This window comes from Dermacentor variabilis, chromosome 1 (assembly GCF_050947875.1).
Source record: "Dermacentor variabilis isolate Ectoservices chromosome 1, ASM5094787v1, whole genome shotgun sequence".
Lineage (NCBI taxonomy): Eukaryota > Metazoa > Arthropoda > Arachnida > Ixodida > Ixodidae > Dermacentor > Dermacentor variabilis.
Window position 1 is genome coordinate 42,884,866 of NC_134568.1, and position 144,179 is coordinate 43,029,044.

General features: G+C 46.7%; 3 protein-coding genes across 7 annotated transcripts; 2 read left to right on the forward strand and 1 right to left on the reverse strand.

The window, feature by feature from the left end:
* Positions 1-15,689: 15,689 nt before the first annotated feature.
* Positions 15,690-91,289, reverse strand: LOC142576711 (uncharacterized). Of its 5 annotated transcripts, none has more exons than XM_075686968.1 (13): positions 91,184-91,289; positions 89,927-90,189; positions 87,151-87,438; positions 75,247-75,375; positions 59,317-59,340; positions 52,336-52,520; positions 48,016-48,115; positions 46,853-46,954; positions 46,706-46,754; positions 39,256-39,371; positions 38,626-38,776; positions 36,929-36,949; positions 15,690-19,900 (listed from the first exon to the last, which is right to left on the reverse strand). In XM_075686968.1, the coding sequence occupies exons 2-13, from the start codon at positions 90,134-90,136 to the stop codon at positions 19,206-19,208; spliced, it is 2,070 nt and encodes a 689-aa protein (XP_075543083.1). In that variant the 5' UTR covers positions 90,137-90,189; positions 91,184-91,289; the 3' UTR covers positions 15,690-19,205. The 5 variants fall into 5 exon arrangements, with proteins under 5 accessions (XP_075543083.1, XP_075543102.1, XP_075543107.1 ...); XM_075686987.1 differs by having other exon boundaries at positions 89,927-90,140; positions 91,184-91,285; XM_075686992.1 differs by having other exon boundaries at positions 89,927-90,182; positions 91,184-91,266.
* Positions 91,290-91,574: 285 nt separating this feature from the next.
* LOC142576733 (suppressor APC domain-containing protein 2) lies at positions 91,575-114,485 on the forward strand. Its single transcript, XM_075687008.1, has 6 exons — positions 91,575-92,731; positions 92,809-92,933; positions 93,242-93,388; positions 93,872-93,973; positions 108,128-108,232; positions 108,496-114,485. The coding sequence occupies exons 1-6, from the start codon at positions 91,837-91,839 to the stop codon at positions 108,616-108,618; spliced, it is 1,497 nt and encodes a 498-aa protein (XP_075543123.1). The 5' UTR covers positions 91,575-91,836; the 3' UTR covers positions 108,619-114,485.
* A 13,557-nt stretch (positions 114,486-128,042) lies between these two features.
* Positions 128,043-130,118, forward strand: LOC142570960 (alpha-(1,3)-fucosyltransferase C-like). Its single transcript, XM_075679259.1, has one exon. The coding sequence runs from the start codon at positions 128,272-128,274 to the stop codon at positions 129,364-129,366; it is 1,095 nt and encodes a 364-aa protein (XP_075535374.1). The 5' UTR covers positions 128,043-128,271; the 3' UTR covers positions 129,367-130,118.
* The last annotated feature ends 14,061 nt before the right edge of the window (positions 130,119-144,179 follow it).

Consider the following 144,179-nt stretch of genomic DNA (forward strand, 5'->3'; position numbering starts at 1 on the left):
CCAACGTTGTCGCACCAGGTAAGCAGCAGTAGTTCCCGTACGAAGCTCCACCGGACGACGTCAGCTAAAAAAATGTAAATTACAAGCATGTCATTTGGTATTAACACATACCAATAATGCGTGTAGAGGCGAAATGTGCGAAAGTGGTCAATGGGCGACATTACAAACAAAAGTAGTTCAATTTTAAATACATGGCGTAAAAAATACCCGCCTCATCCAAAACAATACCCTACATACCACGAAAACGTCCTACTTTACTGCACTTTAAGAGCACGAAAACACGGGCTACTGCGCGTTTCCGAAAGAACTTCGCTACAATCGACGCAATATAGCACGCTGCGAATACACAGAGGTGACCACAGTAAACGCAGGCCCTCAACCAGACCATGCTGGACGCTCGCAGAATTCCTTCTACTCGCACTCGAGACAAATGCGTGGGTACAAATTGTAGCCTGCCTTCAGTCGTTCAGACGACAGAGATTTCGAGTTACAAGCTCCTCTTGTTTGAGCTCCTTGGCGTTATCTATTGCGTGTTCTGCCAGCGCAAGCGACACACTCCCTTGTTAGCACTCTTGGCAATTGCTCGTCGTGTTTTCGACAAGTATGAGTACCGAAAGAAGGTTTAAGTTGTTGCGGGGCCATAAAAATTGCCACAAACTTGTCGCAGCAAGATTCAGTATACACGCCAAAGTAACTTTGTCACTATGACCGAGCTGCTTTTCGCTGCGTTACGACAGGCGCGGCGAGTGTGCCTCGAAATTAAGCAAAAATGCAACTAAATTACTATCATGTTGGGGGTCGGAGAAAGCGTCACGAACAGGTCAGTGCATTACAGCGCGAAACTTAACTGCGTACCAGGGCCGAGCTGCTTTTCGCTAACCGCGCGCAGCCACTGTGCTTGAAGAGTACCCCAAAAAGTAATGGAATTAGTAAGAATAATGTTGGGGGTTATAGAAAGCGCCAGAACTTGTCCCGGTAAAATTCAGTGCACGCGAAACTGTGTCACAGCGCCCTGTGCGACCAGCGTCCCCAAAAACTACAGAAATAAGTTAATGTTGAGGCTCGTAGAAAGCGTCGCAAACATCTCCCAGTACGAGTCATTAATTCAACGTAACTGTACCACGACGGCCGAGCAGTTTTTCGCTGTGTCACAAGTCTACGTTCCGTGTCGTAAGCCTAACTGCTTGAAATGGCTCGCAGAGTGTCGAACAAAATTTCTCACCTTGCCGTAGTCCCATCGTGCAGTGGTGCCGTGTCGAAGTGCAGAAGCAACACAAGAATTCGCCGTGACCCTAACAAACCAGGCTAAATCCAAAAATAAAAAAACAACAGGCAGACGGGTCGCCGAACAGGCCAACGCTCAGATGCGCAACCGGTCTCGCTCGGTGCGGCTGCGTCCGCTGCGTGTCTGACGAATGACGCATGCATCTGGCGCGTCATTCGCCTTGTCATGATTGGGGTCGGGCATGAAATATATGGTAGCTGGCCCATGCCATCATCCAACTTATCCACGCTGAGGACGTTGTTGAAGGGTGACACTTGTTCCCATCAAGAACGAGGAATATGGGATGTATTTACAGTAGCTACATGAGAACGCTACAGTTCATCAGTCTAGCATGACTGAAAAAGAATGCACACTGAGGAGCCGCCAACGGCTCCTTAATTAAGGGAAGCTGAAGAGTCTGCCGAATTCAATAAGACGCTCATATACAGATGCGGGAACCTTATAAACCATGTAGGTAAAATTTGGGTTTTTTTTTTTCAATTAGGAGCGACGTAATCGTCGGTTGAAATTGCGCTGTAGCTCCGCCCCCCTTTGAGTGAGCGAGCGGAGCGGAGACCGGAAACCGCGGTGTTGTGACGTCAACTCTGCTTCGTTCCTTCGCAGCGTCCGCGACTGTGCCTGACCGCGCTTGTTTCTGCGTGCGTGCCATCGTAATCTGCTTCGATCAACCCTACATTCCTTTGTTGGTGTGTCTGCGTGTATGTAGAGTGGTAGTCAACGTGCGTGGTAGTCAACGTGAGTGGTAATTAACGTGAGTGGTAGTCAACGTGAGTGGTAGTCAACAGATGGTCACTACACGTACTGCATGAACCGGGAAGCTTCTCACGCGTTTAAACCGTCTTTGTAGATTGCCGACAGCTTTGGACAGCGCACAAATTCCGACGATCGCATCCCCGCTTACGTTCCACGAGGAGGCATGCAGGAACACAACACTACAGTTGTTTGACCGGAAACGAGCTCAATAGATCGGCGAAAGATCGGCGAGATCACTAGATCGCTTTTCAAAAAACATACTCACCAAAGAGCATTTCCAACACGAGGAGATCCCAAGACTTTGCTTTCGTTCGCGTCGAAAGCACTGCTCGCACCAGCATCGTTTGCTTCTTCGAGAGGCCGGCTCTTCGCAATCGGCTCGTACATGCAGGGAGTAACGCCGAACTCCTCAGAAAAACGCAGTCTCTCTAAATTTTCCATTACCGTCTCAGAAAAACAGCACCAAACTACCTGGCACCGCGCTTCATGTGTAGCGGCAGCGGTCGGCAGCGGCAGAGTTGACGTCACGAGGCGCACCGACCAATCACAGGCGGAAACGAGACGCGCGAGCTGGGCGTGTCCGCTGCTGCACTTTTCGTCGAAATAAAATATATTTGCGCTTTCTTTCGCTCAATTTCGATACGATATTCGATTTAGGAGGGTTGAAAACCATTATGTACAGATGTTCACTCATTTTTTCTGGAAAACCTTTCAGCTTCCCTTTAAATCAACTCTGTCCTCCCTAGATCCCTAGGTGAGGGAAAACGACAGTTCACCGCCGACCAATTCGGAGCGTCCAAAGACATCGTAGCCGATCCGCCTTTGAGGGGGAGGGTTTACGCACTCACTTCTGTACAGGTTGCACTGACCACACCAAGGTGAGAGGGTTCTTGCAGACACGGTGCTTGACGCGAGCAGGTGCCACATCATCGCAGTGTTGACTCCGCAGACAATGGCCGCCGGGTCTGTCCATGACTTCTAAGCCCCGTGAGACGGCCGCAAGACATCTCCCAGGATTTCCACCGCTTCAAACAAGCCGTGACGGCGACGGCGAATCCACTAACAATACTTGGTCCGCCGACCGCGTTTAGTCATAGTGGCGCCGAGGGGGTGTTGATGCGGCACATCGTCGCCCCTACAAAACAAGTCGCCGCAGCAGGTGGTTAAGGGTACCCAGGTCGCTTCTGGGAAGCTCACCACTCCCGCAGCAGCAGCTGGCTGGGAAAATTTTGTAGGTCGGTACCCTTGCAGGCCATTCGTAACAGCCTGTCGCTAGGCAACGGCAGAAAAGTCAACCTCAAAGTATTTAATTATGCGCAGATATTTTTAGTTTTGCCGGGAAACAATAAAAAAATGAAAGAATGCCTGTTAACTTCATTCCATTATTTTTTTCGATGCTCGCGGCAGCAAACGGTCGGCGTTAATACTAGCGTGACGTATTTCCTGTTGCCACTTTTCGCCGAGTGTCCTTTCTTCTTGAATTTGTTTCTCTATGGCAATACTTTCTAGTAGCGCCGCGCCGGATCGCACAAGCCAGAGCGGAGGAAAGGCTCGCCGCGCACCGCTGTTGCACGCACCCTTTCGTCCTCGCGCGATAAAAGCGTCTCCACTGCGATAACCTTGACGGCGAGCGTTTTAATCTGGGGGCGGATCTTATAACGGTTCAGAAGAGAACCGGTTCGCTTGGCCTCATCTGATCGGTCAAAATTTTGCTTGCGTCAGAGACAACGGAGCCGAGCCGCAAATTACGATCACGTCCCGCATCTGTCAATCATTTCCAAAACGAACCTGTCTATAAGTCTGTCCGCTTTGGTTTCCGTTGCTGTGGCTGGGCTGTTGGCTCGCGACCCTGGCCGCGCGCCGGTCGCGCGACCCCGTAGGTTGCTTCGGAGGCTATTACTTGCCTTTGTCGTCTGCTTGGCGTAGCTCTTTCGGTGTCGACCACGGCTGGAAGTACGATACGCGTTCAAAGAGATGACGGATAATTGTTTGCAACGCCCCTGCCCGCTTTCTAAGTAGACCTTTGGAAGGCTACGCTATCAACTGGAGGAGACTCGGGCGCAAGCGTACCAGTGGTCATTCCACGCAGAGGAAGGAATTACGCGCTGCGGTTCATCGCCACCGGCCTGCAGCTCCCAGAGGTCGGTCGGACGCGAAGCATTCATGGGAATGGCCTAGATCTCTGCTGCCGACACTGTCCATGAAGTTGCTCTCTGAATTACTGTGTTGGCCGGTAGAAGGGCTGTGTCAGCTTTCCCGTGACCACCGCTTCAAAGCCAATGCCAAGGAGATATTTGCATGGTGAGATCGAATTCCCACTGCTATCGCCAGCGTGAATCGCTCGCAGATCGCTACTCAGCAATCAGAAGGGTTCAACCTAGGCTGGTTCAGCGCTTCCTTCGTTCGGCTGATAAAACTATACGGTCAGGACGGGAAGATATTGTGGAGATCTCTTATTTGGCTGCCCTTTTTTCTCCTGTTCGGGAGTGCCGCACTTTGTTCCTCAATTTCACGGCATCAGCGCACACCGTCAGCACCACACTCTTCGATATTACTTCGCGCAGGCAATGCAGGGCCCGTATATCGTAATGCTCGATTTCAAGTTCCATTGCGTCTACCACGCGGCGCACCGTGGGGCAGATCAGGAATAGCGACAGCGCGGCGGCGAGCGAGTCATGTCCGAGCCGATGACGAATGCGAAAAAAGAAGGAAAATTGATTTAATCGGCTAGTAAAGGTAATAATAATAATATTTGGGGTTTTACGTGCCAAAACCACTTTCTGATTATGAGGCACGCCGTAGTGGAGGACTCCGGAAATTTTGACCACCTGGGGTTCTTTAACGTGCACCTAAATCTAAGCACACGGGTGTTTTCGCATTTCGCCCCCATCGAAATGCGGCCGCCGTGGCCGGGATTTGATCCCGCGACCTCGTGCTCAGCAGCCCAACACCATAGCCACTGAGCAACCACGGCGGGTTAGTAAAGGTAAGAACCAGTTCACGGTTTTGTTGCGCTCGCTACTTAACAAGTGCTGGCAGTACGTTCCTGTTGCGTGCATCGTGCAAGCTCCTGGTAGCAGACGATATAGCGCTGCGCTCTGCCAACTAATTTACGCTTGCAATACCACCTGTCAGCTGAGAATGAAAAAGAATGACATTAATAAATTACTTCTGCATTGCGTAAACGCCTGGCATCACACGTTTATACTTTGGAACTTGCCGTATAATATTTAATTCATATTTTACATTTATTTAGCGAGCAGAAACATTCTGCAGTTCCTCGATTAGCTCGTCATATAATGACGTACACTTCAGAGGTGGCACCCTTTCATCTATTGGTCGCGTCCTCCCCTTCTTCCACCACCGGCTTGGGAGTGGCACATTTAGTGACGTAAGCGACGAAGCGAACGTTTCGTTTTGCGAACCGTTATAAGATTCCGCCCCTGTTCCGCGTTTTAACATCTGCGCCGCCGCACTGCACCCGTACATGATCCCACACAAAGCAAACAATGAAACCCACTTTGTATGGGTTTGTTAGAAATCGCTAAGTCTGTTTCCGTTGACGAACGCCGAAAAAACTACGGACGATTACTTATCTACAGCTTTCGCTGTAAAAAGAAAAGCGAAAAGAGAGAGCAAACATCCGCGCACTTTAGCTACGCTAAGACAACAGCTATCGCTACTTGTTTCCAACTAACACCAAACGTTACGCGTTAGTTCGACCGGAGCGCGGCAGATAAGACACTGGGCGCGTTAAGTTAGCGCGCTCCGAACTCCAAAGGAGCACGCTCGAGTGCGCTCGAGTGCAACGCCTTCGGAGCTTAACTTAACGGCCATTTTCGCCGACTATTTTCGGGTGCACGAATGCGCCGTCTGGCGAATGTTATGTTGCTTCCATATTCGCTATCGCACTTCGCGCGCTTATCGAAAATGGCCCCGCCGACCGTACTCCTGCAGTTCTTGTTAGACGATGAAGAGGTAGCAGAATTTGACGCGCGGCGACGGTTCCAGCAGCAGCAGCTTACGATGCGATGCAAGCTCAACGTTCGCACCAAGCTCAAAGCGCGCCAACACGTTCCCGATCTCGCCTGACAGCAGCTTCAGACGCCCGGCTGCGCGGCGGCGGGAGGAACGAGTAACGGACTTGCGTCAGTGGAGAGTAGGAAACACGTCATTTTTTCCGGAAGCCGTAGCAGGCGCGCGCTCTCGCGCACCGTTTCCAGGGTGGGGCGCGTAGGGCGCGGTCCGTAATCACGCACCGGAAGTCGCTTTTTAGCCGTTAAGTTGAAAAGAGCGCACTCTGCTGGCCAGAGCGCGCTCGAGCGCTTTGACTTAACGCGCCCACTAGCTCGATCACGACGATTTTTTCTTTATTTCCTTTATTTCGTTCTGGCTAACTCAGAGTGAGCCTGTTCGAGGCCGCTGTTTCATGATGTGGGTGAGGGCGTAGTAACGTGGTGTTTTTCATACGGGGTTTATTTATCAGTCGTAAAAAATTAGTACGCAATTAGTAAGTCTCCTGAAAACACCGCAGTTAGTGTTGCTTGTCTGTGCCTACAAATGCCTCGTTGACACTTCGATAATTAGGACTGTACATGTCGAGTTAGATAATTACAATTACCTAGTTAAACCTGCCGCGAAAAAATTAGTGGCGGATACTCCACTCTACTGAAAACAATATGCACTAGGTTTTCTTCAAATAACGCAATTGCTTTTTTTTTTTTAAATCTTGGTGCATGACAGTTGGGACACCCTGTATATATTTATGACCTCTGCATGAAATTCGCGATGTTTCCATCCATAACAAATGTTCTAAATTATTAGAAAAGCTTTCATTTTTTCTCACGAGTCGTAAGTATTGCTTACTGGAAAGAGAAGCAAGAATATGGAGAACGCTTAAGCTTCGCCTTTAAGAATGGAACGCGATAGCAGTCAAAGATCCCCGACTGCTTCTCACGCTTCCCGGCAACTGGAGCGTAAGTAACCGTAATGTTTACCTGGAAACGCTTGCCGCGAACGCTATACACGAAGGCGGGCTTTGTAGTAGAAACGCGGTTTCTTGCGTGGACCGCGATGCGGCGAAGGCGAGCGCCAGCTGGAGTTATTGCAAGGAACCGGGCGCGCCGCTCTGTAAACACTCATCGCGCCGGCGCGCACAAAATGGCGGACGCCGCGGCCGGTTTGTCTGTGTGAAGGGGTTTCTTTGAGTTTTCGCGTAACAGAATTGTTTTCTCGCATAGTCAATTTACAATTCGAGAGCTATCACGTCTAGGTTGTGTGCAAGTTGTAGTTCACGATTTTTTTTTACGTATTTTAGCTTGAGAAATTCAATTAGTTCAGTCAATTCCTTGCATCATATGGATGAAAGGCCTGCATATACGTGGTTCGAAAATCTGTTTGCCGATATAACGTCCGGCGTCCGATTTCCTGCGACACGGGCTCCACAACTCTATCGCGTTAATACTGATACTATTATGATTCACGTGCATTTTACAAGCCGTTGATAGATGGGTCTATGGGAATCTGCCGAAGGGGCCACTGAAGTCTGCAGGTTCTTTTCAGTCAAAAAACAACCACGCAAAGCAATTTGAAGCGAGGTGAACATACAGCAACATGTTCATTCTGTGGGCATGGGCTATCCACGCCTCTAGAAAAAATTGTTAATTGGCTACCACCTTTTAAAACTATAATAAACCTTGCCCTGTGTATATATTCAAATATATTCTATATGTACGTGTACAGCTGAAATATAAAACAATGTTGAAGCGAGAAAATGCGGATCAGACAGGCGCCGCGGGTGCTTCTAATGTGCTTGTCCTCCTATTGTCAGGATTTGCAGAAACAAAGCGAGTATGAATTGAAAGCCATGCACGTCTGCGCCAACAATGATGCAGTAAGCTATTAGCCATAATAAAATTTTAAGTGAAAAGGTAGTCAGCTCAAAAGAAACCTCAAATGATATGGGTGACAAAACTGGTAATGACACTATAGGTGTTCGGGGTATGCTTTAGCATCGACGGGGGGCTCTGCACCCCCCTCCCCCCGGAAAACCTCGGAGGGGGCTCGAGCACCGGAGCCTCCCGTAGTCGACGCCTAGCCCATCGCACGGCCCAGCTCCTCCGTCTCTCCCGCACCCGCCCGGGTCGCGCACTTCTCTCCCCACTTATTCCTCTTCCCACATCACTGCCCATCCCTTCCCATGTCTCCACCCTCGTAACCGTTAATCCCCTCCATAAATATATGCATCCAGACCACCACCCCTCCCGTAGAGCAGCGCGAGCCTCCGCGCTCTGGCGTCAGTACGAAAGGCAGGCCGCCGTGGCTCACGTACATGCTGCCCCGTACCGCCGCTACCCAGCACATGCCCTTGCCGTCACTGACAATTCTCTCCGACCCACTCTTACTGCTTCAGTCTACACATGCACCTCTGTCGAGGCCGAGGAGGCAGCAATTGCCCTTGTCATCACGCAAACCTATGCGAAGTACATCTTCAGCGACTCCAAACATGCGGTCTACAACTACGCGGTTAGACGGGTGGCACACCCGGCCATCGGAACCTTGCGTTCTGATACCGTTCCCTCTCACCCCATCCAAATCATCTGGGTGCCCGCTCACGTGGCCCATCCTGGTAACGAGGCGGCCAATTCCAACGCTCGGGATTCGACTGACCGAGCAAGCCCTCCCCTGCCGGAATGAATGCGCGCGACGCGCTCCTCACGTACCGCGACATCACGCTGCACGCGCTGCACTATCGCCTCTCTCGTCTCACCTTCCCCCCTCCGCACCAATCCCTTTCCCAGCACCACCAACACTTATGGCGCCACCTTCAGGCCCACACTACAGTGTACTAGATAGGGGCAGTGGGTTCAGACGGCGGAGCGCGCCACGCACCGCTTTGAAGCCGGGAGCGTAGACAGGTCCCGGATGTATGCGGTGGCGCTGCAGTCGCACGGGCTGTACGGACGCGTTCTCCGTGTGTTGCGGCCAGTTGCAGCGTGCTTGCCATGTGCTTGCTCTGAAGGGCTCTGAAGTAATTCCTCGAGCTTCTGTCTCGTTGGGAGTCAGATGCAAAAGGATTGCCATTTGTTGGGCGTGTTGGTAGACTGACTTAGAAAGCATATTTAACGCCAGCGAACTAAGACAGAAGGGAGACGACACCACAATGCGCTAACTTCAACTTGATTTTCAGTAAACACCCGCCTATTTAACTCTGCATGGGTTAAATAGGTGGGTGTTTCCTGAAAATCAAGTTGTTGAAGTTAGCGCATTGTGGTGTCGTCTCCCTTATGTCCTTGTTCGCTGGAGCTAAATAGGCTTTCCATTGCAAAAGGACTTTGCGGCTTGAGCAAGTCGACGGCAGATAGGCTCCGTGTGACATTGAGCAGCACTTTGGCTGTGTTAGAATACTTGGAAGGAGAGGGTTTTAAATACCTATTGACATCTAGACTAAGCCAATAAAAGTTGGAGAACTTCTTATGAAGTAGTCGTGCGGATCCAACGATCACCCAACGCCGCGTTTCAATTTTTGATTGTTGTGAATATTGCCTTTTTATATATTGGCGAAGGCAATGCAGACTGAGGGAACACAGAAGTCAGTAAATATTTGGTATCGCTATTTCACTCACCTGATAATTCTGACAAGGAAGGGGACGTTGCGTAACAATTGACGAGTTTGTTTAAGCTGGAAATCTGACGCTGGTAGAGCAAAGGCTAAACAATACTCCGGCAGAGCACCGGGCTTATGTGGACGAAAGGAGCGATGACCGCCTCATCCATTATATATGGCAGGGTATGTCGCGCAGAAATTTTTTATTCGCAAGAAATGTGAGGACTACAGCTCTCTTCTTTTGCAGAACTCTAGTGTCAGTAGCAGTCTCAAAATTCACGAAATTTGTGACAGGGGAGGATTGCTGTATCCCTCCAAGTTGCTTTTCGAAGCACTAAAGAAACTTGAGGGAATATATTTATAACCTTCTTCAGCAAAAAGGAGCTTTGCAGCGACAGCATAGTTGATGTCATGATTCTAGTGAAAGCTTTAAATTTGGCTATATATATATGCTGAAAATTACATGCTGATAATTTCACATCTACAGTTGTGCGTTTTTATGTCCTAACAAGGCTGCACTTTTACGTTAAAGGTGTTAATCAGTGAAGAGAAGCACGACGAAAAAAGAAATTGCACTTTAAAGTTAGCTATACTGTTCTTAGCAGGCTGGTGCAACATATGTATGCTGACCCTTCTTTGTGTTTTTCGTCTGAATGCACAACTTTTTCTGGTGCATTCAAAAAGCTAATTTTGTGAATATAATTAAAAATGAATCAAGTAATTTATTTGCGCATATTAATTCCGCTGTAAGTCTCCGTTGTTTGGGTAGGAATGTACTTGCGCTGTTTTCTGTGTTTTGGTATGCTGTGTGCAGTTTTGCAGAGATCCCTTTTACTTGGCGTGATTCCTACCTGTTTTATTCGTTCCATAGAAATGTAGGATGTCGGTGCATGTGTCTCATCACATGAGCCTGACGTTCGGGAACACTTCATGATGTAAATAAAAAAAAATTCACGAATAAACTGTGCAAATGTAGTTGCGGGGCGCCCGCGAAACCGAATGAAAGAACGAGGGACAAATGTTTATCGCGAAAGAAAGTAAGTGACAAGCAGGGAAGCTCTTTGGCTTTGGGCTATGTACGTACATATTGTTTTGCCTTCTCTCCTATAACAGCGGCTGAGGAACTAAGCGCTTGACGTTGGGTCGCGGATGCCGCGGCCGCTTTTTTATGAATGCGAACCGCAAAAGAAAATGTGCGCACCTGGAATCCGAGTTAGTCTAAATCAATTCGATGTCCTTTACTAGAACGTTATTTGCAGCCGACTTTTCCGTTCGAATAATTTCTAGTTACGTGGCAGCGTGGCTCAAAACAAATTTAACGGCTTTACGCCACTACTTCGGTGTCTGAAAAACCTTTGCTGTCAGGTTAATAAATGCGTCTAATGGGCGTTGAGATGCCCTAGGAGTGCACATACAATTCATCTCTTATATGAAGTGAATTTCTGGGATGCATCTTAACACCCGCCGATGATTTGCACGCCTATTTGATTGCGACAGAAAATGATTATCAAAATAACAGCATGCAGCGCTGGCGCTGCGCCGTACGTTCCGTACAGCCCATGTTCTTACAGCGCCATCTCGTGCTATCTACATGAAGCGCCTCAGCGGCGAGGGCTTCCTGAACACACTGCCCCTATTCTAGTACACTGTACCCACACCTATCTTACTCCCGCACGTCTTGCCCTCCTCCACCACGGGACGCACTCGCCGGCTTGCCGCTTATGTAACGGCTCCCGACCAATCCGCAGCAGTGGTAGGCTGCTTTGTCCAGCAGCGAGCCGGATATCCAACTCCGGCTGGTGAACTGGGCGGAGGACGTCGCGACTAGGCATGGCCTGGACGCCACAACCGGCAGCCTGAAGGCCGCCCACAACGCTGCTTTTTAATCTGTTTTTACTTTTGGCCTTCTCATCAATAAAAGTTTTTCACCACCACCACAATGAAACTCAATCCTGCCGAAAAACCAATACGCTCTATCATATGTACTTAAAGAAAGGAATTGCGCTAAAAAAGACACGGACGAGTAAGGACATGGACGGGCGCCCGTCCATGTCCTTACTCGTCCGTGTCTTTTTTAGCGCAATTCCCTTCTTTAAGTATGTACGACCGACTCGCCCAACAACGTGCTCTCCTCTATCATATGGTTTGGGAGCGCAACGGTGTCACGGAGGTGCCAGCCAACAGCGCCATTTGAAGAGTAGTGGGAGGGCCTGCTGGCCAGAGGTGACCCGGAGGACCAGAGACAACTCGTCTAATTCGGCCACCTCTATATAACGGATGCAGCGAAATCCGAGCGAACCTGTTTTTACAGTACATTAGCGCACGCTAGCGTTACGCACACCGTCGTGCACTTAGCTTTCTCTTTTTTTTTGTCGTACACGTCATTTTACAGGTTTTGTAGCCAAGAATTGCGCTACGATCATGACAGCACATTCAACTTACTTCCATGTCACCCGCTTACATACGAACTACACATACAGGGCCCCTGAAACGGCTCGGACAAATTTTGTAGACTACAGTACAGCTAATCATTCGCACCACAATTTGTGTGAAGCGTCTCATATTAAGAACTACGGACAATTACAAGTTACCCTCCTTCATGGTCATGCATTTTCTTCTCAACTCGTTCGCCGAGTGATCGGGGCTAAGCTCCGCCTTCACTGGCTCTGCGTCATGACGGCACGTCGTGTCGTCGACATCCAGCTCTAGGATCGAGCGCGCAAAGCTTCTAACTCTCCGCCAGGTGCCTGGCAGTCGACCCTAAGCGAGAGCTATCCAGGCAGCGTGCGTTGCGAGCATTCTGTCGCAGCTCCGAACGTGTCTTGTATTCCGATAAACACAGGCGAGCTAGGCGTTTTGACGGATGGCTGGAGGCATAAACTCAAGCTGATGAAGGAACTTTATTGCAGACGTACGTGAGCAGCCTGATCGGTCTGCACGGTCCAGCCACCTGCTGGGGCAGAGCTTAACCAGCCAAACAAAGCGCTAATATTGCTCTAACCAAGTGCAATACATTTTAAAGATTTACAAAAGCAGCGTGTTGATTACACGCCTGCGAGAAATTAGAGTTTTAGAATAGGGGCCCCAAAGAAATAGCTTCGAAACCACTGCGCATGCGCGAGACGCGAACTGCGTTTGGGTTTTGCGTTGGGAACGCTATTTCACCGATTTAGCGAGAGCTCAAATAGCGTTCCCAAAAGCTTTGCGTCAACAAACATGACGGCACCCATCGAAGCGACGGCTCTAACCTAGCACCGGGTTCGATTCGCGGTAACGCGTGAAGTTCGCAAGCTAGGAGAAGTGACTGCAGTTATCGCTTTCTCTCAACTAACGTGTGTTATGAAGATTGATTCATTAGACGCCGCCGATTACGAATTAGAGTGTGGATTTTATGGCTCGTAGGCCTAACACGGCTAAGCTTGGCTGGTGAAGGCACGTAAAGTTGGTTTTGTTGCTCAAAACTAAGCACAACTAATTGTTTGCTGCTTGAAGAATAACCTCTAAATTGTAATTAAACGCGAATACACGCAAGTGAAATTTACTATTCATATCATAAAATGGTATATTTTATTTATTTATTTCTAATAGCTTTTCTTTGACGCCGTAGTGGCGCTGTCAGCGCAAGAGGCTATGCGCAAACGTAAAACCCTATTCTAAACTCTTCACTCCTGCGTGCCCCAACGCTAACGCCCGCAAAGCTCTTTGGAGCCCCAAAATATTGGGGCCCCTATTCTAAAACACTATTTACACCAGCAGCAAAGAATACATTTCGTTACTGCTACTGTGTGTGCTTGAGCTCTCTGCCACCAGGTGGCTGCACCGTGCAGACAATTCACATTTGCGCTTCTGCTCATCCCGTTAAACGGCACGGACAACCTGCCAGGCCCTGTCCCTTTGCGCTTACCCGAATACCGGTCTCGCAAAACGCTATTGCGGTAATCCTCCGGTGAAAAGTGACGGCCGCAAACGCGCAAATCCTTGCGCTGATCGGATAGCGGCAGTCTGATGCGCTGTAGCCAGTGCGCTCATCTGCTGCCTTGCAGACGGACACGATGTCGCAGCTTGACAAATTGCCAGTCGCTGCATTTGCAGCCCACAACGCAACAAAGTCGAATCATGGTGCTCGCGAAAAGACTGACAAGACTGATGCGGAGCTCTCGTGAAAATGGATCACGTTGTAACAAAAGCAGACGACGCTTGCCGTGTGCCGGAAGTGTAGCGAGAAATTCTTATTGTGCATTCTCTTTCTTTTTATAGAAACTAACATTCCAACTATTACGGACATTTTATTTGTTCACCATGAAGTTGGGGAAATTACCGATGACGCGCCCTGGGCAGCCCATCGGATAGCTCGCCCTACTAGCGTCGTTGGGATTTACATCAAATGGTTAGGGGCGGCTTAAAATTCAGCCGAGCGATATGCTGCGACCGGCAGCGACGTACATTTTTTTAAAACCTTAAGTTACACGCTTTACGCGGAGCACTTACATGCGTCAATTAATGATCAGAAGGACCTACTCCAACGACTCCATACGTTTGTACAAAATCGTTTCAGGGTCCCTTTAAAAGGAAGCTTTAGATCGGGCGCTTCTATCCTAAAACATGCGAAAAGGAGAATTCGTTTTTCTCGGCAACCACTGCACGGAACTTGACTACGTTCGTTGCATTTAAATGAAAAAAATATAGTGACTTGATTTCCAATTTTAATAATATAATAATATTTGGAGTTTTACGTGCCAAAACCACTTTCTGATTATGAGGCACGCCGTAGTGGAGGACTCCGGAAATTTTGACTACCTGGGGTTCTTTAACGTGCACCTAAATCTAAGCACACGGGTGTTTTCGCATTTCGCCCCCATCGAAATGCGGCCGCCGTGGCCGGGATTCGATCCCGCGACCTCGTGCTCAGCAGCCCAACACCATAGCCACTGAGCAACCACGGCGGGTATTTTCCAATTTTCGATGTAGATCGTCAATCTTTATTAAAAATTAGCAAATATAGAAATTTTCACAGAATGAAACTATGGAGTGTACAACTCATCACAATTCTGTGAATTACATACGATAGTACACCTAAAGCGGACAAAATTGATACGTTACGAATATAAATAAAGCAATGAGCAATACGGGAAAATACAGCTTGTGCAGAACCCTTGCATACAACGAAACAAATTCACGTAAGATAAATTTACGTTTCGAATTTGGTTGCTTTGAATGATCTAACGGATGCCGTTTCAAGAACATCTAAAGCGGACAAAATTGATAGGTTACACACGAATCTAAAAAAGAGTGAGCAATACCGGAATACAGCTTGTGCCGAACCTTTGTACAAAACAAAACAAATTCACGCAAGATAAATTTACGTTTCGAATTTGGCTCCTTTGAATGATCTAACGGATGCCGCTCAAAGAACATATATATTTTTGATGCAGAGCTATTAATTTATAAACTTCGTGCGTCTTTCTCGAACTTCCGAATTTTTGAAAATTCCTTCTACAAAATTTCAGCCCTAATCGAATATCCGCTTCCAACAAACACTAGAATTTAACTCTCTCTCAAATGCAACAAATTTCATTAAAATCTGTCCAGGGGTTATCTCAGAAAAGCGTTTTACATGTATTTGAATACGCCACGTCGGAGTTGAGCCCGAGCTAAAGCTTCCTCTTAACCATGCCCCTGACCTGCAAGCACACGACCCGTGTCCTGGACCATCATGGTCTGGACAGCCTGTAGCCTAATAAGCCATTCCCTTTATTTCCACGATTAGAAATGCAGCACATCCTCTTGGCGGCTATGGCGTTGAGCTACTAAGCACGAGGTCGCGGTTTCAAATCCCAGCGGCGGTGGCCACATAGGGGAGAAATGCAAAAACTCCTGTGTGCCGTGCATTGGGTACACGCTCAAGAACCCCGGTTGGTAAATACTCATCCGGAGTTGCTCACTACGGCGGGCCTCTTCAAATTATGGATTGTTTTAAATTCTAACGCAGCACCGTCTATGAAAGAACGCAGCATGCAGCTACAAGAATGACAATAGGCAGACCAGTGACATGACCATTACAGCAAACTTTATTTGGCTCAATAACCAAAAGCAAAAAAAAAGTAGCAGCTTTCTACAAGAAGCAAATGTTATGTTCTCAGTAGGTGATATTTACAAGAAACCTGCAACCGCGCTTGTCAAAGCGACAGTGCTTTTCACACAATGGGACACAATGAGGGCTAGTGACACCATTGTGCATGGATAAACTGCAGTCATTGACACCCAATCTCAAGTAAAAAGTTGCGGTATGGTCAATAATGCTAGAAAGCGTATTAAATGAAAATGTCACATGGAAGAATATTTGACAATCTTGGTAAAGACTGCGCAGCAATTGTATAAATGTTGATATGAAATAGTCTCCAACGCATGTGTTAAAAGAGCAGAAGAGCGGTCAAAAAAAAAAAAAAAAAGACGTCTGCCTGTACAGACTACCAATGAAACTACTGTATGATCAGCTCAAGGTGCACAGTGCAAGCATGCAGTTGGCCAGGCATATTCAACCCCATGTCCATTCGAGTCTAAATCAAAACCATCCATATCAATCCATTAAAAATCAACTTTTGACAATTCCACTACACAGGACAGAACAGACCATGCACGCAGGTGTACTAGTGAAAATATCTTGTCTAACAATTCATCAGCTTCCCTGGATCCATATATTTAATGAAAACATAGCTAACAGAAATTCACCAACTTGGTGGTTCAATGTTGTTGTCAATAAAGCAGGCCAGCTGTGCCAGGTATACTGAAATAGAATATTTACCAACAGAGCACAACAACTTGCAAGGTTAAAACATAACAAAAATAAATATTGTCTTGAATCCATTGCAACTCTGCTGCCATGTACTATACCGTATATTCTTGTGCAAGATAGCCATCCCTAAAACTTGGACCTAAACATTCAATTAAATTCCAAGGACACCTAAGCACTCACGAGTTGTGAAAGTGAAAGCATTAATGTTCAATTGAACGCTGCTGAGTGGTCAGAGTTTTGTGCTGCAAATAATGTTTTCAAGTTTTGCTACAGGATAGGTTATCAAGTTTTGCGATTATTGGTGCAGGTTATTTTTTCTACGTTGGCATGCTGGCTATACACAATCTGGATGATATTGGTAAGAAAAAGGTCGCAGTTTCGCCCGAAAGGCAAAGCATAGATTGGGATAGACAGGTATACATAGCAAGGACAGTAGCTTTATACCGTATGAACTCAAACATTTGCTTACTAACTAAATGAACAAGCATGGTGTCATGCACACACAGGCAAACACATTTCACTCTGAGCGCGAGCACTCTCTGCCGATACACTGGTGTATGGTAGAGGCGGCAGCAGAGAGCGAAATCACCTTCGTGCTGCCTCTCGCTTCAATACAAACTAAGCGGCAAGAACACAGTGCGCATAAAGCTAAGAATCATCGGCGCATCTACACTCTGTACTCATTGCAGATTGCTTTCAAGATAGAGCCAGTCCGGCCGCGCTATACGCAGCAGCCGCTAGAGTAGAACGACATGTCAAAGACGTCAAAATAAGGCGTGTCCAGCAAGGTACACATTGCGCACTTACTTTTTCCAGCAAACAAAGCAGCCCCACAAAATATACACAACTGCACAACCATTCGTTAGGGTGGCAGCGCCATCAAAGTCTCAGTGGGAAAGCAAGCTGTTGATCTGTTACTGGGCCAAACAGCGGCGACAACGTGCATGTTCTTCCCACAATGCACGAACAGCTCTGGCAATTATATTGCACATCAAGGTCAAAAAGATGCACCGCCCTGAAAGGCGAGCCTGAGATGAACAGCTTGCTTTCCCACGACCACTGTTTGACAGCAATGTTATTTTGTGCGCACAGGTTGCATGGTATGTTTCATATTTCACGGGCTTTCCCCATTTGCCGGAAGAAGTAAACACGCAATGTGTACCTTTCTGGACACATCTCATTTTGACATGTCTTACAGTTCTCTAAAACCACCCAATTGATATCCTGACAATAAGAATTTAAAAGTTAGATAAATAATTTCAAATAAATATTGGCATGTCACTGACTAAAAGCTTACTGGCAGGTTCTTAACAAGATTTAATACTCTCTTGAAAACTTGGTGCACCATAGCTGGGACACCCAGTAGACAGCCTGCAGGCCCCGAGAACCTTCAGGTGCTATGTCTTAACAGACGACTATGCAGGGGGGGGGGGGGAAGAGGCTGAGACCCCCCACTTCTTGATTTTCAAGTTGTTCCAAAACAGGAGACATTACCTTCCCATGTTTTAAAATAGAATAATGTATCAAGCCTCAAGCACACACATAACCTTCCCTGTAATTTATGATCATAACTGATTTGTGATTAGCTAGATATCTTTTTTTTCTTTAATGTGCAGGCATGTGTTGCCACACTAGTGCACATCGCCACTGTCTGTTAGTAAACTGCGAATTAAGCTATAATGTGAGGATCCCTTTTGCTTGACTTTATTCCTTTCTCACCCGCCATCCATGAGCAGCCAATCGGTGATAATGTAGAGGGAGCAACACTTAGACCACTGACAATGCGCGGAAAGAAATAGCATTGAAATAAACTTTACACTTTCGCAGCACAGCACATGCTTACCTGTTAAACCATGACTCGCCCCATATCAGACGACCCTGCTCCACTCAACACTTCTTCCATGGCTCCAACTCCTCTGCACTAAATATGTGCTTCGGCCAATTTTGTGTTGGAACTCATGTGATGCTTCTTAAACACCAGCTCTTGGCACGTGTACTGCACACAAGGCGCACACCACCAACCGTGCTCACGGCACTAATGTAATGCAAATCGTGCAAGACTGCAGTAGCCAGAACTGCTGCAGCTTTTTTGTAGAAAGCTATGGCCGTCTTTAACTGCTTCAAAAGCATTTGGGTATTATCAACTGAAACATGCCACCTCCCTTAATCTCTTCTTCATGATACTTTACATGTGGCACATTGCCCAAGGACAGTTTTATCATGTAACCGCGCGCTTGCAGTGAAATAGATTCCAGCTGGTGCAGCTCTAAGGCTATGTCCAAGTAATGATGAATAAAGTAGCAAATGAAGCTAAAATGAAGGTTTCCCGAGGTTGTTAAACCTGAAAGATACAAATTTGTTTCATTTTACTCATGCGTGAGCCTTACGCAACTAATTTGGGTCAGAATTAATGCAAAATGTGGGGCCCTTACACAAGAATACACGGTAGTTAAAGCATGCCAGCTGCTTTCATTCACACATTTTTTCAGCCTGTTCTCAAGCATGCTGAAGTGTGGCACTTGCATGTAAGCAGAGTGCTGACAGTTGTCAAAAAAAAAAAGTGCTGGCCAAGGCTCGGATAGTTTTAATAGGAACCCAAAAAGCAAACTGATGACAGAGTAGAAACCAAGATGTGTCTGGCAAATGACCTTTTGACTTTATGGACCTAAAAAGAGAGAGTGGGAGTGAAAGAAAGAAACAGAGCTTGGCAGGGGGGAAAAGCGGATGGCCTGCCACCCAGGAGACCGCCACAGAAAGAAAGCGGGGCATTAGCGTTTGCGTGCCCGGACTGCTTTGGGTGCCCCCCTGCCGCGACCCCTCACCATGCCGCCCCTGCCTCCTCCTGCTGCTGCTGCTGACCCTGCCGCAGTTGGCGGCTTTTTGGCGGGCGCAGGTGCCGCAGTAGCAGAGGCTGCAGGAGCAGAGGTCGCGGCAGCTGAGCCTGCAGCAGTGCCTGTCTTGGCAGCAGGTGCCCTGGTGGCAGTTGCCGCAGGCTTGGGTGTTGTGGCAGCAGCTTTAGAAGCTGGCACACTCTTTGCAGGCACTTTGGCGGCTGGAGCCTTCGGGGCAGCAGCTTTGGTGGGAGCAGGATCTGCGTTGGTTGCAGGCGGATCTGCGCTGCTCTCAGTGGCAGCCACAGCAGGCTTTCGCTCTTCCATGTCTTCCTCCAGGCTTTTGCAACCATTTGTATCAGGAACCTTGTCCTCCTTGGGCTCATCCAAGAGAGAAGCTGCCTCGTTCTCAAGCGCCTCTTTTTCCTCCTTGCAATCCTCCTCAAGGGCGTCCTGTCCCTTTAATTCATCACCCCCTGCCTCTGATTTGACCTGAGCTGCTGGCTGCTCCCCATCCTGCTCAGCTTCAGGTTGCTCCTTTGTGGTGCCTGAAGCCTCTTTCACTGGCGAAGCCTCAAGAGTCTCCTCGGCAGTCTTATCATGCTTGGATCCCTTAGTTCCTTCAGCTGCACCTAACAGAAGGCACCGCAAAAAAAAAAAAGGCTTAACCAACTGCACCTTACATAGTGGCGCATCAAAGGTTGCAAAATGCATTCAAGGGTCATGGCTGAACTGAATGCTCAGTTATGACTGGAGCTCCGATTAGTCCACCATAATGCTGAACAATTGCAGCTTTTAATTGCAACGCACAGCAGTTTTTAACCACACAAGTGCATGCAAGTCTGGCCAATGGTTCTCCTTCAATCTCATCTTGTACACCATCAAGGGTAGACACATGGAATGCCACTAGCACACTTATGCTAGCGTTCTGCAACGCCTTGTATGCAATGCTTAACCTTATCACTTTCAATGCTTCGCCTTAGGGCGAAACTGACGATTTTTTGTCTCCTCATTATGGAATAATACAGCACAAAAAAAAGTGGTGACTGTAAAATCAATCCATTCCACAGCACATTTTGGATCCATATATACCTTGAGCATGGAGCTAAGTGCAAATCTTACAAGTTTGTCTTACTATACTTGCAGACTTCCAAATACTGCAACTAGGTGTCCCCCAAGGTCATTATTAAAACAGTAATTAGTGAAGGGTTGGTACATGATAATTATATTCTAGACTACTGTTCATAAACCAGAAATCTGAGCAAGCTTGTTTCTGTGGTCTGCCACTTTACAAAAAGACACGCAGCATGAAGATGGCAGAACGGGCATTGGGCGCTCAACAGCAATAAGCACTCGTCCTGTCACTTTCTTCAGGCAGTGTGCCCGTCTTCTAGTGCTGTAATTATGCCAGACTACGGAAACCAACTGGCCCAGCATTCTGCTTTATAAAAGTTAGCGCAACAGTCTTGAATTCAATTACCATCTGTTTAATTATTTTAAGCTCTCAAAGCAATGGTTGTCATGATGGGGTTTAAGCATGCACAAGCCTTCTAATACCGTATTGACTGCAATCTAGGCAGTTTTTTTTTTTTCAGATAATCGTATACCGAACTCTAAGGTCCGCTTAGAATCAAGAATTTAAATAAACGTACACATTTTTAATTGAAACTGATAAACATGGTGCATAGTTAACGCCACCTAGAAAAGTTAGAATCGCAGCCGCTACTAGTCACGCAAGTAGCCAACAGAAGTACACGAGCGATGTCGCCATTTTGACCTGTGTCGTATCAGGGTGCGGCGTGGCGTAATAGTAATGGCACCAAGCAGGTGATGCCCTTATAGTGCCACTTTCAAACGAAAAGCTGTGCTAGCCGCAGAGGCACCGTGAAACGTAAGCCAGGTGGGACTTCGGCATCAATGAGAAAAACATCCGTCGTTGGATGGGGCAACTGGAAGTGCTTTTTGCATGTTCCGCAACGAGGATCTAGATGAAAGCGTTAATAGTTCCGCAACGAGGATCTAGATGAAAGCGTTAATAAAGACAGTGACGAGGCTAGCAGTGATGACGTAGAGTGAGCTTGGCATGTTCATTGTGAATAAATGCTGTTTTCATTTTGTAAGCACTGTCCTCGCTTTTTCATGGTGCCTACATTCGCGGCAAGTTTTTTTTTTTTTTTTTTTTCCGCCTCCTGGTTTCGGGAATTCGGGGGTCGGCTTAGAATCGGGCTGGCCTAGATTCGAGTAAATACGGTACTTGATTATTGTGTTCACCATCAGCTTTTCTGTGCAAGCAAGCTGGTCTAGTTGTGCGCCTTGAACTGGTGCTGGAGCCTTCACATCATTTCTATAGTATTTGTACAGTAATAAATAAGGGCATTTGCAAAGGCTGTGTTTAAAAAGCAAGGGATTTGACTGCTAATTAAACTTCCGCCAAAGGTCGGTATGAAATCGACTGCATGCTCTTATAATACAAGTGAAAACTCACGACGAGAAGAATTGCTTATAATAAGGCGTACATACGCTGTCGAAACAGATGGATAAAAGCAACAGACACTAGGAAAAAATGAAGGTGCACTTGATATTAGTCAAACATAATCATCAAAACAACACGCACTCCGGAGTATGTACTGATGTTTGCAACATTGTTAAAACAGCACGGATGTCGTATTGGAAAACTTACAACCCGACAGAAGCTTTTGTGTCTTCATTGCTGCTGTCACTTAAAAATTATGTTGCCGAGTCAACTGGCTTGTTTCAATAATACCTTCTGTCGAAGTTTTATTTTCCCAGACTTCCCCAATGTGCTGAAAGTTGCCAAATCAGACAAATAGTTACGGGGGATGGTACCCAAAACACATTTCTTTCAAAAGGAGGACCAATAAATACTTCATCTTATGGAGAAAATTTCCAGCAAGTGGCATGCTCGTAGTTGCACGAGCAATTAAAAATATTGCGCTTCTGATGCGCACCCGCTCGTGAAAGTGGGCGTGGCTTCTAAAAAGATTGCTCACGTTGCAATTTCCACTTTAAATAATGAAATGAAACAGTAATTCAAACAACGAAGGAAGGCCAAGGTAAGTGCGAGAAGGTTTCCAAAAGAAATCTGATGCAGATGAGCAATGCAGCAATTTCCACTTTAAATAATGTAATGAAACAGTAATTTAAACAATGAAGGAAGGCCAAGGTAAGTGCGAGAAAAGGTTTCCAAAAGAAATCTGATGCAGATGATGCTGCAGACTACGCCCCAGGTGCATACTAGCATGGTCGAACAGTTCAAACTTCAAACAAGATTTCTGAAAATGCTATTTTGACTTGCATTACGGAACATTTTCTCTGCAATGAATGAACATTCTCCTTTGAAACTTCAATATTGTGCAGGGGTCTTTACAGAGACTGAACTTAAACAATTTTTCTCTGAAAACTTTTCACCGATTTCTTGATTCAAACCACCTAGTTAGAATGTAAAACCTATAAAATGGTATTTGAGGAATGTAGTTCTCAAATTGATTTGTTTTAGTTCAGTAAAAACCCCATGTCGTAAAGAAGACTTGAGAGCACTTCCATTGCTTTAGAAGCAACCATTTTTTAAATGTTCCTTCACCAAAGTAACAAATTAGTCGCAATTATGTTTTTATAAATGACATACTACTAAACCTTTTTGATGGAATTTTCATATGAAAGAAGCTGAAACAAATTATCGCTGAGCAAATTTAGAATTGTTGGTTGCTAGTGGAAGTTGAGATATTCGCCAAAGTAAAGAAGCTGAAACAAATTATCGCTGAGCAAATTTAGAATTGTTGGTTGCTAGTGGAAGTTGAGATATTCGCCAAAGTCATCTGTCCGGGTACCATCCTCCCTTAAAGTGCAGTCAGCATTTCAAACAGTGCACCGGTTTGTCGTAGAAGATTTTAAATAGCAATGTTCAAAATGTCGAAGAACTGTCTACCAGACTTATCTATTTCTTTGGGCCATGTAAGGAAAGAGTTAAAGCTAATGGCAACAAAGGAGCTACCACAGAGGGTTCTAAACCTCCTATTAGTATGTTCCAATGTCAAACCTACATCAACAGCAATGCCAAAATGGGCCCTCATGCTTATATCCGTCAAGCGGGCAATTTAAGTGCACTTACGGGGAGTGCACTTTGGGACCCCGAGTGACACTTTAGGCTACGCGGTGCTAAACGGGAAGACAGACAGCACTCGCAGTAAAAAAAAAAAAAAAAAAAAAAAAAAAAAAAAAAAAAAAAACCGGAACGAGTTTTTTTTTTGAGATGTAGACTTAAAAGAAAAAACTCCTAAAAAGCGATTGTGTTACATTGTATAATACATAAAAACAAATTTAATCTATATGTTCAACAAAATACAAAAAGAATATAACAGTGTTGCAAGTCAATGCTGGCCAAGACGAATGCCTAGCCAATCCAGAACATGGCGGCATGCGGCGAGGCAGCATTTAATCCTGCTAGCACAGAATATGAGCAAGTTCTGTTCCAATTTTGTTAAAAAGCTGCTCAACGACTAAATTTAACTCATGCATCCTTTTTTTTTTATGCATAACATTTTGTACCACTTAAACTGCTGGCGGCGAGGCTACGCACTCGGCCAACAAAGTGCGTTCCGTGAATGTACTCCGACCGGAGCGCACTCTTCTGCAAGTGACACTCGACTTGCGACGCTTAGATTTGGCAAATCACACTTAAACCGAGTGACGCTCTCCATAAGTGCACTTAACTAGCCCACTTGACAGGGGCCATACTTGCCCGAATTTTGAAGTTGTTATATCATCCAACCAGATATGATCATCTCACTGGCAGTCCTATACTAAAAAAAAGCAACCCAAGAAATGTTGCAACCGCAACTTGTCATGCACTCAGGTAAATTTCATACAGTGTGTAATAAAAATGCAGTCTCTTCTGTCTCATCTTTTTTCTATAAGTAGTATTGAGTGCAAAAAGCATGCTGTAAGAGAGGTGCAATGTTTTTTTTCTCCGAACACTACTTGATGACGTTTCCAAGTAAAGAATTTCAATATACCACCAAGTGGTCACCCGAGGTCAATCATTCACCCATAAGGATGCAGAGACATATTTCGAATACATTTGAACTAAATCCAGAAAATGTGTTTTATTATGTTTTCATAAATAACTGATCTATCTCTGTTACATTGTTACCTGTAGCATCTCTTCTCAATGTGAATTTGTGAACGCTATGGAGTTTTAAAAGAAATCCAAGAAGACTTGTTAAACTTGCAATTTATATGGTACTTGCACAAGTTGCATTCATTCTCACATTGTCTGGATCGCTACATATGCTGTAAGAACAGAAATATACTGAAAATTTGAAACAGACTACACAAATAAAAAAAAAAAAGAACTGCACACGTTATAGCTCACGGACTATACCAATCAAGCAATACAGTGTTCTAGCAAGAAATAGACTTCCAGAACAGCCTCTGAAGTTCAACATCCTAGATCAAGATTTAGAAGTGGTCTTGGTAGCCTGGCCAAGTTTTGTTCCTAGCTTGAATTGACAGCACATGCCATGCAAGTGCCCGACATGACCAGATCAGCGAAGCTTCAGTTCAGCTATAACTGAACAGCTGCCACTCCTTATTACAGTATATAAATAGGACACGAAACTAACTGAAGTAAGACCAGGGCAGGAAAGAGCGTCAATTCGGTTCACGTACTATTACACCGTAATAAGTATGAACAAACTAGCTAAGCAACAAGTGGTGATAGCTAACACTCCATCCATGGGCCTGCTGCTCTTTAAAAGCCGAAACAAAAAAAATCACCATGCAGCATATATGTTATCACAAAAGATTGGATCGGTTGTTTCTGAATTCCCTCTACAGTGCAACGAAACGCACTTGGCCCTAAAGTAAATATTTAAAATTTTGCATAATTCATCTTATTTAACTAATTAAGCGGAACATAAAAAATACTCTAAGGAGCACCATGACGCCAAAACCTTATGCCATTGGTTTCATCCAGCTGGGGGCTAACCACTTTTCTAAAATCCTTGGTTAAAGTAACGTGAAACCCGCGATATATAGTGCCCTCCACAGTACTCAAAGATTACAGTGCATTGACTCTGCAGCAAGTTGAAGTATTGTTACGCTGCAGAAGTCACATATAAATATGTATTTGTAATATTTCCAAGAGAGACAACGATGCATAAACAATATGGCTGCCGAGACCAATTCCACCTCTACACGACAAATCGTCTTCTGACTAGCGCCACTCATTGTTGCACCGTAACATAACCCCTGCCTGTAAAGGCACCGCCTCGGCGCTAACTGTAACGGAGGTGAACTCGCTGCAAAGCAAGACTTCAGGCGCGACGCATGCACACCTGCGGGGACATGTGAAACCAGGGGAGGTATTCTGTAGGAGTCTACCTAGTGGACTGTCCATTTCGGCCGCTGCCGATTGGCTGGGGTTTTTCGTCTCCTCCTCGATCGTACAGCTGCATCCAATCAGCAGCAGCTGAAATGGACAGTCCACTAGGTGGACTTCTACAGAATACCTCCCCAGCAGAGCGATCTCGTAGTTGACATCGCCAAGCTGACGCAATATCATGTAGGGCCCTGCGTGGTGCGGCAACAGCTTTTCAGACAAGCTGATGCGGCGACATGGCATCCATAGGAAGACAATGCATCTAGGAGAAAATTTTACGTCCCGACGTCGGCTGTGTACTGGATCTTCCGCTCAGCCTGATACTCAGTGAGCCGGGAGCCTGCAATATGGTGTGCCGTGTGAGCCTGGGCGAAGAAGTCTTGAGTGTATTCAGTAACAGTGCTCGTTGAGGAAGGAAGCGGCGTGTCAAAGGGCAAAGAAGGGTGGCAAACAGACAGTAAAAGGGTGAAAAAGCCAGCAGTCTCGTGACGGGACGAATTATAGGTGAAGGTCACGAAGAGTAACGCGCCGTCCCAATCACTGTGGTCGTCGGAAACGTACAGAGAGAGCATTTCTGTCAACATGCGATTGAGCCGCTCCGTCAGTCCCGTTTGCACGTGGCAGGCAGTGGTGGAAAGCTTGTGCTTGGCAGAACAGGAGTGAAGTAGGTCTTCGACTACTCGGGACAAGAAGGTGCAGCCACGATCAGTAAGGAGGTGCACGGGTGCGCTGTGATGGAGGACGACGTTATGTAAAAGGAAATCTGTCACCTCAGTTGCACAGCTTGCGCGTAAAGCTCGCATGATCGTGTACCGGGTCGCATAATCAATCGCGATAACGTCCCACTCATTGCCAGATTTCGACATCGGAAGAGGGCCGAGAAGATATAGGCCAACAAGAACGAATGGTTCTGAGAGCACATCGATGGAGTGAAGGCGTCCAGTGGGCAGTGCAGCAGTTTTTGCAGTGCTGACAGAGCGCACAGGCTGCAACATAGTGGTGCACGGAGCGGCACAGGCCTGGCCAGTAGAAGCTGCGCCGTACACAGTCTTAAGTACACGAAAAACAGAGGCGGCCTGCAGTAGGGGCATCATGCAACTGCCCAAGAAGTTATATCCTGAGATGGCATGGTACGAGTAAAAATTCTGGTCATTTAGGGCATAAGCTGCGATGGCAAAGAACATAGTCGCGGAACACTAACACGCACGGCGTGGCTCCGAATTTCCAGAATCGAGACGATGGATGAGAACACGTAAGCAGTCATCACGCCGTTGCTCAGTATGCATGTCCTGCAGATCAGAAATAGCCAGGACGCAAGTCTGTGTCATGCGCATCATATTCAGGGTGGTTGACAGGACAACGGGAAAGGCACTTTGCTTCCTTGTGCGAACGGCCCGACTTGTATAAAACAGCAAATTAATATTCTTGGAACTGTAGCGCCCATCTACCCAATCCTCCAGTGAGGTCTTTAAATGAGGAGAGCCAGCACAAGGCGTGGCGATCAGTAACCACGAAAAATGTGCGGCCGTACAAGTAGGGGCAGAATTTGGCAACTTCCCAAACTAACACCAGGCACTCCTGTTGGGTAATCGGACAATTCCTCTCAGCGGGTGACAGGAGGCAGCTGGCATTACCCTGCCACTGAACAAGTACAGCCCCAATTCCATGGCCACTGGCATGCGTGTGAAGTTCAGTGGCGGTATAGAGCCAGCAATGGGGGAGCCGCGAGCAAGTGTACGAGGGCAGAGGAGGCTTTGGTTTGAGCAAGGCCCCATGTGAAAGTAACGTCCTTCTTAAAGTGCCCCTCACCAGGTCTGGCCATATTTATCTAAAAAGCGCAGTGCATACATGCGCACTAATGATAGCGTCTGCTAAGTATTACATCATTACGCACTGCGGAAACAGCAGAAATTTCAAACCAAAACCGTTTACCCTTCTCCTCACGGGCGCCATGTTGCAAGCCAGAGGGTAACGTATATGTGTTAATGCGCCTACGTACACGTGTTTGTACTGTGACGTAGCTCATAGTGACACGCTGAGAATTATTCAAGGCAACATTTGTTATTTGTATAATCTGTTGGTTCAATAGATGTATTAATGTTTAGAGAAAAACACACAATCCGAATGTCTGTGTGTTCTTGCTTTACTTTGCACCGCAGCAAGATAGACGTACTTCCATTTCGTCTGATTGTTATCCTGCTGTGCAGTCGCTCGCGCCGACACCGAAACTCTAATTTTTGATTGCGTTCAAGTGCGCGATCATGCTCTGTGATCCGCTGGCGTCTGCCTTAGTATTCATGTAGCCCCGACTTATACCGCTAGTCAGGTGTCCTCGTGCACTGCGCGAAACGAGACAATTGCAACAGTTCGTGCGCGACGCTGTCAGCGTAAGTGCACCGCTCCACAAAAAAGCAAGGAGCAAAAACAAATGAAGGCAGCGCCTGTGATGTATGCACCACACGACCCCCGAGCTCTGGTATGAGAGAGCGCAGGGAAGAACTTCCACTTCCGGAGGCTAGACAGGGCAAGTGGAGAGAGAGAGTCTCTCTTGGCAGTGATGCCCCATGAAATCATGGGTTCGCGGCACTGAAATATTTCTATCTCGGCTATTAATGAACCAACTAAAAATATGTTTGTGGCAGAACACTCCCTAGAGGACATGTAACAACTTGTAGCATATAACAGACATTTGCTATGTGGCCTAGTGAGGGGCCCTTTAAGTAAATCAGCGAGTAGGTGAGCGGTTTTAGCAAAATTCTTGATAAAACAACGGAAACACGAGCACAGCCCAACAAAGCTTGTTACGTGTGCAGCTGAAGACAGAATAGGAAGGTTCTAGACAGCACAAATCTTGTCTGGGTCGGGCTGAACGCCAGCAGCACTGAGATGGCCAAGAATGGTAATTTGATGTCGAAAGTGGTGCTTGGATGAGTTCCAATTGCAGGCTAGTGCATCGGAAAACAGCAACAATAGCCAATAAACGCGTTAGATAACTTGTGAAAGTTGGTGAAAAGACTACGACAAAATCTAGATAACACAGACGTGTGAACCATTTATAGGCACGGAGTAAGGAGCCCATTCTTTCGAAGGTTGCCAAGGCATTACAAAAGATGAACAGCATAACCTTGAATCGGTAGAGGCTGTCAGGTGTTACGAAGGCAGTTCTCTCATGGTCCATGTCATCTACTGAGATTTGCCAATTACCTGATCGGAGGTCAATTGATGAAAAGTGTTTGGCTCCGTGCAAGCAGTCCAAGGCATCATCATCAATACAGTAGAACCCCGCTGTTATGTTCCTCACTGCTGCGTTTTCCCGGCTGCTACGTCGTTTTCATCCGGTCCTGGCATAGCTTCCATAGGATCCAATGTATAAGGAACCCCGCTGTTATGTAGTAGCTGAAAACGTTCCCGCGTGATGCGTCACAACCCGAACCCGCCTGGGCTAAAGTAGGCAACGCGCTCCAACCGCCATTTTGGCTGTTGAGTTTTGACCGGGCTTGGCTATGGAACTGGCTGCAAGAAGCCGCACGCCAGTTCGAGAGGCCGTCACTAGGTGGCCATTCGTGAAAAATGCTCTCACTATCATCACTGTGATTACAGTCACCGCATGGTTTGTTGGACGGGTCGACTCACGGAGGAAGGAAACTCAGGAGAGGCCCTGACGTCACTCTTTGTGAAGCTATAGCTAAAGGGAAGCCGGAAGTTGGCGTTGCTCATGGCGTTGCTCCGCCTATCGGGCCAGCTCTCCTCTCTTGTTTACATTGCTCACGAAACCACGACGCGCTGCGCGCAACCGGGCTGCTCGGACGCACGCGCAGCGCAGCAATAGTAAACAATCGTTAGCACATTAGCATGATTACGCCAAAGAGGACGAAATTTCCCGCGGATATTCCTTCGTCCGTTGCCATTGCCATGGCGCGGTGACGACGAGGAGCACGAGCCGCATGATGCCAGGAAGTTGCCAAATCCTAGCTTTGGAGAAGCCGTCGCGGCTCTGGACCTCCTCCGGAGGTACATCGCACCTCACAGCGACGCTGACAGCAACGTGGCCTTCCAGGCTATTGAGAAACGTGTGGCGATTTCTAGTGAGCGAAAGAAACGGCAAGCCACCATTCTAGACAATTTAAAGTTCTAAGTGCACTCTGTGGAAATTGTCTACAGTTGAAGCTGCACTTTTTTCATTCATTTTCGGAGCTTTCCTCACTGTTGCGTTTTCCCGGCTGTGACATTTTTTTTTCCTCGGTCCGGTGAAAAACGCATGAACGGGGTTCCACTGTACGTGGGCAAGGGGTCAGCTTGCGTGCGATTTTGTTGAGGTGTCTGTAATCCACACAAAAGCTTTAACTGCTGTCCTTTACAAGGACAACAGGGGATGCCCACAGACTGCAAGATGGCTCGATAATGCCTCTAGTCAATATCTTATTGACTTCTTTCTATCATTTGTTGTTCAACATGTGAAACACGGTAAGGCCGGCGGCGTATCGGATTGGCATCTCAGGTTTAAATATGATGGGTGACAACCGACGCCTGGGCCAAAGGGCGGCCGTCCAGGTAAAAAATGTCGCGGTTAGTTTCCAAGAGACTGCGGAGGTCAGCAGCTTGTGCCAGAAGAAGATCAGGTGCAATCATCTTCCGAAGTTTTGTCTGTGAGAGTCGGTGACAGGCGGATGTATAACTGTGGTTGTACGACTAGTGGACTACAGCAGCCATGGGGCAGTTCAAGCTGAATGGCACTAGATGCACAATCAAAGAGGGCTGAACGGGACGATAAAAAGTCTAAGCCAAGTATAACATCGCAAGGGCATTGTTCCAAAACAGCAAACAGTCGTTAGGCGCCCTGCAATGAGAATGCGTGCGGTGCACGTACCAAGCACGGTAGGCATTCCTCCGTAGGCAATGCGGAGGGTGCGTGATGCAGTGGGTGCGAGAGCATTCTTCAGGTGTCGGCCCAATTGGGCACTCATCACGGATACGTGTGTGCCATAGTCAATGAGTGCTGGGACACTGACGCCATCGACTAAAACGTCCATCAAGTTCTATTTGCTAGGCAAAGTGATCAGAGGGTTTTGAGGTCGAGTTGTCAATGCAACATCATATCCTGGAGCTGCGTTACTTAGTTTTCCGGAGACTGGCATTGAGGCTGCATCGGGGATGCTGGGCAATGAGTCTCCAGCGATAGGGACGATGGCCAACGAGCTGTTGGCAAACGGGACTGGTGATGTCAGAATGACGACGACGAGGGGCTGTTCCAAGGAGCACGACTGTCATTGTTTGGCTGTTGTGGTGCCAATGGAGGCCGGTAATGACGCTTGCTCTGTTCGGGGCCATAATAACTGGTAAATGGGGGGTCGCAGAGGGAAGGAGACAGTATGGTGGTTACAATGGCGTGCAAAATTAACAATACAATGGCAGGCCGAACAAATTGGCCGATCGCCTGCAGTTCATCGCTTGGCTGGATTTTGGTAGCTTGCAGGATACCGTGGACTAGTCGATGGACTTGGAGCAGGAGAGAGCTGTGAAGCAGCAATGGCATATACAGAATGAACTCCAAGATTAGCGAGTTGTTCGCGGACTGTTGCCTGTACGAATGGTACTGTAGGCAAGTTGTTCGGCTCACTGGAGCGGGAAAAAAGGGCTTCAGGAGCTATGGCTTCAAGTTCTCGCCGCACAATCTGTGTCAAGTCACCTGATGATGATGGTCGCTGCACTCCTAGCCTGTCGTCACAAGAGGATGTCGCAGCTGTGTTCGGCAGACGTGCGAATGGCATTGCAATGCAGTGGCTCTTGGCTTGCTCAAAGCGCTTACACTCTTTTATAATGTCCTGTACTCTTCCACAATTTTTGCACATGAGCAAGTTGAAAGCATTTTCAGCGGTTCCCTTCAGTACATGCCCAACCTTGTCTGGCTCAGCCATATCGCTGTCGGCCTTAAAACACAGAGCCAGCGCGTCCTGGATGTAAAAGACCTACGATTCTGTGGACATCTGAGCGCGGGTTGCTGTTTCTTTCTTAGCGGTGCTCTTCCGCCCGGCGGGACAGCCAAATAAGCCCCTCTGCTTCTGTGCACATGTCCCAGTCGTTAAGCTCCTCCTCGTGGTTGTCATACCACACCTTCTCCGTACCTTGTAGGTAGAAGACCAAGTCAGCCAACATAATTGTCGGATCCCATTTGTTGTGAGCACTTGCAAGCACATACGTGATGATCCTGTCTTCCACACTCTAAAAACAGTTTGCACCCTTTGGGGTGTATATTTGTCCCACAACAATAATCGTCATCTGCCTTGCTTGCGTTTCCTTTCTTGAAAACTCGACGCTCGCTACTTTCCTGTCGAGAATGCTGCGTCACACTGATAACGCGCATGCCGTTCGTGACTGGGAAGTACCGGGCTCGCAGCGTTAAAGAAAGGAAACGCAGGCAAGACAGATGATTATCGTTGTGGGACAAATATACACCCCAAAGGGTGCAACGGTTTTTAGAGTGCACATCGCGATGGTCAGTGCCGCAGAACGTTCCGGGATCCCGCAGCTGAGCTAGTACAACTGTGTTGTAGGCATTGATGTGGGCTGCGCCAGGTCCGAGTCCTGTTTCATCTGTTATGTTGTCCAGTCCAAGGTGACGACCACTGCGGAGCTCCGTTGTTTCTCGTGGGTACCTAGCACCTCTCGCCAATTTGTTACGTTCCAGAAGTCACATATGAAGATGTACAGTCAAATCCCGATACTTCGAACTCAAAGAAGGACTTGTTTTTCGCATATTTGTGCACCATAGCAGGATGCATGAACGGTGCGAGTTGTGAAATATTGCGGTGCGCAAGCACCCCCACAGCAAGCGAGAACCACAAAACTGCCCACGCCGGCCAATGCTCTGTTCTTGATAAGGGCAGAAAACTAAGCTTCTAGGAGTAGGCTAAGCTGGGGCCAGGACAGCAGGGCTGATGGCCCCCGCACCAGTGCGGGGGCGCCTGCGCGTGGAGATCGTCGAAAATGAGGGAGTTTCAAACGAGTTGATAGAGAGGGCGAGGGAAGCGTAGGTGGGAGGAAGGGCAGGAGGGAAGCAGATTTGTTTTCCCGCCAGCTTGCTGGATGGCATTAATTACCTCTGCTACCTACTGCTACCAAAGCAGCGGAGTTGCCGAGGCCGGATTGGGCCTCCGCTGCTGCTTCCCTCTGAGTGCTTTGCATGTTTTTTTCCCTTTGTCTGCTGAAAGATTGGCGCTGTGTTTACCTTCTTCGTCCTGCGTTCATAAGGGCAGATACTCCTCGAAAAAACATTCCTCAAATATTTGTACTACAGATTACAAGCAGATTTCAAATATGTCATTAGTTTCTGTATAGCCGCTATAGTTCTTGAGTTATGTGCTACACAATGGCAAAATAGAGTGATTTTGTGGGCACTTTATTGTGTAATAAATTTCCGTAAGAAACTTTCCGCTGTTGCTTATTTAGCTCTTTGTAGATTGCTAAGTGCTGATATCTATTCAAACAGCATCTACAATTACTGCAACTATGAACAAAAACTTGACACTTCAACTAATTTTTCTACAATCACATGAAAATAACCTTCTACATTAATAATTGTCTTATACTAATGAAATTTGGCATACATACTCCTGAAGATTTGCACAGTTCTGATACCTACTTCAAACTGCAATATCTGCGAGCAGTAGTTACAGAAGTATAAAGTTAGATTTCAGGGAATCGAGAAAGACGAGTTCAAATGCTCTAATCTTTTTGCATAGTTTCAGTAATTGTACACGCTGTTTGGCTAGATATTGGCCCTTTGTGATCTACAAACAGCTAAACAAGCTACATCACGATGCTTTTTGTGATAAGTTAGTAGATAAAAAAGTGCCCACAAAGATGAGTATATTTTGCCATTGTACATCACATAACTCTAAATCTATAACAGCTACACAAAAAGTACTGACATGTTTAAAATCTGCATAGAAAACTCTATAATTGGCCGAATTTTGAAGCCTCTAGTACAAGTAATAAAGAAAAAGTTGTTTCGAGGAGCGTCTCCCCTTAAAGCGAGTCATGTCTAATCAAGATGACGAAGTCATTGCCGTTGATCATAATCATGTTGGTGAGCACCCTTTTTTTACGGCATCGCTACGCTCAAAAAAGAAGGAAGATTAGGTACTGGGTGTCACCTCCGCGTCCTTGTATTCAGGGTCTGTCTTGTTGTACAGAATCGGATATGGCACACTGTCTCGAACCTTTCCATCGGGATGCCTCGGTTAAACGCATCGTAAAAAAACAAGCGCTAACGAGACCAACCATGCCAACCAAAACAAGCGCAAGCGAGAGCCGACGTGAGCAGACGATAGTGCGAAACAAGCGGTCCAGCTGAACCAGATGCGAGTACGAATAGAGTGGTCGTGCGGGTCCGAGTAATACCAATTTCCCACGCATACCGTATTTACTTACATAATGATCGCACTCGTGTAATAATCGCACCCATGAATTTTGTCATCAAACTTCGATTCTTTTTCTTTCCCGTGTAATGACCACACCCCGAACATGTCGCAGCGATGTCTCGTGTGCCAAGTCTAGCTAATGATGATCGCGCTTACCATCTGTCGAATGCTGTCAAATGCTATGAGAACGACTCTAGAAGACATACCAAGTGGTCTGCATGCACCAAACATTCTTAAGCAGATGCCCAATTTCATTCCTTTCATCACTTTCCACACTCCCATGAAAAAAAAAAGCTACAGCCAAACTTGCCTTGGCTTTATTACTGGTAGGCTTCATAATGGTTTTGGCTAACAACAACAAAAAAGGCGCCTTTCGATTCTTCTCGTCTGCACTCGTGAGCACGCAACAAATAGCGACTGGCAACAATAGTGGCCATGTTTACACTTATAAGTTAGAAGTGTACCCTATTCATACGCCGACGATTATAACACAGCTTAGATATTCGCCCACCCATAGCGGAAACATCCCATATTGGTATAGTAGTGAAGACAAATGCCGCAGTTTCTGCAGCATGCCCGCCATGTGTTTCTATGTCACTGGCAGCTACGCACGCCCACCTTTGTTTCTGTCTCCTCAAAGTGGACATGGCTACGGTATTGTCGCAAACTTGCCGATATTAACGATATTATTCATTACTGATACGAAAGAAACTGTTTCAATGCGCGTAGTGTACCCACGAGAACAACAAAAATCGCGTTCGGTTTACTCCGCCGACCGCCATATTTGTTTTGGTGTCCCGCACTGTTACAGCGGCAGCCGCGTGGTCCTTGACCTGTTGTCATCCCGCAGCAAACATAAAATGAAAAAAAAAAAATATATTATTCTCACAGGAAATTTAACCCACGTAATGATCGCACCCCTGAATTTGCGTCAATTTTTTTTTTTTACACAAAAGTGCGATCATTATGCAAGTAAATACATTACATCCCTGTAGGGGCTTCTCTCATTGGTCTCCACTCCTGGCTCGCTTGTCGCCATGGTGAGCCACGAAACATCCGACCGATTACTCCATTTTGCTCACAGTGTGGCTGGGGCATTACGGCGCGCCACAGAAACAGCGACCTTGCCATTTGAGAGAGGGTAAAATTACACCACCTGACTTCCCTGTACAGCTCAATGCAATCACATTAAGTGTCTTGCCTCACATGTTTACGTATACATGAGCCTCTACACATGTAAACTCTGAAAAATGTGGTGCAGAGACTCTAGAGTCAGGCCTAAAAGCAGATAAAACAAAGCATGAAATCAACTTTCATAATACAGTGGAACCTCGATTACACGTCCCCCAGTCATACGACGACCCGCATTTTATGACGAATTGGTTTGGTCCTGGCCAAAGCCCCATAATAAAAACCTCGATTATGTGACACAATTTTACACCAACCCCGCCTTATAGAACGCCCCTCTGGTAGAGCCTGAGACGGAAAAAAATACCCTAAGCAGATGTAGGCTGGCATGTGAGCCCACTGTAGCCAGTTGTTAACAGGTTAAATTCACATTACATATAAATAATGGCAAAATTCACAGTTTTAAAACACATGTTCCAAATTCCACAGTATTTTGCGTTACACCGGCTACCTGTACCTTTACATCTGAATCAAATTCACAGACAAGTCGACCGAAGTCGAAACTAGTTTTTGGTCAGAATCGACGTCACTTTCACTGTACCTGTGTTACGGTTACGGTGCTGCAGTGTGCTGCGGCCTTTCGCACTTCGACTCTGCTGATCTGTGATGTTACGGCAACGTAGCACATTCGATATGAGGCCTACTTCGAAAGACAAGCAATTTTGATGACCGAGAAATAGAGAAACTCCGCCACGGCTCAGCAGCTCGACGTCAACGATCCACGGCTGGCAGGACCAGCAAGAGGCGCTCTTTAAATGCGAAGCCAGTCGGAAGGGCTCTGTAGACATCATAGGTGGCCAGGTACCATCCCCAAATGAAATGGTTGTGTGGCCTCTTGAGAAGTCCTGAATCTCAAACAAGCTCGAAGGAGACATGACCTCGTGCGATCACTTACGGAGATAGCTTCGCTTTCACAAGACTTCTCAATACCAAACCCCTCAAAAGCCGTTAACGGCCAATAGTGCTCTTCGCACAGTGCCCAAAAAACTTGCCAGGCACACTTTCGGTGCCGAGTCACGCGAAATTTTGCGAAAGTGAAACTATCTCCAAAAGGGATCGCCCAAGAATACTGCCAGAGGAAAGTTGCCTACACCTCAGACAATGCAAGTGAAGAGGACCTGTTTCCGAATTATCCATTTGTTACGCAGGCGTGTTGTGCAGCATCTACAACATTTGGCAGTTCGTGCACGCGACGATGTCAGCGACTTGCTGGCAGATGTTGCAGCTTTGGAGAGGAAGCTGATGCATCATGGCTTGGCAAAAATCCAGAAAAAGATCAGATTTTTTCAAAGGCAAGAACGAAGATTCACTCCCACCTCCTCCAATAAATGCTTGGTTGTCATTTTTTTTAAATCATTTAATATACCATCCTTGGAGCAGTGCAGGTTCATGCCGCGGGCTTTTTCAGGTGATCTGTACCCGTTTCTGGGGGGGGCAAGATCGAGCAGCACTGCCTATATTCTTGGTTTTTCGATTATATGACGCCCAGATTACACAATAGTTTTGCATGGTCCCCTGAAAGTTGTATAAGCAGGGTTCCACTCTAATTTAATTCCAACACCTTTAAACAACCCATGCCATGCTCACTGCAGTGTTAGTATATCAAAGTGTGCAATGAACCAGAGTACATGAAATAATTAAGGGTTCCTCACCTTTCCGATTAGCCTTGCTCGCTTCAGAGTGGGTTACAAATACAAGAGCAAATAAAAATTATCTTTGGTTTCAACAAATGACAGTTCAAAAAAACTCATTTTTATACTTGCTATGTGCTAATAAAATTTTTATAAATTTACTACAATACAGTGAACAAGTACACAAACACACAGCACTAGGGGTGTACAAATAGTAATATTTGAGATCAAACTGAATCAAATAGAATCGAACATAGATGCCTTTCTGAATACAGTGAAATCCCCATTACAACGGACCATGATAATCTGACAAAAATATCCCATTTTATCCGACGTCTGTAATACCGTATTTACACGATTGTAAGTCGACCACTTTTATTAAATTTGAAAATCTGAAGTGGGGGGTCGACTTACAATCGAAACCAAAACATGGCACCGCCAAAAAAGCGAGACCAACGGGAGCTGCAACATAGTGACAATTTTATGTTTCCTCTATGGCCCTACCCGCAGCTTTTCGCTATCCCACGTGTTTGTTTGCCTTTCGAAAGGGTTTTTAAACATTTTTGAGAGTCTTACAGTGCACACAACACTCATGAGGGAGTGTTGATAGTTGATGGAAGCGCCGATGTTCCATTCGCGGCGGCACCCTCAGAATGGCGGTGCTTGCGGGGAGTATCGGTAGTTCATGGAAGAGCAGATACCGCCCGCGGGTTTCTCTATGCCTGTTGCGCTTAGCTTTCTCTATAGTTTGACGAAAGGCATTGGTTTGACGCGTACCACTTGGCTACGTGCTACTTCTATGCTTCCTCAGTCGTCATGAGTGCTCCAGGACCACTAATCATTCGGCACTCGTTCACAGCAGCGTTCAAGAGGGCTGCCATCCTATTACTGCACAGCGGGCCACAAGTTAGATGTTTCTGTTTTATCACATTTTAGGTCAAATTTTAAAGTTTGATTAGGCATACTAGTGGATTTAAACTACTCAAAAAAATATTTGTTTGACGAACACCGACTATTTGATTCGATAGAACACTGTATTGCATTCACTATAAGAAATTTCCAAATATTATACACCCCTGCAATGATAACGTAAGTGCATGTTACAGTGGTATGGTGCTAAAGGGACTTCAAATAATAGGATAACATTGTAAACTCAACTGTCTCCAAGTATTTTTTTTTTTTTTGTCACCAAACACGTTATAGAACATTTACTTACAGAACTAAAGCTATAAAAAAAATGGTAACAGTTTTCAGACAACAAGTGCGACAGCAAGCCTTTTGTTCATGTTTAAAAGCTTAGTCATGGCCGTCAATTCACTTTCTCACCAGCCCACCTCCCTGTTTCTTAGACGAAACTGTTCAGAAACATAATTGCTGGCAGTTCTCTTTTCTCTCCCTAAGTTTTAAACAGTAGCAGTCAGTTCCTCAATATAAAATGGCAGGCCCACTGGTGTACAATAAAATCTGCAACTTCTTGAACCACCACAATAGCATTAGGTACACTTTTCACTGATCCCATTTACCATTTTGATTTGACCATATTACAAGAAAAAGCGGCGCACTTAAGTATAACATTACGACACAGAAGCATGGAAATCTTGAGTTTCAAGTTCGAATGGAATACCAATGTTTGAATCACAAATAATTCAAACCACCAAATAGTTAAGCCCAACAGTTCAGCTATTTGGTGGTCCCACACTAACTGCCTAACAACTCACCTGTGGCATCAGAGGCTGCCCTGGCTTCGTCATCACTTCCTACTTCATCTGTGATGGTATAGGCCACCTGGTTGGTATCATCTTCCTCATCTTCAGCCTTCTCTTTTGCAAGTTTAGCTTTAAGAGCCGCTTCTTCTTTGCGCTTGATGTCCTGCAAAGAGAATTCGAGTTGTGCATCATTCAAGAACCCTTATCCGCAACAGTTAACAGTGCTTTCCAGGACTTCACAACCACAACTATAAGATGGTGGCTTTCAGATTTGACAATACAAGAGTACACATCTAGACATAAAAGAGATTACATAAAATTAGAAAGGAACGAAATAGAGAAAGATGATAGCAAAGCTGTTTTTGCATGCCCCTTCAATTTTAGTGGTGTGCCAGCAATTCCTAAAAGTCTTGTGGGAAAACACCTGGCATTACAAAAACAAAGGTTCGATCTTGAACCAATTTATCAAATCTGATGGCAGCGAATTAATTCAAATTCTGCAATATTGCAAAAAATTCAAAAGCCCATAAACAATTATTTCCTTTTTCTGGACTGTGCCATGGTGATGCCACAAAGATTCAGATCGCACAGCTTTGACTAGCTTGCCTGCTAGCAGCAGTGAAGAAACAAGTCTATGCTTACTCTGTGCCTCCTGTAGTGACCCTGGGTGCAGCAATGATGCGACTTGAGTTCAATCTTCAGCAAGAGCTTGCACAATGTGCAAAAATAAGCCGGGATTTCCTCAAGGTACTCCTCACCTGCACATACCATTTACACAGATCAATGAGAATGACAAGAGCAGCACTTCACATAGCAAGAAGTGGTTCAACAACAGTGCACTACTATACATTCAAATTTTATTAAAGTGAAGTTGAAGGGGGAGCCGAAATTATATCCATTATTGCCTTTTACTATAATACATGAAAAACGGGACCTGCAAAAAAATACAGCTTTAGCTGCCCACAAAACCACTACCTGCAACATATGCAATGCAATTTTATAAAACATTAAAAGAATGTCCAGCGTGTGCAACACGCAACGACTTGGCACCCGATGCAACAGCCTTTACAATAGCCGTCTTTTACTCCAAAGAGACTGTCTTTCACTTCTGCTTTTCACTTGGCTCATCCATATTGTTGTGAAACTGGCAAAATAGCAATGCAGACGCTAAAAGGAAAGTGCGTTGTGCAGGGTGTCTACCAAACCAAGTTGACATTTCCAAATTCCCCGAGTTTTCCAGGTTTTCCCTGAATGCCTCTACGAAATTCCCTGAATGATGCAGAACTGTTTTATGTCAAGACGAGCTGAAACCATATTGCCCGATGCGCTCACTCTCTAGTAAGCATATAAAAAAAATTAAAATTACTTAATCCAATTTGAATACTAAGGAGAAGTGTTCATGTTATTCAAGAAAAGAATAGAAGGAAGTGGTTAGTAAAATGCACAGCAAATAAAATGTCTTCGAAAAAAATTTCAAATCGAGTCTGACATTCTCAAATACAAATAAAAAAGGAGATCCATACAAAAGCAAATATTTTCGAATATGAGCTATTTCTATCAACTGATAGTAAGCTCAGTGGCATGAGGTCTGAACGTTGTCACAATTGAGATTCATTCTCAACAGCTCGTGAGTCTACCGCAACTGTCCTGACATACTCTCAGCCTGCGCACGACGCCTCATTGTTGTGTTTCACTGCTTAAAAGAGTTTATTTTGGTTTGGATGAGGGACACTTGCATCTCGGCATCAGCCAACACTTGGTTTTTTGAGCTCAAGCTCCTTCAAAACGGCGGCAGCACGCTTCTTTTCCCGTTCATTCCTCAATGCGTAGAACCTTTCTGTTCTTGTACTCCTTCCGTCACGCATTCGCCCCACGGACCATTTGACGCATCTTCTTGGTCAGTTGCACAGTCCACATCCTAGTTTTCGAACTCCTTATGGGCCGCGAAAACGTCCGAAAAATCGGCCAGTTGGAAAAAGATAAATGCATGTCATTTACTGCCCTTAAGAGCTCAAGCCGACACACGCACATTCGAAAACGCTCTGAAGGCCTGTCGGTACACGTATCAGGCATATCAGTGCTCGTGCTGTGACAGGAAATACGGGGTGTACGCGTGTATAATTAAGGAATACATACTGTGTCCCGTCGCAATAGCCCCTTCCCACGCTTGTTACGCTTCACTGCAATACTTTTGCGTATGCTTCCCCAAGTAACATTTCTGTACGAAGGCGAAGCTGACTTTTGGAAACCGGCATTATGCATCGCACTGTGCCTTCAAGGCTTCTAAGCCAATCGTGAGGACCGCAAAGGCGGATTCAGTGCCATTGCTGAAAACAGCGAATTCTTTTAATAAAAAACACTGCACCCAACGACAAGAAGCTTCATAGCGAACGTCGAAGCAGCTAGGCCTAGCGTTGCCGCAGCGGTGGCTACGGCTGCCAGCGGATCTGCGTGCAAGAGCGCCGGTTTCAGGCGGCGAGGTAATCAAAATGGCAGCAGTGGTGGCTTTGATTAATGCCATTTCGGACCTGCGGTCACGGCAAAACGTCCGCAAAATCGGACAGCGTAGAGTTCTCGCGTCCGACATTTCAGACGTTCTGATGCGTTGACTCTATGGGGTACATGGTGGTGGTATTATCGGGAATCCGGAAAGTCGGTCGTTGACTGTACACTGGCAACTCCTCCAGCAGACGACAGGCCGTGAAATACGATTCATTACGATTCTTGTCTTGCTCGAGCCAGCTTTACTGCAACTTTCGACCCTTTCAATAAAATTACAGCTAATTTTCCCTGATAGAGGGGCAAATTCCCTGAGTTTTCCCCGAGTTTTTCCAGACTACTCAAAATCCCTGAGGATTCCCGGTTTTCCCGGTTGGTAGACACCCTGGTTGTGGTCTGGCAGAACATGGCACACAACACCGCACGCCAACTACACAGTTGATCTAGGCTCATCCATCATTCTCACGTGGCTCAAATGTGTACCCCAAAAAAAATTGTTTTGGGTTCAGAGCCAAATATAGTTTCTTGTACCCCTGGCAGGACAATTTTACTTGATTATTTCATGAAATCTCACTCTGTTATAACAAGGTCCACATATGCGCACAGGTACATGTTTAAGTTTAAAAACTCAAATTTTATAGGTATGGTTAAAAGATAAAAAAGCATGTTCCAAATATTGGACTACTGTAAAACCGGAATATAAACACTTTTTTCTCAATACAATTATATCGAAGTTTCCCCCTTGCATTACGTATCAGTCTTTAGCAAAATTCATATCGCCATCTGACCACTGTAGGAGCGCAACGAACTGAAAATGCAGAAGCTATGTCACCATTTTTGTTATTGCATAGCAGCCAACCTTAGAATTTGAAAGCCACAATGTATAAAAAAACTTGGTCAAAAGTACTAAAATTACCGTATTTGCTCAATTCTAACGCACCCTCGATTGTAATGCGCACCCATTTTCAGTGACCACAAAAAAGTACAATACCGCATACCTTGTGCTTTCATATAGAAATACTATTTTCTCTCATTTGGAAAAACAGGTTTATTCCCAATAGACTACAGTTGCAATAAATAAAAACAAATGGAAGCGGCCTACCTTGCCGCCAAGATTTTCACTGCGCCGGTACAAGTCGCGTGGGGCAATAGATATCACTCGTCATCGCTATCAGACAACTCCTTATCGCTATCAACAGACCAAAGCATTTCATCCTCAGTGCTGTCCATGGCATTAGAAATCCAGCACTTTTTAAAGGCCTTGCTGACCAAGGCAGACTGGATTGTGCACCATGTATCTTTCACCCATCCAGCAAAGTCCTGCAGCGAGGCACGCTTCATTTTATTCGCGAGCATGAATTCCTGGCAGCCACCGACAAGCCATTAGGTGTAGAGCACCCGAATTCTATCTTTCACTGGCTTATTCAAACAAACATCGAGCGGCTGGAGCTGCGATTTCATGTCGCTGGGTATCACGACAAGGTTGGTGTTGCGCATCATGTCTGCGTGGGATGCTTGTGCATCCCCCGCAGACCCAAACTGCCGCTGGGTCTCTTCTGCCAAACGTTATCAATCCAGTCAGCAACCAAGTCCGTGGTCATCCAACCTTTTTCATTTGCGCACACAGTCACTCCACTCGGAAACACTATTCCTTTTGGGAGAGTCTTCCGTCTGAACATAAGATAAGGGGGCAGTTTTGCCCATCCGCAATGCAATGAAGCATTGTGGTGGCAGGCATGTCAAAGTAGAACGGCATCTGATTGGCATTTCCAATCTGTCCGAGTGGTAGACGTTTCTATGGCGCAGCTTCAAAATATACCGCTGAAAACTGTGCATCTCTTCATATTCTTCAGGTGATTTTTGGCATATCCCTTGTCTGCCTTCGAAGAGAAAAGCCTTGGCTTTTCATAAAATTTGATAGCCAGCACCTGCTCGCTTTGAAGTCACTCCGCATTAGCCCTTTCTGTAGGGCTAACTACATCGCCCGTACTTTGAGCAGATCGGTCATCGCAGGCCGCTGTGCCACTCGCTGCTCTCGCACGTATTCCGCGAGCAGCTCTTTTTCGGCGAAGCGGCCTTGCTTCAGTCCACTGAAACCCTCCCTTGTTGCTTTGCTGGCGAAAATATTCTCCTTCTGTTTATGCCAGCCCCGCACGCAATGTTCAGGAACTCCAAACGCCCATGATGTGGCCTGATTTCTGTACGTCACCGCGCACATGATAACTTTCCTTTTAAATGCAGCATCATGGTGGACTCAGCGTGTCTTTGCAGTCGGCGCTTCCATGCTGATTGAATAAACACAGAAAACGGGAAGACAGGTGGGAGACTAGGTTACACTAGTGCCTGGTTACACGTACAACATGGAGGTATGCACATGCAGGAAGCCACGGCAGCTAGGCTAGAAGCGCGTATGAGGCAACCATTTTTCAAATACCGATGGCAATATGGTAACGCGGATTTGGGGCCGCACTCAATTCTGACAAGCATGCAAATTTTGGACCAGTTTCATCGGGAAAAAAAGGTGCACGTTAGATTCGAGTAAATGCTGTAGTTCATCATTTTATAGGCTCACTGTTTATTAAAGGTTCACAGACTTTCTTTTTGTAGGGGTCATGTGAACAGGCATTCTGCTCTACAGTCGCAGCAGCAACTATCCGTGCCGAAGACAAGCAGATGTGGATCCAGGCGATGTATTCTGCGACATCACTTTCGGCGATTCTATCGCCTTGGCCATGCCTTCGCTACAGGTGCGTGCTGATGGAATGCTTTAGCAAAGCCGGAAAACAAATAGCGCTATCTAATAATTCCGGCATACATAACCTTTACGCCCCGGTGTTGCTGGGTGCTCCCGACGTATACCGAATGAACTAACACGTCTTTTCGAGTTCGTTTGGTGGCGACGTGTAGTAGAGAAAAAAAGAGCTGGTAGTATATAGTACTTTTTTCGACGGCAGCTTACACTTTGTGTTTTGCGGCAATATTTGTTGAGTGTTGATGGCCTAGTGCACTGTGCTTCTTTGTGTAAGTGACAAGTTTTGGTGGCAGTGTCTTGGCACAGCTGACAGCAGCACCATGAACAACATATTGCGCATGTGGTTCTTCACACACTGGCGAGAACGACATGCCAGCCCCAGCGTAATGACCCCTTCGCCATGATGGGAGAAGCGCTTCAGCAGCCCTTCCAATGCCACTTTATAACAACATCAAAAATGTGTTGCAACCACGCAAGTTGTAGCACAATTTGATAATAAAACATTTCCCCCTTTCTTTTCAATTTATTTTACCTGAAGCGGCCGCACCATCAGTGTGCAGAAGCCGTAATGCCAATTAACTCGAAAACGACACACCCGAGCTGCTCTACACTCACATGGTGTGCTCTCTCTTGCATTGTAAAGCGTTTGAAAGCGCGTGTTGGCAGTGCATGATGACGTCACAGGTAAGCAGTCACTTGCATTATTCAATGCACCTACCACCAAGGCAATAGTATCGCCGAAAGTGAGCATCGCAGAATATCCCCAGGATACCACACAGGATGCAGAAAAGCATGGGCCAGAGCCCTCACCAGAGAAACAAGGCTGCAGAGCATCACAGCCTCTAGACAGACGCAGCACAGTATTCGCATAGACAAGGCATGTGCACAGTGGTAGTAAATGGCACCCACGATCCCTGTACATCGTCCAAGTAGCCGAGGAGTGTGCCATAGCACTCGCCATCACTCATGCCACTAAAACACCTCCCCACGCTGACCGAATCACAATCATCCAATCATCACCAGCTCAACAGGCATGCCAAGCACTTTCGCAGGGCGTCATATCTCATCACGCCCACCAAATCAAAAACACTCGTACCCATACAGCACGCCTTCCGCCTGGTCTGGATGCCTGGGCAGGCCTCTCTCCCCGGAAATGACAGCACTCATGCAGCTGCCTGAGAACTCACTCACCGGCACTGGAGGAACAGCTGTCTAACCCAGATAACGCAGACGCTCAATTCGCACCCCTCAGGTATCGAGTGATTCTGGACTTCTACAGGCTGCGTTGCCTCAGATACCCACACTCTCACATCAGGCCCTATCTCTAGAGGACATGTTGGCTGTAAGGCAATTGCCAGCCCAGCATGTTCCCCAACCTTCACTTCTTACGTGTCCTCCAGCCTACATCCTATTAGCCCTGTTGCCCGGGCTGTGAGGGCACCCCAATGTTATTTCATGTTACGCTGGAGTGCCAGCGCCTGCCGCCTAGACACCGACCTTGCAACAACCCCATCCCAACCCTGGATAGCTGGGAGGCCATGCTAAGAAACGGAAACTCGCAGGTTCAGCAACTGCTGGTCTGGCAGGCCTGTGACAGCCAAGGCCACTGGAGCCCTGGACTAAGTGCCCCGCCCTTTTAACCCTATGATGCCAATAAAGTTCTTACTTTCTCCCACTGATGAAACATTCACGTAACGGCTGTTGACGGTTCAGTGGCTTAAAAATTTAGCCATAAAGTGGCTTAATTTGGCTATAAAAGGCACTCGGCAACTGCATTTTTATTAAAATTGGTTTTGCCTGAAACTATACGCAAATGAAAAATCTTAAAATATTTGTGTCTATATGCCAATCGTAAAACAGTGCTAAAAATCGGTCACTTTACAATAAAATCGTCAACATCTGCAGGTATGTTATTGCCAGTGCGAACATACAAGTTCCACAAACTACAAAAAAATTCTTTACAGCTTGATAGGTTACTATTGCCTCGGGGTCCAAGACAAGCAGGACTCGGCTACAATTTAGTGCGACATTAAAAAAACAATATGCGGATGCAAACAAGAACACGGCAGCTCCACCTAATTTTAGGGTTCCCAAGAACAGGAAGTAAAATTAGTACAGCTGTTGACTTATGATAACTATTTTGTGGGCTTAATGGTCATGTTCTCCTGGCAATGGTAGATTCAATTCATCCAAAAGGTAGTTCCATTCCCCCGTGAGTGCCTTGCTTCAAGAAGAGAAAGTTTGCTTCACTTGGACTTGCAACAGCAGCCAAGTGTTTAGCACTGCGATTTCAGAGCGGCAAAAGGACGACCACCCGCTGCAATGAACAAGCAACAGAGCAGAGAGGTCTAGCCGGCTACTTCAGTCTATGAACATGATGCAAAACATGAAGCTACTATTGATGGGAGACCATCACATTAAAGGGGCGCTTGCCAAGGCAAAGGGAGTGCGTGTCTGTTGGCAGCGACACTCACCTCCATGATAGGAACATTAAATTTCTTCTATCTCCTCCAATAAATACCAGACATGAAAAATTATTTTGGTAAAACACTCCCTGACAGGCCCTTACAATTTTCACTGTATAACTAAAATTTGCAATGGGGTCTGGTGAAGGGCCCTTTAACTACATAGCAATATTTAAAAAAAAAAACGTATTTTCTACCAGGATGCGTTGCCAACTCACGTTAGCTTCGCTAATGTTTCCAAAATGCAAAAAAGGTGACTGTAGAATTCAAAATGACTGGAGGTTGTATCGCGGGGGGGGAGAGAAGCTTAATTGAATACTCCCCCTCCCACTAAGCAGAAGTTTCTGGCATTTAGTGACTACCACCCACTACTCACCCAAAGGACCAGCCGTCTCATCCACTTCATTGTCCAGTATTTCCACATTCTGTTTCAATGCAAGAAAAATTGGAAGTTACTTATATAGAGATATGTGCACAACAATATACAAGCAGCTTGCTAAAATAAAAGAGAATCGATTTTTACCTTGCGGTGAAAGTCACCAGAGCAGTGCTGCTCGTACTGTTTGCGATTATTGAAGCCCATGCTGCAGGGGTGACACTTCGGATACTTCTCATCCCGCTTCACCTACAGAAGGAACAGAAAAAGAAAGGGCAATTGAAGCAATTTGAACTGCAATATCAATCTTATTGAAGCAGCTTCACTTCCATGCACTAAATATCATGAGACAATCCAGCTAACCAGCCGAATAATACTCATGTTAAGGTGTAACGCAAGTGGCCACGGTTGCAAATATCCGCACAAGGGATACCGCACTATAACGAAGACCACATTTTTCTAGCTCAGCATGTGCACAGCAAGTATCTAATAGAATAAGAAACGCCAACTGATTTTTCGGAATTCCCACAGCCCACCACCCCCTTCTCTATACAACCAACACAGAACAGCAACTTCGAACCACAAGAACATGGAGGCCATGAACCAAGTTGCCCCCATGTGAGCTGTCGCCCACACCCTCCTTTTTGTTGTCAAAACGGTTCTCCCGCACACCGCTTAGAAGCGGCCAGAGCAGAGGCTTTGCTGCCCAGCACAATACTGCCGCAGCTTTCATTTTTTTTCCCCCTGTTCGTTCACTGTGCATCTTCCTTTCTGCATTGCCCTTGTCACTCCCCTCTCAGCCGGCGCACCTCAATGAGAACCCTACTCACCAGTCTACACAATTTTCCAGCAACTGCAGTATACCGCGTGTTTCAGTGGACACTCAAATTTTTTTTAAATTCCTATGGCAGATAGCACAATTCTAGACCATGAGCTGGTCTACCTCAAGAGACAGACACCACTTGCACAAAGAACTGATATGCATAATGGACTAATTAACTAATATTCCCTAATTAAGCTTGTAATTACTTTATGGCACATATTGCAATTTACAAGTTCTAGCCGGGGAGTTCGCAAGGCAGATTCACGTGGATCAAATTGTCAGGATGGCACTAGTTTAAAGATATTAATTCCCGAACTTCACGGAGAAATGCATTGGTGTTCCAGTTAGTTTTGTGCTCCAGTGCATAAAATGTTTTGTTAAGTGGAACGATGGTGCATTTTTAACCCAAGTTTGAACTGCACTACATATGCTCGCATAATGCGTGGAGGTGCACACAAGAGTACTATTTGGTATCAAAATGGCCTACCTTGTGTTCCTCAGTTCTGCGATGGTCAAGGAAACTGCCATCAAAGTGCACCTCACAAACTGTACACCAGCCCTTATCCTTCTGGCCGCCTTTCCTCACCCTGCATAAGATATATAAAGGTATCACACACTTGCCAACCTATAAATTTGCAAAACGTTAGTCGAAGCCACAAATATAATTATATACATATGCACAAACACGCACACACAAACATAGCTTGTAAGAAAACACTAAAAATTAGTATCCAATAACTGAATCTGTTGACTACATATTAACCATATATGGACCAGTGTTGCCAACAGGCAACAAAACCAGAAAAATAATTTTCCCTTGCCGAATTTGTTGCAAGTATGAAGTTTCTGGCTAAATGTCACATCACATGCGCAATGCCCATGACAATGCAAGTTGCCCTTGCAGAGGACTTGACGTTTTTCGCTACCACAGTACATAATTTAAGCTTTCAGTGAATGAATTTTAGTTGCACAGAAATCGATAATACCTCAAAGTTGACATTCTTGCTTTCATTATTGCTGTATAAAATTCAGTGACACGGTCATATGTTATTATGGATGTCGCCTACGACATGAAAAAACCTTCGTACATATATCCAATATTCAACATAAGCATCTTTGCTGACATTGGTGGAAAAAAAATTGCCAACAAATCTATGTATAAGAAACAAGCGTGATGCCTCTAACGCAGAGTTTCTCAAGCATGTTGGTCCCAAGGAACCCTGCTAAGCTCCATGAAGCGCCAAGGGCCTACCCATAATAGAAAGGCTAGGCGCAGCCCGTAACAAGTTTGGGGCCAATGGTGGTGTAGTGCAGGCTACTTTGACGGCAACGTGCAACCCACATGGTCCAAACTGGGTGCAATTACTATGAGCCAGGACAAGACAGCATCGCAACCAAGGCATGCCAAAAAAGAATGACAGTTTTCAGTGCTTATCGCACGAGGACACTTATAACATTTTATCAAAAGAGGTGAGAATTGGTGCCCAGTAAAACATCGTCAATTCGAATTTTACAGGAAAGAATGTCCGAATTAACCGAATGTCGAATTGTCGAGGGTATCAAGAAAACAAACAAGATGCTTACAACATGCCTTTATTTGCTGAATAAATCAGCAAATCCTGTTTCTATTTTGCACAAGAGGAGTGCAGAAGCTGCAATTCTTAAGCGACTGATCACACTCGCAGCAGCAAAGGCCTTGCAGCATCCTACACAGCACAGCCGCGGCGCGCATCTTTATCCGAGATGTTTTTCAATACTGCGTGCACATCCCAATCATTTTTTTGGCCAGTGAGCTGGTCACCAACAAATCGTCCGTCCACTGCGATATAGCTAGCACTCTTCACCTTTGACAGCTTTGCACCGTTTGCTGCAACAAGTGTGGATGAAAGCGTTGTTGCTATCGACGCGATCATGGATGGTGACTATGAAGGCACACAACCAGCCACCAATGCGGTTTTATGTGCTGCGATAAACGCAAGAATAAAGGCTCTGAGAGCAAAATTAAGCACGAAGCGTTCCGGTGTTGCTGCCAGTCACATATCACATGCGATTTCCGCTGATGACTATGCAGACTCCGCGCCACTTTGTTTCGGTTGGACGCTAGCGCCATCTTTGCTCTTTTGAGTCGTGCACATTTGCGGTGCTCCACACTAGCTGAGCTACCGTACTAGAACCAGCTGGCTTGTGCTGTTCCATGCATTTAATTTTTAATCCTCCGATGTATGTGTCAGCACGCACGCCAGCGGCACCTATCTTTAAATGGCAGAAACGCGCATAGTTCGCCGCCTTAGCCATTTGGCGAGCGCAGAACCAGGGAAGATCTAGCAGTGGCTCAAGGAACCCTGAAGAGGGGCCCGCAGAACCCCACTTCGAGAATCGATGCTTTAATCGACTAGCAATGTCTCTCCCCCACCAATTTTCATGAACCACTGCTTGCTTGCTGTACCAATAAGCATCAAGTAGATAAATTACACATGCTTTGCACCTGCATTAATATACAACCACACTGTTGGAGTAATCACAGGGGAACCTCAGTGCATGGCTTGTGGGCTGCAGGCTAGCCAAGCAAAGCTGTTGGCCACAACACTCACGTGCATCCAGAAAGTGCTCCGTCAAGCTGCGCTTGCCAAGTACTATTTGACACTTTTGATACCAGAATAAATACCCCAAAGTGCAAGTAAACAAATATTCGCTACGCTCTAGCCAATATTGCCTCAATGTTTTGTTTTGCCACCGCATAATACTACTCTGAAATAAAGCATGGCCAGCCAATTTTTAAGTTTACTTCATTAAATGAGAGTTCTCCATACTGAGGTTCAACTGTACTAGGACAATTAAGACAGGTAGAGACAACAGGTTTAGAAGAGAGCAAAAGTTTCTGATGTGGTTGAACATTAACACACCTATTTCTTGTTTTCAACTGGACCTGCATCAATGTGGAGGGTGCAGCTTCACAAATGGTACTTACAAGGGCGAATCAGTCTTTGCCCCTATTTTTTATTAGCCAAAATAAGGTACATACAAGTGATTACAAATATACATACTATTTATTCCACATACCTTACACTATTTTTCCACGTAGTCACCATACCGGTGCAGATATTTGTCCCAATGCAGTACTAAACTTGAGATTCCCCTGTCATCAGCCAGCGGCACACGTCGCCTCCCAGTACACTCATTGTCATGCAACACTTACGGCCTTTTGTGAGCTCTCAACACCACCACCTCACACTCCTTAAAACGAGACAACTTTCCCCATACATGGACTGCATTTCCCTGTGGATTTCGATAGGTGTTCATCTTTTGCTCCGTAGAAAATGAATCTCACTTCGTTTGTACGCCATGGACATGTGAAGCACAGACGGCGTCTTCAAAAACTGACAGCAGCACTGTGCTGCGCGACTACCGGCAGATAAAGCCAGTCCAAGAAAGGTCTACTGCTGGGAATGGATATGTTGACTTTACCTTTACAGCTGTAATTTGGCTAAAAAAAAAGAATAGGGGGCTAAGACTTTCACATTCGCCCTCATAAAAGGAAAATTGTGGGGCTTAAATGTCCTCAAAACTGCACAGGGTATGTTACGAGATGCCTTAGTGATGCCTTAGTGGAGGAGTCTAGATTAATTTCGACCACCTTGATTTCCGTAACCTGCAACTAAATACAAGTACGTGAGCATGTTTGTATTTTTGGCTCCATGAAAATGTGCCACGGCAGCCTCCCAGGAGTCAAACCCGTGACCTCGTGCCCAGTGGCAGAATGCCATATTGATAACCACAGTGGAGGATCACTGAAAAAAACCTCTGTCAATCTTTACAGTGGCCTCTCGGGACCTACATGAACTGGTCCACGTTGAGAGCCCCTGGTGGCATGCTAACCACAGTTTAATAACACTCATAACGAACCTTGTGAAACCATACATTATTGGTTATTATAAAATGTTGTTATCCCCGTAAGTCAAGAATTATAGTAGTGTAAATAAATGTGTTAAATTTAATTTTATGAGAAAGTGCTAAAGACTGCCCTGAAAACAAGCCACAGTGGTAGGACTGCATTTTCTAGTAGGTCATCGCAATTGGTGAGTGATTAAATATTTACGTATTCTCCAGTCAGTCATGCTGCTTTTTTATATATATATACTGATTAGAACTGAACCTTTAGCTCAAAGCCCATTCACAAGCTAGTGATTGGTACGAGCATTACAAAACAAGAAAAATTTATTTGGCTATTGCCAACAGAACGCTGCACCTCGAACATCCCGTCAAGCATGCCAGTGGTCGTTTGTAGCAGTACACTGCAGTCGGAAGTGAAATGGAGCCAATTAAGGTAATCAGAGTGCTCAGTCTACCTTAAGCTTAATTTGCATGATTATTTCCTTGCCACAACTAGACAGAAATGGCAAAAAAGAGTCGCATACAATTTGCACACAGTGACTGAAGGCGTTATATTAAGAACTCGCAAATTAATTTTAGAATTTGAGGGTTAAGAACAGACAGGGGTTAAACCGCATGAATTGCTTGCCTTTGTAAGCAGTGTATTTGTGAATGTGTTTATACTGATCTAAACAAAAGAAACACTGCTCAAGACAGACTTCTGATCACACATTAGCGAGAACTCAGACTAAAAGCAATGGCAGGCTGAGGATGTTTCTAAGCATTTTTATGGCCGATCTGCAGTGTATTCCCAGCAATATGCACATTCAATACAAATCCGCAAGATTCGTAACAAGGAAATTTATTGCGGCATGCAACTACTACTCCGTGCATTCTGGGCAGAGCTGATGCTGCAATAAAAATAATGCTTCATCACCCTTCTTGACGAGCCTTGTCAGCTGCCCGACCTCCGGTTTGTCCCTTGCCATCCGCGCCTTTGGTGGGAGATTTGGGATCAGAAGCCTTAGATCCAGACGCCTTGGCGCCTGGTTTGGCAGGTACTTTAGCACCCGACTTGGCTGTTGATTTGCCTGTAGGTTGTGCACCATCTTCTCCACCTCCCTGAAAAATAAGCAACACTTTTCTCTACTCCTCTTGCTCAGTGACAGGGGTTTAAACACAGGGATTCTTAAAGAAACATAATAACTGAACCAATATTAATAACTTACGCTTCTATACCTAAAAAAAAATCCCCTCTTACCGTGACTGGAGGCTTGGGCAAGGCCCGAAAAGACTGATACACTTCGTTAAGTTCCCACACCAGCTTGCAGTGATGTCTTAGGTTTTGTTAGCACCTGCTCAAGCCTGGTTAATTGTTTGTTGGCAAGGATGGACTACACTGCATTCTCAAGGAGCCAAAGACTGAACTTCGCGAACTTTTACTGCACCATGACAGCCCAAATACGGAAAGATACTTTGAAATCCCTTACATCATACTGAAATAATGGTGCTGGGGTTCTGGCACAATATTCTAAGAAATTGAAGTTGGGCCTTCATTTGCTCTTATAACAATCAGTTTTTAGAAAAATTAATGAAAATAAAGTTTGGGAATAATTCTTTAGCCTAAACTGATTTAGCGTTTCTCTTTAGTGTCCGTTTATAGGAACACTAAACAGAGTTATGTCTGATGTAGCAAATTTCTCTAAGAATCAGTATGCCAGACAAAGTTTGGTTATTATTATCGAAAATAAAGGTCAAAGTTTCACTTTCTGAATTTCGTGCCTGAACGACAGTTCTGGTACATTTAGTATGACATCACAAGTATTTTAATTTTTTTTCTTTTCCTGAAGAAGTTCTAAAAGCTCGCTCCAGGTGTTTTGTTCCTTTAGAATGCAATGTAATACTTCCTTTTCAATAAACTTAACTAGTCCCGCAAATGCGCTGCTAAATTGTCACAAGAAGCTGGTGTGGGAGCGACAAGCCCATCATTCATTTTTTTAGTGCTTTCTAGCTGCAGTCATGTGCACTGCCCACAACCTTTTCTAGTCATTTGTAGAAAGTGCAAAAATTCCCTATCTTTAAGGAAGACGCACACTAGCAGCACATTTCCCACAGTGGCACCCTTCACAAGGCTAAAAATGACTTTAGGGGACAACCGTGCAAGCAGCTCATCACAGCCCACCTCTGTCGGCTCAGTGCCAAATAGTAGGTGCAGAAGGCAACGTTAGGCCTAGCCTGCTTTGCTTCGAAGCCACAGCAGACTGCACCTCAAACACAAGTGCGGACAATCCCAACATGCTTTGTTTTGAGAACTTTCTTCTTTCAAATCGAATCGATTTGCAGAGAAAAGAAGACGGGCTGCTATTCACAGCATCCAGGCTGCAAGCCATCTCGCATGCAGGGCAGTAGACTCTGCGGCCAGACGCGGGCTCCCAGTTGCACTTGCCTCACATCAAAACTCTCATTCATGCTAGCGATTTGGCAGTTGCTCATAACTGAAAATAAAATTAAGGCATCAATTTATTGTAGTGACTGTTACCTCGTGTGATAAATTGTAGCTGATGTTTGTGTCAGTGGCAACACATTCGAGTCGGCTGGAACGGTGGGAAACTGGCTACAACGGCAGAGATATCGCTTGATCCCATTTTTTTTCGGCAACAGCAATCTTGCCATTGTGCATAAAAACCGTGGGAAACCAATTTGTGGGTAGCTAGTGCCCGGAAAATGGTAGACAGCAAGGTGCCGTGCAGATAGTGTGTTTGTAGTACTACTATAAAACATTGTTTTACTTTTGATTTTTTTTTTTTAGAGCTTCACAAATTGCCTCCAGGTTAGCATAAGCACTATAGAAGTTCCCCCCTTTCACAGCATATTGTGACCCGAATTTTCAATAGGATGGCCTTCAGATATAGCAGACCTTTTGCGTGCGCAAATGGCGCAGTTGGACCACCACCAATATTGCCACACTGGCAAATCAGCAATAGGGTCAAAGAGAACAGCTAGAATGCTGCGATGCACACTAAGATTATTGTGGTCAAGCAGCACGTGGCCCATCACACGGCACACCGACTACACAGCTGATCCGTCACTCTCACGTCGCCCCATCACCCCCCGTGTGGTGGCGTCGTGCCATCCGAGAATGCAATGTTTGGGCAGGCTGGTGAAGCTAGGTGTAGCAAGCTAGGTGTGGCAAGCCTAGCTTCACCATCCTGCACGGTATGTTGCAGTGAGAGAGAAGTGTGATGGCAATGGTGAGCCACTGCTTGTGCACGGCCACCATTTGCACCATTGCGGAAGGAATTCGTGTGCACAACTATATGCGGAGGCGCAAAAGACCAGTGTTGTTCGAACACATGCTTGACATAGGAATATTGAACTGCCGCACCTAACTGCCCAACCCAGCAGAAAGTGATATGCTTCGTGGGCAACGGTAGGGTATCTTCTTGATTTCAAGAATTGTATTTATAGTACTTCCCTATATGCATTATTTCGTAATTTATCTTGTTTCATTAAGGGGGGACCTAGGCCTCGAGCAATACCATTATTGATATTGCTGCTAGAGGAGTGAATTTTGTAGGTAATATGCAATTTATTTCGGTTGATGCAAATACGTAATTGTTTTCTCTATATAATCAGAAAAATATTTGATGCAATTTTTCCTGTTCCCATGTTCCAGTATGACTGGCAGAAAATGTTTTGCAGTAAGAAATGTAGAAGTTATGCAAAAATAGTTCTGAATGCTCAAGGAGTGCAATAAGCATTGTCTCATGTTTCTTCCTCTGTTCTAGCCAAGGTTACAAAAGTTCAAAGTTGTAACTTGACATGCAATATATTTTTTTGCCTTCCTCAAAATTTCAGTATGTTTCAAGGTGCAGAAGTGTGGCATTACAGACTTCTTGCACTTCCTGGGAGCCTAGCTATCAGACAAAGCAAAAATTATTCAAATTGGATGATTAGGCAAGTAACTATGCCTCCCGGAAAATTGCTGATTACCAAAAAAAGCGGGATGAGAAAAGTGGAGAAGACTAGCCACCATGTGAAAAAAAGCCTTTATTCACCTGGATGTGTGAAATTGGATGGTGTCCAGCATGGGGTGAACATATTTGCTCGCTATGCGGTCAGTCTGAGTTCCGCGATTTGTCGTGCACCCATCGGCATGTTTTGTGGATAGTAATTCGGCTAGCAGGCCTATGAAAGGTGCAATAAATGCCCTTGTGATTGTTTGCACTACTGTGTTGTCGTTCCTTTGTCCCAAGAGCATGATTGAGAACCCCACAACAAAGTCCTACTGACGATAGCGAAGCCTGCTTCAGCATCGACTGTTCCAGCTGGAACGCCGTCTGTGCGAGTGAGCAAATCCAACTTCCGCTTTGTTGCTGGCGTTGGCGCAAGAACTTTGCAAGTTTTTTTGAGCATTCATCACCCTCTGCAACAAATCCGCACACTGCAACAGTGCAGTGTCACACCGTACGCTGCCGCTGTCCGGAACACACTCGGTGAGCTGGCTAGGAGGCCTACTTCGGCGTTGGCGGCGGACGATTATCGATGTTCTCCGAAGGAATGGAACACTTTTGAAAGTTATAAGCCGATCACTTTTTTTTGCCAAAGTTGTGCCTCGTGGCAAACTTCCCCGGTCGATCAGTCATCGTTGTGCATTTGTCACAAAACCTATGAGACGCGCCGTCGCGTTGCCTGCGGAATGGAGCAGACAGGAAGCTCGTGCAGCCAACCACAGCACGCGTTTCTGGTCACACGCGCTAGTCGACGAATGGGATCGTACGTTTGGACTTTTTTTCCCTGGATTTTAACGTCACCGGTGAGCCGGCAAAGTCACTTTTGGCGGGAAATTGAAGAAGAAAGGCTCATCTTTCCAACGAGACTAAGATGGCTGCAGTCGTGCGCATAGGAAGAGCTATGCGCCGTGATAAAAAGGGTTGTTTTTGCGCGGAATGCAGCTCACAGTGATGTTATAGATTGATATTACGGTCAAAATATTCTTCCACTGAGATGTGAAACATGGTGAATTAGAGGAATAGTAGCTGCAGGTATTGAAAATGTTATTTTCAAGAAATCTTATTTTTTTCGCAATTATTTTGCCTCAAGACCCGTGTCCCACCTTAATATGAGACTCGAGTGCTGTATGATTTTTCATGGCAAGGGCATGTGGGTGCCTGGTCAGATGTGTTAATTCAAATCCAAGCAGTAAATGAGACTATTAAAGGGGGGACGTGACTTTGAAAATCAACTTCCTTACCTCTTCATGGATTTGATCAAAATTGGCACAAATGTTTAGAATGCCTACCTGATGCTTCCAAAAAGCATTTTTTAGAGCACTTCTATGTGGTTTACAGTCATGGTATTTGGGGAATCAGATAGAAAAATAGTTATAGAATTATATGGAATAGAATTATAGAATTATATATAAAAAGAGTTATATGTGATTTTCAAAAAAATCGATTTTCTGGCCATTTTGTGCTATGTGAAAGCCGCGTCCCCCCTTAAACTATGGAGAGTCACTGCATTGCGGGTCTAAAGGGTGAAGAACGGCTGTGCTACTATCTTGTCAACCCATTCGCTTCCACAGCCGGTGATCTGCTGGTTGTGATGGCAAAGGCCACCAGCTAAGTAACCGGCGATTCGTTAGCTGCTGAAAGAACGCTATTGCTGGCTATTTTCATAGATGGTAGCACATTGCAGGCTATTTTCTAGTTGTTTTAGGTTTCGCACACTACATGGACATAACTGTCGACACTTAGAGCAGGTGTTTCTAAAACAATGCAAAGCTTGCTGCTCGCCAGACTCTGCTCTGTTTGTTGTAGCTGTTGCAACCAGAGCACCAGGCTTGAAAAATAGCGGACAGGCTTCCAAGTGGGCTCATTTCTTTCAGCACATACATACCACCAAAAACTGAAGCAAAACAATTGGTTGCTGTGCTTAGTTTTATAGGGTCAAGTCCAGAAGTGCAAGAGGCATTCAGAGTCCAAAAAATGCATAAGTGCACTGCGCATTCCTGCACGTATTAAAACTATATTTATGTTCACTTTCTAGTTATTTTTTACTGTATCTGATATGGATGCGAACAAAATAAATCGGACATTTTGTATACGCGATGTCTGTAGCAAATTTTAGAGCAATTTTCTTACAACGCTGAATGCTCAACGAAGCAGGAAAATGTGCAGTGGAACGTCAGGCTCTGCGGAGCGCGGTACAGATGAAAGTGAAGGCGGTAAGCCAAGTTAGGCAAGATAGTAGAGAACGAGTGTAGACTGGAGTCATGAGGATCCTACTCAACAGACTGACGAAGCAGATGACTAGTGTCACATGGCGCATTATCAATCACAATGGAGTTTGTTGGTAGTGATTGGCTCATCTGCACAAGCTGCAGAAGGGAGTCAATCATGGCTGAAAATTACTACCCCAATTTGGCTAGACTGCCATCGAAAATGCACCTTGCGACACTGGTATCAAAGGACTTGCACTGTTCGAGTCATTGGGCACCACTAAGCTATGCTGATCAAATGCCAAAGGGCATCCAAAAGGGGGTTTACACCTGGCATCTGATAAGCATGAAGTTGCCATAAAGAGCACCCCCATCATTCGCTGCCTTGAATCCCAAAAATGCTGTATCTAAGGGCTGGGACAGGAGGGCACGAACAGGCCTCCCTTGTCTAACATGTGTTAAATCCTAGATAGCTGGTACCAGATATGTGGCTATTGTGGGCTAGCCTACCTACAGCATACAAAAAGACATGTAGCTCATCCCCACTCTCCAACATGCCAAAGGGGTACTGCAGCAGTTTTTCTGATGTACCAGCAAAGTACAGACACTACTACTTCACATGAATCAACGAACTCACCTAAAGGAGCAAGTAAAATACAAGAATTATGAAGCAGAAGCGGCAGTTGTGGTTTACAGGCTAAGGCAGCTGAGCAGGCTGCCTTGCTCAGTATGGTATGTGACCAGCTGGGTCTGAGCATCCAGTTCAGGGCCAAGACATTGTAACAATAGGCCTCTCCCTGTTTGCAAACAGCGTGATGTCACTGGGAGCTCCCCTCCCATCTGCCGCACCTCCGAAGTGGGCACTGGTTGGCAAAAAAATGTTCAGCCGACCAGTTCTCTGCACAGGAGCATTGCCTGTATGTAAACAGCTATGACCGAAAATTTTGCATATTGCTATTTTCTGAAGCGGCAACATTATGAACTGCGCTCAGAAAGTAACCGTCCTTATTTCACCGGCATAACAACACAGTGCTGTTATACCCCAAGGCCAAAATGAAGCTTTCCAATTGAGCAATGAAGTGCCACAACCTTCAGCTCGCACACATGCCAGCAGCAGTCGGCACTGGTGCAGCATGCCGAAATAATCGACGGAACGGTTAAGTGTGCTCAGTACTCTGGCCATGTATGCATATCCTGGAGGCATGAAACCAGAAAAGCTTAGCTAAACATCAAAACCACAACTGGCTGAACTTGTTTGGATGCCTGCAGTTTGCTTCCTTTTCATCAACTTTCTTGTGTGTAAAGGGTCATATATGAGAGTCTTTTCTTGCCAAGGCAAGTTAGCACACGTGGCAAGACTGCTGTTGAAAAAAGCTAACGGCGAGGTGCAGCACCTCCAAAAAATCTCTTACAAGTTACAAATGACTCCCATAAATTAATCAATGCCAAATGGCAAAATGTTCCATGAAATGTAAGTTAACCGATATTCAATCTTGTAAAACTTATGAGCCATGGTGTAGCCATGCGTAAGCAACCACTGCCATGGCTGCTTGCAAGTGTATCAAGCCCACATTATTTTGCAATGTCATGCATCGGTGCAGGTAGATCACTGCAGTTTTTCCCACTTGCTTTTAGTTACACTAGCACACATCTGCACATAACACCGAAGCACCAGCACAGGAAGAAATGAGCACTCACTTCTTCAGCATCTGCATGTACCTCCTAAAAAGGAAGACATATGCGTGAGGAAGGCATACATAAGCAACAGCAGGAACATAACTACATGCATCCATAATAGTAAGTGCCCCAACAATTAGCAACTATATTATGATCACCAAATTCAAGAAGCCCAGAGAGAGAGAAAAGCATAGACATGGAAAGTGAGGATATTTCGAGAAGCAAAAAATACAAGACAGCAGTAAGTAGATACTAGTGCAAAAATATGCTGGTCAGCTGACCAATGTTGGCCTTAGCACTTTTGCAATAGGGTGCACTCATGCCAACAAGCTTGGATTGAAGGGCATGTAAAGATTAATTGTAAGCAGCAAGATGAAAATATTATCATGCGTATTGGCGGCAAAGGCAAGTAAGCATCGAAACGCTGAAAAGATAAATGCAGCTTGTGAACAACCAGGCAGCCAAGAATCAACATCTGCACTGAAAACCTAAGAATGTGTGCGTCATCACCTCAACTAAGAAATCCAAACCCTTAAAACTGTCATGAAAGTTAGCCAAGTTCAGCAAACACTTCCTACATTAAACGAGATACAGTAAAATACCACTTGAAGAAATGTCATTTAAAACGAATGTTTTTAGATCTCCTGCCGAAGCGCCATTGAACCCAATGCAAATGCCTTTCAGTTTAATGAAATTCAGTGCAGTCCCCATTTCAGTTCTATGAACGTCTTCCGTGGCATCAAGCTATGTCTAGCAGGTCGCACTGATCACAACCCGTACTTCTGCAGCAGATTTTTACAGTGAGAACATACTTGCGTGATGAATGGGCCCTATTTTAGCTTTGAACTGGATTGGCCAATGTTCCTTGTATTGGCTACTTAGATAAGCTCGTAGCCAGCCAAAGTCATAGCCACAGCTTTAGCCCTACAACCACGAAGACAAAGCATTCACATGCTGGTTAATCATGAGCACCAAACAAAAAACAGGATGATTTGCGTAAGCTGGACTATGAGCATCGTCAAGTCGACATTGCGAAAGCATTTGAGATATCGGCGTCAGCAGTGTCGACAATTAAGGGCCAGCACCATGCAATTGCAGCCGCTTCGGAAAGTGCACGGCTCAGCCACGTGTGCCCTAGACTATGCACTGGGTATTTCAGAAAAGTCAACGCTGTTGTCACATGGCTGAAGGATTTACGATCCTGGAACGTTCCAGTTTCATGATCCATGATTCAAGAGAAGGCTGTGGAATTCGCAGCACTTTTCTATGTCACTGGTTCTGACACAAGCAGTGGATCGTTGCATCGCTTTCGGGCGGGCTACAGAATTGCATGGAAACAGGTCTGCAGTGCAGCGAGCAGAGCAGACACCATTGTTGCAAGCACGTAGCAAGAGAAATTGCACGACATTATCAGATCTTTTTTGTCCTTCATATAAGCAGTATAGCGCAGTAAGCTGAACTGCGAGAGTATGGTCTCAGATTGCACAAAGAAAAATGCAACTTTCGGCAAAGCGAAATCACATTTCTCTGCCATTGTATCCAAGCTAACGAACCACGGGAAAAGGACGCGAACATAAAGGCCATTCTCAAAGCACCATAACCCATTTCGGTGAGTGAGCTGAAAGCCTTCTCGGCTCTTGTGAATTATTATGGCAAGTTCCTGCCGAATCTGGCCCCTGTGCTCGTTCCGCTATATGCCTTTCTCGGCAAAGGTGCCAGCTGGCAGTGGAAGCAGGAACGCAAAGAATGTCGGCAAGTTAAAGTGCAACTCCGGCGATTTTTGACCATGTCACGGTAATGACATATTTAGGTTCCCGAGACCCCTCTGTCACGTGTCTGATAGTAATATTGTTATGCAAATTCAAAAATAATTTTAAACACGCAAAAAAGTGCAAAAACAAAACCGAAACCTGACCAAGAAGCTGAGCGAACCTCTTTGTTAGACGTCACGAGTGTCTCCACCAGGAAAGGCATGTAAGGCATGCCAGTCTCGTTCACTAGCAGCGAAGAGTAGACACTCTGCTGAATTGTGACTACGCCGGACCTTCGGGTGACAATATGTCAGCTACACCAGTTCTTTGGATCTGTCAAATATTGACAGTTATGATTATGACGAATACAACAGTCACGAATCTTGTTCGCATTCGACCCACCACCACAAGAGCCAGTGCCCATGAGCTACATATTGTTACGGTGGAAAAGAGGACAAGGTCGTCGATGGTGAAGACGACGAAGTGGCAACAGCCTCTCGGGATTCTCGGCTGCTGTTTATATATGCCTTGTAAATACATCTTGTAAATAGTTTTATACCCGCAACATTTTGGTGGTTGTGCGGGGTACGCGTCTTCGCCACGGAGCTCCGCAGTGGACGTCTCACCCAGCCTGGGACCATGCTTCCAGTGGAAGGCACCGCATCTGCAGCTGCAATGCCGACTACACATACTCGGTACGTTGCTCTACCTCAGCTGCAAGACCCCGGCAAGTTCACTGGCCTCGATGGTGTTGACGTTGAAAAATGGTTGAACATGTATGAGCGCGTCAGCAAGGTGAGCAGGTGGGATCCCACCCCAACGCTGGCCAATGTCGTGTTCTACCTCGATGGAACACCGCAAACATGGTTTTACACACACGAGGAAGAGCTAACCAGCTGGGACTTGTTCAAAGAAAAGCTGTCCGACGTTTTTGGTAATCTGACCGGTCGACAACTAGCTTCCAAGCGACAACTCGGCACGCGTGCCCAAACTGCTGCTGAGACATGTCTCCTACATTCAGCATGTCCTAGCCCTCTGTCATAAAATCGACACGTCCATGCCGGAGGCGGACAAGGTTGGGCACATTATCAAAGGCATTGCGGACGACGCATTCAACCTTCTGGTCTTTAGAAACTTGTCCACTGCCGACGCCATCATGAAGGAATGCCGCTGCTTCGAGCAGGCGAAGAGTCGCCGTATATACAGTCAGTTTACACGGCTTCCAAATACTGCAGCGACCTTTTCCTGTGCAGGCCCCACTGACCAATCTAGCTCTCCACCACCAAGCAAAAACGTGACCCGAATTGTGCGCAGTGAACTCGAAGGAGCGTTTCCTGGCTCACCTCAACGGACGTTGTGGAACAACATCACTGAAACGATATCGCTCATATGGGTCTTTCCAGCGCCTGCATCTTGAGTCGCTCTGACACCTGCCCTGCTCCTATGCCTCGGTCCTATCGCAGTCCACCTCACAGTGTCCGTTATTCCTACCCTACCAGGAATCCATCGGACTGGCGTACACCTGACGACAGGCCGACCTGTTTATGCTGCGGCCGAATCGGCCACGTTTCCCATCATTGCCGGAGCCATTGGCCGTCCCCTCCTCGAAACTCCTTCCGGAATTCAAGTTCACCCCAAAGTTCCTCACCCCGTCGCTTCTACGACGCTTCCGACGTCACTACCTCGACTCGCCGCTATGCCCACTCGCCCTCGCCTCAACGTCGCCAGTTACATCCGCCCCAGCTTCACCGCTCACCGTCGCCAACCTGCCTGGGACCGTCCCATTAGGAATACTAGACAATGCGGCACCTCGAGGTGGTGCTGCAATGTCGGATTCGCCACAAAATCCTCCTTTGACGCTGTTTACAAGACATAACCGCCTTGACGTCCAAGTTGATGGCACACCCGTCACAGCCCTCATAGATACCGGAGCACACATCGATTATGACCAGCCGCCTACGCTGCCATTTAAAGAAAATTGTTACGCCTGCTGTTACTCGGTTCGTACGAATCGCCGACGGTAGCACGGTGACCGTGGTCCGAATGTGTACTGCACGTGTGAACATTTCCGGCTGCCATACTGTCGTCCTTTTCAGTGCGCTTGACCAATACCCCCATGACCTCATCGTAGGCCTAGACTTCCTCTCCACCCATTCAGCGCTCATCGATTGTTCCTCAAGTACAGTCGAACCCGACTATATAGAACCCGTTTACATCAAATTATTCTATATATCGAACAATTTCTGGACAAGGTATAGTTATAATGAGTATATATATAGCAAAAATTCCACTTACATCGAACAAAAATAGCAGCGACTCCCGATATATCGATCGTCAAGCTGCGGAAAAATGCCCCCAGAAGTTGGCTTTTTTTTCGTGGTGGCGGGGAAACCCGGCGGCGCGATTCCATCTACCCGCTCTGCCTCCTGACCACGCCGCGCGAGTCGACACCCCCCTGCAAAAAATGATCCTGGCCCGCCCGCAGCGCTTGCTCTGACAGCCACTCGGAGGCTCTTGTGCACTCGTACAAGATGGTGGAAGGGTGGAAGTGCAAGTAGTCTCGCTACTTTTCTGCGCTTTTCTGTTACTGCGCTGCGCTAAGCGGGCCGTCGACACCCCCCAGCAAAAAATGATCCTGGTCCACCTGCAGCGCTTGCTCAGACAGCCAATCAGAGGCTCTCGTGCCCTTGTCTTGCAAGATGGCGAAAGTGCAAGTTGTCTCGCTGCTTTTCTGGTTCATTGTGTATGCATCTTGTGGGCCTTCTCCCGCACTGTTGCTGTGGTGAAGCGGCAGAATTCACCTTTCGTCGTGAAGCTCGAAATCATAAATCTGGTTGAAAGCGGTGACAAGTCGGATGTTCCCGCAGCATGCAAGATTCCGAGGAGCATTCTCAGCACGATCTTGAAGAACTTAGGGCTAAAGCGGCCAAACTTGCGACCCGGTGCCCGTGGCACCCGACGCGGACGCACGGCCGTGTACGAGTGGTTCATACAAAATTGCTTCAGCCGTGCCGGCTTCCGCGTGCTTGGTGATGACTGTAAATTCTGATTAATGCAACGAAGCCGTTGCCGGTGTTGTCGAAGTTTGGAGCGAGCTGTCAGAATTTCCGGAAGCTGTCGACGAATCAACAATGGGACGAGTTCATGAGTGCAAATGATGGTGTCGCGACCACAGGAGAGCCCGAAAACAAAGACTACATTGCCGACATCGTACCGAGCACAAGTGAAATTGGGCGCAATGAGGAAAGCAATGACGGTCCTTTGCCCACGTCCTCGGAAGTGATTGGTGCGCTCGCACTAGTCCTGTGCTTTTGCGCGAATGCAGAAGGTTGCGGCCTCAGCAGCTCCGACTCCTTAGACAACGTGGAGAAGTGTGTGCCTCGCTGGCAGCGACATTGCGCAACAGATGACGGTCCTTTGCCCACGTCCTCGGAAGTGATTGGTGCGCTCGCACTAGTCCTGTGCTTTTGCGCGAATGCAGAAGGTTGCGGCCTCAGCAGCTCCTACTCCTTAGACAATGTGGAGAAGTGCGTGCCTCGCTGGCAGCGACATTGCGCAACCAGAAGAAAATGCAGGACTGTTTAATGCGAAACTAAGCTAATTCCATCAATAAAGTGATTTTATAAATGGTATGTCTTATGACATCCAATTATTTAGCAGGCTTAAATCGATTCATGCTCTATATCGAACTGATAGGCGTTTTTTTGCAAGTTCGATATAGCCGAAGTTAGACTACTGTGCGTCTTGACCTGCCTCTACTGGACGTTCCTCCAAGACCACACGAAATTCGCCTAAGGCAGACTGATTTTGTTCACGTTCCACCACAGGTCTTGACGTACATCGAAATGTCTCCTTCTGCGCCAGTTCCCAATGGTGATTACATTTCCGCTCCCATAACTGCCACCGTTCTCACCCACAGCATTACTGTTCCGCATACAATACTGAGGGTCACAGACAATCACACGTATCACCCTGTGGGGAATTTCGGGCTTGCTAAGCAAATTCTGCCTAAAGATATCACCCTGGCTACGATCACTGCTTTAGAAGTTAGCTGCGTTGAGCCTTTTGCCGTCGACGCTTCCTGTGAGCCTTTCCGGTCTGCCAAATGTACTGACGACAATAGGAAAATGATCGCCCAGAATCTCACTCCTGCGGAGGCTGAACAGCTCTGCAGTCTATTGCTTTCCTACGGGGATATATTCGACCTGAACAACCGACCCTTAGGCCAGACGTCACTTGTCAAATATCGTATACACACAGGCGATAATCCACCCATCCATAGGCTACCCTACCGAGTTTAAGCTTCGGAGCGTCACGTCATCAAAACGGAAATAGACAAGATGCTAGCGAAAGACATCATTGAGCCATCGTCAAGTCCCTGGGAGTCACCTGTCGTGCTGGTCAAAAAGAAGGACGGCACATGGAGATCCTGCGTCTATGGACAAGAACGGCACCGAGAGCGGCGCTGCTGCACCGGCGTTGAGAGCGCCGCATGCGAAGCAAAATTCTATTAGCGGGTGGTACCCCTCTCCCACCTCTCGTTCGCACCGCCTTGATTGCCTCCTGCACTGCGCGTGTTTGGGCACGTTTCGTGCGGCGCGCGGTGTGTGCCTACGTGTGCGCGCGTGGACATTTCATTCGAAGGGTGTAGTACAGTCTGTTTCACATTTAGGGGAAAACTCTGAGCGCATTGCATCGCGATGCGGCGAGCGCTTGAGTCAGGCGGCGGCAGCAGCTCGCGCAGGTGCTCGAGGGGCGGGATCTTGAACGGCGTCGTCTGCTACGGCGGCGCGCGCTGGCCGCATTTGTCGGGAAGCGTTCTACTGTCAATTGCAGGGCGCCGATCTCATCGTTACTGCGTGAAATGAGCCAGTATGTTTTACTAAGCGTTGTGCGACGCCCACTGATACGCCTCGAAGGTAAGTTCATCGCTGCAGGGCAGTCATAGATGACGTACTGATTCCATACATTCTTGACGGCCCGTTTCTGGAAGACGACTATATATTCTAACGCGATAGGTGGCCGATCCGCACTGCTCGTGTTGTGCAAGATCTGCTGGAAGAGCAGCGCGCAGTCACTCTCTTGGAGTGGCCGCCTCGATCCCCGGGCGCCAACATCATTTAAAATGTCTGGGGCTCGTTGAAAGTATCGCTGCCGCACCATCACCTCTATCAGTCGCCCGCGGATAGGGTTCGATCCACCATCGTCAGCGACTGAGACGTGCTGCGAATGAACACATCCCTGATCAAGCCATTTTACACTTCACTGCCTTCCAGGATGAGCGCTGTCATCGTTGCCGCTGGGGACATGACGAGATACTAACTGAAGTTCCGAGCGTGACGTGTCCAATTCCCCGCCGGCGACCAGGGTCTGTCTGGTGCCGCGAATGATTGTCGAGAAAAATCACTTCCAGCTCATTGTCTTAACCTAAACCTTTCCTTTAATCGTATCCGTTTGTTTTATCGTGTTCGACCCCCACAGTTATCATTGTTGAGTGCTTTGTTTTCCTTTCGAGTCAAACAAAAGACTGAGCACGTTGCGCGCACATCTTAGTGCGTCTTGTCGCTGCTTATTACGGTAGCACACACAGTGAAGAAATACGTGCACGCGCTCAGTACCCCGGCCATTCGAAAGAACAAACGAAGCATGCGCTGTCAAAAGAAGTTTGTGGAACTCCTTTATCGCCGATGAAGGTTCAGAGTTTGGCGAGGCACAACGTTTAGTAAAGAATATCAGCTCAGTTCCCGCAGTACCGATGAAATCGGTGCACTGCCCCTGGCAGTAGCACGCTTCCCGACAATGCGGCCAGCGCGCGCCGCCGTAGCAGACGACGCAGATCACGACTCCGCCTCTCGAGCGTCTGCGGCTGCTCGAGCTGCTGCCGCCGCACGACTCCATTCCTTGCCGCATCGCGATGCAATACGTTCCGAGTTTTCCCTTAAGCGTGAAACAGACTGTACACGCTTCTATTTGCCTTTAAGAAGATGGGTACGCTTGACGTATATTTTTATGGCTGCAATGCGGCGAAAGGGCAGCGTCTGCTTAACCATGTAAGTGACGCTGAGCAGGTAATTGGAAACGACATCGTATGTGCCGCCGGAAAAATCGTCAGTATGTGCCGCCGGAAAAAGTCATTTTTGCAGTTTCTCACAATATGTTTGCTACAAATCTGTGTTGCCTCTGATGGCGACAACGGACTTCCATCGACACTGTGCGGAAATAAACAAAATATATCGCTGCATAGCACAAGTACGACATGCGCACACAACTTTAACTATTACGTCCCCTACAATATGGAATATAGACAGCAATGTAGACAGCTTGGCCATTTTTTAACAGTGCTCAAGAGACGGAAGTTGAAAGTATTAGTAATCATTCCTGCTTCACCAATGCCGACGCGACCAAGACGCGGGCGCGTATCGTCCAGTAACTCGATCGATCGGTGCAGTGGTGAAGCGGGAACGAACTCCGGTCATGTTCAATGCATCGTGCACATATTAAATTTCTCGGGACGCGTGAGCTTCGGCCACTGCTAGCGCATACAACAGAAGTGGTTTTCATTCTTGGGCAGCGCACACACAAACGAAACACGAGAAAGAAGACAGGACAAGCGCTCGTCGAACAACTTAGTTTTTATATGAATAAAAGGATTATGTACCGAGTAATTATTAAATTCATGTGGGTTACATATAAAAACCGTCATACACTCAGGAGTGATCAATGAACGAGGTCGCTTCGTTTGCCAGTTGTTTACTTCGCTCGGCGCACCGCAGTAATCCATGTCTGTCGTCTGCATTTTTCGTACCATTTTCTTGTGAATCGGCAGAATTTCACTGGTGGAATGAACCCTTTCGTATTTACATTGCTGTCGTGACAGTTAACAACACAATAATAATTTCCGGTCATCCGAAGAGGCGCCGTCGCGAACACGAGACGTTTCGCGCGCAGCGCGAACTGAACGCGCGCGCGACCGTGAAGGGAAGCGGCGGCGGAAGCCTACACCCGTTGGAGATGAAATCGTTCCGCCAGGGGAGAAACGAGCGCTGGCGTCTAGGATGAAACTTGGCGTGCGGTCGTCTATTACCACCACCTCAACCCCATCACGAAGGAAGTCTACCCACTACCTCGTTTCGATGGCGCCCTCGATTGCCTATAAGGGGCACAGTAATTTTCGTCCATCGACCTACGGTTCAGATATTGGCAAATCACTGTTGATTATCTAGATCGCAAAAAGACCGCCTTTATAATGCCCGAGGGTCTTGACAACTTCAAAGTTATGCCTTTTGGGCTATGCAATGCTCCGGCTACCTTTGAGCTTATGATGGACTCATTACTCCCTTACTCCAAGGATTCAAGGGGTCGACTTGTCTCTGCTACCTAGATGATGTTATTGTGTTCTCGCCCTCATTCAGCACACACAATGAGCACCTTTCAGCTGTACTTGTCGTTTTTCGCAAGGCCGGTCTACACCTCAACTCCAAGAAATGTAACTTTGGCCATTGTGAGATTACTGTTCTTGGACATGTCGTCAATGCAACTGGCATCCAACCGGGCCAAGAGAAAACTCGTGCCGTGAAAGAGTTCCCTGTTCCACGGTCCGCAAAAGATGTCCTAAGTTCTGTGAGCCTTTGCTCTTACTTCCACCGCTTTGTTAAAAATTTTGACACCATAGCACGCCCTCTCACAGATCTCCTGAAGAAAAGTGTGCCGTTTTTATGGGGATCCTCTCAGGCCACTGCCTTTTCTCGCCATACCGCCATGCTTACCATTCTAAGACACTTTGCTACTTCAGCCCCTACAGAAGTGCGCACCGATACCAGTGACCACGGAATCGGTGCCGTCTTGGCACAAGTTCAACACGGCCATGAACGTGTCGTAGCGTACGCTAGCCGTCTTTTGTCACCTGCGGAGTGGAACTACTCTATTACCGAGCGCGAATGTTTGGCCGTTGTGTGGGCAGTGGCAAAATTTCACCCCATTTATACGGCAGGCCCTTTTCTATTGTAACGGATCACCACGGTCTCTGTTGGCTTTCATTCTTAAAAGATCCCACAGGGAGGCTTTGACGATGGGCTTTGCGGCTACAGGAGTATTCCTATTCGGTGGTGTATAGGTCTCGTCGCCTACACAAGGATGCCGACTGTTTGTCCCGTTACCCTGTACACACACCCGCTAACGCCGACATGGACGCTTCCGCAAGTGTTCTTTCAATTTCCCAGATTTTAGACATGGCCAACGAGCAACGCCATGACACTACTTTGAGGACCCTCAGTGACCAAATGGAATCTGCTTCTAATGATCCATCGTTACGGTGGTTCGTTCTCAACAACGGGATATTGTACCAACGCAGCTCAACCGTGCTTCAGGAGCTTCATGACACCCAAACTGCCGGACACCATGGCTTTGCTCGCACTTACAACCACGTACGCCACCACTTCTACTGTCCCGGCCTCGCACGCTCCGTACGGCGCCATGTAGCTGCTTGCAAGCCCTGTCAACATCGCAAAAAGCCAGCAATGCTTCCTGCTGGGTACTTACAGCCGATCAACATTCCACCTGAGTTGTTCTTTCGCATGGGTTTGGATCTCCTTGGCCCTTTACCCAAGTCCAGCTCTGGCAACAGGTGGATCGCTGTCGGTATTGGTTACGCAACGCGCTATGCCAACACTCGAACACTTCCCACGAGCTGCGCAACAGACGTCGCAGATTTCCTACTCCGGGATATCACTTTAGTACATGGCGCCCCGCAACCGCTCCTTACTGAACGCAGCCGCACTTTCCTCTCCCAAGTCATCGCAGACATCCTACACTCATATTCTACCAAGCAAAAACTGGCCACCTCCTATCATCCCCAGACCAACGGCCTTACTGAGCGACTTAAGGGGGACGCGGCTTTCGCATCGCGAGAAATTACCAAAAAATAGATTTTGTGAAAATCACATTCTCAGTTTCTATAACCCTTTTTCAATCTGATACCCGAATATCATCACTGTAAACCACTTAGAAGTGCTCTAAAAAATTCGTTTTATCAGATACGGTGGCGAAAAATCTCGCGGAAATCAAGAAAGGATAGTGTTTTTCAAGCCACAATATCTCCGGAACGGCGCAACCGAGCGCCGCCATCTTGGTTTCGTTCGAAAGCGCATTTCTCAGTCTTCAAATGTGCCGCTTCAGCTATCTCCTCCATACAGAAACAAGCGCACAAAAAGCAAATGATTGAACGTCGTGCTGGAGCGTGCGATTGGCCGCACCTGCCATGCGACTCCAGCGCGATTCGCCATTGGTCTGGCGCTCGCGTCGTCTGCTCTTTGATCCTCGCGAGTATGGACGTTTCCACTCGCTGTAATCTCGACATGTCAAAACGGGCGCTACGCAAACATTGCGGTAGCGTGGCCGATCCCTATGCTTGTGGACGTTTCAGACTCGCGGCTAAGCATTCCGAACATCGGCGACGCGGACTTCGCGACCGAAATTCACGCGTGGAATCCTCGGACATGCGGCTAAGCCTTTCAGCACTCGGTGTTTCGGAATTCGTGACGATGCACATCGCACCTAGGGAGTCTCCGACGTGGTGATCAAGCACATCACACGCGAACTTCTTGGACCCTCACCTAAGCATTTTGTGCATCGGCACCTCGGACTGCGCGAATAAGCGCATCGAGAGTAGACTCCCGGCCCGAGCCCGCGACTAGGCATTTCACGCGTCGGCACCGCTGGCTTCGCGAATAAGCGTGAGGGTCGACTCCTCGAGCCCGCGACTAGGCATTTCGTGCATCGGCACCTCGAACTGCGCGACTAAGCACATTGCGCGTTGGCACCTTGTATCTGCGACTAGGCGTTTCGCACATCAGCACCTCGGACTCACAACAAAGCATATTGCAAATTCGCTCTGTTATCATATTGTCACGATAGCTCGCAACAATATCTATCATACCACTCCTTCATAAAGAGAACCTCATCATGAGCTCTGTTCACTAGGCCTCTTGGGCTGGCACAGACACCTGGCTGCAGAAGTGATTGAGGCATCATACAAAAGTACAATTCCGGACAGCACCTAGCAGCTGCAAATCTATCACTGGCTCTCTGATCCCAAGTTCTACAGTCATTGTCAAGTAAAGATGACTTGGGAGGCTGCTGACACTCAGCCTTCATTCAGTAACATGGTTGATTCTACCAAAAGAAAAAAAAAATGCCTCACTGATTGTACTGGAGATTGCTATCAATTGGGCAGCTTGCGGATACAGGCTGCCTGAATGTACACTTGAACTATATTCATGCCCACACAGAGTTCTGCACGTCACTTGGTTTGAAACTTAGGCACCATCCCCTTTGTAGAGCAGCAGCAGCAAAGAATGCCCTATAAAAAGAAAAGGGGGGAGGGGAGCGCACCAGACCAGAGGTCACATGTACCAAGAAGCCCCCCCACATCACAAAACACCCCAGACTACAAATGTGGTGCCTTTTAGAGAACTGAGAAGGTGAAACTTTGAGAGCCGTTTTCTCAAAACTGTTTTTCTGCCCTTCTGCTCAGTTTCTGGAGCAGATTTCCTCGTTACCGTTTAACATGTTTTGACTCCATTTTTTTGTCACGTTCCTTGGGCTACAGTGCAGGTCGTGACATTCTTGCTTTCTTATGTTGACCCTTTGCTAGTTTACGATATGGCTATTCATCTACCCCGAAAGTGTCCTTGATACAAAGGTAACAAAATATGGCACTCAAAAAAATTTTTGTTGCGAAAAAAAAAAAAGAATTCAAGAATGTCACGACCTTCAGCACGCATTTAGCTATGCAGTCAGTACTTAACAAGCCTTCTATCACATTCTTTAAATTTCCCAGGCCCTCCAGAACGTTAGAGGGAGAAAAATTCTGCTCAATAAAACTGAATAAAATATTCTCAAGATATCACTGAAACTTTTATGGAAGCATCAGGGAGACATTCTAAACATTCGTTCCAATTTTCATAAAAATCCACGAAGAAATAAGGAAGTTGATTTTTAAAGCCACATCTCTCCTTAATCATACGATTACTGACATGCTATCGAAATATGTTTCACCCGACCACAAGGACCGGGATGTGGTGCTGCCCTACGTCACGTTCACCTATAATTCATCATGCCACGATACTGCTGGGTATTCCCCCTTTGACTTGTTCTTCGGTCGTGACCCTGTGTTACCATTCGACGCTTCACTCCTTGATACAGGATTCGAGGACCGAGTATGCCCGCGACGCCATCGCCCACGCTGACCATGCGCGCCAGCTTGCCCGTACTCATCTGTTGGCATCGCAGGAATCTCAACGACACACTTACAATCGCCGCCATCGTGGAACATATTTTTCACCAGGCTCTTTCGTGCTACTTTGGTCCCCTTGCTGTCGAGTGGGGCTCTCCGAGAAACATCTTCCGTGCTATAAAGGCCCTTGCCGTGTTCTACGTAAAGTGACCAATGTCACTTACGAGATAATCCCTGAGACCTCCGTCATGCCACCCAGTTCTACATCACCTGATGTCGTCCACGTCTCTCGGCTTAAGGGCTCAAACAGCCTCAAGCACATTCGAAAACACTCTGAAGGCCTGCCGGTACACGTATTAGGCATATCGGTGCTCATACTGTGACAGGAAATACCGGCTGCATGCACATGTGATTAAGGAATGCATACTGTGCCCCATGGCAATAGCTCCTTCCCATGCTTGTTAAACAATGCTTCACTGCAATACTTTTGTGTATGCTTCACCAATTAACACTTGTGTAGGGAGGCAAAGCTGACTTTTGGGAACTGGCATTATGCAACGCACCATGCTTTCCAAGCTTCTAAGCCAACCACGAGGACCACAAAACATTGCCGACAGCAGCAAATTCTTTCAATAAGAAACACGGCAACCAATCGCAAGAAGCTTCATAGCGAATGTCGAAGCGTTGCCGCCGCCGTGGCGGCTACGGCTGCCAGTGGATCTGCGTGCGAGAGCGCCGGTTCCAGGTGGCAAGGTAATCAAAATGGCAGCGGTGGTGGCTTTGATTAATGCCGTTTCGGACATGCGGTCATGGCAAAATCTCCGGAAAATCGGACGGCGAAGAGGTCTTGGGTCCGAAAATTAAGACGTTCTGATACATTGACTTTATGGGGTTACACGGTGATGCCACGAAGTCGTCCAAATTATAGGGCATCCGGACAGCCGGTCATTGACTGTACACTGAAACTCCTCCAGCCGACTACAGGACGTCAAAGACGATTCATTACGAATCCTGCCCGTTACTCAAGCCAGCATTACCGTATTTACACGATTGTAAGTCGACCCCTTTTTTAAAATTTGAAAGTCTAAAGTTGGGGGGTCGACTTACAATCGAAACCAAAACATGGCCCCGCCCAAAAAAAAGCGATACCAACGAGAGCTACAACGTAGTTACAATTTTATGTTTGCTCTATGGTCCTACCCGTATCTTTTCGCTATCCCGCTTGTTTGTTTGCTTTTCGGAAGGGTTTTTCAACATTTTTGAGAGTCTTACAGTGCATGCAACACTCATGGGGGGTGTCGATAGTTGATGGAAGGGCGGCTGTTCCCATTTGCGGCGGCACCCTTAGAACGGCGGCGCTTGCGGGGAGTATCGGTAGTTCATGGAAGAGCAGACACCGTTCGCGGGTTTCTCTTTCTCTGTTTAAAGGCATTGGCATTGGTTTGACGAACTTTTTGACGCGCTCCACTTGACTGCCGGCTACGTGCTACTTCTATGCTTCCCCAGTCGTCATGAGTGCTGCAGGCCCACTAATCTTTCGGCACTCGTTCACAGCAGCGTTCAAGGGGGCTGCCATCCTTTACGCCGAAGAAAGAAATCACTGTGCTGCGGGCCGCAATTTCGATGTTTCTAAACGGGTGGTGCGAGAGTGGCGACTGCAGCGAAGCGAAATTTTCACCCTGAGGCGGCAAGTGAGAAATTTCCCACGTGCCGAAGTCTGGACGTTTTCCGGAGCTGTAGGCTAAGCTTGCGGCAGCGTCGCTGAAATGTGTGATCGGTCCCTGCCAGTGAAGTGTGACGTGGTCATGAAACAAACCCGGACCTTCGCCTTAATTTTAAGGTTCTGCTCTGCCGTGAGTACGAGTGGCTGGCGGCAGAAGACTGCGAAATTACGCCAACCGGACCTGTCAAAAGAGCCTCCCTGACGGCTGCGTGTGGTTGGGTGCATTTGGCGTGGGCTGCTGTTCTGCAAGATGTCCTGGTGCGGTCGTTTGCCAAATTTGAAATTTCGCTAGACCACGACGCGCCGTGGGACCGCAGCAACGATGAGGATGGCAGCACTAGTGAAGACGAGTAGTCCAGTGACCATGTCAGCTACTAATAAATTTTCGTTATCGAATGCGCCTTCGGTTTTTTTTTTTTTTTTTCCGGTCAAGCGATATGGGGGGGTCGACTTACATTCGAGTCGACTTACAATCGTGTAAATACGGTACCTCAATTTTCGACCCTTTCAGTAAAATTACAGCTAATTTTCTCTGATAGAAGCACAAATTCCCTGAGTTTTCCCCGAGTTTTTCCAGACTACTCAGAATCCCTGAGGATTCCCGGTTGGTAGACGCCCTGTGACACTAATTTGGTTAAGCAGTTCTACCGTTTAGTAATACTTTTTCCGAACTCCAACCAACTATGGTTTTACGTGGTTTCACTGTATTAGCAATTTAATGCAAAGAAATATTTGATGAACTTCCTTTATTTTGCTGAATTAAGACGTCTGCACGAGGCTTATGACAGGTGCCCTTGAACCCAGACGCATACTTTTCGCATCCTTTCCTTACGTAACGAAAGGGTTCCTTTCATAACGATGGATGAAGGGAGATTCAAAATATACTGTGTCCTCCATACATGCTTCGCGGCAAGGAAGCGTGAAGGGCTCCTCACGCAAGGTTAGGGAGTGGCCTAAAAAAGAAGGTTTTAGAAATTGGCCCCGATTTCCCCCTCCTGGAGATACAAAACTCTCTGCCCATACTGACAAAGGTAACCAAGAAACCAAAGACCATCCTGAAGTCCTTGCAGAAAAACATTACAGTCCATCATCCACCATGCTGCAATAAACACAGCATGCCAAAGAGAAAAAAATGGCACAGTTATTGACTTTCTCACATAACCAGGTTTCTTTTCCCATCTCCTTTCCCAATATTCAGTCTATCTAAATTTATGGGTTCTGTGCTCTTACATAACTTTTCTTACCATGCCTCCACTTTCATCTTTAGACTCGGAGCCTCCAGCTTCCTGATCATCTTCATCGCCATCCTTGGCACCCTCCTCTTCAACCCCTTCACCAGAATCGTCCTCCTCTTGCCCTTCAGCCTTTTCTGCCTGGACAACAAAAGCACACGCAAGGCAAAACGAAATGTTATTTTGACAGCACCAGACATTCAAGCTCAGCCAATGTTGCAACAGAGACAACTGTGCCACCAGCCATCAGCCATCAGCCTTGAAAACGGAAATGAAAACGCTGTACAACTTGAAGGAGTACCAACACAGTTTTGAAATTGTAGAAACTCTATGAACACTTCTTGCACGTTAAAGCATGACTGTCAAGCAGGTATGAAAGTTGGGAATTGCTTATATGTCAAGTTACTAAAAATTAAAATTGAAGTCTGGGGTTCTATGTGCCAAAATCACAACCTGGTTATGAATCGCACCATAGTGGGGAGACTGCAGATTAATTCCGACCACCTGAGGTTCATTAATGAGCACCCCACCAAAATGCGACTGCCGCAGCAGGGGTTTAAGCAGTGACTTCGTGTTCGGCAGTGCAACACTACAATTTGATACTAAAACTGGTCTTGAAATGCCACACCTGGTACCATCACCATCATCATGATGTCGTGAGAGCAAAATTCACGAACATAGTGTAGCAACGAGGCTAAGTAAATGATGATGTTCCCTGTAAAATAAATCTACAAGAATGCTGCTTGTGTTGACTGCACACGCGTGCGGCAGCTGAAGCTATGGTACAAATTGAGCAAACCAGTGCATCACGACATCACGAAGAGTCTAAGTCAACCCCATTTATAACGAATTCAATTTCACGAAAAGCAGTCGTTACATCAGTAGTTTTATCAAGGTGTCTACCAATCTGACATATCCAAATATCCAAATTCTGTTCTCGTCCTTGTTCTGCTGTGTGTTCGCCCAACGAACCATTTGAAGCATCTTCTTGATCAGTTGTACAGTCAACGTCTGATTTTTCGACTCCCTAGACATCCGCGAAGACATCCGAAAAAATGAATGCATGTCTTCTACTGCCCTTAAAGGCTCAAATCGCCACAGGCACATCCGAAAAAGCTCTGAAGGCCTGCAGTACACTTATTAGGCATATCGGTGCTAATACTGACAGGAGGTGGCGGGTGCACGTGTGTATAATTAAAGAATGCATACTGGGTACCGTGACCACTGCCCCCTTCCCACACTTGTTAAGCTTCACCGCAATACTTCACCGCGTAACTTTGGTGTAATGAGGTGAAGCTTGCTTTCGGAAACTGGCATAATTACACACATTGTGCTTTCCGAGCTTCGAAGCCACTGGCGTGGATTACAAAGGTTGAGTCTGCGCCATTGCTAGCAACACCAAATTGTTAGCAGTAGCTAGGCCTAGCTTTGCCGCTGCGGTGGCTAAGACTGCCAACGGATCTGTGTGTGAGAGCACCGGTTCGAGGCGGCGAGATAATCATAACGGCGGTGGTAGTGGCTTTGCTTAATGCCATTTCAGACCTGTGGTCATGGAAAAATGTCGGTGAAATCGGATGGCCGAAGGGTTCTTGCATCCGAAATTTCATACGTTCTTATGCAGTGAGTGACTATGGGACACATGTTGGTGCCGCAAAGTCGTCCGAATTATCTGGCATCCAGAAAATCGGTCGTTAACTGTATAATGGCAACTCCTCCAGCCAACGACATGGCGTCAAAGATGATTCGTTAGGATTCCTCTCTATTACCGTATTTACACGATTGTAAGTCGACCCCTGTTTTAAAATTTGAAAGTCTGAAGTTGGGGGGTCGACTTACAATCGAAACCAAAACATGGCCCCGGCAAAAAAAAAGCGATACCAACGAGAGCTACAACGTAGTTACAATTTTATGTTTGCTCTATGGTCCTACCCGTATCTTTTCGCTATCCCGCGTGTTTGTTCGCTTTTCGGAAGGGTTTTTCAACATTTTTGAGTCTTACAGTGCATGCAACACTCATGGGGGGTGTCGATAGTTGATGGAAGCGCCGCTATTCCCATTTGCGGCGGCACCCTTAGAACGGCGGCGCTTGCGGGGAGTATCGGTAGTTCATGGAAGAGCAGACACCGTTCACGGGTTTCTCTTTCTCTGTTTAAAGGCATTGGTTTGACCAACTTTTTGACGGGCTCCACTTGACTGCCGGCTACGTGCTACTTCTATGCTTCCCCAGTCGTCATGAGTGCTGCAGGCTCACTAATCTTTCGGCACTCGTTCACAGCAGCGCTCAAGAGGGCTGCCATCCTTTACGCCGAAGAAACAAATCACTGCGCAGCGGGCCGCAATTTCGATGTTTCTAAACGGGTGGTGCGAGAGTGGCGACTGCAGCGAAGCGAAATTTTCACCCTGTGGCGGCAAGTGAGAAATTTCCGACGTGCCGAAGTCTGGACGCTTTCCGGAGCTGTAGGCTAAGTTTGCGGCAGCGTTGTTGAAATGAGTGATCGGCCCCTGCCAGTGAAGTTTGACGTGGTCATGAAACAAGCCCGGACCTTCACCTTAATTTTAAGGTTCTGCTCCGCCGTGAGTACGAGTGGCTGGCGGCAGAAGAATGCGAAATTACGCCAACCGGACCTGTCAAATGAGCCTCCCTGACGGCTGCGTGTGGTTGGGTGCATTTGGCGCGGGCTGCTGTTCTGCAAGATGTCCTGGTGCGGTCGTTTGCCAAATTTGAAATTTCGCTGGACCACGACGCGCTGTGGGACCGCAGCAACGATGACGATGGCAGCACTAGTGAAGACGAGTAGTCCAGTGACCATGTCAGCTACTAATAAATTTTCGTTGTCGAATGCGCCCTCGGGTTTTTTTTTTCTTTTTTTTTTTCCTGTCAAGCGATATGGGGGGGTCGACTTACATTCGAGTCGACTTACAATCGTGTAAATACGGTACTCAAGTCAGCATTAGCGCGACTTTCATGCCCTTTCAATAAAATTACAGCTAATTTTCCCTGACAGAAGCACAAATCCCCTGAGTTTTCACTGAGTATTTCCAAGCTATTCAACATCCCCGAATATTCCCAGTTGGTAGACACCATGTTTGTTAATATGGACTCGCGCCTTAACTCTAAAAATTAACGCTCTGAAGCTGGCGTCGGCAGTTACGATTCGGAAGCACTTTGGCCAGCAAAACACATCTTTAGTGTCATTTGTTCCCGGTGCGTTCTCGCACCTAGCTGCCAATTTCCTATAGAAATGTCCGCCTAAAGAACGAAATGTGACATCGTATAGCTCTTCCAAAATGGAGCCCAGTTCCAATCTCCATTATTTCAAAACTGCGAGCTTCGCAGCAATTTTCCATGCGAGAGCTTGTGACATTTTACAAGCAGCGGGACATGGCTGTATTCTGCACACGAGAGCGAAACATTCAAGTTGGCCAGAAACGTAAACTTCATAAACTACTGCGGCATACCACCATTCTGCGGAGGTCTCAGACATCGCAGTCTCGGTGTTATGACGCGTGTCAGCCACACTAAAGCCCCTCCATACACGTTTCCGCCGACCAGGCTAAGTACCGCCAACTTGCCCTCCTCCTCCACGCTCCTCTCCCACTCACCCCCTTAGCTTCCGGCGCCAAGCGGAACTTACGTAGCTGCAGCTTCCTGTTCCGAGTGGAAGTGACATTTTGTTTTTTAGCATTGTTTACTTTCGCGTCGCCGGAGAGGCTTTAATTGTACCAGCTGCGGTTGAAACTGTGAATGTGATTCCATTCAAGAACAACCGCCTATTGTAACCAGCAATCTGCTCGTGTTCGCTGCTTCGCGTCAACCTGCGACCGGTTGTGGCACGAGCGACAACGTAGAGTGGAATGTAGTGCCTGGGCGCTTGGAGAACACTGCCGTTTTTCGTGCATTTGGAAAACAGTGACCGCGAACTACTACTTCAGCGGAATACAACAGCTTGTCTCCTTTGCATTCTTCTCATGGTGACTGCCGCAGCTCTACTAAGCACGCGCGGGCGTCTCACCATCGTCTAACAACAGTCAAAGCGGAAATTCCCGCAGCGCAACTCCAGGAAGCGGAAACGCCGGAACCGGAAATTTTTTAAACAGGAAATGCCGGAACCGGAAATACCGGAACCGGATTTGGTGTGAGGAGAAAAGGCGGCGCGCAACAAAGGTTGTCGCTACTTAAGAAAGCGGCGGTGGCGCGTGGATGCAGGGGCTTTAAGCCACACAAGAGCTGTAAAGTTACATTATGCCGCTTCGGGCAAAAAAAAAAAAAAAAATACTATATTCGAAACGTAGAATGTCTCCACAAACCATTATCAGCAATAGGCAATGCATGGACTAAGTGTCAATGAAGTGCCATCTGATAACGGCGTGGTAACCGCCGACCCTTTGCAACATTGCGTGGCGCTGACATATGGTGTAGCGTTCTCGCCGACTCGGTCCGCGTGAAATGATAGCAATGCATGAGCAGATGTTGTTCCTATGGTGGAAGGACATAAGCTGTGTTTACATGAAGGCGACAACTGGCCGATTGCATCAATTTTCTAGCGCATGATGTCCGTGTAAATGGGGCTAATGCCACACGTCACACCAAGGGGTGGATTGGAACTAAGTAAGTCGACTTTCACACTGCATGTAAATGCGATCAGATCCCATCAAGAATTATGCGAAAATAATTTGCCGCAGATCTGCTGGGATTGCCGAACCGTGAACCAGCTGCGCTAGAAGCACTGCTTTGCCTTTCGATTTGCGACATTGTGTGCCGCCACCATTGCACCAGGGGTAATACGCTACATGTAAATGCTGGTGCATCACATTACTTGTGATGAGCTAGGAAATGCGATGCGCTACTGTCGCATTCATGTGAACGCAGCTATAGATTGTTGTTCCAAATAATTTAGATAGGTGTAATGCACATGGAGCCGCAAGCACAATTGCGCAGAAACGAGAACGCCGCCATCGTGGCACTCGACATCGCACCAATGCACGCTCACGACCCACACTATGCTCTTCATGCTGTACGCCTTCACCTTCGAGGTGAGCGATTGCTCGCTCACCTCAAAAGCCGTATCAGCGTCACAGTTCGACTGGATCGGGGCACGCAAGCAGCGGTAGGATCAAGTGGGAGTCGACTGACCCCGAAGTCATCGGCAAGCGCCGGACACCAGCTGAACAAGATCTGCAAAAAGTGCGAGCTAGGCGTGCCGAGGAGACTCCCAAAGAATGTGCCAGGCGGCTTGCGACAATGCAGGTTTGTCAGGCAAGACGGTATAGCTTAGAAACTCTGGAACAGCACCCATACACTTGCACGTAAACCGCATTCAAGGAGTGAAATGTCACAATACAGTCGAACCCACTTATAACAATACTCAAATGCCACGAAAATTCCATTGTTATAACCAATAATTGTTAAAACCGGGTTACATTAAAAAATCAAAAGAGGGGGATGGCAAAGCTGATTTTAGCAAACTATGATGGCGGGAGGCCAGTGCCCCTCCCCACCACCTTCCTCGAACCGGCTGCCGATTGTGCTCACTCGTTTAACTGCTTCCTGGGCACTTCCATCACGTGTAACAAGCCGCAGCTATCGGCGTTAAAGAATGGCACTGCTATAACTGCAAAGAGGGGTCACGGGTGGCTAACGATATGCGAGCACCACCAAGACAGCGCATTAGTGGGCCCAAAAGGGGCCTTTTAAAAAATACGAGGCAGTTGCCGCAGCAGCCTGTCAGCTTGAAAGCCGAGATCGCCACAAGCGTCTCGCCACGTACGTTGCACTACATTGCGTAAGAAAACACCATGTCCATCTGCCTTGCAGACATCTTTCCCCAAGGTATCCAATCCAGGTGCTCCACGTAGTGCAGCGCAAGGTTGCTCACAAAAACGAAGCCCCGGAGAGACTCAATCATCTGCCGGGTCTCCTGTGCGGACAATGTTAAGGCAGTCTGCCCTACCGTGTCATCACTGTCGCCATCCAATGCAAGCACTTTCGCAGCGCTCGATGAGGCAATCGTCACGAACGTGCTTGCAGAGGATAGCGACAGCGACGATCGCCTGATCGGTTAGAAGTACTTAGTTTCGAAATCTATGGCCATGCGATTTCTTTTCCCCGGCAATGTCGTGCATTGCCGATTATCACCGGGCAGGTCAGGCATTTTCCGTTTTGGCGGCGAGTCAAAAGAGGCTGAGAAACTATGTGGCCAGGAACAATTTCGATGCAACCAACAAAGACGAAAACGGGCGATTACGCTGTTTGCAGAACTGCGCTGAATGAGGGCCCAGCGAGCAAGATGCGAGCAGCGCAGTTGGCATGGTCCGCTCGTGTTTCTGAGGATGGTGCGGCATAGAGATGTGGGCGCAGCCCATTCATGTTCGGAGGGGTGGAAGGGCGATGGGAGAGGCGCGCGGAGAAGGCTGGGAAATGAGCGCGCAGCAGCCATTTGGGCAGCGGCTCGAATGTCTTGTTTTCTTTACAAGTATTTCGCATTTCACTACCTTTCAGCTCGGAAATCGACCAGCCAGACTTCATCGTTGTAACCGATAAAGCAGTATGGGGCACTCAGCTTGGCCGGCTTGGCGACCACACCACCAAGCACGGCACGTCCGTCACCTTGGGCATCCTCAGTCGTTGTGGGGCACGTGTTAGAAGTTTTTGGCCAACGACCGCTTCCCAAATTTGTGCTTACTGCGGAACTCATTCACTTCTCGAGCCATGACTGCTTGCTCCATTGGCAACAGCAAAACAAAACGGCGCACACTCAGGCGCCGTGAAGCAGATGACGGAAAGATGCTAGGCGAATCGGATAGCTCACTACGTCAAGCAGCCAATACGAGCGCGCGCTGGTACATCACGATGACGCGCTTTTACCAGAAAACCCACGAACAAGCAGAGACTAGGGTGGCGGGAAATTAAAGTTGAAGGGCCGCTCTTTCAAATGAGACCAAGATGACCACAACAATGATGACACCACAAGCGCTGTTGCACTTGTGGTGTCATCCTCTTGTCTCGTCTATGTTTTGCGCTGTTAACACCAGGCTGTGAAACTGTCAAATGAGACGGTGTCCGGAATCGCAATGCAACCACTGCGCAGGTCTTGGCAGAACATTTTCCGCGTCAGTAGAGAGCACATCGGAAGGCGACAAATCTTAGGCCTCCCGGCACCCGCTTGCTGGCATTCCTCAGCGCAGTATGAGAGGGCCCTGTCGACGCCCTTAGACACTTGACGCGATGTTTCCGTATGCCACGTTGGATCACCGGAACGTCGACACAGCACACAAAGCAAACACCACCATGCCGAGACCAGTTGCACAAACGAAAAACGTGGCCTACTCGCAGCGTTGTGCCAAGGTCGTGCACGAAGAAACAAATCAGCTGCTGGATTGTCTTGACATGGCTTACTAAGCTGAAACCGGAACTGCTGTAGAGCCACTCTATCGAACCAGGCAGAAACGATGAGCGGGGACTTGCAGTAGCACCACTTCGTGAGGCAGCAAGGAGGCTCCGTTCAAAACAAAAATGGCGTTCAGCAAGTCAAACCATGCACCGGTCAGAGTCGGCGCATGGTGCTCTCCATCGAGTTGGCTCAAGGAGTGTCCGAAAAATCAGACGAAAGGTTGCAAGGTGTCCGAACTTTCGACTTATGGTCTATAGGGAGAACGGCGGTGCCGCGAAGCAGACCGAATAATTGAGCATGTCCGAATTTTGGGAGTCCGGAAAGTCAGTCTGCGACTGTATACACACTTGTGGCTAGAAGCCTGGAAGTGTGTCAGTCAGTCAACATTCAGCTAATGGTGACTCTGCATGGCTCTGGGGCCTCACTTGACATTTCAAAAATGCTTTGCTTTTGCCAGCACTACCACTTACCCCACCCCATGACTTGCTGATATCGCATTGTATGCCAAATACAACTTCATCAGTCAATGCTAACAATCTTTCTGAACAGATGCAGCTAGCCCTAAATTGTGTAGACAGGTTGCTTGTGTACACATCTCATTTCTCCAAAAGCTATGGTGAAGATGCCACTGGGATGACACAAATGGTACCCATACACAGTAGAAATTTCCAAACTTCCTTAACACATCTCACATTGCAGTTTCCTGTAGCTATGTCACCCTAGTCCTGTTGTGCATCTTTTGTCCTCATACTGCTTCAATATACCTTCAAGGTGAACCAAATCGTCTAAATCAAGTTGTTGCTAACCCTTTTTTACTCTAACCACCTATAGTTACTTGCACCCAGAGCATAGTACACAAGATGTTTCGCGTTCCACTCCCACTGGAATCTGGCCACAGTGGCAGGGAATCAAAGTCACGACCTTGTGCTTGGGAGCAGAACATCATAGTCACTGAGCCACTATGGTGGGTACAGAGCGAAATCTCGCACTTCATACTGCACAGGCAGCATTCTGTTTTGCATAATTGCAGCAGAAGACAGAAGTTAATTTGACCTGACAGGTCCAGTGTACAGACACGCAAAAACGCTGCTGCGTCTAGCTTAGCATGTAAGCTAACTTTGTCTTTGAAATTGGCACGCAGTTCAGTCGTCACTCCTACATGAAAACTTCAGTGGTAATTTGGTAACCATCACGATGACACTGGCCTGCACTAACTCTCATGGTAGGCTGCTTCTAAGGCCTAGGGCGCAATCTTGAAACATTTGTAATGCGAACAGTCCACCTGCCCTTGTGTGATTGGTCAGAATCGTGTTTTCACCAAAGCAAGCAAACTGTTCGCTTTCCCTTACATGACTGGTCAGAATCGTACTTTCGCTAAAGCTAACGATTGCAAGATAGCACGCCTTCATTCACACAGCACTCGCCACCCCATCCCATCATTACACCTATTTCTGTAAGGAGATAAAGTTCCCTCGCCGAGTTTTCCACAAAAATGGCACCATGACGAAGCCCCGCTCCTTAAGAAACCAACCAAGCAGAACATAAAAAGCAGTCGCTAAATTTCATGCTCCTTAAAAGCAGCAGCAGGTAACCACCTCATGCAGCGGTTGCACATTTTAGATTATAGTAGTATAGTTTTAGATAAACATGCAGCCAGTCAACACTGTAGAGAAAATTGCTGCAGGTGGTATTGGCACTGCCTGTTCGAACACTGCTCTAGTGCGCTTACCGAATTTCATTTAACGTGATAGATGACTGTGAATGAGGCCTGAAGCCTGAACCATAGTTCTGTATCCCACAGTTATGCAAAGGCAATTTTGGAACCACATTTTTGGAAAAAAGGCATGCCTTATAATCAGGTAAATAAAGTAACTGTGAGCTGCCAATTTCATGCTGAAATATGCCAAAGGAAGGGAGAAAATCTGTATTTTCCGCATGTGATTACATATCGTCAATTATTTAACTGTTCCCCAGCACCGCCAAGAAAAATGCAGCAGCCACTGGGGTCATGATCAAGTTCTATTTATCTGATGAGGGCCAATTTCAATACCTAAGAAGTTTTGCCCTATGGAACTGCATGGGCATCAGTCATGACCTTCAGTTAGGGTCTGATTGAATGAAAAATTGAGTTAACCAAAGTCAAATTAATGAAAAATTATGGAATAGTACAAACTCATTGATACGCTCCCGTTACATACGATTTGCCAACACCAACGTTTGCAATCGAGAACACAAAAGATTAACCAATAAAGTTACGCTTGAAGGTTCATACACTCCCAGGAAACATTTTTCAGCATCGATGTTCAACACATCGCCAGACTAGTCGTATGATACATTCCCAGGCCGCTAGACCCCATGTAAACAACAAAATGTTCGTGGCGCACGCGGTCAAGAACAGTATATAGCCGTCCGCCACGGCAGCATCACCGCAATACTTGCCTAACCATATCATGTAAATATGCCGGCACGCAGTCAGTTTATTATTCCGGTACCGGCAAATCTCCCGGGTCATCGCGTGCCGCATTCACAGCTATTGCCGCCAAACCTATTGCGATAAGCATCTTCACCTATCTGTTTTACAGCGCGTGAGGCATAGTGTCGATGGTAGCGTACTGCTTTCTTTTAGTAGGTGATGCGAAGTTGCTCGGCAGCGCTGCTGCGACCGCGAAGAGATGTCGTCTACGAGGTTCGACTTTTCGCTATCATTGCCTCTGCTGTTGCCGAAGTGTCGACTAGCGACAGTGATGAGGACGACACGGAGAGCGACAGCGCGGGCCATTCAGGCCCGACAGTGGTAGAAGCTGCGCGTTACGTCAGCCTCATGAATGCAATCGTCGCGACGAGAACAGGGGTGCGATAATGTAACTCTATTCCAAATGAAAAGTATTCCAAACTCAGGCACCCGGCAATGAAAAAGGTGCGCCGCGACTTCTGCCGCACTGCCGTGCGCGTGCACAGAGAATAAGTAACGCCAACGAGGAATCTGCCATGCAAGTGTTTGCCAAGAAGAGGGGGCTGGCTGAAAAGCTGGCACGCAGCTTCAAGTTTGAGGCGGCTGTCGTCGTGCTAGGCCGCCACGGCATCAAACGAAAATAACACTTTTGGCGCGCCAAGTGAATAAATACTGCACGTTTTTCCCCTTTTATCGCATTCTCTCCGAGTTCCGTTTTCGACAGGTAAGTGGGCGATCTCATGCTATTTCTGTTAAACAGTACTACCGTTTAGTACGTACTTCTTCCGAGCTCCGGCCAACTACGGTTTAACGAGGTTTCACTGTAATACAAACAGAGCATTCTTCCCTGCTGCAGGTGGCACAATGTGAGCGTCGCGCTTCACGTCTGCGGCATCCGGCGTCACCCACCAACTCGACTTCGTTACTTTCCCATTGCAGTCTTAGAACACTATGCAATACAAAGACAATAAAACGTGTCTCCTGCCACCGAAACACCACCAGCTCGAAGTGTCTCATGCGCAACGATTCACATTACGTAAATGTCAACTACAGCCGAGTCGGTCACATTTTTTAATCATTTCAGATCGTACATTTTTTTCGGTTAGTACGATTTTTCTCATATTTTTTATTTGAATATTCTAACAGCGCAAACACATGCGAACACAAAGGGACAAGGACGAAACACAAGCACTTGTGTCTCGTCCTTGTTCCTTTGTGGTCGCATGTGTTTGCGCTGTTAGAATTTTCAAATCAAGTACGCCCCAACTCGTCCAGAAAAAGTTTTAATGAAGTACCTTTTCTCACATTGTTTACCAAAACGTATGAACAAGGTTCAACTGTGCACTAACAGCATAGCTTGCTAAATCAGGCGAGTCACTCCCAATCAGGTTGCGCGACTCTTAGTATTTCAGTTTCCCACTTTTGTGCCCAAACTGCAGCAGCATTATGCCCCAGGCTTGAGATTCAGGTCCTTTTTCTGCCCGAAAAGCCGTAAAGCCCATCAGGCTGTTCGTTATTTTTCAGTACTGTATGCCTCCTGCAACTAACCTCAGCTGGTCCAGTCAGAGGCAGCCGTTTTGGGAATTTTCAAGGCAGCGGTTACTACTAGTTCAGTTTTACTTGTTCCAATGGCAGAATCTTTGCTCTTGCAATGGGATTTAAAGCTTGCCACTTGTGCCCCCTACAGTAGCTCAGTGGCTACGGTGTTGCACTGCTGAGCCCAAAGATTACAGGTTCAATCCTGGCCACAGCGACTGCAATCCAATGGGAGCAGAATGGAAAAAAAAAGTGCTTGTGTACCATGCATTCATTGGATGCACATTAAAAAAAAAACCGAAGGTGGTCAAAATTAATTTGTAGCCCTCTATTATGGCATCACTCAATTATGCAGTTGGGGGATGTTAAATACCATAATAGCAATTTCTGAAACACAGTGCCAAATTTCTAGCTTTCTATTTTCCCCTTCACATACTTTAAACACAGGGCAGGCAGAAATTACTACCACTTTAGTATGGTGCGCCCCGCCCCTCCTCCATATTCCAAAAAGCAACCCTTGCAGACAGCCATGCTCACCCCATCTGCAATGTCCTCCGTGGTAGGTTCAGCAGGGTCGTAGAGGTCATCATTCTGAGTGCCAGTGGTGTCCTCATCCTCTGCAGGACCTTCTTCAGATGCACCTGCCTTCTTAGGCCGATCCTGATCTGCCTTTCGGCTGCCCTCACGCCCCTGTGCACCTCTTTTCGGGGCAGGAGATCGAGAGCGGTCGCTGGGACCAGGGCGTTTGCGGTCTCCACGATTGTATGCACCTTGGCGGTTCCCATAACGGTCGTTGAATCCCTGACGTGGCCTGTAGCGGTCCGGCTGCACAACCCAGTACTGCAGTTAACTACTTTTGACCAACAACAAAGCAATGGTCTGTCACAAATTTGGTCCAACCACGGTACCGCCAAAAACAAGCTGCCTTAAAACGGCCTTAACATGGTCATTCAACTTATCTGTTCGTCATTGCAAAAGCAGAGGGCCGATAAGGTCGCACAAACAAAAAACTAGGCTCTCGATACACATTTTGACCGGAAATTTCACTTTGAAATAGCTACCGCTTAAACTCTTTCCAGTGACAGCTACCGCCATTTTGTAGTCAAGAAGTGCGGTGCCACGGCTCTTATCTGCTCCGGCATCTATGCGTGTTTTGCCAAACTCTCCCTGCTCAGAACAGTTCAGCAAAGGCATCTCTTGTTGCACAGTGCCTGCAATTCTTTCACTCACAATAATTGCACAAACAAGGGACGATTGCCGAAACTAGCTCAGGCTGACTGCCGAGACATGTATGAGATACCACACGTTTGCTGCACACACTGACCACGCAGAACGCATTTAATTTCATCGCGATTGGTTTTCAACTGCTATATAAAAGATTCAGGTACAAATTTTCTATGGTGCTAAATGTAAATGTAGCCAGTTTGCTGTGGGGCATTAAAGTTTAACATGCAATGCATAATTCAAGCTCAAACCTTTTGTCTTATGGGCCCCTTAATCTTAAATTAAATTATGGGGTTTTACGTGCTAAAACCACGATCTGATTATGAGTCATGCCGCAGTGGGGGACTCCGAAAATTTGGGCCACGTGGGGTTCTTTAACGTGCACCTAAATCTAAGTGCACGGGTGTTTTCGCATTTCGCCCCCATCGAAATGCAGCCGCCGTGGCAGAGATTTAATCCCACGACCTCGTGCTTAGCAGCCCAACACCATAGCCACTAAGCAACCACAACGGGTCCCCTAAATCTTGTGCACATGATGTTGCAACAAGAGCAAATTTAGCTACTGAACATAGAAATACTGCAACACCCTATAATTTCATGGCCCCAATCAAGGACTCAGTCAAACACATCTACTTCGCTATTTCAGGTTCGTGCCATATAGCTCCTTTGGGCAACAATACCTCACTCTAGTGCATCTTTTTCTACAATTTCTACATTGGTATGCCGATTCAATCAACACAAATGAAGCAGGGCAAAGATGACAAGGTGCCTCTAGCAGCCTCACTAAAGCTACTGCACACCACCCAGCTCATCTAAGTATGGCACTCCCTCTCTGCAAGGCTGGAGGTTCCATGTACAGCATAGTGCAAGCTTGGGCAGCCAAGTAAATCAAGTGCGCCCTATTTTAGAGGGTACTTCTAGTAGAACTAACTGGCAACATCTTTTTTAGCATAGTATCCTTATTTCTTGCCATTATATTCTGCGACATTTTTCAATTGCAAAATTATTGTAAAGTAAGGACACACGAACTAAAGGACTTTGTAGTACCTAAATTTTGATACTCCAGGAGGTTCATGTAGACAGAAGAACAAGCAATCAATCTACAACATTCTCCTGGTGGTACAAAAAAAAGTTTAGCCATATAGTGGCAAGCAGAGAATTCCACAGACTGAAAACTGCTTCTGATAGCAAATGAATGAGCTGCTTCATACAAATTGAGGATTCTCCACATGGCCTCACTCCAAGTTTTTCCAATATCCAGTTACCACTCAAAAAAACATGTAATCCCAGAAGAGGGCCCACCATCTTTGATCACGGCATCTGTGCAAACAAGTAACAAGCACAGTGGAGCCCATTCTTAGCCACAGCAGTAGCTTCCCGTTTCAGTGGATGAAAGACATTTGAACCTAAGCAGCACCAAAGTGTTGGGCACTCAAATGTGCACTGCACTGACAGCAGATCATCTCTGATGACTTGTCTTTTTCAGAAACAATTCGCAGGATGCTCTACGTCTACCCAGTCCCACAAGTGCAAAGCTTTAATGGTTTTCATCGACATGCGGCACTTTAGAGGTGCGCTTTTACAAAAACATTCAAAGGCAAAGCCTTATAAGAATGCCCGAAGAACGATGCACATGCTAGAGAGAGAGAGAAAGAGAGAGAGAGAGCTGCAAGCAGTCGTGAGCCTTCGTGCTCATTGTGTCTGGATCCCACGCTGCTCCTCCAGCTCTTGACGTCCCTCTTGCGATTCACGGGTGCCGCCAAACATCAATGCAGAATATGACAAAAAAAGGGGCCAGCCACTCCAAGGGCTGCCCAACCAATCATTTCCTGAGGTCATCTCAAGTCAAGAGGCTTCACAGAGCGCAGCATGAGGCCTGCCTTACAGCCGCGAGCTCGTTCTGGCCTCCCCCTGGCCAAAATGCTTTTTCCAAATTGCAACCAAAGCATGAGGGACGTCAACAGGCCCATGCTGCTTCTTTTCCGGACATAAAAACAATTTCACACAACGGGCACAAACAAGGGCATACCAAAATCAAGGGAAAAAAAAGACATGACGGGCCAGTGCCAGCTGTGAAGTCTGCTCTCACCTGGTCATAGTTGCGTCTAAAGTTCGAACGAGAGGAAACGTTGCCTCCAAACCTCATCATGTCGGGAGCCATGCTCCCGCCCATAAAGGGGAGGTTATGCTGTGCCCACACGGGGCCACAATTCATCATTGGATTGAACTGTTGCTGGCAGAGACCAAACGGTGGCATTCCATTCTGCCAGGGGCTATCAGGAGCGGATCTTCTCGACATGATACTGCAAGCAGAAGTGTGGTCCGACGTCAAGTGCTGCACGAGGCTGGACTCTCGAGGGAAAGAAAGAGAACAGACATTTTATGTCGGCTTAGCAGGATGCTATGAAAACGCTTTAAACATTTTGTTTTGCAAGCGAATGATGCAAGCATTCCCTAAAAACTCATTTGCATGGCGTGGCCGGCTCAATTTCAGCCATTCCAAAGATGTCAAAGCCACGGCGAATAAAAAAAAAGCAGTAATAAGTAATTAAATAAATCTTGCAGAACACACTTCGTCGGATGCTGGCACTCGAATCACTACAGCCGCTGAAGTGAAAGCTCGCCCGCAATCACGAGCGTACCGCTTACAAATTTCTCGCACGCGACGCGCTCTACATTACGACAAGAATGATTAAAGTAGCGTCAATTTCTTGGTTCGGCCAGAGAACACGCGTCACAGCCAGAGCATTGGCAGTCAAAAACGCTGTTCAAATCACAAAGTAACGAGTGCGCATGACGAGCAAGCATGGCTGACCGAACGGCCGGTTCGAATGATGTACGGCAGGCCGTCTCACCGAGTGCTTGCCAGCGAAGACTGATCACTGCAGCCGCTGAAGTGGTAGCTCCTGTGGACGATATCTTACATGTACCGCTTATCCCTTACAAAACTTTATGGCCACTACGAATGGACACCTGAGTTTTCAGCTACCGCCGTTACCACGACCACAGGCTATGCCACAGGATAGCTGTCTTTTTTCGTTGCTCTGCATTCGCAACTGTAAATGCTACCGGCTTCACAGTAACTTAATCCAAGGTAGCATTACTATACCTACTAATAAGATCGCTAAAGCTAGCTCAGCCCCGGTAGAAATCGATCAACAGAAAAATGCGCATGCATTTTTTTTTTCCTTTAGGCCTAACGTACATCTCGCGCATTACGATATAGTAGGTTTTGGTGCACCAGTACAATACTACTGCTGCACCAAATCCTATGCCGAATCAAGCCTTAGTCGAACTGCGTGTCAATAATACTAAAGACACTGAACTCCATCAGGAGTGTTCCTACCAGTTGAACTCCAACGCAACGAACCGTAGAACCACGACGACCGGCAACTGCACACTGCACCAATCGAACCTAAACACAAAGAGATGAAGAATGAAGATGTGTCGAACATTTTGATGATGATAGCGGCTCAAGCTAGCTGGGTAACTGCAAAAAGTTGGATAACTGCCTATACAACAGATAGAAAAAATATTTTTGCGTTCAAAGTCTTGCAGCATACTCAAAATAGTTTTATTTGCGTTTCAAGTAAACCAGTTTTTTTCTTTACACAGTGCAGTTTGTCATACACTTTCATTTCTTAATGCTTTTATGCAGGTGCATGTGGCGACATGTTTCCGATTTGTGTTATTTTTGAACTCAAGTCAGTAGCCAATCATGAGCCAGAAAACGGACGTGTTTTTTGTTGAGCAACAGCGGCAACTGTTGGTAGTTGGTTCTTTATTCTATGACAGTCCCACCGATGCCTGTCGTCCCGCGGTTGCCGCTTCACTCGACCGACTTCAACAACTTCACTCCGTTGACTCGCCTCGCTCCGTTGAGTCTGTGCTTGGCAATCAAGAGGTAGTGTATTCTGTGGTTGCGCGCGACGAACAATCGCATAGGTGTTGTCTGCGATCACGTTTTGTGCTGTGGTAACGGCGTGGACGTTGGCAAACATGACAAGTTCGACTCAGCGACACATCAAACCATCCTTGGACGACTTACCTAAACGCTTTGTGGTGGCCATGAAGACCTTATTTGATATTATGGATGATCAGAAGGCTGGTCACATCAATCTCAAGGATATAGAGGCACGGTGGGCAAGTGGTCGCGACGACAGTGCATCTTCGGTTGTTCCTAACGGCGTAATCGAGTCCCTGCAGAAGGTCACTCCGCCGAATGGTCAGCTGACGTTCGAGCGCTTTTGTGCTGGGCTAAAAATCTGCTTGCTCCGTCATCGGGTGTCGAACCACCGTCAGCCTGTCCAGCAGGGCGTTCTGCAAAGACATCGCAGCGTCATGCCGCCCGCACCGCCGCAACCTCTAGGTCAGGTCGCCGAACCTAGAGGACGGCCTTCGTCCGTGCCGCTCCCTGACCGTGTCGAAAGGTCAAACGGGCAAGGAAATAGCCTTTCAAAGCCTTCGGCCAAGGTTTACGGTGGCTCGGACCGGTCCCTTAATAGGTTGTCGGCAGTTCGGCCGCCTTCGAACACGGCGACGGTACGGCCCAATGTTGTGGCCACGCAGCAGAGATCCGTAAGTGTGCCGCACCTCCAAAACACGACGGGCGCCGAGCAGCCCAGGATGTCTAACGATCCGCGTCGGGCCCCCACGAATGCTCGAGAGTTGCCGAGCAAGCTAAGGGGTTATCGAAGTGACAACAGGCTGCACCACGGACCCCAGCAAGCTTCGGCGGAGCCATCGGGGATATTGAGATTCAGCCGGGTGCGCAGCAAAACTCCCGATCCGAGTTCGGAGCTGGCGAAGAGTCAGCCACCGCAGGCCCACAGGCGCAATCCTGATGCACAAAAAGAGAACAAAAACCCTGAGCAGGGCACTGACGACAACGCGAGTATGTGTTTGCTTGGATTTCTCAATATAAGCAGGAATGGGCACATACTAGTGACTCACTGAACTGTCTATCTGCAGGCTCAAGCAAAACGAAAAGTGTTCTGCCAGCTGCACCAGCTCACCCAGCAGCACCAGAGCGCAAGTTTCCAAAGAAGAAAGAACCGCGTAGGCACACACTGGGTCACGGCATAGAGTATAACATGGTAATGACATCTGTTAATTTCTCGGTGCATGGACTTTAGTGGTGCCTGCTTGAGGTAAAGTTAAGCATGAACACTATGAAGTAAGCGTTTGCAGTTTCTGTTATCAGATGAGCTGCAACAAAACGCTGTCACCATTCTTGTCTAAGATAATGGCACATTAAGAATACTGCCAAAGTAGCTTTTGAAACTCATAGTGGTACAAAGCAAGTGTGGTTCTACTGTTGTGCATTTGATACTTGGGAGTATTAAGGATGGTTGTGATTCAAGCTTAAATTAGGTGCATGACAACATTTTTTTGGTTCTTGCAGCTGCGGCGTATGAAGCAACTAGAGCATGAAAAGGATGCACTCCAGCAAGGTCTTCATGCCATAGAGCGAGCTAGAGAGTGGTACCAGCAGCGCATCAGTGCTGTTCAGGAAAAAATGCAGCAAGCTGGAAAGTGTCATGCAACACCAGTAAGCAACACATTTTGCAACACTTCATTGCCTAACTGAGCATACCTCATGATGCTGTTAGATGCTCTGTTGCAGTTTGCTGCTTTGTATGTAGCCAAAGTTTGAAAATGATATTTTCATTGTTATATAATACACCACAAATTTTTTTATGTGCAGAGCATTACAATTTCTTTCAAGAAAATATACTGCTCTTCATCAAGGCCAGCTGCCACAAGTGTCTGAAAGCTTGCTGCATTAAAACATTGCTAGAATTTGGTGCTTTGTGGTGTTCGTTCATATTGTCTAGTAGTGCACCTTGTGATTGAATGTGCAGTGTGTTCTTTCTATCCTGTGATGGTTCACCATGTAGTATGCTGTTGCAATTACAGAATCATGGAACATATGGTTATGGTTGGGCAATCACAGAATCAAAGGCTTTGTTAATTTCTCCTGTGTTATGAAGTGGGTAGCATGTGAGCACATTTCTTATTTTCTCTTTGACAGGAGTATTCCATGGACGCCCAAGATGAAAGACTGAGATTCCAACTGGCAAGAATCTTGGATGCTAACCAACACCTTAATGCATTGATTGACAGTTCAGACAAGGTAGGTGTGCAGATCCTGTTGCAGTATTTCTCAATTGGGGTACCTTTTCAAAAGTGCCCTGTCTTCACTTTTCCAGAGATTAAGCACAAAGCTTATTCACTTTGTTACACTCCTTCTTTTGTGCTGGTAGGGTAGGGTGTATGCACGGGCAACGTGTGCACGCTCTCAATGCGACGCATTGCGGGCAGCACGCCAAAGTCGTGCTCAAACTGTTGATTGTTTTTTGTGTATTACCATGTGCACTGGCAACAACGAATGCTACTACAACTACAGATTATTTTGGTTACGTGACAATGCTCATGGAAACGACAGGGCCTGATACAAGGAGAAGGTAAAGCTATGTAGTGTCGACCATGTCGTGCTGCGCTGGGGCAACTGTGGTACGAACGAATGATGCTGCGTCAGTGCCTTGAGAAATTTACGAATTCCTTGTTTTGTGAACCAGATTTTTTAGCCAGAATCAATTGAAGTTGCAGAATGCATTGGAGAGGCACAACTTCCTCACAAACAGCTGGGTTTATGAGCCATGGCTGAAGAAATAAGTATCGGCCAACACAATGATAATTATTGCACTGGTAAACAAACATTTTAGATCTCATGCTTTGCCCTTCTTCGCAACTAAAGCTGGGGTCATTTTTTTTTTTTCCCCCAATTAGAGTTAACCACTCCCAAGCACTTGAGCGCTCCGCAGTTCAGTGCAAACCCAATGTGTTGCCCAGTTGAGGTTGCAGTCATCAAACACTTCTGACAAGCTACCTACAACATGAAAACATAGTAGAGTGGAGCCTTGTTTACGTGCTATATTTGTAAATTGATGGCTATGCAGCGACACACACAAGGTAAAAGATACTTGCGCCAATTCTATGTCAACACAGTGCTAAATCTGTGCATGCTGCCCCGCCTCGAAAACGAGAGCGAAAAATATGCATGACTATAATTCGATACGTTTGCATGTGACACATAAGCTTAGTCAAATCACCAATGGTTCACGTACCTGTTATGAAGCGCTGAGAGAGAGAGAGAATAAACATTTTAATTAGGTAAATGCAGCTATGGAGAGGCGTCCTCATTCCAGAATGCTTTGAGCTCGGGCCGTATTCTGGGCCCTCGCAGTCAGCCGTTGCTGATCCTCGAGGTCGGAGCTGGCCAAAGCTCTCTCCCAAAGCTTGTTGGTGTGGTAAGGGTTCAGAGGATTTAACGGTGCCGCTCTGCAACCCCCACTATGTGCCTGAGCGACCCGGGCTCAGTGCAAAAGTGGCATTGCGGAGAGAATTGTGTAGGGGCTATGAGGTGATTTCTGGTTGGGTGGGGGAATGTATTAACCTGTAGAGCTTGGAGGAATTGCTCCTGCTCTCTAGGTAGTGACTTGTGTGGGGGTGCATATGTTCTGCGGGTTAGATTGTAGCGTTGTGTGATGTCTTGGTACGAGACTAGAGGGTGCATGCACTCGGGTTAAGATTCCTCAGCTCGGTGGGTCAAATCTCGAGCCACATGGTTGGTGACCTCGTTGCCAGGAATGCTGTGATAAGCTGGCGCCCAGATGATCATGACTGATCTCATTGGCGGCTTTTGATTTATGATCTGGAGCGTAGTGGTATGAATTCTGCCGCTAGCAATGTTGCGGCACGCCTGTAGGGAGTCGGTCACTATGACTTCAACCTCTGTTTGGGAGTGTGCGAGGGCTATGGCCACTTCCTCGACTTGGAGAGGATTGTTTCGGTTGAGCGAAATGCTGCTCCGATGTTTTTTGCTGAGAATATTGCCGAGAACAGACCCTGTATGTAACAGAATTCACAGCAAGTCCGCACATGTTGATACAGGAGATCTATCACGTTATCTCTGTTCAGAAAATTTCCTAGTTGCACATGCATATGTGTATTTTGGGAATTCTAAAAAACATACGTTTCCACTGCTTCATCTTTAGCTTATCTTCTTTTACTTCGAAATGGTTTCTGCGACCATGGCTGCAAAGCATTAAGGCATACAGCACCATTTATGCAACATGCAGCTGTGGCAGTGTGCACATTTCGCTGCAGAGTGCACCAACATGGCATTGGGCTGCCATTGTTCGTACATACACCCTATATACCAAGTATTGCAGCTGTCCACGTTACCTCTCTGTGTTAAATTTCCAACATTTTTTTGATTGACTGACTTTTGCATCCCAGTGCTGTGCGTGTGCATGATGACAGACGTCGTGTAGAAAGCTCCAGAATGGTCAGCCACTTACAATTCTTTAGTATGCACCAAACTTCACTATACAAGTGCCTTTCAGATTCCTGCCCCATTGAATTTGCATTCCTCAAGGCAACCCAGGAGGAGGCGCATACAACTCGTAGCACTAGCTATCAGACAGCTTTAGTGTGATGCATGTTCGTCACATTATTGTATTACTGTCACACTGACAACGCAGGCATGTAAGGCACCTCTGGTGGCAATTCCCTATGAGTGCCCAACCAAAGCATGCAGAACTACAATGAGCAATGCATGTTGCACTCACCTGCTGGCACAGGAGTGTAATCGGCAATGTAATCTTATAGAAAATGTTCTAGGTTCCTCCTTATTTTTGGCAAAAAGGTTTGTGCAACACTACTCCAGCTCACTAGTTCCCCACAGCACTGCAGAGGCTACAAACATTGCTGACCAATAAGGAGCTTAAATGTCATCAAGAGTTTGTTCGTTTGCACCCTGTTGCCTGCTCATTGTCGGCTTGCACATTTGATGACTCCCAGCACCCAGCCCACGCAATTTACTCCTCCGATTGAAGCTGTGAATGGCGCACCACTGCACAGCAAGGTGCTTTTAAAGCAAAGCTTTCTTTGCCTCTCCCTTTGTAGTTTGCGCTGTTGCTGCTGTCGTCTTGGACTCCATATGGGGGGGTTCAGAACTTGTATATACAAGGGAGGAGCATGGCAGAGAGGAAAGTCAATGCGAGAGACTCATTTGAACCTTTCCATCTCATGCACGGTGCCCTCTGGAGCCCCCTGGAAGTTGCCGCATTAGCCTCTTGACAGCTGTAATTATCCATGACCTGCAGCACTTGTCTTTCCACGAACGTGCAAGCCCAGAGTGGACATAGATAGAACTGTAGAGAGGAGGGGGTAGAGGAGGCAGAGAATGGGTACAACCGACGCAGTCACGAAATGGAGTGAATAACAGCCTTGCCACTTCCGCACTTCCCATACAGAGGGAGAGTGAAAAGGCGACGCGAGAACGCAAGGAAAAAGCAGTTGCAGGCAAACTGAAGGTATGGTACGGTATGCTTCTGCTATTTCTGAAAAATAAGCACCATGCAAATTTATCAGGTGGGTAACTGACGCAAGGTTTGCATATGCAAAGCTGCATTAAAACACCGTAGGGTCTAGGCAACACTACGGAAGCGGTCACATGTGAAGTCAACACTTCTCTGCCCACCATGGTAGCTTGATGGCTGCGGCATTGCTCGGGATCACGGGTTCAATCCTGGCCGTATCAGCCATAATTCGATGGGAGCGAAATACAAAAACACTTGTGCACTTAGATGCACACGTTAGAGAACGCCAAGGTGTCAAAATTAATCCTGAGTCTGCCACTATGGCGTGCCTCATAATCCGAACACGGTCTTGGCACATGTAGCCCCATAATTCGATTAAAATTTAACACCTCTGCCACGATGTGATGTGCCATGTGAGACAATGGTAATGCTCATCCCTCTAGCAGATTATGAACAATTTTGCACAAAACCTCAACCAAACATGTTTCTCTGTGTTTTGTGCACTACGCAGACAAACATCAGTGGTACATGCAGGGTAATGTTTAGCATCGACTTACCACTCTCATATTGAACTAAACACTGAATAAATTACACATTTGCCATCAACATCACCGCTAATTATCATTAGTCAAACCCAACAGCAAAGAAAGCTTTGCTTGCATCTATTCCTACAGTGCATGGGAGCCACATATTTTTTTTCATGCACTCTCTTTTCCTCTGCCGTCACCTGAGAGGTTTCTGGGTGACTACTATACTCTCCCCACTCGCTCATATTCATTCAGCAGTCCCGTGTTATTATGAGCAATGACATTTGTAAGTGCGGCTGCGCTCTTGACGACAGAACATGTGGCCACTTTTTTCCCTGAATTCTCGTAATATGTTAAAAGCTACTTGCTGTCGCCTTTATATAAAAAGTTACTTTTGAGCTATACCACACAAATGACACCATGCGCAGCACACCTGACACTATATTGCACAAGGCAGTGCACTACCCAGCCGCCAAATTTTGCGGTTCACCATGGTGTTTTGCCATAAATGTTGACTTTGTTGTCACAGACATGGATTGAACTGTTTCTAGGTGGCATAATAAAACATGTTAGATGGTGAACAGTTTTCCTGCCCATTTGTCTGATATTATGGGCTGAAACAGAGAACTGTTATCTCAATATACATGCACCTTGGCACGCAAAAGAAAGAAATCTTAGACACATAAATTAAAACATTGTGTCTGTAGCTCATAAAAGATTATTCCCGCCCTATTGCGTATGCCAGTGTGTCCATTGTTGTGTGTATGAGCAACAAGAGTTTATTGCGACCACTACTATATGTGCCATGCAAGGACAAACCCTCAGAGACCTCTCACAGGGTCCTCAGTGCTGCAGGGTACTACTGAGTTGGAGTTTAGAATGTTTTCCATGCACTTTAGTTGAGTGTACTGCATCATGAGATGTCATTGCCAGTGCTGTTATGCCTCCAGTACTATGGTGACACACATGTGTCAGGCTGAAGCTTTCTGTCGCATCCTCTGGTGCTGGGCCATTTGCTCCAGGCTTCTGCCATGCTTATTTGTTCCCAGAACAGTTAAGCAAGACAATCAATTCAGCTAGTTGCTATATAGGCTTAGACATGATTCACAGTAGCTCCAGAAGATAAAGTTCAAGAAGCTCAGTTGTCTGCTGTGCTGCCCTTTGTTGCGCAGCCTGATGTAGCAACATAACACCACCAAATAAGTAGGAATAAGTGACAAAGTGTTGCGATATCCTGCTCCCAAGTGGCCACCTCCTGTGTCATGGCATCGCATCGCAGCAAATACACCTCGTGGGAAACTAAACCAAAACTGCTTCGAAGAAAAGCTATTACAGTAAATTGTTTAGGGTTCTCTGATGCTTGCCACTATTCTTTGCAGGCTTTCGAGGCCCAGAACTTCATATATCTCACAAAAGGAAAGATAGGGTCAGTCAAAGATAGCATGTCAGAACTCCTGTAAAGAAGACTTGGCCTATGGAAGTGTATTTTTGAACCGATGGCTCCACCTTAATTAAAATTATAAGGCATATTTAGAGCAATAGTAAAGGGCAGGGTGACAAATTTGATTATTATTGAATAATTTGTGACATTGCCAATTTGTCACAATTTGGCTCTTCAAAAGTTCAAGTGACTATGGTTGGTTATAGAAACTACCATATTGAAATGACAAGAAAGTTCAGCATTTTTGCACCTTATATAATGTTAAGAATGAACTAACTATCGCACTGTGGTGTCATTTTTTAATATACAACCAGTTTTCATGGAAAAAAGAATTATACATTGTGGGGTGCACACGCAGCCATCTTCCCCGCGTCATCGCGGTCGCGTCGAGAGCCGGCATAGACATGGGAGAGGCGCACTACGCACTCTCCCGCTTCGCTCTCGCGCACCCACCCTTCCTCCCTGACTCGTGGGAAGGTAGCTGACGGACGAGGAGGACATTCCCCTTGCAAAAGTAAAAAGGCACAAAACAGCGCCACCGGGGCAGACCCGCTCTGTCTGATGCCGGACTCCTAACCTGCCAGACTGGAGTACCTGCCACAACCTGTGACCTCGTTTGCCTGACTATCCCGGGCGACGAGGCCAGCCTATTATTACTTATTACAGAGAGGACTTCCCTCTGCCAGGGTTCTTTATTGCTGGTAGCAATAAACGTTGTTACAGTTGGTGCCGCTGGTTGCCTTATTCGTTCGAACTCGACGTAGCCGCAATGCCCATGTAACGGGCTGGGGAGTACCATGAAGTACCATGGGCTAGATCCGGAGCTCGCCTTCAGCCCTAGCCGCACGCAGAGTGAAGCCCTCACAATATATAATTGGCACCACTACAATTGCATTTGCACCTTGCATTCAAAATTTCAGATTTTCTGTAAGAAAGGAAAAACTTAAAGAACTGAGTCTGTAGTAGCATCCTGCATAAAATTTCACCCCAGTAAATCCCCTACAAGTAAGTCTGCCTTTTCCAATATAAAAATGACAGTTTTTGCCAATGCGAACTTGGTGAAGAAACACTTAATCAGAAAGAATGGCTTCAAAAATTGAGAAGTATGCCAGTTTATTATCATTTTCACATATGGTCACTAGAATTATACTGGAGCATACGTGGGGCCTTTTTCTTGTATTCTGCATTCTTTTGTCAGAATGGCTTCAAGCTTCCACTTCTTTTTAGCTACTTTCTCACACTCTGCTGCATTTCCTGACATCATGGATGGGCATTTTTCAAACCCCTTTTCTAAATAGCACAGCGTGTGCATGCTGTGGGAAAAGACTCTTCTGCCAGGTTTATTATCGCAGAGCGTTAAGCCGTCCTAACATGGCGTACTCAAGGTCACAAGCCAAAATCCGCATTCTCCTCTTCTTCGATGCGCCGCACGAGCACGATTTCCCACATCCTCCGCGGCCAACAATGTCACTTGCACAGTTACAGAAGACAAAGAAGTTGAACTGGTCTCGTGAGCTCTGTGTTGTCTGCTAGCAGGATTTTTCATGCTCTGACGTACCCATCGCTCCGCTTAAAGATTTTAACAACCTTACCTAACTTCCAAAACGTAATGGGTACTTTGTTATCTCTAATAATGACAAGGTCATCATTCTTTAAACAGTTGAGGTTCTGTGACCTGCTGTGTGCTCTTCGCAGTGTCAAGGTGTATTCTTTATACCAGCGCTGCCAAAAGTCGTTTAGTTTTTGTTGTCTACATCTCCAGACATGCAGTGTGTCTGTGCGACCTTCCGAGTTCTCTTTAACTTGCACATGTGGAAGGGCAGTGAGACGTCTACCTGATAAAAAAGTGCGAAGGAGTTAGTACTTCCGCTTCCGTAACATTATCAGAAATGTATGTGAGGGGTCTAGAATTTGTCACTGCCTCGACCTCTTTTAGTAAAGTGTGGAGCTGTTCTGAAGCTGAAGCATCTTCTTATTAGTGTTTTCCTGAGGAATTTCTTAACTGTTCGAATCATTCTTTCCCAAAATCCTCCCCACCATGAAGCACGCTCAGCAATGAACTTCCATGTGATGTTACTAGATGCACAAAAGTTCTGTACCTGGACATCGCGTAGAAGTCCATATGTCAGCTTAAGTTCGCAACTGGCTGCCTTAAACATTGAAGCATTTTCAGAATAAATTACACATGGCAAACCACGGCGCGAAATAGACGAAAGGCCAATAAAAAGGTATTTACAGTCATGTCACTGGAAAGTTCTAAGTGAACAGCTCGCACTACGGCACAGGTAAATACTACAATGAATGTTTTCACAGAGCCGTTTCCCTTCACAAACACTGGACCGGTGAAGTCGACGCCTATGACTTGAAATGGATGAGATCTCGAGACTCTGTCAATCGGAAGCGGGGCTGTAGGAGCTGAAGCCGCTTAAAGATGAGACCTCGCACAGACCCCGCACTGGCCAAGCACCTTTTTAACACACTGGCGACTGCGCACTACCCAAAACTTCTCACGCTACTCGGTGAGTGTAACACCGACACCACTGTGAAGAAGGCGTCGATGTTTGCTGTCCACGATGAGGTGTGTACAGCGATGCTCTGCGGGTAGGAGTACAGGACATTTTACATTGTCCAAAGCAGCTACGTTGTGAAGGCGAGTCTTGGGGCCTGATAATGGCATCCACGAACGGGTGAAGTTCTCGTATTGTCGACGTCTTGTCGAGAGCTTTGTCCGTTGTTAGTGCAGCAATCTCATTTCCCAAGCTTTGTGCTTGTAAAATCCTCAGCCACGTACCTTCACTTTCTGAAATCTCCTGAGCAGAAAGTGGACCTTCTCTTCTAGTATTAGAAGAGGCTTGGCAATTGTGAATGAACCTCTTCACCCAAGTCATGATTCTAAAGACCGTCTTCCAGCGACTATATTTGGTGACATCTAATATAGGCTCAGGAGTCCTACTCAGGGCCATCAGAACCACTTCTGCTGGTTTTCTTTCGTCGAGTAACACCTCAGGTGAGTTCTCGCATCTCTCTTCTTGTTTTGGCCAAGTTTGCTAGGGCGTAATTAGCCATTCGGGGCCAAGCCACCATGAAGAATTTGTGCAAAGACTCTGGGGCTGACACACCTCTTGTTAGTAAATTGGCTGGGTTGGTTTGTTCGTACAAGTGGGATATCTCCTCTGGTGTTGAAGTGCCAAATACCAAATCGTCCACATAGAAGCTTTCCTTGAGCTGAGCAGCTGTTTCTTGGTATTTCGAATCTATGTGGTTGAAGTGATACTGAATCGTAGCCGATAGGAGAAACGGATTCGAAGTGGTTCCGAAAGGCACACGCATCATCCTGATCTCCTCGAGCCGTGGAAGCAGTTTGTTCTTGGTGGGAGCTTCCTCAAACCACAAGAAGCGAAGTGCATCCCTGTCTTCTTCCTTGATGGATCTCTGAAGGAATGCCTTCTGTACATCCACTGTAAGTCCAAATACATACAAACGAAACCTGGTTATCATCTTGAGAAGGTCAGCGTTTTTCAGCGAGAAGGTCAGTCTTTCATTTAGACTGCATGATCCTGTTCCGTGCGACGATGTGTCGAAAACAATGTGCAGTCTTGTAGTAGTAGACGTCTCGCGAATGACTTCATGATGGGGCATGTAATACACGTTTTCTCGTGATGTTAGGACGTCCTTGACATTCTCCACATGGCCATCCTTGTACTGTCTGGCTGCTTTGTCATACGCTTCCAAGGTTTCATTGTTCGACGAAAGCCTTCGAACCAACAAATACAGTCATGAAAGCACAACTTTGCTTTTGTCTGTCATATCAGGTCCAGTTGATTTCCATGGGAGTGATACTTCATAGCGACCATCTTGAAATTTGATGGTTTCATTAAACTTCGTCCAAACATCTCCTTGTTTGGATGATGGCGTAACCATCATACCAATCGCTTCCATTTCCCAGAATCATTGCAACTGGAAGGAAAGTTCTTCATTCTCGTATGCGTCTACACGTAAAGCATATATCTGACTGCTCGTTTGCCGACTAACTTTTCTTGTGAACGCCAAGGGCCCTTGAATAGTCGATCCGATGTTCGTGTTGATCGCTACCAGAGATCGGTTTTTGGTATCCCACTTCACCTCACTTGAATTCGGCATGAGCTTCCACATCTGGTCGGAACCAATCAAAAGACTCACTCCGGGTTCACCTGTTACGCCAGGGAAAACCACTGTGTCTACTAGTGGCTTGTCCTCCGCGACGATGGCACGGAACAACTGGTTATCTGGCGGAACTTCGATCATGTCTTTGCAGATGAAAGGCACGACGATTGCTTCTATATGTACTGATACATTCTCGTGCTGGCTCCGAAGTGTTATGCTGACTACCTTAGCCCGCCGAGCATGTTGTGACCGAGCTCGTCCGAACATGCTAATCAGCAGATCCATATCTCGTATGGGAGATAAATTGAGCTTTTTAGAGACATCTTCCCGCAGAAATGTTCTTTGAATGCCATTGTCCAAAACACCACGGACATAACAGCAGTGGGTCGGAGTCGTCAGCCAGGCACGGAATGTCTGTAGGAGAATCTCCGTAACGAGTTGAGGCTGTGTACCGTTCGTTGCAAAATGCATGGCAACATCCAGCGTCTTTTGTGGTGCTGAAGAAGGCGATCTTTCGTTAACAACAGCGTTGCACATCGTGGAAGCATGACTACTCTTGCATGCGGTACACTGGATCCTGTGACGACAGTCACGCGCAAGGTGTCTCCTCGTCGTGCACTTGAAGCATCGACCATCTTTCCTGAGCATGCTGCGTTTGTCTTCGAAGCTAACGTCACTGGTGCATCATTCGGTCCTGTGGTCTTTGGCTGAACAAAAGAACCATGGTTTTGTTAATACTTCTGCTTTGTTGTGAAGAACCCTTGCAGCAGGAGTCGACGACATATTGAAGCTCGGACTGTGTTTAGGACATGTTTCGTTCAGCCTTGGTGTTTTAGTCTGAGCGCACCTCTCACTATATTCGACTTCTAGCTGAAGAAATTTCAGCAAGCGCTCTAACTCCTGTTCCGGTGAGTTCTCACTATTGCTTGAGCCTACCGATAGCATAGTGGACTCGATGCTCTCGCGCTTGTAATGCTCTACTACCATATCTTGAGGTATAGCTTTCAGAAGTATTTCATCTAGCATCAAAGCGTAAGATGAAGTACTCACCCCAAGGTTTGCGAGCCCTTGTCGGTTGAGTTGAATGTCGTCTAGCAACTTCCGCGAGGCTGTAACGTTCGAAGATGTCACCGATCCGAGCATTTATAGGTTTTCCAAGAGCCCCTGCTCGATCAACATGTGGTTGCCGTAGCGCTGCTTCAATATTCCAAGTGCGTCGCTGTAGCTTGATTCTGTCATTTGGATTCCGGTGACCGCTTGAGCAGCAGCTCCGTCAAGTAGCGAAATCAGGTAATGGAAGCGATCCCTGTCGGACAGCCGCGGGTTCTCGTGAACAGAATGAAGCAACATATTCCAGAACAGCTGCCATCGGGTGATCGTTCCGTCGAAACGTACAAGTTCTAACTTCGGTTAGCTAGCGCCAAACTCATGCTGTGAACGTGTCGTGTTCGTCGAGGAAGCAGACACTTGGTTTCCGTCAGATGCGGTAGGTGGCTGAAATGTCGGAGGCAAGGAGGAAACTTTGAGCATGTCGACATTGTGCTCGAGCGAGGCCAAAGCGCTGTTAGCACGTCTTCATATTCCATGATGGAATCATAATCTGCTGTGGCTTGCTCGTCAGTCATAAATGTTTCCAACTTGGTGTTCAGTACTGATAACTCCGACTTCGTCGCCTTTAACCGGCTATGCAGGGCACGAAGGGCAGAAAGGTCTAACTGTCCGGATTTAATGATCTCGTTCACCTCGGTAATGATCCTCATGCTCTGCGCTCGGCGAGAAGTCCGCTTGTTCTTGATTCGCTCCATGATGGTCTGGCTGCAGAGGTCACTCCCAGATAAAGCCACAAGTTGCAAAGGTGCTGGCTGGCTCTCCGGGTTTTCGGCGCCAAATACGATGTGGGAAAAGACTCTTTTGCCAGGTTTATTGTTGCAGAGCGTTAAGCCATCCTAACATGGCGTACTCGAGGTCACAAGCCTAACATCCGCGTTTTCCCAGGTCACGAGACCCTCTCTCCCTTCCTCTTCTTTGATGCGCTGCGCGAGCACGATTTCCAACACATGCCACAAACAGTGCCCAACTTCCCAAGCACTCTGTAAATCCCCTTTTTGGCCAGCATTCTAATACTGATAAAGGGAAAATCAGGCATCCACCCGGTCATAGCAATTGCTACAAAGGAAACCCATACGGGTTCCTCGAAAGAAAAGCCTGCAGGTTTCCGCAGAACTACTTCGTCATTCTAAGACTGCTAGGGCTGCAGCCATTAGAAACACCAGAGCTTGTAGACTCTGGTTCTCTCAAGCCACCTTTGTGTGTAAGGCATAAACTTGATGCCCAATTCCCTTTTGCTTGCCTTGTACAGCCGGGCTTTGGCAGTACCAGGACAAGCATAAAACATGACAACACACTGTAGAGTAACAAGTACAATGTTTATTGCTCCTGAGGATTCACTTGATAGCAGGGTAGCTACAAACGCGACGTTTGCCGGGGTCGATCCTAAGGGGAACAATGGTAGGGGACAACAACGGATCGGAATGAAATGTTTACCTGAGGTCCTTCCTTCGTCGTGGCTCACAGTCCTCCACTTACCAGCGTTCACCGGCCATGCCGATTTCGTCCACTCCGCATTGTTCTTTAGAGGTCCAATGGGCGCATGGGGCTCCGCGGCCATGTGACCGTTATGTTTGCAACCAGTTTGCGAGCAGGTTGCGCCACCATGAGAAAAGCGATCTGTCTTCCCGCACGGTTAAAGGGGAAAAAGGTGTCTGCTCTCCTCGCTTCCGTGGCACGCATAGGAACACGGCAAAATATGAAGCTTCATAACTACCACAAGCTTGCCACACACACGCATTCAACATAGGGGAAGGAAACGCTGCGCCAGTCTCGCGGTGGCCGGGCAAGTCCAGAGCATGAGTCACTTCCGCACATGGTCAGTTCACTGCTGCAGGCTGTTCTCCTTGGCTTTGCAAAAGGACACTAGTTTGCAAAACTATGGTATGTGCCGAACTTAGGGCCATTTTACAGATGTAAATGTGCATGCTAAATATGGCAAAGGGACCTCAGGGCACAACATGCTCCAAAAATGGCAATCGTAAACTGTTTGAAAGCGCTAAGTTGCATGTTTTATGAAAACGGATGATGGAACGAAGCCTCATGTGGCAATAAATTGTTGTCAAGTGACAGCACCTGCACCAATAGGGCATTGAGTTTAGCCTTGTCTACAGCCACTGCCCAAAATTTGTTTCTTTTGGCTTCATTCATCAGCCTTTACACAAATCTTGTTGAACCCTTGACGCCAGTGCGTGAGCTTATAAAGAAGAGGGGAAAACTACCTTTACAATGATTGTAGCCATATTATACTAAGCTTTTTTTCTTGCACTGCAAATGCACTTCCAAAACAGTGATCACGGGTACATTTCTTTTACCCAAGACACCACCAGCCTATCTAAGAATGTAAATTTTCACTTTATTACCGTGCAGTTGTTGCTGAAATTTTTCTGGCACATTCTACAACGATTGGAGACCCCAAAACTGCAAGAAACTCGAAACACACTTTTTTGGCCAAAAATTGCTATTTTTTTACATCATGTCCCTCCCCCTAATATGACCATCTTGCACTTGTCTACTTAGATATAGGTGCATTTGGACAAACAACAGTTGGCCAAAATCAACCTGAAGCCGATTGCAGTATCTCTCATAGCCCACAGTGCATCTGGGGAACAGTCTTGTAAATGAATGATTCCATTTCATATTGCGTATGTATAGTTTGCTGAACCTAGACCTATTTAATCAAACAGCAGCTTGTTCCACGTTGTTCCATACGTGATATGTTGTGCTTACTGAATAATGTATATAGAGCTGTGTGAGCACTTGTATTTATCTAATACATTTTTCTTGTGAACACAGAAAAAAGGCAATAGATGGCCTCTTGCTACCTGCTTTAGAGCACATCTCTGTGTAAGATATCTACATCTTTACTGTATGGTAGCATAGTGCATTAGCCTTTAGCAGTCATAAGCATTTATCCACTTTGCAGTTGTTCCAGTCAGAAATGACTTCGTGCATTTTGTGGGTCTTGCAGAAAAATTGCTCTAATGTACAAATGCATAGTGAGTAATTTATTTCAGATAATTTTTATTCGACGGGTACTTCTACAATCTACAGCCAGCATACCCTTGCGGGGGAAAGCCACAGGAATCATTTTTTCTAGTGTCCTCATCACCACTTCTTTCATTGCTTGCTATCATCTGGGGACATGTGCTAAAATCATACTAAAGTAATCCTGGGATTTTATAAACTCACGCGAGTCCTTTGTGTAAAGCCCATGTGGAGAAAATGTCACCATCCTCTTGGTGCTTCGCACTACAAACAGCATATATTGCTTCAAGTATGCACCCTAGAAAAGTGAGGTTTTTATACTCAAACACTGTGAAGTGCAATTACAATATAGTTGAAAAAGTTCCTGAAAGGCCCGCAACAAATACCAAGAAGAAACCTGCACACATGTATGTTGGTAACGCCGCCACAGGTAACGCCGGAAGAAGTAAAGAAAGCCTTGGGAGCTACGCAAAGTGGGAAGGCAGCTGGGGAGGATCAGGTAACAGCAGATTTGTTGAAGGATGGTGGGCAAATTGTTGATGATGATGATGATGATGATGTATGTTGGGTGCCTCCTGACATCTAACTGCAAATGATATTTTCGCATGTTGAAGCAGTCCCGACACATGAACGCAAAGGATGAATTAAGTTCATGGTATAAATGAAGCAGAATACACTATATTTTTTTTTTTCAGGGCTTCCCAACGCACATGAACTTGGCTGTCCAGCCACCACCCTATGACGTTCATCAAAACTCCATAGTTCAGCGGCTGAAAGAGCAAAACCATCTCTTAACGGAGGTAAGCTCAAATTAAGAACTGCCTCACCACATCATTTCATTCCATGCCATACCTGGCAGAAGATGCAAACTTTGCTTTGTAAACAGGCTTAACATGCATTCCTAGTGTACAGGCTCACTGAACTTTTATCTTTGGCATGCTGCTCTTGGGCATCAAGAAAAGGTTGAACTGATAGCAAAATTTTTACTTTTATTGGTGCTCTCAAAATGGCCTTATTTCAGCAACCCTCACCCCCTTGCCCCGTTTTTTATCTTTGCTTTCAGGAAGTGAGCCAAAAAAGTGAGGTGATTGCACAGCTGGAAAGAGAGAAAGCAACGTTGATACGGGAGCTGTTCCAGGCTCGATCGCAGCACAGGGCTGTTGTTGATGAGACGACTCTCATGTGAATGTACATCGTTCGCGTTACCTGCTTTCTTCAAAAGGCTGTTTGCAGTGACTGTCTCTCTTGCGAAAGGGCAGAGAGGCGTAAACAATTGCGTGGGACCTACTGTGCGGTAACCCTGCACATGCCGCCAAGAGGGTGACAGCAAGGATTTCATTACAAACGGACAGATCTTTGCTCTTGTCACTGAAGTTATGCTGAACATCGCTCTACCTGGATGCGGGTTTGCTTTGCACTCGGTTATACTGGAACTGGTCGGATAGCAGTGGAGAGTATTAACTTTTAGAGCAGCCAGCCATTAAGCCACTGCCATCAGAATCATATCTTTGCTGGCAGCATACACAGTGCACTCTCACCTTACTTTTCCCTGAACCTCAGCGATATTTCTTTATCCCTGTGTAACAGAGGTGCTTGCAACCTCTGCTTGCCACGTTGAGGCCACCACTGGCATTGTTGCTTTTCAGGTTACAGTGTGTTGGGTTGCCAGATATGATAACAAAATATATCGCTGAGCTTGCCAACATTACTGCAGAGCAAGACTGTGTTGTACCACCAGAGCAAAAGTTGTTCCAGCTCCCATGATGTTGACACCACTGTGCTAAAGCACTGACGTTTTGCTCACGCTGTGTGCACACTCACTGCACAAGTTGTGATTTCCCCCTGGTGTGAGCACACTGGGGACCTGCTGTTTTCCTTGGCCTCTTATCATTTGTTAAAAATGCTCAGTCCAGCTTGACACGGCACGTGCAATACCTGCAATACCCGACCAGTCATGAAAGGCTGTACTGCACTGCTTTATTTTTGTTTGCTGGTGCACAAGTAAATGTGCTCCATTCTCTTCTTTATAGATAGCTGAAAGTGACTGACATTCCACATGATCCGTTTGTGTGCTGCTTTATACAAAAATATTCTGATGAACCAAAATGAGGGAGAGGTCAAACAGCAGTGCTGCAGCAACCTCTTTAAAGGGAAACTAATAAGAATACTTGAAGGAGGATCGCTAATATGAAATTTCATTGAGGTGTTTTTTGTGCTGTAGTGAGTTGCCGTTAAGCAATTAATTGCATTATAGAAGCTAGTTTACTTCAGCACTAAGAATGATCAATTATGACCTCCTTTACTATAACCATTCTGTGTTTCAATTTAAAAACAAAGGCGATGCAACAAGTGCCACAGATGTTTATAGACTGCCTGGTAAGCACAGCAAGGTTTTAAAATGACATAATAAAACACTTGCAAGCATGGTACCCATCCACACTGTGCTGTGGAAAGCATGGAAAGGAAGCCATAAATAAGCTTGTCAAGAAGCTTAAAGGGAATGTCCTTTGTTTTTCAAGGACTTGCTACTTTGTAGTGCAATGGGAAGCTTGCATACTGTTTGAAATGTCTAAAAGTGCAATAGTTTCCCTGAAAAGCAAGTAGAAATTTTCAAAACAGATTTTTTCTATCTGCATAGTCTCCTTGAAGCTGCGTAAGTACACCCACAGAACTGAATACTGATCGCAGTGGAATAGCCATACCGGTAAAAGTGAGGAACTGGAACCATATCGAGTTTCCACAGGAATTATTACTTTGTGTTAAACACTGAAATGTGACCTTAAAGGGACCCTGAAATAATCTTTATCAAAGTCAAGAAATGCATTGGAAGTTTAACTAGACTATTTCAGAAATAATTTGCAGCGAAAAGTACTTTAATGCTAGAGCTGAAATTCGGGCTAGTCGGCTATTCATGATTCTCAAATAACAGCATGTAAAAAACAAGCGACGAACATTGAAGAGACATAAAACTTCGATGCATTCAGCAAAAGCAGAGTTTTTGGCAATCAAAGATTGCCTGTGACCACCTTCGTGGGGCTCCCACTCCTTCTTCAATGCCTTGCACCGTGAAGGCTATGGCGGAGTGGGGGTGTGCCCACAACACTCCACCTACTGAACGTCACCATGGCACGCAGTTCAAATTTGATTTTGGATGTTCACGTAGAAGCCACTACTTCAGATATTGGTGCCTACGACACACCAAACCCAGTTGTCCTCAGCAAGCGGGCTTGTCTCAGCGGCCGCGGCATCTATGCTACATAGCAGACCACAGCTGCATGCAACTGTAGTGTGGGTGGTGGTGGTGAAAACTTATTTATTTACAGTGAAATTGCTGCGGGGAGACTCCGAGTGGTCAGAGGTACTTGGCTTCCCATGGGTGGGGCCCTCGGTCCAGGGCTCCGCTTGCGGCTGCTGCTCTGTGAGCCCGGTCAATCAAACTCAGCTGATCTTCCAGGCTCTCGCTGGCCAGCAGCTCCTCCCATTGCTCTGTTGTAGGGTGTTGTATGGGGGGGTACAGCAGTGATTGCCTGACATGCCCACGTGATATGGTATAGGGTGGCTTTAGCTGAGCACCATGGGCAACGAGGAGGGTAGGCCGTAGGATGTATTTTATTGAGGATGTGCAAATTGGGGTATGTGCCAGCTTGGATTTGCCTCCAACTGACCGATTCTTCTCTATTTAGTGTTCGGTGGAGTGGGGAATAGGTTCGCCTAAGTCCTCTATAGTGGTTTAAAATGGCCGAGTAGTCGCACGCGATGGGAATGGGTTCCTCAGGGGCAGAGTTGGAGGGTACTCGGTTCATATACCCTAGAGCTACCCTATCTGCTGCCTGGTTTCCCTCCAGCCCCATGTGTCCCGGGGTCCATATGATCTGATGCTGAATCGGGTGTGTGTGTGTATTAATTAGGACACTCGCCGGTGTCTGTCGTGCTCAGGATGATACTGTGGGCAGGTTGGCTGATGCAACCTTGTAGGTAGCTGTGGCAAGCCGCCTGGGAGTCCATCAGAACTGTGAGCGATCGTCTACGCCTGTAGCCGTGGGCAAGAGCAAGCGCAATGGCTGTTTCTTCGGCCTCGGTAATGTTGTGGCAGCGTATGGAGGCGCTGGTAAGTTCTTGGAGTGTGTTGTCCAAAACTGTGGTTACTGCCTTGGAGTTCGTGAGGTCGTAGTTGGCGGTGTCAACATAATATGTGGTGTTCTTGTGCTCGTACTGTAGTTCGAGGGCTTCCGCTCTTCCTTCTCGCCGGCCAAGATGTAATCGGGGTTCCATATTGTGGGGTATGGGGGCAGCCTTATAGGTGGCGCGAAGGAGGTCTGGAATGGCCTCACGGCGAGCTGCTTCGTGGAGCTCACCGGTATAGCCAAGGTGTCGAAGCAGGGCGCGGCCAGTTGGTGTTTGCGCAAGTCGCTGAAGTTACATGGCGAGTTGCACTTCGCAAAGTTCTGCATATGTGTTGTGCAGACCCAATGCGACAAGCTTGCTCGTAGGGGTGCACGGGGGCAGCTTGAGTGCCGCCTTATAGGCCTTCCGGAGCATGGCAACAACTTGGTCCTGTTCACCTTTGGTAAGTCATTGATAGGGCAAACTTTATGTCACCCTACTAACCACGAAGCTGCGTATAAGTTTCAGGGTGTCCTCCTCGCGCATACCGTGGCAACGAGTGGCGACCCTGGATATCCTTTGGGCCACCTGCAGGGTGGTAGTGCGGAGGAGGGTAAGGGTGTGGTTTACGTGGCGATTTGACTGGATGCCCATTCCCAATATATGGATGATGTTTTTCTCTGGGAGTTGTTGGCCGGCGATAACGACACGGAGGTGATAGCCTGGGTCCTTCTGCGCCGATTGGGGGGGGCTTGTGTTGCCAGATTCGTAGGAACTCAAACTTCTCGGTTGCACAGGCGAGGCCACGTGCCTGTATGTATTGTTCGACGCAGGTGGCTGCTTGCTGCAAATTATGTTCTTTTTCTCCAAGGGACCCTCGTGTGGCCCAGATGGTGACTTCATCCGCGTACATCGTGTGATGGATGCCATCGATGCACTGCAGTTCATGCGCAAGACCAACTATGGCTACGTCATTGAACAGTAGCGGAGAGATCACGGAGCCCTGTGGGGTGCCCTTGTTCAGAACCTTGATAATGTTTGATCAGATTGGGCTGAGAGAAACTGTGGCGGTGCGATCCGACAGGAATGCCTTAAGATAATTAGGTGCACTGTCCGCAGTGAAGAGCGGCGGGGCCCTCGAGAATGCCCTGAATGGCTCACATTGTCAAAGGTGGCCTTGATATCCAAGGCCAGAATGATGTTTTCTCCTTGCATTGGGGCAGTGTCAATGACTTCTTCTTTTAGCTGAAGCAGCACATCCTGGGTTAAAAGATGTGCCTGGAATCCGTATATAGAATGCGGGAGAAGGTCATGTCCTCGAGATAGTTTTGCAGTCGGCTAGTGATAATATGTTCGTAGAGTTTACCGAGGCAGGAAGTAAGTGATATCAGTCGGAGGTTCTCGATCTGGAGTTTTTTGCCCGGCTTTGGTATCATCTTCACCTCTGCGTGCTTCCACTCGAGGGGGAGTGGGCCGCATTGCCAATGGTCATTTAGGAACTCCGCGAGTTCTCGTACAGTTCCTGATAAGAGAGTACGTGATTCTGACAGTCCCAGCTGCTGTGTTGCAAGTGCTGCTGCGAATGGCAGCATAGACTTCGTCCACCGTTATCGGTCCGTCGACGGTGTTGTTTGTGACACTTTGATACATCACTTGAGAGGGAGGCGGATGATAATCACCAAAGCACTTGCACTGGACTTGGGCAATCAGCTCGTCATCTGTGCCCTCAAAGGCATGTATGAGACGCGTGATTGATTTTTTTGTTTCATTTTTTCTGCACAGCATTTGCTTTGTGCATGACAGGGCTGGAGTGCGCGCTCGCACTCAAGTGCTCCAGTCTGGCCATGCTACGTAGCACGGACCGGCCTTGAATTGCAACAGCTTGACCGACGGATAGTAGTGACATCCAACTTGCGCATTTTGAAGTGCTGTCATTAGCTCAATGCGAACCAACGTCTGCCAAGCCATCTTGCCAGGAACAGCCAGTAGTGAGCAGATGCTTTTCGAGCATACATATTGTCTGACTTTAACGTGGTTCAAGGCTAGTTGAGTGTTCAAATCTAATCAAAATTAGCGAGGCCCAATGGCTACCACATCGATAAGCAGGGTGGCCAAAGTTTTAATTCCTACGCAGGTGGCCGCGACCGAGCGCAAGCAGACTGTAGTCGGCTTCTTCCAGTAGTATGCAACACTTGTCAAAATTCAAAAGCAGATTTTTGCTTACTTCATCCTGTTTATTAAACTGCATCAATAAATACACATAGTAACAGTAGGAACAAGTGAACTGATCCAAGCACCGTTCTTGATTGATGTCAGCCATTGTGCAAAAGCAGCCGTGTATAGGAATCTGCTATATGATGAAATGTGGCAGCTGCCGGCAGCTTTGAAGCAGGTGTGAAGGCCTTGTTTGAAAAAAGAGTGTTTGAGAAATATGTGACTTCGTGCTCCGCATGAGCTCCACATGCCATGCATGACTGCAAGATTTAGCCAAGATGTTCACAGCAGCATATGCTATACGTATGCTACATTGCAATGCTATAGTCATCATCATCAGCCTGGTTACGCCCACTGCAGGGCAAATACCTCTCCCATACTTCTCCAACTACCCCGGTCATGTACTAATTGTGGCCATGTTGTCCCTGCAAACTTCTTAATCTCATCCGCCCACCTAACTTTCTGCCGCCCTAGGCTACGCTTCCCTTCCCTTGGAATCCATTCCGTAACTCTTAATGACCATCGGTTATCTTCCCTCCTCATTACGTGTCCTGCCCGTGCCCATTTCTTTTTCTTGATTTCAACTAACATATCATTAACTCGCGTTTGTTCCCTCACCCAATCAGCTCTTTTCTTATCCCTTAACGTTACACCTATCATTCTTCTTTTTACACCTTACACCGTTACACCTCATTCTTCTGAGGTCCTGAACCACCCATCAGGCTTAATGAAAAAACGCAGTATAGCATACGCAATATAGCATAGGCACTATTGCATTCTTAGTATTCGAGGGTGCTAAAAATGCTATAGTGCCTATGCTGTATTGCATATGCTATACTGCGTTTTTTCATTAAGCCTGATGGGTGGTTCAGGACCTCAGATGGACATCCTCAGCACATAATTGGTTGATTAAGTCATTAGTTTTTTTGTTTTTTTTCTTGAGAACCTATAATCTCACATGCTTCCAACAGACGCAGTCTATGTAGTCTGTGTCTTTCTAATTGGCACTGCTGCCACAATCAAAGCCTTTTATGCGACAATCTAGCAGGCACATTGTTGTAAAGAATGCCTACTTGGGGGTGTGACCACACTGGCATACCAAAGCACACAGCTTTTTCAACATCCTGAACACGACAGCGACCCTCGCATCACGCCCACAATGTGACATGCATTGAGCATGTCACGATGTCAAGAGGGCACGTTCGAGGACCCAATGATGCACCAGTTTTCAACATTCTCTAACTGGAAATCTGAAAGAAATTACTGTACAATGCAAAAAAAGTTCATGGAGGCACATGAAATACAATCTTAAGCAATGCATAAATGTATCTAAACAAAATAGCTCTCCTTACACGGGTTTTGGGCTACAAGATGGTACACAGTCTCGTTTAGACTGTTTCACTGTCAAGCGATGCCACAGGTCATTTTGCACAACTTTCAGAGTCCCATTAAACATATCATCCTTGTTTATGTAATAATAACATGCTCGTTTCCGTCAATACAACACAAAGTTTTCTCATTCCCACCATAATACAAAGACATGTTCTGAGTGGTGGGCAGTCCCTTTAAACATGTGAAGCCATCTCCTGTGCCATCAAAACATTTCCCACATCACACCTCAGTCAAGTTTCTTCTCATTCAATTTGTGTTAGCAATGGTTACCAGGAGCCACCATGAAAGAGATCATAGTGTGATCAATATGTTCAAAGCAAGAGTGCAGATTCAGCTAAAGGATGGCTCTTTGGCCCGAATGGGTTGGAGGGGTAAAACTAGTTTCGAGATGAGGGTCATGCCAACTAACATGCCATCCCCCTTCCTGCATGTTCAACCAGCCAAATACTTAGCTAGGCCACACGTGCGCTGACTTTTCTGTAAGCCAGCGTGTTATGATGGAGAGAATTTGTGAGATGGTTGATGATGATGCAAGTGCTGTTGCACATAGTGGACACAGTACCCCAGCTTCCTACAATTTGTATCTGTTACTGTAAATCTGTTCTCCAGAGTGTGTCACCACTGCTACTATTTTTGGCACTTCTGCTCACCCAAGCAATCTCTGCTTCTTGGCAGCCTGCAACATTGCATTATGATCTATGTTTCCGGTGTCTCTGTTGCTTCATTCTATGAACAGACCGCAGTTCCGCGTTTATGAGAAACTCAAAAGTTCTAAGTAATCTCAGCTAAATGAGCTGCTTCAAATGACAATGTCTCAAATTGTTACCAATTCTGATTTTTTTAGTCGCTGTGCTAGCCAGTGGTGTACTCGCAAGTGATGAAGTGTCCTGCTGGTCCGCATGGTTGTACAACTGCTGCATTGTGTGAAAGTACAGTCGGTAGTCAGTAGAAGGTAGCTAGTTGATGCTTCAGCTGTTTCTTCCCTCTGCTGTGCTTGGTATGCAGATATGCATGTTACATGCCCAGTGTAATGCCAGCAATATGTTATCGTCACGGTATTGTTCATTATGCATATCATATAGACTATTTTGAAGTTTACTTAAATGAGGCGGCCGCATGGCAAAAATGTATTAAACTATCACTTGCCTGCTTCCTACTCTGTGATCAAGCCAGTTCTTGTGTGCCACAATTGCAGCCATTGCTGCACCTACTGAAAGTTGCTCAGGGTAATTTTTCTGTACTTGTCTCTGTGCTTTCATCATTTTGCTTGTTAGCCCACTGCCATCAGTGCTACATAGTGTAAATTTAGCAAGATTCCACAATAAACATTTGTAACAAAACATATAAATAGGTTCTGCACTTTGCGACGCATGTAGCTTCGTCAGAAGCAGACTAACATTGTGTGCATTGACAAACTATTTGCGCAATGTTGGTGTTTATTGCCAGGTAACATGATAACATTTGCAAGTGCACCCACTGGCACTGTGTTCACTGTTACACACACATACCCTTCCTTGTCAGCAGCACCAAGGAGAGTCCTGCATTTTATTACTCAAGAATTTATCTCTCAATTTTGTGTGTAATAATTAAACAGCTACATGTCACGTGCTTTGCACTTCGAAATTTCACCATCGCTTAGCAGAGAGCACTTGGGTAGTGTAGAGAGTAATCTTTGAAACGACACTTATACCTCAATGCATATAAATGCCTTATACTCTCATCTCATGACTAAATTACATATGCTAGTACAAAAGTTTTGTGCATTTTTATCTGTGCTTCAGTAACAGCATTCCATTCATTGAAATGGCTGACATTGTTATTGGCAGCATTCTTTCACAGTCCTGCCCTTGCTGTATTTCCATTATTACGCAACTTACAAGTTTTTCTACATAGCCTCCAGGCAATCTATCAGACAGGCTAAAACACATTTTAGGAAAGAACCCCATTTAACACAAACGTCTTGCAAAGATATTATATTACAAATTAATAATGCCGCCAATATAATGCAATATCCCTGCTCTATTATGTATGCACAATCTCGGAGGCACAATTATGTGTACATTGTTGATATGCTGTTAAATTATTTTCTGGTTCTTAAGGGGACACTAAAGGGAAACACTAAATCAGTTTAAATTGGTTAAAGATCCTCTCAAAACTGTTTTCATTCCTTTGGTAAGAAAGCTGATTTTACTGGTGCAGGATATGAAGGCCAAACTGCCCTTTTCCTGAATCTTGCATCAAAACCTTCTAGCAGATATGTCACTGACGTTATGGATTTCACAAGTGTTTTCTTGTATTTAGGCTGTTTTACAGAGGACAAGTTCCCAAAACTTGTTAGCTCAGGTTTTCTGTTATATTGGAATGAAATGGAGTCCCTCGTTAATAATGGAGGTTTACTAACTAAATCCATGTGAACACTGTCAAAATGCACGACGTCGTGGTGAGCTGGTGCAAGAACATAATGGCAGCGTTGCCACTCGTATTTCGTGTTGCTGTTGCAGAACCACAGTTTACTAGTGCATTTCATATTAATGTGTGTCTTTAGTGTCCCTTTAACCCCTTCTGTCATTGGTACTCTGAAATGTTGCGCTGTTTATGTGCCGCTCATCTTTTAGAGAAACGAGCACAATTTGTGAAAGAACTGACATTGACAGATGGGAAAGTGCCAATTGCTTCTCCCTTACTGTGCACGAAAGATGCACGTTCATGTGTGCAGGTACAATTTGCTGTTGCATGATTCTTCGTTGTGCAGCGAAGTTTTTCAGCCAAATAAAAAGTGCAAATGCTGTGCGTATAGCTTAAGGATTTATGTTACGCAGGAAGAAAATGACATTATTATGCAAATGTTTAATCAATGCTAAGGCGTACACTCAACCTTCACTTGTTCTAATAGCTGCCATCGTTAATTGGTCAGTGCCTTATTCCTCCATTCTTGTACACCATCAGTGCTTTAACTTAATGTCATCTTGAACTGTTAGTTGGGTATCGCCAGTATGACGCTGGTATTGAGAATAGAATCACAGTGCAGTATTACTCAGAACCACTTCATTGACTTACAATTCAAGAAAACAACTTTCCTTTGGTACTTATTTTGTTATGACTGGCTCTGAATATCTGAATAGGAAAACTTGTTTACAAATGTTCCACACAAGCCAGTTGTGAAATGAGTGTGTTTCGTACTCGTGGTTATAGTGTATGTATTGTGATGAAATGACCAGTTTATATGAAATAAGCAGTTTATACGAGATCCTGCCATTTTACACAGGTGTTCCTTGCATAAAGTTCTTACAGACATTGCTATATTTTAATGTTGCTTTGCTGGAAAAGTTGATATTCTGTTGTATATGTACATATAAGAAATTTTTACCATGTGTATCTTGAATACTGTAATACATATTTTGAATAAATTCAACAGTATTGAAGGCTTTTATTGGCCAATAAAAATATATATTTGTTGTGGATGTCACTAAGTTAGTGAACAATCTTCAAATGCCTAAAGATGAGGTATGCGAGGTATCATTGGGTAGTACATTCGCGATGATGTCAGCTGCTTTGCCAGACATTTCAATTGCGGTGCAATTGTACTGAGATAACTAATCAGCAAAAATCTACTGATTAACATCTAAAAGGTAGACTGCATCATAATGGGAAGTTGGTAATGCTTTCAAAGTCTTTTTCTTTTTTTTTTGCTTTTCCTTTTACAAAATAATGATGCAGTGGCAAATATATCACTGCTCAACTCGAAGCTAATTTGTACAGATTTCTACGACGTCGCAGGGGAGGCGGCCTTGTGTCTATAGCGTATGTCTCACAGGAGCACAGAAAGCAGGGGCAGCATGGTTTTGTGGACAGACCTCGTGCTGAACTCTGGCAGGTTGTGTTCCATGCCAACTTTGCAGAGACTAACTGTGCTTGTCCAAAATATTTTTAGTGAAACAGAAATTTTAGGGGAAACGTGAATGCCCTTTAAATTTTACCAAACGATGGGAAACTAAGTGTCAAAAATCTAGTGGTATGCACTGTTGCAAGGCTTGCATTTTTTAAATGATTCACATTCTTTCCTTGAAAGATAACGAGACAGTGCACTTTTTTAAAGCGAAGCTTTCTTGACTTGACTTTCCCACTGCTGCTGTCCGGCACCGTTGTCAGATGGGAAGAGGACTTCGCACCCAGAGGTGCCGCGTCCCAGAGCTTTCATTTACTCATCAACCCAGCATCATTCGGTACATTGACCCCGACGCTTACCCTCTACCCAGGTTGACTGGGCAGGGGGCTTTGATTCGGGCCAACGGTCCTTCCCAGACAAAGGGACTCCTGTGGTGCAGCACAACTGAGTTACTGCACTGAACACACAAACAGCCATGTCGGTCTTATCGGATGCAAGCCTGACTGACCCTCGGACTGCCTTGACGCAAAAGAGGTCCAGGCATACAGCCATGGAGACCACCAAAGCCATCCGCGGAGCTGCGCGACCACACAAGGGTGCACCACGACCGGTTCCAGCTCTGGGTTCCACTGAGCCAAACAAAACTCCGTGGATCGACTGGTACACACGGCCGAGTCAAGCGACCTTAGGAGCATGCATCATAACTTAATGGAGAGCTTTCCACCTGACTCATCAAAAATCATGGCAGGACGAGCCCACACTTCAAGAAACTTCTTGTCGCCCAAGCGATGCCACTCCCGGGTGAGGTGGAACTAGACTTCCTTTCATGCTTTCGCAAGCACTTCGTGAAGGCCCGGCACCCATCCCCGAAAACCGCATCACAGCGTGCCAACCAGACTTGGTATGAGCACTTGACAAGAAGAAGCATGAACTGGTTTATCGCCTGTTTAGGCAAAGGGTGCAAAAATTGAACAGTCTTTTATGGAACACCTGGGAGCTTAAAGAGGCTAGCAGCCCTTTGGAGAAGAGCTGCAGGAAGCAAACACTGCGTAAAGATATGGACCAAATCCTCACAACCGCCACAAAAAGGGCACACTCCACGATCCGGGACGGCTATGAAGGGCCTGTAACTCAATGGCAGGCGGTACATGAACGTAGCTCGCCTAGCGTCGAGGAAACTGGCTGTAACGAGCTTCCAGCTTGGCATGTGGATGGACAGGTCGTACCTTTGGCAATGTGGGCGGAGACCTGGGGTGAGGATATCAAACAGTTCTTGGGTTAGAGTTAAAACTACGTCGATGCCATGGTGAACCTTGCGGAGGCTTACCAGAGAATTGGCAGCCGCCGCATAAATGGTGGACGGGGAACCTGAGCGAGGCACACAGTAGGAAAATGTGCTCTGCGAAAACAAGCGGAGTCAGGTGCTAAGAAAAAGAAAGTAAAGCTTCGAGTCAGGAGCATGTCCGAGTTAAGAGCGACCTGGGTCCACCTGACGTGTAGTGCAGTAGCCATGATGCCCAGGTCAGAAATTCCGAGTCCTCCCATATCCTTGGGCAACATTGAGCACCTGCCTAGCTACACAACCAGTTGTCCCTTTCCAGAGGAAGCAAAAGAGGACCCTCTTCAAGATAAGCTTGGTTCGGGTTGGAATAGGAGACACACACGTACGTAAAGAAGGAAAACAGAAGTGAGTGAAGAACTGTCACTCGAGCAGTCAATGGGCATGACAACGTGCTGAATTCCTGAATCCTGGTTTCAAGCTTTTCCTTGGCCTGTTGCCAGTTTTCAGGAGAGAGACCGTCTGGTTCAAATTGGAACCTAGAATGCGCAACCGAATTTTCATGGGAAGACCATGAACGGGCTGCGGACTGGACGGAGTGGAGTTCAAGTACATGGCTGCACTTTTCAACCTTGCACCACTCGCCCTGCAGTAACTGTCCATGATATCCATGACGCTGCAAGCTGATGCCTCGTCTGGGACGACAATGGACAAGTCATCCACATAGGCAAAGAGTGCAACTGGAGGGGAACCTGGTGGGAGTAGGAACCTGCCAATTCTACTGTCACAGGACAATCTCTGCAGAAGCGGTTCAAAAGCGAGTACGTAGAGGGCAGGTAAGAGAGGGTCCCCCTGCCATTCACCGCGTCCCACAATGAATGCCTCCGAGACGCGATCCTGTATGAGAACAGCAGAAGTCGGTCAAGAATACGAAGCTTGGACCACATGCCGAAAACCCACACTAAAAACAGCCTCTTCCAAAACACGGAAAAGGTACCTATGGCTAACGATATCGAAAGCCTTCTCCTGATCGAAGGAGCACAGAATACCTTGAAGTTTCCTGGTATTTGCTCACAGGAGAAGGTCCCTCACTGCTAAACCGTGATGCTGGGTGGAGCGCCCCTGGACACAACATGCCTAGTATGGACCCAAAACAGTGTTGAGTACTGGCGTGAGTTGCATACACAGACACTTTGCTATGAGCTTGTAATTGCAGTTCAGAAGTGTGATTGGATGCCATGCTCTTAAATCGGAGCTTCTTGACTCATCCTTACAAAGGAAAGTGATTAGCCTCTCTCGTTGGCCCCCTGATAAAGTCCCTTCACTGAGTAGCCTGTTCACCAGTGATGTGAACGGCTTCCCTAACAGTGTCCAAAACTTCACATACATTTTGACTGTCAGACCATCTGATCGTGGACTGCGATTATGCTTCATAGACTTCAAAGCCGAAAATAGCTCATCCTCATCTATGGCTGAGTCGCATACTTCCGGTGGCTCAGCTGGTGAAACAAATGGAAAGACAGCTGGAGAGGCAACTGGTTCGGCATACAAGATCATGCAAAACTGCCTCGCGAGTGCAAGAACTCCATCTGGTGAATTGACTATGCTTCCATCATTTGGATCTACTAAGGAAGAGAGAGTTGTGCTCTTCCTTGAAAGATGCGTACGTAGGACATTTCTGCTGCACCACGCTTCCATTTCCCACTGCTCTGCTCGGGTTCTGGCTCTCAAGCCATCCCAGCATCTCTCCAGAATTCGAAGTTCCTTTCGGAGTGAGGCCAGCACTGGAGCAACGCCAGGCACACAGGAAAGTGGCCTCGAGAGCAGGAGCATTGCGTCGGAGATGATTTTAATCTCCTTGCACACTCGATGCTTGCCCCAAGACCTGACGCACTCATTCACTCTGACCTTCACATCATCCCATTCTGTGCCATCTAGATTCTCTCTGTTGTGCAGCGATCGAAAGAGAATGGATGATACCTCTGCAGTTGCCTGCCTGTCCTTTAGGAGCTGTGGATTTAGAAGCCACAGTCTCTTCCCTTGCGGGACTATGTTTGAATCGGCAAACCGCAGAATTAGGAAGCTGTGGTTGGCAAGAGCAGAAGGAACCATCCAAAAAGAATGCATACTGGAAGCTAGTGACGATGAGATGCAGAACAATCAATGCGGCTCTGCATGCCCCTTCCTGCCCAAGTCATTCCTGACTTTCCAGGGCGAAGCACCGACCAGTCCCAACCCATCGACGAGCTCTCGCAGTATAGAATTTCCTGCTATAACTTTAGTTTTTGGAGTCCCTCGACGGGAGATGCGATCAACCTGTTCTAACACACAGTTGAAATCGCCCACAAGAATAAGCCGAGAGGGACCTACGAAGTATGGGTCCAATGCAGCAAAAAAACTCTCTGATCTCTAGACTTGTTTGGAGCATAAACATTAACAATTCGAATGCCACAGTCAAGATTCACCAACATGATATGGCCCTCCACATCCCTGGCATGACGGAGAGCAAGACCGCCAAAATTTGGCATCAAAATGATGGCCATACCTCGGCAGCCCGACTCGCCATAACTCCAGAAGGACCTGGTGCAATGTTATTATAGTTATAGACGTTGCAACCTAGTCTAGTAACATTGGTTCAGAGCATGTATATATATATATATATATATGGAAGGAGCGTTGCAGAGAAGAAAAGAGACATGAGGAACTCGTTTGGATCGCACCGCGTCGAATGTGCACAATCGCCTCTGGAGCTCCCAGGTCGTCGCCACATTAGCCTCTCAACACTTCTGTGCCCGCCACACACACTTGTTGATTGGCACACTGCTGTGCCAATCAACACTTCTGTGCCTGCCACGATAGCTTTGCGGCTATGGCATTGCTCGAGGTCGCGGATTTGACCGAGATAGCCGCTTTTCGACGGCGGCGAAATAAACGCTCGAGCACTTTGATTTAGGGACACGTTAAAGAACAGCACGGTGCCAAAATTAACCCGGGGTGTGCCACTACAGCCTGCCTCATAATCCAGTTGTAGTTTTGGCATGTACAGCCCCATAATCCAATTCGTTTAATGCTTCTGCCAAGATGCGATGTGCCATGTGAGGCAATGACAATGCTCAACCCTCTCGGAGGTTATGAAATATGGTGCACAACAACGCCTCAAGCAAGCACCTCTCACTTTGTGTTTTGTCTACTACACAGACAAACAGCAGTGGTGCACGCAAGGCAACGTTTAACATCCGCTCGTCACTCTCATGTTGGGCAAAACGTTGAAGAAATTAAGCATTCACCGTGAACATCACCGCTAAGTATCGTCAATCAAAGCAAACAGCACAGAAAGCTTCCCTTACATCGATTCCCACAGTGCATGGGATCTGCATAATTTTTTTTCTTCTGAATATGGTGATGACTCGCGACACACTGGATTTTTTGGCAACATTTTCCCTCACACCTGTTTTCTCGTCGTGTGGTGAAACTCGATGGCCCGCACGCGTTGGGAAAAAAGACTAATTTCTTTTTTGCGCAAGATATTTTGGAGAAATGCAGTCCATGTGATGCCAATAATTGCTTTCTTTTTTTTTCAAGGTGTGGGTATTGGAAGATACCAACTGCTGTTGGTAAAATGGATGTGAATGAGTCATTGCCATCCAATTCTATTTCAACCGCAGCGCTAGACAATTAGACAATCTTCGATATCCCCACCCTGACCCATACATAGAGCATCGGACCCAATGAATGCTCTCAGTGATGTGGAGCCAACACCCTCTAGAGAACTTAAGGCCTTCTGGCTCTACCCTCTCCCCTTGAGCTACGTCACGCAAAAGAGGCCCACATATAAGTTCCGTGCAGCATGCTACGAAGGCTACGAGTGACGCACCTTTGCTGAAAATGAGACGCGGAAGACCGAGTGGGCGACGACGGCGACAACAATTCGATTAGTTCCGGGAAACCTGCCGCTCCTTGGATAGCTTCAGGGTTAGAAAAGTCCTTGCATGCTGCGACATGCTTCCGAGCGCACTTTTTTTCTGGACATGAATCGTGCATAGAGTCTGCGCTTGTGCTGCGATTGCGGTTGTGTGTCCAGCAAACCTTTATTGCCGCGGAATGTGGATTACGTTCATGCCAGGATATGCCTAATAAGTGCTACGTGCCCAATTGCCGGAGCAATTACAAATCGGGGCCGAAAAATTGTGCGTTCGTGTTTCCACAAGATCAATGACAGAATATTGGGTGCCAGTGCTAAGGCAATAAGAAGAGAAAAGCTGGAATTCTGCGGAATAAGGCAGCTGTTTTTTTGTAAATTGTTACACGAATATTTTGTATCTCCATTGCTAAACACATTTGAGGTGTTGTAAATATGTGGACTGCGGTACTATATGTAATAATGCCTCGAAAGTGAAATTATTCGGTTAGAGCCTAATCTAGGCTGGGATAAATACATGTGTCCCGAATGTGAAGAAGGGCATGCCAGTGAAGTTCTCATGAGATATGTGTTATGGTGCAGTGCTAACATTTTGTTGAAGAATGTTTGTGGTCGCATGAACGGCAAACTCTGACGCCGACGATAAATCAAGGCAAAGAAGAAGAGGGCAGCACTGTGACTTCAATACAATACATGCTCCCTGTCATCATTTACCCGGAATTCGTTCTCAATCCTAAGGTTCTATCATTTCATTCTTAATGGACGGGCTCTTTAGTAACTCAGCGCGTAAAAAGTCTTGCATAAACAAAATAACCTTGGAACACCCTCTGTTCTTTGCGGGCCATCTGCTCAACTATGCCCCAAAAAAACAATAACTGCGCTCTGGTTAACGTTGCCCTAAGGGCGCGATCCCTTCATTCAACCCTTATCATGTCTTATCCCCGAGCACGCCGCCGGCCTCATCTCCGTGACGTCACTCACCGAGCGCTCAGGCCTTCTCTTGTTTAGGTGGTGTTGGTGGAGGCGCGCCCTCACTCAGCGGCCCACCCTCATCGCGACCAGAAAGCACGGTCAGACGACGGTGGTTTGCAAAACGCCTGCGGAACGGCCGCCATGTATCAACACACGGAGACACCACCGAGAGCCGAAGTGATGACTCACGTTACCGACGTATGTTTCCCGTCGGGCGTGGCAATTGACTGCGCTCCCGAAATGCACCCAGTTTCGGTTTTGCGGCTGTACTGATAAGCCTTGGCACTGATATTGTTCTCATAAGACAGTTTTAGTTGCACATACGTAAAGGCTTTGCGTACGTAGAGCTTCTACGTGTCAGCAGTGCGCATGCGTAGAACGTAGCGGCCGCGCGCTGGTCTCACAGACGTACGTGAGATTCAATTCTTTGCGTGCGTTTCTTGCGCACGTAGACAGCTTCGCGCGGGAGTTTCGCGAGATCACGAACAAGCGATAGCGAGCCTTGCCCGCGCAGACCGCTTGCATCGAAATACGACGACAGGATTGAATTGGCTACCGCCGTGTTCACATTTCCCGATAGATGGAGCTACGTGGTCCCTCTTGGCGCACGTCGCGTACGTGTAGCTAAAAGCGTTTCAGATGGCGTGCACGTAAGGTACGTAGGCTTTTCACGTTTGCGTACGTTAAGTCTCTACGTACGTGTAACTAAAGCTGTCTATAGTCTCCAGACGAATAAGAAATTTAGTTGGAGCGCATACATGGCAGAAATACCCAAGTCACGAACGGACGGTTTGCCGATATCTTTGAATCGAAAAATGCACAAGCGCTGCATTCCAACTACTACTAACTCACGGGGCTGAATCTTGGAAGTGTAACAAAGAAGTTTAAACAAGGGCCGCGCGACTGACGAGCAGTGGAGCGATAAATGATGGGCGTAACGTTGAAAGACAGGAATACAGACGGTGTTGATTAGAGACTCTATCAAGCCGGTGTATATTGATATCTTAGTTCATATTAAGAAAAGAGTTGCACCAGGCAGATCATCGAATGCGCAGGGCGGTGTTAAGGTTGGCGTGTAACACCCCGGGCAAAAAAGAAAAAGGATGCTCAAAGACCATGCCTAGCCGAAACGGAGGATGGAATCCTAATTTGCTATGGTTGCCTCGAGGGGTTGCGGTCTGGCAGGCGCCCTGCAGTGATGACAGGCCCCTTTGTGTGTGTGCTACCAAGGGGAGAACTTTCCGCGAACCAGACCGCCGGGTTGCCGCCAGCGGAGGCACGCTGATGAAAACGTCACATGGGAGAATGGATCAGCAGCCCCATCCCCGACCAGACCCGCGGGTTGCCACCAGCAGAGACAAGCTCGGGAAAACATCGCCCAGGAAAGTGGGAGCAGCCGAAAAGCAACGAAGAGGACTCGGTGCATGTCACGTGACGTTGACGTGAGCAAGATCGCGCCTACGATTTTAGTGGGCCTATTTAAGGGGACCCGCAATATACTTTTGAACATCATTCATTCTCTTCTTCTTATCCTTCATTAACCATTGAATAAGCAGTGCAAGTTTCGCACTTGAAATCGTCTCGTCCTTGCCTGATCGCCATGGTCTAGCGGACGCCTGCACCCTGCCGACAACGCCACCATCGCTACGCTACCCAATAATTAACGTCGGTCGAGGTCGAAGAACCAGGACTTGCAACCAGGTAATCGGTGGTCTGTTGAACGGGTGCCAAAGGAAAGCAAAACGCAGTCGAAGATAGCGAAGGAAATAGTTGTGATAAGACGAGGAAATTGTGAGATAAACAGTGAACGTCGGTCGTTAATGTGGACATGTCAGTAGCATTAATTATTTCGTCTTTTTAAAAGCTGGCATGGAACACTCATAAAATGCTACAAGTTTCAAATGACAATTGCGCACACCTCGCCCAGTTGAGTAAGTGACGAAGACTTTTTTTTATATATATATAACACTGCAGACCACATATCGGTCCTTGCAGGTACGGCACTCAAGCATACAAGGCAAATTAGAAACAATGCAAGCAAAAAAAAAGAAAGCTCAAATATAGAAATATAAATACTTAATTATACAATAAATACAAATAAATATGCATAACAGAGAGCATATGAGTAACGCACTTCACTAGTCCGTTACATCGCGGGTCGGGAGTTCCGCTCAGACACTGTTCTGGGGAAGAAAGAAATTTTTTATGTATTTGTCATCGCGAAATGAGGGGTTAATGCATATGTGTGATCAGGACGTGTACGCCTTGTGGACAAAGGGGTCACGTACACCGAGGGGTCTACGGATAATTCACGATTAATTGCTGTAGGAAATTCAGGCTAAGCTGCCTCCGCGACTCGAGGAGGGGAATGTCGTTTGCCACCATTAGCTGTGTGGGGGAATCGGTGCGCTTAAACTTAGAACGAATAAAACGAACAACCTTCCTCTGAATTCTCTCCATGATTTTAATGTTATGTTTACTGTATGGATCCCATGTAATGCAAGCGTACTCTAGGTCTGATGAAAGTCAAATAACAATCATTTAATGCTGGCAGGTGAATTTCTCAGTTTGTGTTACGAGGCATTTTAAATGTACGGCAGCGCGGCTGAAGCTACCAGGAAGAAATCGCTCAAATATCTCCCCTGAGCTCTTTTGAGGCATTTTCGACTCGACCGAAACTGCCCAAACGCGCGCACTACTCTGTAGATCGATCTGCTCTGCAACGCTCCGCGGCGCTGCGAGGCAGCAAAGCAGCTATTTGAATTTCGACGTGAGGGGTTTCGGCCCGATGTTCGCCGTAGAGGACGCACAGCGTGGCAACACTGGTGAAGGGGGCGCGGGTTTAGTTTTTGTTTTCTTTCGTAACGAAGCGCCCTCGCTCGGGTTGGCTTCCTCGGTGCCTCGTTTCCCGACAAAGCGCGCGCAGTATCGGTGACTGGGTGCGATCGTATGCGGCTGTCGCAGGAGCGCGTGCAGCTACCGCGCTGCGTGATCCGCGCGTATCGCTGAAATTTGAGGAGCAAGCTGACCGGGCGAGGCTGCGAGGCGCGCCCGATAAAGGCGTCGCGCTGCCATGCACGACTCCTCGATGCGCGTGCCCTCGAAGTGCGTCTTGGCGCTGCTCGTGGGCGCCGTCCTCGCCGGTCTCTACGTGCTGCTGCCCGGCAACAGGAGCAGCGCGAGGCCCTCCTCGGCGGTGCGCCGGCGGCAGCCTGCGGCCGCCGATCCACCCGTCATCCTCATGTGGACGCCGTTCTTCCGCGACCGGGTGTGGAGCACGGAGCTGAAGCCCTCCGCTTGCGGCGGCGAGCCGGCCTGCGTGCGCACGTCGAACCGGAGCGCCCTGAGCGCGAGCGCGCTGGTTGTGTTCCACCTTCGTGACGTACGCGCCGACGACTTGCCAACTGAGCGGCCGCACGGCCAGCGTTGGGCCCTCTTCACGCACGAATCGCCAGCCTATGAATCGAGGCTGCCGGACGCCCTGCGGAGCGCAATCAACTGGACAGCCACGTACCGCTCTGACTCGGACGTTAACGTGCTGCCCTGGTTGCAGAAGGTGGCCCGCCCGCCGCTGTCGCGCAACTGGTGGGCGAACAAGACCCGCCAGGCCCTGTGGCTCGTGAGCAACTGCAAGACGTTCAGCAACCGCGAGGGTTTCGTCCGGGAGCTCGCCAAGTTCATCCAGGTGGACGTGGTAGGCGCCTGCGGCGCCAAGGGCGGCCCCTCGTGCCTGCCCAAAATGGCCGAGCGCTGCTATCGCCAGGCGTCCAAGACCTACTACTTCTACCTGTCCCTGGAGAACTCCATCTGCACCGACTACGTCACCGAGAAGTTCTTCAACGCGCTGAACTGGGGCATGGTACCCGTGGTGCTGGGCGGCGCCAACTACAGCCGCATAGCGCCGCCCGGTTCCTACATCGACGCCCTGGCGTTCCGAAACGTGCGCCAGCTCGCCGACCACATGAAGCGCGTTGCCGCGGACGTGCGCCTGTACAACGGCTACCACGCGTGGAGGCAAAATTACTCGTACGCCTGGGAGGACTTCGGGTGCGGCTTCTGCCGAATGCTGCACAACTCGTCTGCCCCGGTGAAGGCGTACAGCGATTTCAATGAATGGTGGTTCAAACAAGCTCGCTGTTATACGTGGAAGAAAACGTTTAGGTACTAACGTTTGGTGTGGACTAGTGGACATTTTTGTAAATACTGTATACCTGTCGTTGTCTAGCTCATTATATATCAAAACATGCGCACATTGTTCTTATATGTGTAGCCAAAACATGGAAGGACTCTGGATGGAATGCATCTTGTAACCGCGCAAACAACAATGGACAAAGAAGGAAACACACAGGACAGGCGCGGAACTTCAACTTAGATTTACTGCGGGAAATCCCACATTTATACATGTATCATAATCACACTTGCTAATCATCAGACAACCATCACTCGACGTTGGCATGCGGGCGTGAGTGGCATAAATATGCATGTAAATATTTGAACTCTTTATCACTCAGTGATACTGAAGAGCTGCTTACGCAGCTGCCAGATTGCATTTTTATGCAGTAAGCTTTATAGATTTCTCGGCTCAGTTGTGACGCAAACATCTTCAAGACTTTAGTGTCGCGGAACCTAGGCGTGCAATTACGACAGTGGCGACAATGCTGAGCCAATTTGCCCCCCCCCCCCCACCCGCCAATACTTCTACCCCTGCGCGGTGCTCCTGCAGTCTGACGTTTAGACACCGTCCCGTCTGCCCTATTAGCTGTTGCCACAAGAGAGGGGTATCTGGTACACTACCCCTATTCTGCATGGGACGAACCTGTCAACGTGCTTGATACCACATTCATTTCTTTTTTTTTCTTTCCCTGCACCATGTTGCACATGCCCTTAGTTTCTTGGGCGCCGTGAAAAGCACCGGTACTTCACATTTTTCAGCCACCATTTTGAGGCGGTGAGGCGGTGAGAGATTTGGTGGTAGTACGGGATGGGGGGGGGGGGGGCAACAGGTCTACGGCGTTGCGGCTCTACGCTTGGACGGAGCTCTGATGGACCTCGCGCTCCTTTGTCAAGGGTTTCTAGCACCGAGGTGACCATCTCATACTGAAATCCTGCGCTGTGCAGTCTTTGCAACTGTAAGAACACGCTATGTTGCATTTCATGCTGGCAGGACTTATCAAGAGCAGCACGCAGGCAGTTTTTCGCAATTCCCCTTTTTACAAGCTTCGAATGAGCTTACTGGTACTTTAAAATACCTTTTTTTGATCGAGGCTGATACCTCCAGCACGCATGGGATCCAGCAGTAATAATGCAAATATCCAGGAACTGCAGGCATACATGTGAAGGCAACTCAAAAGTGAAACTCGCGGTTTACTACAGTTGAACTACCTCCCTCCCCTACCCCTTTAAAAAAATGGCATAATCGTCAACATATCTAAAAATCTTAGCCGGGTAGGTTGTGTCAAGGCGTTCAGCAATTCGCTTGTCACAATATGATAAAAATATATCACTTAATAAAGGGGCAATACAGGAACCAATGCACACTCCGCGCTTTTGGGCGAAGTTCTTTCCTTCGAAATTAACGATGGTCGATGCCAGGTAAAAATGAAGAATTTCTAAAAAGTCGTCCACACTTACGCCACATGCGTTCTGAAAGGCCACTGGGCCGTAGTCATCAATGGAATCCCTAATGGCGCATAGCTATTCATCTTGTGGAATGGAATAAAATAGGTCAATGACATCAATGGAAAACGAAAACGATTCGCTCGAGCCTTCCTGATCACGAAAAAATGCGGTAAGCTGCTCAGAATTCCTTATCATGAATGGGTCCTCAAATCTGAGGAAGCGCAAGTGTTTCTGCAGAAACTTAGAGACAGTCCCCTGCCAAGTGTCACGCTCCGATACGATGGCTAGGAATGGAACGCCTTCTTTATGGGTTTTCGTGGAGAATAAAATGCTGAGCGCTCCGCTCTTCGCACCCTTGATAGCCAAACCAAGATTTGTCAGGTTACACCTATCACACAGGCCCAACGCTAGCTTTTTTAGCTTAGCGGCAGTGCACGTCTTGATGGAAAAATTTATTGCGACAGCTTCCCTCGCTTTCTGACGAAATAACGAATTAGGTAGAACGGTAAAACTACCTTCTTTATCAGAAATCATTTAAGCCACATCATTCTGCTTGAGGTACTCGACAGTTCGCTTAACATCTCGCTGCTGGTTCTGCTTGGACCGCTTCACCGCGAGTGAGTTTACCCCTTCTGAAATACACAAGCTTTTTTCATCCTCAGGCGCATGTCTTTCAATGTTCTTGACAATAGATAGGAGCTCGACCGGGGACTCTTGGGGTTGAATACAGAATTTAGGTCCTTTAGATAAAACCGAATCAGGATTGGCGGGGGGTGGCAAATTGGCTGACCATTGTCGCCACTGTCGTAATTGCACGCCTAGGTTCCGCGACACTAAAGTCTTGAAGATGTTTGCGTCACAACTGAGCCGAGAAATCTGTAAAGCTTACTGCATAAAAATGCAATCTGGCAGCTGCGTAAGCAGCTCTTCAGTATCACTGAGTGATAAAGAGTTCAAATATTTACATGCATATTTATGCCACTCACGCCCGCATGCCAACGTCGAGTGATGGTTGTCTGATGATTAGCAAGTGTGATTATGATACATGTATAAATGTGGGATTTCCCGGAGTAAATCTAAGTTGAAGTTCCGCGCCTGTCCTGTGTGTTTCCTTCTTTGTCCTTTGTTGTTTGTGCGGTTACAAGATGCATTCCAATATCGACCACCAACTTGCCTGCCTATCCCTGTTAAATAAGAGACTCTGGTGTAGTTTGGGTGGCGACTTGCACCTGATCACAGTTGTGACCAACGGCATGCATGCGGAAAGGCGACACATTCGAACATTCTGATGCGGGCCGTCATACTAAACTGATTGTAAACGACCTTCGATAAAGGGACACTGACGAGGGATGTGATTCTGAAACAGCAAACAGGCTCTTACCGTGAGATGAAGTACGGTATACCAGAAAACTATGGCCTTTGAGATAGTACCGCCCGATCTCGAAGACCATATTGAAAAAGTACGCAAGCACCTATGATGGATGCACGGATGCTATGAACGTCCCCTTTGGAACAGGGCGGTGGGTTGCCCCACCAAGCTCTTATTATTATATTGCCTAATGCCCTACCTATGTTAAAAAGAAAGAAAGAAAAGGAAAAAAAAGTCACGATGAATTCCCATAGCCAAACATTCTGAACCCCTATTGTGAACTTTGTTTTTGCACGCCTCCGTTGCTTGGCGTTTCCCTACTTTTCTCCCGCCAATCTTACAATCACCAATTACTAATCTCTACTGCGAACACGTTTACTTGTCCCCTTCACAATGTTTCGCTTTCGCTGCGAGCGCGTTCTCGCACCGTTCCGTGAGCTTATGCCGCAGCATATGAGCATTTGACCGTACACAGGAAACCATTATTGTTGCGTGGACGCTATCACAGCTGTTCAAACATAATTTCGTTGTAACTACAGGGACTTCGATGTCTACGGCGACTTGTAATGTGCCGTCGCGACGATTCTACCGTTTTTTTTTTTATTTCTACTAGATTTTTGGGCGTTTCAATATCATTGGGCGCTATAACGTAAAGCTATTCCAAATTTTTCTATTCCAATTCTGCAATCAGCTCTCCGAGATTGGTCAAAAACTTTTTTGGACCACCTCCACTTCACCTGTCTGTCACGCGACGTCACGAAAATCGCGATAGCTCCACATCTGATATGACGTGTACACACTGATTATGCATGGTTTGACCGAACAAAAAAAAAATGGTTATTTCCGATTCGACGCCTTTTCGCCATTAGCCCTCGGCTATTGGTGAAAAGTTTTCGGGCTGCACCCACTTCACCTGCCTGTCACGCGACGTCACAGAACCGCAAGAACTCACCGCATGAAAGTGACGTGTGCGCGTTAAAGATGCGTTAATATGCCGAACAAAACTGAATTTTCTTCTGAATAGCCGCAGGCTGCCCCGTTCCGAAAGGAATAAAAGACGGCTGCCGCTGATCGCTCAGGCACTGGCTACTCGCACCTGCCGGAGAGCATGATTTTATTTGCGCATAATGAACTTTTTGCGTGGCCGTGTAACATTTTCGAGCACTTTCGGCACGGTACGACCTCTCTCTGCCAACTCTTCTTTACTGAGGATCCGTTTTAGCGTCATTCTTAAGCTTCCGTTGCATGCCGCCACGATTTTCCACCAGCCACTGCAAGCTAAGTAAGGGAAATCGGACCAATCGCAGACGCCGGTACCATCCTCTTCATCCGGTTATCGATTTTCAGTGCAGTGGCTCGGCCCCATCGAATCCCTCTCCACTTGAGCGTGCTCGTCGTCTCTTGTCAGCCATTTAGACAAGAAAAACCGCTCAATGTAGGCAATGTTATTCGTTTTTCAAGCAAACAAAAATGATCTCCTATGAACGAGGATGTATTTGATTGGTCTGTTCAGACAACCCTACGGGTCACCGCCCGATGCTTGCGTCGGCGGTTAGGCAAATTTGACGTCTGGAGAGTGGAATAAAAACATATTGGAATAGTTTTACGTTGTAGGGCCCATTATTTTCCAAGTTGCATCGCACTGTATGTTTATCGGTCTTCTCAGCGAGCAATTTCCCTCTGCTTCTTTTTCTTAACCAGACCTGTCACGCAGCAGATGGTGCTAAGAATCTCTGGACCGCTAATGGAAACTGACCCTGACAACTTTTAACACGTGAACTCTGTTGAGTGAGGCTAGCTTAGCAGGACTCTGAGAAACTATCAGGCATTGTTTGGGATATCATTGGCCTTAGTGAGATTAGAATTGGAGGCTTGTACAGTGCTGACTAACGGTCATGTCCTTCTCTGGTATAGAGGTCTCCCAGATAAGAAGCAATACGGGGTAGGATTCTTAATCCATAAGCACATCGCGGGCGACATTGGCGAATTCTACAGCATTAATGAGAAGATAGCAATAGTCATAATCAAACTTAATGAGAGGTACAGATTAAAGGTAGCACAAGCCTCCGCTCCAACATCCAGTCATGATGATGATTAAGTAGATCAGTTTTATGAAGATGTTGAATTAGCGATGACAAAAGTGCAAACTCAGTATGCTGTAGTAATGGGCGACTTCAATGCAAAAGTGGGGGGAAAAGCAGGCTGGTGAACGAGCAGTTGGCAATTACGGCGTCGATTCCAGGAACGCTATAGGAGAGATGCTGGTAGAATTCGCGGAAAAAAATATTATAAACACCTTCTTCATGAAGCGTAGCAACAGAAAGTGGACCTGGAAAAGCCCTAATAGTGAAACAAGAAATGAAATAGATTTCATATTTTCTTCCAACCACAGCATAGTGAAGGATGTTGAAGTGTTAGGTCAGTAAAGTGCAGTGATCATAGGTTGGTGGGGTCTAGGATTCACCTCAATTTGAACAGAGAAAGAGTAAAATTGCTCCGGAAAACACAGGCCAACCTAGACGCAGTAAGGGTCAAAGCAGACCAATTCAGGCTGCTTAATTACTTGCAAACAGATATGCAACCTTAGAACAGAGTGATGAAGATGACATAGAAGTGATTAATGAAATCGTAACTAGGCTGGCTTCAGAGGCAGCAATGGAAGTAGGAGGTAAGGCACCAAGTCAACCAGTAGGCAAGCTCTCCTACGTAACAAAGGACCTAATAAAGGAACGACAAAGAATGAAAGAAGTAAAATAGTGAAAGGAAGAAGTAAAGAAAGCCTTGGGAGCTATGCAAAGAGGGAAGGCAGCTGGGGAGGATCAGGTAACAGCAGATTTGTTGAAGGATGGTGGGCAGATTGTTCTAGAGAAACTGGCCACCCTGTATACGCAATGCCTCATGACCTCGAGCGTACCGGAATCTTGGAAGAACGCTAACATAATCCTAATCCATAAAAAAGGGGACGCCAAAGACTTGAAAAATTATAGACCGATCAGTTTACTGTCCGTTGCCTACAAAGTATTTACTAAGGTAATCGCAAATAGAATCAGGAACACCTTAGACTTCAGTCAACCAAAGAACCAGGCAGGATTCCGTAATGGCTACTCAACAATAGACCATATTCACACAATCAATCAGGTGATAGAAAAATGTGCGGAATATAACCAACCTTTATATATAGGTTTCATTCATTTTGAGAAAGCCTTTGATTCAATCGGAACCTCAGCAGTCATGGAGGCACTGCGGAATCAGGGTGTAGACGAGCCGTATGTAAAAATACTGGAAGACATTTATAGCGGCTCCACAGCCACCGTAGTCCTCCATAAAGAAAGCAACGAAATTCCAATAAAGAAAGGAGTCAGGCAGGGAGATACGATCTCTCCAATGCTATTCACAGCGTGTTTACAGGAGGTATTCAGAGACCTGGATTGGGAAGAATTGGGGATAAGAGTTAATGGGGAATACCTTAGTAACTTGCGATTCGCTGATGATATTGCCTTGCTTAGTAACTCAGGGGACCAACTGCAATGCATGCTCACTGACCTGGAGAGGCAGAGCCGAAGGGTGGGTCTAAAAATTAATCTGCAGAAAACTAAAGTAATGTTTAACAGTCTCGGAAGAGAACAGCAGTTTACAATAGGTAGTGAGGCACTGGAAGTGGTAAGGGAATACATCTACTTAGGACAGGTAGTGACTGCGGATCCGGATCATGAGACAAATAATCAGAAGAATAGGAATGGGCTGGGGTGCGTTTGGCAGGCATTCGAGGTCATGAACAGCAGGTTGCCATTATCCCTCAAGAGAAAAGTTTATAACCAGCTGTGTCTTACCAGTACTCACGTACGGGGCAGAAACCTGGAGGCTTACGAAAAGGGTTCTACTTAAATTGAGGACGACGCAACGAGCTATGGAAAGAATGATGGGTGTAACGTTAAGGGACAAGAAAAGAGCAGATTGGGTGAGGGAACAAACGCGAGTTAATCACATCTTAGTTGAAATCAAGAAAAAGAAATCTTAACAGATAGAGTGTAAGACTGGGGTTGAATATTAATATGCAGAAGTCAAAGATAATGATCAATAGCCGGGCAAGGGAAGAAGAGTTCAGGATCGCCAGTCAGCCTCTACAGTATGTGAAGGAGTACGTTTACCTAGGTCAATTGCTCACAGAGAACCCTGATCATGATAAGGAAATTCACAGAAGAATAAAAATGAGTTGGAGTGCATTCGGCAGACATTGTCAGATCCTGACTGGAAGCTTACTATTATCATTGAAAAGGAAGGTGTGCAATCACTGCATTTTACCGGTGCTGACATATGGGGCAGAAACTTGGAGACTGACAAAGAAGCTGGAGAAGGAGTTAAGGATCGCGCAAAGAGCGATGGAACGAAGAATGCTAGGCATAACTTGAAGAGACAGAAATAGAGCGGTTTGTATCAGAGAGCAAACGGGTATAGCCGATATTCTAATTGACATGAGGAGAGAAAAAAAATAGAGCTGGGCTGGTCCTGTAATGCTTAGGTTAGATAACCGGTGGACCATTAGGGTTACAGAATGGGTGTCAAGAGAAGGGAAGCGCAGTGGAGGACGGCAGAAGACTAGGTGGGGCGATGAAATTATGAAATTTGCGGGCGCTATAGTTGGAATCGGTTGGCGCAGGACAGGGGTAATTGGAAATCGCAGGGAGAGGCCTTTGTCCTGCAGTGGACATAATATAGGCTGATGATGTATACGTTCATCATCATCCTATGTTAATGTTTGTGCTAATACAAACGAGCATATGCCATGCCTTTTCTTTAACGGGCTTCTTACCGTTCCTTTTCCATTCCAGTGAACTTGCGAGCGGGCATGGAGGAAGGAAAAAGATAAGAGGGAGCACTACGTCGCGCAACCAGCGTTGGCAAGCAAACGCCCCATGAAGCCACAGTGGTGGCCTAACACGTGACCTCTTACGTCGAGATCACGGAGCAAAATGGAGATTCGCAGAGACGTTTGGTTTCCGGTAGCTTTTATTCGGTGCGGGCTCGGCTTCCGACTCGCATGAAAGGTTCCCCCTCTGATGCGGCTCGCCGAACGGACACGCAACATGTTTATTTGCTTCGTTTGACGCATTATACACAACGACTTTTTCTTAGATACGTACATTTATTGGAGACTTATACGTATATTTAAATTCTTGGGAGATTTTGTGTATACGTGCAGTGAACTTTGTTTCCAGTGACACTTTTTGGCCCTTTATCAAACTCTATCTTCGCATTTGTATATCCCATTGTATCTTCGCATTTCTAATGTACGAGGGCGAGTCAAATGAAAGTGAGCCCACCCAGCCCGCACAATAATGGTTCGGTTCATTATCTGCGAGGCATGTGCGTAGAAGAGAGGGATGTCTCATTTACAAAAGTGACACGCAGGTGCGAGGATAAAGGTTCTGTAATGCTCTCATACATTCAGTTGAACATGTTTGCGTGACATATTGGAAACTCCAAAAGTTGAACAGCGTGGTGCCGCGAAGTTTTTGACTCCTGAAGGTATTTCGTAAAAAGAAATTAGTCGCCGTATGGCTGCCGTGTACGTTGAACATCGCATTTCATTGGCCACTATGAAGCGTTGGAGCAAACGGTTCAAAGGAGGACGTGAAAGTTGCAAATACGATCCAAGACGGGACTAAAGCCATCGTGAAATCACCCTTAACAAAATTGCAAAAGTTGATGAGGTGATGAGACAAGAACGGAGGATAAGCATCGATGAACTGGCAGAACGTCTGAACATCAGTCACGATTCGGTTCACGCCATAATTCATGAACATCTCTGTCATCGGCTTTTGTGTGCGCAATGGAAGCCCAAGATTTTGAACCACCGCCAGAAGACGGAGAAGTTCGGCTCTGCCTTGACTGATCTGATCCGGTATCACAGTGAGGGTGACGACTTCTTGTCTGCAATTGTGATCGAGGACGAACCATATGGTGCCACTAGTATGAGCCTGAAACACGACGGCAAAGCTTAGAGTGGAAACATTCGAATTCACCACGCCCAAAGAAAGCAAAGGCCATCATTTCCGCCAGAAAGGTGTTGTTGACTTTTTTTTTTCGATTGTCAGGGACCATTACGTATAGAATTTGCTAAGTCTTGAGAGACTATCAATTGTTTCCGATACTGTGAAACGCCGGAACGGCTGCGTGTTGCAATCAAGGAGAAACGATGTGGAAAATTTACGAAGGCGTCATCTTGTTCCACGACAATTCCCGTCCCCACATCGCTGATGTATTTATTACAAAACTGGCAGCGTTCAAGTAGGAAACACCGTAACATCCGCCACATAGCCCAGACCTGTCACCTTGCGACATCCACATTTTGGGGCAATCGAAAAAAAAAATAGCTCAAGGGAAATACATTCGTGTCGGACGACGACGTGAAAGTGTCAGTTGCAGACTCTTTGAAGCAGCAACCCAATGAGTTTTATGAGACCGGAATCACGCGACTCCTTAGTCAATGGGACAAATGTCTAAATGCTCATGGAGACTACTTTAAAATAAAATACCCCGTTTGTCATATATTCGCATTGGCTCACTTTCATTTGACTCGCCCTCGTATAATTTGCAGAACTCCTGCTTTTTATATGTGCTCTCTGTTGTGACTATAATTTCGGTGCAATCACTCACGATACACGACCGGTGACAGCTGCTCCTCCGTTATACATCGGAACAAATGCCAGCGTCATTGATATTTTGCACTGGCCGTTGCATACGTACATGAATGTAAACACGTTTCTTGAATTACAAAGTTTCATTACCATATTTGTCCTCAACTTGTTCATTTCATGGCCTTTACATTTTTCATATCAGCGGCATGCACTGCTTTGTCATCTTTTTTGTCACCTTCTTTGTCAGTTCTCTCGTTTTAACCCACAAAGAGCGGTCCTCTCAGCCACCCTAGACAAACTGGACAAGCGCCCAATGTCAAAAAACAAGATCCTTGGAAACTGGCCTACGCGAACATCAGCGCGATCTGCTATGAAGGCGCTGCTGCGATACTTGAAAAACACGGGACTTTCTGACAAATTGTGACTGTACACTGTGGGACGTAGGACTGTACGGTGACACTGCGTGAGACTAGGAACGCCTTTGCGGGCTGCGTGACAGTGCCCACAGAAACAGTTCGTGCGTACGTGCGTGTGTGTGTTTAGGTTTCTCTTTTTCTTATCCTTCTCTCTCTCACCTATTGCATCTTCTTGCCCCTCCCCCAGTACAGGGTAGCCAACCGGAGATAATCTCGGGTTAACCTCCCTGTCTTTCCCTTGCCTTTCTCTCTCTCTCTCTCTCTCGAACTAATATAGTTCTAAAGGTGGTGTGATATTTTCTTTACTTATTAAATAGACAAATAATATGGAAGCATTGATATCAGTTATTTTGGACACAATTTTTGGCACGTACGAGTATATTCTTTTATGAAGAATGATATATTTTACTTGTTTTTACGGTGCGTAGCGTTCAAGAATTCGTGTGCAGTGTCTGGCAATGGCAATGCAATCATTATTCATGTATTTGATCCCTCGACAAATTGTTTAAGAGGAATCTTTAGCTCAGGCCCCACTCCGACGCGGCCTATTCAAATACATGTAAAACGCAGAAACGCTTTTCTGAGATAACCTCTGGATCGCTTTTAATGAAATCTGTTGCATTTGAGAGAGAAAGTTAAATTTTAATGTCTGTTGGAAGCGGAATTTCGATTTAAGGCCTGAATTTTGTTTAAAATATTTCGAAAAATTTGAAAGTTCGAAAAGAAAATAGGAGCAACAGGTTTACAAACAGCTCTGCATCAAGAACAGATATCGCGGTTCTGTAAACGGCATCTATTATAACAGTCAAAGCGGACAACTTTGGTATGTCAAATTGTATCTTACGTGAATTGGTTACGTTGTGTACAAGGGTTCTGCAAAAGCCGTGTTTCCATAATACTCATTTTTTTAGATTCATGTGTAACATATCAATTTTGTCCGCTGTAGATGTGCTATTAGATGAAATTCACAGAATTGTGATTATATTTTTCATTGTTGAGTTACAGAGTTTTAAACTTGACAGTTTCGTTTTCTGAAAATTTGCGATTTTCGCCAAATTTAATAAAAAATTGACAACCTAAATGAAAAATTCGACACCGGCAGTCACTAGAACTCCCCCCCCCCCCCCCAAATTTTTCTTTTAAATGAAACAAACTTCGTCAAATTTGGTGCAGTGGTTGCCGAGAAAAATGAATTCCCCTTCTACATGTATTTAGATAGGAGCACCCGAGCTAAACCTTCCTCTTAAGAGGAAGCTTTAGCTCGGGCCCAACTCCGACGCGGCCTATTCAAATGCATGTAAAACGCAAGAACGTTTTCATGAGACAACCCCTGGACCGATTTTAATAAAATTTGTTGCATTTGAAAGAGAAAGTTAAATTCTAGTGACTGTTGGAAGCGGAATTTCGATTTAGGGATTGAATTTTCTTAAAAAGATTTTCAAATATTTGACCGTTTGAAATAAAATAGAAGCATGAAGTTTACAAATTCATAGCTCTGCATAGAAAACTGATATCATGGTTCTGTATACGGCATCCATTAGATCATTCAAAGCGGACAAATTCGATATGTCAGTTTACATCTTACGTGAATTTGTTACGTTGGTTACAAGGGTTCTGCAAAAGTTGTATTTCCCTATTACTAAATTTTTTTTATGTTCATGTGTAACATATAAGTTTTGTCCGCTTTAGATGTACTATTAGATACAATTCACAGAATTGTTTTTCGTTGTTGAGTTACAGTTGCAAACTTGACAGTTTCGTATTTTGAAAATTTTCGATTTTTGCCAATTCTTAATAAAAAATTGACGACCTATCTCAAAAATCCGAAAGCAACAGTCACTAGACTAAGTTTTTCTTTTCAATGCGACAAACCTCGTTAAATTTGGTGCAGTGGTTGCCGAGAAAAACGAATTCTCCTTTTACATGTATTTAGATAGGAGCACCCGAGCTAAAGCTTCCTCTTAACCAAAGACGGATTCGCTTTGGAAATGATTGACAGATGCGTGACGTGATCCTAATTTGAGGTGCCGCCCCGCTATCTCTGACAGTCTCTGACGCAAGCAAAATTTTGACCAATTAGATGAGGCCAAATGAACCGGTTCCCTTCCTAACCGTTATAAGATTCGGGCCCAGCTTTCATATATGTCAATGCGGCCATTTTCAAAATAAGCTCCATTGAACACAATACACTGGTTCCACCTCCTCTTCCATGCAAGGAAGCTCCCTTTGAAGTCATCTTCTGTTAAGCACTTCAGCAGCGATGAAAATGCCGCCCCTGGAGCACCAAATGCAGTTGAAAATAATAATAATAATAATAATAATAATAATAATAATAATAATAATAATAATAATAATAATAATAATAATAATAATAATAATAATAACAATAACAAAGACGCAGAGGGGGGCATATTCGTCGAGAGAGAGAGAGAGAGAGAGAGAGAGAAAGAAAACATTTATTTGTCATGAGATTGGGCGACTTCCACGCAGGGTGGAGCCCTTAGTCCAGGGCCCCATTGGCTCGCGCCACTCCGCGTGCCTGCCGGATCTGCCGTCGCTGCTCTTGCGGGTCTGAGCTGGTCAGCGCAGTCTCCTAGGAGGAAGGTGAAGGAATAGGGGAGTAGCCCGGAGGGTGTGGGCACTCCCAGGTGCAATGATATACTGTGGGCTTTGCTCCACAATAGGGACAGTATGAGGGATATAGTGTGCGGTGGAAGAGGTGAAGATAAAAGAGGCAGAGAAATGAATTAGTTTGAAGCTGTCGCCACGCGACGGCATCTTCTCGATTAAAGGAATTATGTGGTGGAGGGAAGTGTCTCCTGGTATCTCTGTAATATTGTAGAGTTTCAGTGTAGTTCAGTGGTTCTGTCGGTGCGTCGTCTGGGTTGGACAGCTCTTCCAATGGCGCCCGGTAAGCGAGCCCTCGGGCTACTGCATTAGTGCGTTCATTACCATGTAGAGAGGCGTGTCCAGGTGTCCAGATGATACGCACCCTGTGTAACGCTGTGAGGTGTAATGATGTAAGGATGCGGTGTGTGTAGGATGTCACCCTCCCTTGTGCCAAAGTCCTGTAGGCGGTCTGTGAATCAGTGACCACTGTGATGGGTCCATCCGGTGCCGGCATGGTTGAAGCGTGTACGATGGTTAGGGCTATAGCAGCCTCTTCCGCCGTGCCACTGTCCACAGTGTTGAGCGTGGCCGAAGCCCTCAGAATGTCTGCACTATCTAGTACGACTAGACATAGGGCACGTTTCTGTGGGTAGCGGACCACGTCGTGTATTGTGGGGATGCGTGACTCTCACGCCTCCCCTGAGATCTAGTTTTCCCGCATGGCTCGTCTCCTGCAGGGCGGCTTCGTCCGTCGCGTGGCCTGGCGCCCGCGGCGGTCGGAGTGGTACAAGCGCGCTGCGAGAGATGGCGCGAGCGTCGCGCCGCTGCGGGGTTACTCGGGCGCCGGGAGACAAGGCGCTCTGTCTCTCTTTGGATTCGGGAAGCAAGCGGGACGGACATGCCGTCTGCCCGTGCGCCGACCCATGCTTCTGCGAGACCGTCTCGCGTGGCCGCCTTGGACACCGTCCGCGTGACCGTACACGCGAATGACCAGGCGTTAGGATCCAGCATGGGGCGAACATATTCGCTCGTTACCAGGTCGCGGTAAGTCGCACTTCTAGATTTGTCGCGCGCCCATCGGCATGTTTTATGGGTAGCAACTCGGCTAGCAGGCATTGATCTATGAAAGGTGCAATAAATGCCCTTGTGATTGTTTGCATTACTGTGTTGTCGTTCCTTTGTCCCAAGAGCACGGGTGTGAGAGGAACCCCACATCTGGCTGCCCAACGTGGGGCTCTTGGGACATCGGACGATAGATTTAACAGTTTGCTTCATTCGAGACCTTTGTTTGAACCGAAGCGTAGGCCTAGCGTGAATTTTGATCGCTAGCGTCGGCGGCGTGCTTTCTTGAGCGAGGTGATGGTGGCTGTAGTGTGTTTGAACATGTCAACATGCTAAGCCTTTCCGCAAGTGTTTTTTTAATGAAATTCGTCAGTACGAGAGCCACGTCGTCTGCATCCTGGGAGAGCGAGGCTGAGCGCCCGCGGAGCAGTGGCAAGCCTGAAGCGAGTGGGTACGGAAGCCTCGTGGGTGGTCCGAATTTCTTATTTTAATAGCTTCTTCTATCTCTTTGACTCGGATGAAGTCGCGGCTCTGGGAGCCGGGTGGCCGCGGGCCACGGGTGCCACTACGGGCTGACTGGTATTGCGGCCTGGCACCGGGCGCTCCGAAACCGTCTGGGACGGTGGGCGCCGTCAACTCGGATGCTGGGTGCACCGAGCGGAGTGGGACCACCTCACAGAGCTGACGTCTAGCTCCTCGCGGCTGCCTGTTTTGCGCTCATTTTGGGTGTTGTTTTTGGATGCCGGTTGTTGTCAGGGTAGCGACGCTTTAGGCCTAAGGCTTTACGAAGCTGCCTGTCGCACGTGAAGGGACACAACCTGGTGGACCGTGGCGTTGAGGTGTTGCAAGTTGCTTCCCTCATTCTAGTTAGCCTCGCATGAATTGAAATTACTCGTTCGACTCAAGAAAGCGAGCTTCGTTCACGTGAACTTAGCATCTGAGTAGCTGCCCGATCTTTTGCTGGCCGAGTTGAACATCGTGCCACGTGGGCGATGCGCATGCATAATTCCTCTCCCTTGCACTACTTTAGTGTTTGCCGAGTGTGTTGAATGTACGCAGCGTGATTGGAGTCACCCCTGGCTTGCTGTCACCTGCACATCGTCTGCGCTGCTGCCCCGGACTGCGATCGAGTCACCCCGGGCGATGGTGATGCTGTGGCCAGTTCGGCGCAGCGACTTCGGCGGCCTCCTGCATCCAGCTCACAACCCTCGGCGGCGGACAAAAGAGCCGGCGGTCACCGACGGCTACGGCGGCTCTTCCCAGCAGG

What these genes read in the sequence shown, in the direction of transcription:
- LOC142570960 (XM_075679259.1), top strand. Translation starts at nt 128,272, where the DNA reads ATGCACGACTCCTCGATGCGCGTGCCCTCGAAGTGCGTCTTGGCGCTG.
- LOC142576733 (XM_075687008.1), top strand. Translation starts at nt 91,837, where the DNA reads ATGACAAGTTCGACTCAGCGACACATCAAACCATCCTTGGACGACTTA. An exon ending in GGGCACTGACGACAACGCGA is followed by an intron (nt 92,732 to 92,808) that starts GTATGTGTTTGC and finishes GTCTATCTGCAG; the next exon opens with GCTCAAGCAAAACGAAAAGT. An exon ending in AAAACCATCTCTTAACGGAG is followed by an intron (nt 108,233 to 108,495) that starts GTAAGCTCAAAT and finishes CTTTGCTTTCAG; the next exon opens with GAAGTGAGCCAAAAAAGTGA.
- LOC142576711 (XM_075686968.1), bottom strand. Translation starts at nt 90,136, where the DNA reads ATGTCGAGAAGATCCGCTCCTGATAGCCCCTGGCAGAATGGAATGCCA. An exon ending in TTAGACGCAACTATGACCAG is followed by an intron (nt 87,439 to 89,926) that starts GTGAGAGCAGAC and finishes TGGGTTGTGCAG; the next exon opens with CCGGACCGCTACAGGCCACG. An exon ending in TGAGACGGCTGGTCCTTTGG is followed by an intron (nt 39,372 to 46,705) that starts GTGAGTAGTGGG and finishes TGGTATGTGCAG; the next exon opens with GTGAGGAGTACCTTGAGGAA.